Source organism: Ceratotherium simum, chromosome 22, assembly GCF_057802395.1.
Source record: "Ceratotherium simum simum isolate JZ-2026a chromosome 22, ASM5780239v1, whole genome shotgun sequence".
In the NCBI taxonomy this organism is placed as follows: Eukaryota; Metazoa; Chordata; class Mammalia; order Perissodactyla; family Rhinocerotidae; genus Ceratotherium; species Ceratotherium simum.
In genome coordinates this window covers 41,693,366-41,832,261 of record NC_141921.1, presented here as the reverse complement: position 1 = coordinate 41,832,261, position 138,896 = coordinate 41,693,366, and the positions used below count along the sequence as shown (strand labels likewise).

General features: G+C 52.0%; 4 protein-coding genes, 1 long non-coding RNA gene, 1 other non-coding gene and 1 pseudogene across 15 annotated transcripts; 6 read left to right on the top strand and 1 right to left on the bottom strand.

Moving 5' to 3' along the window:
- Positions 1-23,953: 23,953 nt before the first annotated feature.
- LOC147914148 (U5 spliceosomal RNA) lies at positions 23,954-24,070 on the top strand. Its single transcript, XR_015555895.1, has one exon. It is a non-coding gene; the product is annotated as a U5 spliceosomal RNA (small nuclear RNA).
- A 9,478-nt stretch (positions 24,071-33,548) lies between these two features.
- On the bottom strand, positions 33,549-39,752 carry KIAA2013 (KIAA2013 ortholog). The gene is made up of 3 exons (XM_004426090.3): positions 38,576-39,752; positions 35,677-36,530; positions 33,549-34,243 (listed from the first exon to the last, which is right to left on the bottom strand). The coding sequence occupies exons 1-3, from the start codon at positions 39,606-39,608 to the stop codon at positions 34,226-34,228; spliced, it is 1,905 nt and encodes a 634-aa protein (XP_004426147.2). The 5' UTR covers positions 39,609-39,752; the 3' UTR covers positions 33,549-34,225.
- Positions 39,753-44,296: 4,544 nt separating this feature from the next.
- Positions 44,297-70,384, top strand: PLOD1 (procollagen-lysine,2-oxoglutarate 5-dioxygenase 1). 2 transcript variants are annotated; one of them, XM_087446805.1, is made up of 20 exons: positions 44,297-44,528; positions 45,955-46,002; positions 51,477-51,568; positions 52,634-52,767; positions 53,294-53,457; positions 54,606-54,718; positions 56,311-56,374; positions 57,759-57,856; positions 58,713-58,814; positions 59,389-59,520; positions 61,052-61,173; positions 62,251-62,355; positions 62,777-62,902; positions 63,215-63,356; positions 63,950-64,063; positions 64,669-64,734; positions 65,365-65,469; positions 66,723-66,869; positions 67,929-68,054; positions 69,490-70,384. In XM_087446805.1, the coding sequence occupies exons 1-20, from the start codon at positions 44,453-44,455 to the stop codon at positions 69,643-69,645; spliced, it is 2,232 nt and encodes a 743-aa protein (XP_087302931.1). In that variant the 5' UTR covers positions 44,297-44,452; the 3' UTR covers positions 69,646-70,384. The 2 variants fall into 2 exon arrangements, with proteins under 2 accessions (XP_087302931.1, XP_004425654.2); XM_004425597.3 differs by lacking the exon at positions 45,955-46,002 and having other exon boundaries at positions 44,298-44,528.
- A 4,958-nt stretch (positions 70,385-75,342) lies between these two features.
- MFN2 (mitofusin 2) lies at positions 75,343-103,891 on the top strand. Of its 4 annotated transcripts, XM_087446802.1 has the most exons (19): positions 75,343-75,589; positions 76,776-76,913; positions 81,282-81,460; positions 85,920-86,055; positions 89,528-89,690; positions 90,384-90,508; positions 91,226-91,334; positions 91,420-91,527; positions 92,642-92,795; positions 93,031-93,098; positions 93,225-93,346; positions 95,243-95,369; positions 95,784-95,888; positions 96,161-96,263; positions 96,679-96,899; positions 97,517-97,672; positions 99,113-99,309; positions 100,154-100,288; positions 101,760-103,891. In XM_087446802.1, exons 3-19 carry the CDS (start codon positions 81,286-81,288, stop codon positions 101,827-101,829), a joined length of 2,274 nt encoding a protein of 757 aa, XP_087302928.1. In that variant the 5' UTR covers positions 75,343-75,589; positions 76,776-76,913; positions 81,282-81,285; the 3' UTR covers positions 101,830-103,891. The 4 variants fall into 4 exon arrangements, with proteins under 4 accessions (XP_087302928.1, XP_087302929.1, XP_087302927.1 ...); XM_087446803.1 differs by lacking the exon at positions 76,776-76,913; XM_087446801.1 differs by lacking the exons at positions 75,343-75,589; positions 76,776-76,913 and adding an exon at positions 77,214-77,389.
- Positions 103,892-114,441: 10,550 nt separating this feature from the next.
- MIIP (migration and invasion inhibitory protein) lies at positions 114,442-123,578 on the top strand. 6 transcript variants are annotated; one of them, XM_087446798.1, is made up of 11 exons: positions 114,521-114,808; positions 115,932-116,143; positions 116,394-116,496; positions 116,629-116,726; positions 117,164-117,248; positions 120,465-120,573; positions 120,654-120,706; positions 120,935-121,000; positions 121,424-121,553; positions 121,717-121,813; positions 122,827-123,578. In XM_087446798.1, the coding sequence occupies exons 2-11, from the start codon at positions 116,030-116,032 to the stop codon at positions 123,118-123,120; spliced, it is 1,149 nt and encodes a 382-aa protein (XP_087302924.1). In that variant the 5' UTR covers positions 114,521-114,808; positions 115,932-116,029; the 3' UTR covers positions 123,121-123,578. The 6 variants fall into 6 exon arrangements, with proteins under 6 accessions (XP_087302922.1, XP_087302924.1, XP_014639357.1 ...); XM_087446796.1 differs by lacking the exon at positions 114,521-114,808 and adding an exon at positions 114,442-114,513 and having other exon boundaries at positions 116,394-116,726; XM_014783871.2 differs by lacking the exon at positions 120,935-121,000 and having other exon boundaries at positions 116,394-116,726; positions 122,827-122,961; positions 123,242-123,578.
- Positions 123,579-123,702: 124 nt separating this feature from the next.
- LOC101396098 (small ribosomal subunit protein uS8 pseudogene) lies at positions 123,703-124,626 on the top strand (annotated as a pseudogene).
- Positions 124,627-125,144: 518 nt separating this feature from the next.
- LOC147914147 (uncharacterized) lies at positions 125,145-136,765 on the top strand. Its single transcript, XR_015555851.1, has 3 exons — positions 125,145-129,318; positions 134,988-135,218; positions 136,449-136,765. It is a non-coding gene; the product is annotated as an uncharacterized LOC147914147 (long non-coding RNA).
- The last annotated feature ends 2,131 nt before the right edge of the window (positions 136,766-138,896 follow it).

Here is a 138,896-nt window from a genome sequence, read left to right as displayed (position 1 = left end):
ACCAACATTTGTGGGAGTAAGTATTTTTAATTTTAGCTCTTCTAGAGAGTGTGAAATGGTAATTCCTTGTGGTTTTAGTTTCCACTTTTCTGATGAGAAATTATGTTGAGCACTTTCTATGTGCTTATTGGGCATTCATGTACCTTCTTTAGGGAAGTGTCCCTTTGAGTTTTTGCCCATTTTTTCTTGTGTTCTTTTTTCGTCAATGGATTTGTAGAATTTCCTTATATATTGTGCATACAAGTCCTTTGCCAGATGCATATTTTGTAAATATTATCTCCCAGTCTGTGGCTTGTTTTTTCATTTTCTTGCTTTCATTTTCATTGACTTCATGAGCAGATATTTTTACTGTTGGTGGAATGCAAAGTATAGATTTTCTATTATATGTAATGCTTTTTGCTGTTCTCTATAAGTAAATTTTGTCTCCCGCAAGGTCATGAAGATATTCTCCTACGTTTTCTTCCAGAAGCTTTATGATTATAGCTTTGATGTTTAGGTTTATAATCCATTTTAATCCCTACTTTGGAGTTAATTTGCTCTTCTTTTTCTAGCTTCTTAGGGTGGAAACTCAGAATATTTATTTTTAAATCTTTCATTTAAAGCTACAGACTTCCTTCTAAGGATTGCTTTAGCTGAATCTCACAATTTTTTTTTTTTTTGTGAGGAAGATCAGCCCTGAGCTAACATCTATTGCCAATCCTCCTCCTTTTCTTTGCCCCCAAAGCCCCAGTAGATAGTTGTATGTCATAGTTGCACATCCTTCTAGTTGCTGTATGTGGGACGCGGCCTCAACATGGCTGGACAAGCAGTGCGTCGGTGTGCGCCCGGGATCCGAACCCGGGCCACCAGTAGCGGAGCGTGCGCACTTAACCGCTAAGCCACAGGGCCAACCCTGAATCTCACAATTTTTGATGTGTTAGTTTTTATTATCATTGAGTTTAAAATAGCTCCTAATTTCCCTTTTGATTTCTTCTTTGGACCATGGATTATTTAGAAGGGTGTTGTTTAATTGTTAAGTATTTAGGGCTTTTCTAGATAACTCGTTTTTTATTTCCATTTCGATTCTCTTGTGGTCAGACAACATACTCTGTAAGATTTTTGTGTTCTCCCTTTAGTTCTGTCAGTTTTTGCTTCACTGCATGTTGAAACTCCATTATTACATGCGTAATCATGTAGGATTGTTACGTCTTCCCAATGAATTGACCCTTTTACCATTGTGAAATGTCCTTATTTATCTCTGGTGGTATTCCTTGTCTTCAAGTCTACGTGGTGTGATATTAGAATAACCACACAAGTTTTATAATGATTGCTAGTGCGTGGTATATAATTTTCTATTCTTTTAGTGTCAACCTATTTGTGACTTTATATTTAAAGTATATTGCTGGGCCGGCCCCGTGGCTTGGTGGTTAAGTGAGCGCGCTCCACTGCTGGCGACCCGGGTTCAGATCCCGGGCTCACACCGGCGCGCTGCTTCTCCGGCCATGCTGAGGCCGCGTCCCACATGCAGCAACTAGAGGGATGTGCAGCTATGACACACAACTATCTACTGGGGCTTTGCGGGGAAAAATAAATAAATAAATAAATAAATAAATAAATAAAAAAATAAAATAAAAAAATAAAATAAAGTATATTGCTTGTAGCAGCATATAGTTGAGTCTTATTGTTTTTATCCTATTGGATAACCTCTGCCCTTTAATTAGAAGATTTCATTCATTTACATGTAATGTAATTATTGATACGGTTGGGGGTAAGTCTATCATCTTGCTATTTGTTTTCTATTTATCCTGTTCTTCTCTATTACTCCTTTCCTGACTTCTTTTAGGCTAATTGAATAATTTTAAATTCCATTTTATTTCCTTTATCAGTTTTTTAACTATGCCTTTTTATATTGTTCTAAGGATTATAATAGACATTCTTAAGTTTCCCAGACCTTGAATTAATATTTTACCACTTCAGGTAAAAGGTAAATACTTTAAAACAGTATAATTCCATTTAACCTCCTTCTTGGTGCTATCAATGTTATATATTTCAATCTACCTAGGTTATAAACTCCCAAACACAAAATCATTAGTTTTGTTTTAAACAGCTGCCTGTTAAAGAAACTAAGAAAATAAAAGTTAGTTTTACCTTTAGCCACGCGTTTACCCTTTCTGGTGTTCTCCATTCTCCCATGAACATCGGTTTCCCCACTTGCATCATTTCCTTTCAACCTGAACTATTTCCTTAAGCATATCTTGTCATGCAGTTCTGCTGGAGACAGATTTTCTCAACTCTTTTTTTGTCTGAAATAGTGTTTATTTCACCCTCATATGTGAAGGCTATCTTAGCTGAATATAGAATTCTGTGTTAATAGGTTTTTTCCCCCAGCACTTTCATTCCATTGTCTTCTAGCCTCTGTTGTTTCTTCTAGTCATCAGTCTATATTCAAATTTCCCCAGTTGCCTCCAAAATGCTTTTCATCATTGGTTGGCTCAAATCAAAAGATCCAAAAAGGATCCTCATATTGCATTTGGTAATTATGTTTTTTTAGTCCCTTTTAATCTGAACAGCTCTTGTTTCCTGACACCTTGTGTGTGTGTGATTGATTTTTTTTTTAAGTAAAATTCTTTTTTTTTTCGTTTCAGGAAGATTGGCCCTGTGCTAATATCTGTTGCTACCAATCTTCCTCTTTTTCCTTTTTCTTCCCAAAGCCCCAGTACATAGTTGTATATCATAGTTGTAGAGTTGTAGCTCTTCTATGTGGGATGCCACCTCAGCATGGCTTGACAAGCAGTATGTAGGTCCGTGCCCAGGATCCAAACCGGCAAACCCCGGGCCGCTGAAGCGGAGCACATGAACTTAACCACTACGCCACGGGGCCAGCCCTTCATTGATTTTTGAAGGACTGGGTCAGTTGTCCTAAGGATTGTCCCTCATCCTAAATTTGTCTGATTTTTTTCCCCATGGTAGGTACTTCTTCCTCCAAATTTAATTTATTCCTATATCCTCTAAACCTCCTGTAAACTAGACATCATCAGATCTGCAAGCCTGATTAGATTCAGGTTTGTCATTTTTGTATTTTATATTGTCTGACATTAAATGTATTGAAGACAGCTCTTCACCTACCTCAGAGGGTTGTCAGGGGGATCAAAGGGTCGTAAAGCATTCCTCACCACCTGGCTTATGGCAAGTACACCTAAACCTAACTCGTGTCATTATCATCATTCAGTCAGTTTTGCCAGAGATGACAAATGCACAGCCAACTGGTTGAATCCAGACTACCAGTGTGTCTGGTCTTGTTTTTTAGTTCGGAATTAATTCTCAACACTTAAAAAGCTGGAAATCTTATATAAAATTCTAGATTTTTGGCTTCTCTGGTGGCACTGGGTCCCTCTTTCTGCATGGCCTCAATCAGCCAGACCTGAGCTGCAGATGCTTCTCTCAGAGGGGACCCACTCGCTCCAGTTCCGTCTTTGCCCCCTCAGGCCACGTGGGTTTGTAACTCCTGGTCCAGGCTCACCCGTGTCTTGTCTGAAGAGCAGGGACTATTTCTGGGGTCCTCTTCCTGTAGTTTCTGATCTTGGATCTTTAGAAAGGCTGTGCCTGCCACTGCTGAGAGGAGTCCATTTCAATTCAACCAATATTCACTGAGTCTTTACCCAATCAACTAAAACAACAAAGGCCATTCTCAGTAAGCATCCCGTCAATATCCCAGGGCTCTCCAAAGGGTTCCATGGTTACTATCAAGGGCCAGGTGAACCAACACTTGGGAAGGAATTTTGACCAAATCATTGAAGACTTTAGTCTCTGTGGTAATAAATGGACAAAGCTACCAGTTGGCCAGTGGTGGGAAATAGGAAAGACTCACTATGATTCACACAATTCATACTTGTATATAAAATAAGACCAAGATGTCTGTGTATCCTCATATCCCTACCAACACTGTTTCTCAAGAGGAAGGCTCACACATCAAAATTCAAACATTTTTGGATGAAAAACTCAATCCCCAGAGTAGGCAAGAGGTATCACTTGGGCAGTAACTCAAGCCTGATAATATTAATTAGTAATGAAGGAAAACCATATTGAAATGGTGTCAAGCTTAGCTGACTTGATCCAACAGGTCATGAGAGTTGAAAGAGAAGATGTTTTAAAATTTGAGGACATTATCTCTGCTTCTGAGAAAAGAAACCTACAACAGGCAGTAGATTCATGCACTGAAAAAATATTTTTTGAGCACTTATTGTGTGCTCAATTAGAACAGGCGCTGTTCGGGGCCCTTGAGGCATATCAGTGAACAAACTAGCCCCAAATCCCTGTCTTGGCACAGCTCATGTTCTAGGGAATAAAATCTGGGAGTTGCACCATTGCCGAAATTAACTCTGTGCAGAGGCTCAACACTGACTCTGATGTTATGAAAATACTGTATTGAAATTAACCATAAAAATCATATTAAATCCCATTATTTATAGAACTCCAGCTACAAGGCAGACACAGTAATGGACTCTGGTGACTGAGTGGGGCTCAGGACACACTGAGTCCCTTAGTCACACAGGGCAGACACATTACCTTAGGATAAATAGATGTGTGCCACAGAGACCGAGGGGGCTCCGGGAACTCGTAACAGGCAGACAGACCACATCTGATCCAGGAAGGAAGCGGGCATGCAAGTTAGAGATGCACTGGAATGGGATCATATGTGGGCTGTTTGTAAGGCTCACTTGGCACAAGGGGAGGAGACAGCGAACTCACATGAACACATCCGTGCCTGAGGTTGGGACTCTTGCAGGACATATATATAAAGTAATCACAGAATCGACCTAAAGTGGACAGGTACCTACAGACTTTCCATTTCTCACCAGTCATAGCCACCACATTTTCTTGCCTACTACCTATTTTGATAACTGCACTTCACTTTTCCTTCTGGGAAACCACTTCCCCCACAACCCCAGTTCCTGTCTCTATGGTTTGGGTGGTGCTAACCACTCCAACAGCTTCTTTCCAGGCCAGGTCACAGAGATGGAACTTTTGCTGCGACTCCTGGGGAAAAGGCACCGTCTCTCCACTGGGATGAAATGGGATCAAAGGCTCTCAGGGAGCCATTCTCCCTCACGGAGTAATCCACATGCACAGGAAGCCCTCACGATGGAAGCATATCCAGGAGACGGAGAGACACAGAATCCCAATGACAGCACTTGAGCCCCTGGATCCAGCCATGCCTGAACCTGCCTAACATGTCTCAGTAACATGAGCCAATAAATCTCCTTCTCTGCTTAAGCCAACTTGAACTGGGTTTCTGTTACTATTTGGTAGAACCACGGTACCTATAAATGGTGCCCACTCCCTCCTCTCCATGGCCCAGGGTTGGAGTATGTCTTATAGTGACATTGGCACCCTCTCCATTCTCATGTCAAAAGGAGCTTCCCCTCCTCCCCACTCTCCCCCTTTCTTGATGGCAGTTGCTTGCAGGCCCTCTTCCTCCTGAGCCAGCCCTGCCACCCCTCCTTACCTGCTGACTAGGGACTGGGTGCCCCTGAGGGGCTTCAATCTGGGCTTGGGCTGGCCTCCAGTGACACGAGGCTGTCATCCTGGACACTGTAGTGCTTGTTCCCAAGGAGCCAGTATGTTTTCATCTTCCCTCTGCCCAGAGAGAGGAAAGAAAGGCCACACTGACCAGCTCATTTACTGCCGGTTCCATCAGCTTCTGGGAGGAGAAGTACCCGACTGCTTCCGGAGGGCGAGACCACGTCTCCCCCTCCTGGGCTACATCAGGGATCAGAGCAGAGCAGACGCTTAGGAAACACTCATGGAACCAACGAATGACCCACAGCGGGCTCTCGGGGCTCCCCACCAAACACGAGACGGGATGGCATGGACGATCCAGGGTCACAGATGATCCAAGAGTCTTCTAGATTTGTCTGGGCAACCTGTTACTATGTGTGCAGCCAATTGTCCGTCCCCACTGTTCTTGTCCTGTGTTATTACCCCAACCTAGTTCTCTGGGACACCCTGGCTGGGATTGGTAGGGGCATACGCTGAGGCAACCAGGGTTGATTGCATGAAAAAGAATGGTGGCCGAGAAAGAGAAACGCAGCCCCTGACCTTCAGGAGCTAACCAGGCACTCGCAGTTGGGCCTTGGTGTCTCCAGTTGATCATAAACAATGTCACGGAACATCAACATCAGACAAGGTCCCTCTGGGACCACGTGGATCAATACCAAAAAAGATCCCCCCATAATCATGTCTGAACACAGACAAAACAGGAATATTGTCTAAGCCACAAATACAAACATCCCCCTCTCCTGACTAATGAGGAACTGCTATTTCTTCACCAATGACAGCTTTAGCCTGGCTTCAGTCTCCCTCCCTACAGATAAAATGTGTTGAGACATCAAATCATTGAATTGTCCCTGCTTTCTGATAGCACCCAAGCCAGAGCAAAGCTCCACCTCCTCGGACCCTCCCCGCAATCACCCAGCCAAAGCCCCAATTCTCCAAGTCTTCTCTACCACCATCCTCCTGAAACCCCCACGTCCCCATGGGGTGCTCTCCTGCTCCACAGCGAGTAGGAAACCCAGCTTGTTCAATCCCGGTCTGTCCCTGGTGGTTTCTGGCTGGAGGGCCTTAATAGAAATGGAGGTTCCACTGGGGTCCCACAATGTACTCCACAGGAAATTGTGGAACAGCAGAGCAAGTTGGACAGCTTGTGAACTCTCTTCTGAAAAAGAATTAGCTTCAACCCACTGGGGTAGGAAAACAAAGGAAGAAGTCAAAGTATGAGGGTGTACCCTTCAGATGTCCCCCAAAAGTTTCTAGAAAGTTCCAGCAGACTTCTCTATGGAAGATGAGGACCCCACAGTCAAAGCAGGTCTTCCTTTTTGCCTACAACAAACCCTCACCTTGACCTCGATTTCCCTTCAGAGCTCAATCTCATAGGCATCATCTTTCATGAGGGTGTGGTATACGGCTGAGCTGATGTGTGTCTTCTGAGCAGGAGGGGGTAGAAGCTATTAGGAGGCTAGGACTCATCAAGAGGGAAGGGGCCTGGGGCAGAGAGGTGGTGTGCCTAGGGTGGCCTTCCTGGGCAGACTTCCCTCTGAACCTGGGAGGCAGACAACAGAGGAAAGATGAGGCGGGATGCATCTGAGCTCACTGGGAAGGGGCAGCACCATGGACACCTGACGGCTGCCCCGTGAGCCCACACATTCCTCACCACAGCTCCAGCTGCCCAGGGGCACTAAGCTGGTTTGAGAGGGGAGTCTGGGGAGAACTCTATCGGCTCCTGACCCTGGATTCAAACTCCAGTCTCAGACCCCAGAAGATCTGCTGGGCCGTCCGAGTAGGAATCAAGTCAGGAAATCTTGCTCAGTTATCTAGATCCAGCCTGGAGGACTGGGGGAGCTTTCCGGATGTGGAGCCCCAGGGCCAGGCCCTGTCAGCGCCCAGCCAGGACCCAGGTAGCAGGCTGGGGGGCAAAGTTCACAGACTGGCCTCAACACTCATGCAGGCTGGCAGATTCCGCCCGTGTGGATGTGCTGACCGTGTGGCTGAAGAGGCAGTAACAGGCCTTTTGTAACAACCACACCAGCAACACAGGGTCCTGGAAGAAACAAGCGGGAAGAGGAACCAGAGGAGGAGGGTAGGAGCTCCCAGAGCTATCCCACAGGAGGCCACAAAAGAAGGGGTGGGGTTTGTGATAAGAGTGACCCAGAGGACATAAAGCTTGGACATCTACCAGGGCCCATCATCTCAGGGTGCAGAATGAGGTCTAGGGGAATGGGCTCTGACAGCAAGATGCCACCTGCAGCCACTACTCCTGAGTTCCCACTCTGTGGGGCATATTCTTAGTTCCCAGGGTGCAAGATGAAAATGACATGGCTTCTGTCTTCCTCTCTGGGGAGACAGAACACAGCAGGAAAATATCAGGAATGCCAGGAAGCAGATGCTCCATGCCAAACTCAGTTCATGAAAAAGGGCACCTCAGCTGAAGTGCCAAGGAAGGCTTCCTGGAGGAGGAGACATTGAGCTGGGCCTCAGGGGAAGGGTGGAATTTAAATAGGAGCGAGGCAAGGGAGGGGCATTATGGGAAGGGAGAGCCGAGGCGGCAGGCAGGACCTGGAGCAGGCTGGTTTGGGGAAGAGCGCACAGTGCCATACACTAGCAGTGAAGAGGAGAGGGGACAAGAAGGCTGGGGTCTGCCGGGTGTGCATGTGGGAGCCCCGAGGACAAAGTGGAGCTCAGGAGAGATTTTTCTGGCAGTAGTGGCAGCGCAGATCAGGATAGGCAGAGCAAGTGAGAAGGCCAGTGGAGACTGCCCGCTGCGGTTTAAGTTCTGTCTCCCCAGAAACGGAGCCATGCAGCTTAGGGAGGCACCGGTGAGAGCTTGAGGGCAAGTACCTGTGTGAGTGTGGGTGGGAATGGGAAGAACTGAGCAGAGGTTCCCCAGGGTGGAAGTGGGCAGGTCAAGTCAGAGGAAGCCCCCCAGGAACTGTGTTCACAACTGCCATTAATTGAGGGTCTACTGTATGTGAGATACTCTGCTGGGAGCTTTGGACGACTTTTCTCATTTAATCCCTGTATCAGACCTGTGAAACAGGCATTTTTATCCCAGATGAGGAGACTGAGGCTCAGAGAGGAGAAACAAGTTGTCCAAGGGTACACAGCACGTGACAAAGTGGTTATTCTGCTGAAGTCTAAGGACTGTGGCTAGCAGGCGGAGGCCGGGGAGGGGGGACGCGCCGCGGCGGCAGGAGAGGTGGGGAGCCCGCCTGACGGAGGCAGGGCTGCGCCACAGGAGCAGGGATGTGAGGAGGGCTGGCTGAGGTCCGAGCAAAAGGCCTCAGATCTCGGAGCACCTCGGGGAGTGTGGGTAAGATTGTCCCTTGCACTGTCAGGAAAGCCTCCTGCCCGGGTCCCCCACCTCGCCCCCCCTCCCCATGCCCTCGTGCTCCGCCCCACCTGTGTGGATGCCCCTCCTCAGCTCCAGCCTCTCGCATGGCCTGTGGGACACGGCGGCCACCAGATCCAGGACCGTCTTGGCGATCTCGTCAGCATGTCTCTCCCTGGTTCGCTCAGGCAGCCTGCTCACCATCACGTCCGCATAGCGGATGGTCTCCACCTGCGGCCGTGCAGGACAGGGCTCAGGAGGCCCTGCTGGGGCTTTGGTCCCCAGCACGCCCAGGCCCCTGTCCCCGCCTCAAGCCCCGCCTCCGGACCCAGCACCAGCCCCACCTAGTCCCCTAGCCCGGCCTCTGTCCCGCGCTCAGGCTCAGGCCCCGCCTTCAGGCCCAAGCCCCGCCCAGGTCCCTGGTCGCCTATGTAGGCTGGCCCCGATTCCGTCCCCAGGGTCCGCCCCAGGCGGGCTCCCTTCCCCGCCCCGCTCACCTTGTACAGGTCGTAGGACCCGATGCTCTAGTCAGAGCACACGTACCATGGAGCATCTCCACCAGCTGCAGCGATGTGCAGGCGGCCCACGATGTCAGAGAAGAAGATGGTCACTTGAGGAGGGACACGAGGCTGGACAGGACCTCACAGGCCCAACTCCTCTCAAAAATGGGGAGCCTGAGACCCAACGAGAAACAGGAACATTTGCCCTAGGCCCCCTGCAAATTATGGGCAGGCCTGGGACCAGAAACTGCGCGTCCAGACTCCCATTCCAGTGCTCGCTGGATTGGGCTCTAGCTGGAGAGCCCAAGAGGAGGGACTTTGTCCCTTGTGCCCCCCAGGGACTTAGGGGCTGAAGAAGCAGAAGTGAAACCTTTTAGATTATTGTTAAATGTTCAGTTTTATGTGAATGTGGAGGAGTTTTAGCTTTCATTCACCTGTGCCAATCTTTTTTGTGTGCGTGTGAGGAAGATCAGCCCTGAGCTAACATCTGCCAATCCTCCTCTTTTTTTTTTTTTTTTTTGCCTGAGAAAGACTGGCCCTGGGCTAACATCCATGCCGGTCTTCCTCTGTTTTATATGAGACGCCGCCACAGCATGGCTTGCCAAGTGGTGCGTCGGTGCGCGCCCGGGATCCGGGGGAGCGAATCCCAGGCCGCCCAAGTGGAGCGCGCGCACATAACCCCTTGCGCCACCGGGCCGGCCCCCTCGCCTGTGCCAATCTTTACAGCAAGGATTCATGGGAAAGTCAGGATGGTACGTGGGGGCCAGCCCCCTGCTGGCTGTCCAAGGTGGTTGCCCTGGCCAGGTTACATTTCCTCATCTACGAATCCCAAATGATAGCGTTTATCACATTGAGATGTGACAATTAAGGGAAAGGATCTGTGTAAAGGCCTTGGCCCATGGGAGGGGCTCCGCAAATGGGAATCTTTAGATTGTGAATGAGGCAGTGTAGTGTCATGGTTAGGGGCATGGACTCTGGAGAGAGACTCCTGGGTTCAAATTCAGGCTCTGCCACTTACTAGCTGTGGGCTTGCACTGCTCGGTGCCTCAGTTTCCTCATTTGTAAAGTGAGGATGGCAGTAATAGTGCCAAACTCCCAGGGTTTTTTAAAGGAGTTAACTAAAGATAGTTAACACTGATATGGTAATCCCAGTATTAGCTCTTATTCCCTCTTGATCTGAGAGTGATTACCAGCAGCCCCATCTCTTGAGGCATCTTCTGAGAAATGCAGAGGAATTCTCTTATCCGTTGCTAAACCAAATATAAATAGGAAAGTAAATCTACTGCAGTCACGTCATGCACTTTCAAGCGAAGGCAACATGATTTAAATTCCCAGAGGTTAATGTTTTGCCCACTCTGTCCACATGGATGATGGAGAGTTAACTGGGTTAGCAGGTGGGAGTTGGGGTGGAGGGCGGGGAATGGAATGCAGAGGAGGGGAAGGAAGACACCTTCTCCAGGATGCCCAGTCGTCTGAGCCCAACCAGGAGAAGTGTAGGAGGAATGCCCACAGGACAACCCGAAGGAGCCATAGAGCGAGGAAGGAGCCCACTCGCCAGCCCGCGGCGCCCACACCCAGCTGCGCAAGGTCCAGGCCAGAGATTTGAATTTCGCCTGCTATTTAGGGGCCGCCTGGGGCTGTGGCTGCATCTATTTATCTGTAGCTGGTCCATGGGAGGGCTGACTGGGGGAATCTGGGCTGTCCTGGTCCAGGTTCTGGCTCAGAGCGCTGTGGGGTGATGGAAACTGGGGAGAGCGTGGAAGCTGGTCGGGGCTGCGCTTGGGAAAGGGGACATCTCTGGAGAGGACTGTGCGTTTGGTGGCTCAAGGACTCTGTCCTCTCACCTGCTCTGGCCTCAGCTCGCCCTTAGGGTGTCCTTGCCGCCCTGCTGTCCCCTGGGCTCTTCCCTCCCCACCCTTCCCTGCGGGGAGTGGAGCCCCTCGCTTCTGTCTAGGCTTGGCCAAGCGTAGTGGGGAGACCAGGTCCATCCTTGCCCCGACACCGGATCGCAGACCCCTCTTGGCTGTTTGGCTGGCACGTGGAGAACAAGGACCTGCCTTGATCCGAGGGCGGCCCCTGTCCGCGGTGCTGGAACACAGCACCCGCAACAGGACAGGCCAAGGTCTCAGCTCTGGGCTCCCTGAGGCTCCCCATCTCCCCAGGAAGCCCCCATGTAGGATTTGTTTCAAGGGCTCAGACCCGCACGGAGCTCACAGCTCTTCTCTCAGCCTCTGTCCTTGGGTCATCAAACCTGCTTTCTGTTCCCTAAAATTGTCCCTGGTGCTTTCTGGGTTCCTTTCTGAGCAGACATCACAGGCTGCCCCACCGATGATCATTTGTACCCCTGTCTTATGCTCTACGAGGCCCCCCAGCTCTGCCCCTCGCTGTCTTTTTTGGGGGACACAAGTTTTTCAACCACAAGTGGGCTTTTTTTCTGATTATAAAAATAATTATTGTTTATCGCTGAGAATAAGTTGCTTATTATTGTTAATATTTTGATATTACTCTCAAGCGTTTTATACGCACATACTTTTTTTCTACCTAATTGGAATATCTTTATACTTTTTTATCTTTCTTTTTTACTTAATGAGTTGTAAACATATTCATATGTCATTATACATTCTTTGGAGAAAAACATTTTAATGGCTTCAAAATATTCCATTTCATTGAGCTACCACAATTTAGTTAATTGTCTATCGCTAGATGTTCATATAGTTTCCAATTTTTACTTTCATTATAAAAAGCACATTTTTTGCACACAAATATTTTTCTGCATTTCTATTTCCTTAGACTATATTCCCAAATGTGAAATTGTTGGAAGTATATGAACTTTTATTTTACTCTTTTTAAAGCTCTAGTCACTTGCAGATTGTACCAATTTTTATTTCTACCTGCAGTATCTGAGTTCGTATTTCACTGTACCACCCCCATCTCTGAGTATTATAATTTTTTAAGTATTCGTTAATTTAATAGATGAGATGTGGCATTTCAGAGTTGGCTTATATATGGATTTCTCTGATTACTAGTAAGGCAAAACATGTTTTCACCTGTTTGTTAAATAAGTGTATTTCTTATGGAAATCATTCCTCTCCATTATCAGTTATTTTCTATTGCAGTTTTAGGGCTTATCTTATTAATTTGTAAGTGCTTTTTATATAGTACAATATTAACCCCTTGCTATCTTTATTGCAAGTATTGTTCTGGTTTGATGTTCACATTTTTGCTTTATTATTTTTGACATATAGAATTTTAAAATGTCAAATATGTTTACATATCTTTTCAGCTTAGAATGCTCTCTCAAGATCAGACATTCATCTATATTTTCTTATATGTTTGTGTGCATTTACATAGGTGTGGACTTTATATATTTAACTCGAATCTTTTTGGAGTTTTGATTTTGTCTCTGGTTCAGGGAAAACTGAAACTTAATGTTTGTCAAACATTAAGCATCATTGTCAAACCCCATACCATTCACTGAACAAACCTTCCATTTCCCACAGACTTCTGGTGCCATGTTTATTTAAAAAATCAAACTCTTATATATACCATGGTCTGTTTTCTGTCTCTTTTTCTGAGGATTGTCATCTGTGAATTTTTGTGCCAGTACCTGTGCTTTATCAGTAGCCCGTTTTCTCTACCAGTTGTTGACTGTGTGGCCTTGAGTGAGCTACTTCATATCTCTGTTCAAATGCATTTTCTGCATCTCTTGATATGATGATGTGATTTTTCTTATTTTAGCTGCTGGTGTGATGATGTGTTGTTGATGTGACGGATTACGTTCATTGATTTTTGAATATTGAACCATCCTTGCATACCTGGGATAAATCCCACTGCACTGTGGTGTATAATTCTTTTTATATATTGTTGGATTCAATTTGCTAACATTTTTTTTGAGGATTTTTGCATCTATGTTCATAAGAGATATTTGTCTGTAGTTCTCTTTTCTTGTAATGTCTTTGTCTGGTTTTGATATTAGGGTAATGCTAACCTCATAGAATGAGTTAGGAAGAATTCTCTCTTCTTCTATCCTCTGAAAGAGATTGTAGAGAATTGGTATAATTTGTTTCTTAAACGTTTGGAAGAAGTCACCAGAGAACTCATCTGGGCCTTGTGCTTTCTGTTTTGGCAGGTTATTAGTTATTGATTCAATTTCTTTAATAGATATAGGCCTATTCACATTGTCTATTTCTTCTTGTGTGAGTTTGACAGATTATGTCTTTCAAGGAATAGGTCCATTTCATCTAGGTTATTAAATCTGTGAGCATAGAGTTATTCATAATATTCCTTTATTATCCTTTTAATGTTCATGGGAACTACAGTGATGTCAAAATCCAACACTCATTCATTATAAAAAACTCTCAGCAAACTCAGAATGGAAAGGAACTTCCTCAACTTGATAAAGAACATCTATTTAAAAACCCAACAGCTAACATCATACTTAATGGTAGGAAACTTGAAGCTTTCCCACTAAGATCAGGAACAAGGCAAGTATATCTCCTCTCACCACTGCTTTTTAGTATTGTACTGGGAGTCCTGGCTAGTGCAATAAGACAAGAAAAGGAAATAAAAGGTATACAAATTATGAAGGAAGAAATAAAACTGTCTTTGCTCACAGGTGACATGATTATCTACATAGAAAATCCAAAAGAATTGACCAAAAAAAGAAAGAAAAAAACCTCCTGGAACTGAAAAGGCATTATAACAAGGCTGCAGGATACAAGGTTAATATACAAAAGTTGATTGATTTCCTATATACCAGCAATGAAAAAAAAGTGGAATCTAAAATTAAAAACACATTACCATCAAGAGAATGAGGAGACAGGCCATAGACTGGGAGAAAAATATTTGCAAAAGTACACATCTGATAAAGGCCTTTGATAAAGTTATCAAAGAACTCTTAAAACACAACAATAAGAAAACAAACAACTCCACTGGCAACAAAAGCAAAAGTAGACAAGTGGAACTACATCAACCTAAAATGTTTCTGCACAGCACAGGAAACAATCAATGGTGAAAAGGCAACCCAAGAATTGGAGAAAATATTTGCAAACCATCTATCTGATAAGGGATTAATATCCAAAATGTATAAGGAACTCCTACAACTCAACAGAGAAAAGAAAAATTTTAAAAATGGGCAAAGGACTTGAATAGACATTTCTCCAAAGACATACCAGTGACCAAGAGGTACATAAAAGGTGCTCAACATCACTAATCATCAGGGAAATGCAAACGAAAACTACAATGAGATATCACCTCACACCTGCTAGGATGGCTACTATCAAAAAGACAAAAGATAATAAGTATTGGCAAGGAAAAATTGGAACCCTCATACACTGCTGATGGAAACGTAAAATGGCGCAGCCACTGTGGAAAAGAGGATGGAGCTTCCTCAAAAAACTAAAAAGCAGGGCCCAGTCTGGTGGCGCAAGCAGTTAAGTGCACACACTCCGCTGTGGCAGCCTGGGGTTTGCTGGTCGGATCCCAGGTGGACACTGACACACTGCTTGTCGAGCCATACTATGGCGGCGTCCCATGTAAAGTAGAGGAAGATGGGCACAGATGTTAGCTCAGGGCCAATCTTCCTCAGCAAAAAAAAAAAAAAAAAAGAGGAGGATTGGCATCAGATGTTAGCTTAGGGCTGATCTTCTTCACAAAAAAAAAAAACACACTAAAAAGCAGAACTCCCATAAGATCCAGCAATCCCATTTCCAGGTATTTAACCAAAAGAATAGAAATCAAATTATCAAAGAGATATGTGCAGTCCCATGTTTATTGTAGCATTATTCACAATAGCCAAGATGTGGAAACAATCGAAACGTCCATTGATGGATGAATAGATAAAGATAATGTGGTATATCCATGCAATGGAATATTATTCTGCCTTAAAAAAGAAGGAAATCCTGCCAAATGTGACAACACGGCTGAACCTTGAGGACATTATGCTAAGTGAAATGTCAGTCACAGAAGGACAAATATTGCATGATTCCTCTTACAAGAAGTATCTAATATAGTCAAATTCATTGAAACAGAGAGTAGAATGGTGGTTGCCAGGGGCTGGGGGGAGGAGGAAATAGGGAGTAGTTCAAGGGGTATAAAATTTCAATTATGCAAGATGAATAAGTTCTGGAGATCTGCTGGAGATCAGAGCATCGTGCCTATAGTTAACAATATTGTATTGTATACTTAAAAAAAAATTTTTTTTTTTGTGAGGAGATCAGGCCTGTGCTAACATGTGCCAATCCTCCTCTTTTTTGGCTTAGGAAGACTGGCCCTGGGCTAACACCCATGCCCATCTTCCTCCACTTTACATGGGACGCTCCTACAGTATGGCTTGACAAGTACTGCGTCAATGCGCACCGGGGATCGGAGCCAGCAAACCCTGGGCCGCCACAGCGGAGAACGCGCACTTAACCACTTGCGCCACCGGGCCTGCCCCTTAAAAATTTTTAAGAGGGTATATCTCATGTTAATTGTTCTTACTGTAATTAAAAAAAGAAAAAAGAAAACAAACAACCAGATTAAAAAATTGTCAAAAGACTTGAACAGACACTTCACCAAAGAAGATATACAGATGGCAAGTAAACATATGAAAAGATGTTCAACATCATATGTCGTTAAAGAGCTGCAAATTGGGCCGGCCCCGTGGCTCAGCGGTTAAGTGCGCGCGCTCCACTCCTGGCGGCCCAGGTTCGGATCCCGGGGGCGCACCGACGCACCACTTCTCTGGCCATGCTGAGGCCGCGTCCCACATACAGCAACTAGAAGGATGTGCAACTATGACATACAAGTATCTACCAGGGCTTTGGGGGAAAAATAAATAAATAAAAAATTAAAAAAAAAAAAAGAGCTGCAAATTGAAGCAATGAGATACCACTGCAACCTATTAAAATGGTCAAAATCTGGAGATGACAACACCAAATGATGGCGAGGATGTGGAGCCACAGGAACTCTCATTCATTGCTGGTGAGAATGCAAAATGGTACAGCCACTGTGGAAGGCAGTTTGCCAGTGTCTTACAAAACTAAATATGCTTTTGCCACATGATGCAACAATTGTGTTCCTTGGTTTACAACCAAAGGAGTTAAAAACTTATCTCCACACAAAAACCTGCACACAAATGTTTATAGCAGCTTTATTTATAATTGCCAAAATTTGGAAGTAACCGGATGACCTTCAGTAGATGAGCGTATAAATAAACGATGGTACATCCAGACAATAGAATATTATTTAGCACTAAGAAATGAAGTATCAAGCCATGAAAAGATATGGAAGAAACTTAAATGCATATTACCAAGGAAAGAAGCCAATCCAAAAAGGCTACAACATACTGTATGATTCCAACTATGTGATATTCTGGAAAAGGCAAAACTTGGAGATAGTAGAAAGATTAGTGACTGCCAGAAGTTGAGGGGGAAGGAGGGATGAAGAGGCAGAGCATAGAGGATTTTTAGGGCAGTGAAACTATTCTGTATGATACTACAATGGTGGATATATGTCATTATACATTTGTCAAAACCATAGAATGTACAACACTAAGAGTGAACCCTGATGTAAACTATGGATTTTGGGTGATTATGATGTGTCAATGTATGTTCATGGATTGTAACAAATGTACCACTCTGATAGGGGATGTTGATAGTGGGGGAGGCTGTGCATGTGTGGGGGCAGGGGGTTACGGGAAATCTCTGTGCTTTCTGCTCAATTTTGCTGTGAACCTAAAACTGCTCTAAAAAATAATTTATTAATGTGAAAAAACCTAAAGAACAATTTCATACCAATAAATACAGGAACATAGTCAAAATGGATACATTTCTAGAAAAATATAAAAATGTCAAAACTGGCATAAGAAAAATATACTTTAGTAGATCAATAGCCAATAAAAAAATTGATATGATAATCAAAAAATTTCCATCCTCAGGGGCTGGCCCAGTGGCATAGTGGTGAAGTGCATGCGCTCCACTGCAGAGGCCCCAGGATTCACAGGTTCAGATCCCGGGGCGCGCACTGACACATGGCTTGTCAAGCCATGCTGTGGCGGTGTCCCATATAAAGTAGAGGAAGATGGGCACGGATGTTAGCCCAGGGCCAGTCTTCCTCAGCAAAAAGAGGAGGATTGGCAACGGATGTTAGCTCAGGGCTGATCTTTCTCACAGGAAAAACAAGAAAAAAAATTTCCATCCTCAAAGCCTCAAGCCAAAATGGTTAACGATAAATTTCACCAAACTTACCAGGAATAATTATTCACCTGTCTTACACCAGCAATTCCAGCCATTTGGAAAAATATAAAATTAGATCCATAGCTGACATCATACACCAGAATAAACTTCAAACACACCAGAGATCTAAAGGTAAAAAAAAAAAAAAAAAAAATAAGTATTAAGGAAAATATGAGTGAATTCTTTTTACAATATGTGTGAGGAAACTCTTCCTAACTATGATTGAAAATCTAGAAAAAATAAGTGATTGATAATTTGACTCTTCAAAAAATGCTTCTGCTTTGCAAAAATGAAAAACAGGGAGAAAATATTAGTGACTTACTTTGCAGATAAAGGATTAACATCCTTAATATATAAAGAGCTCTTTAAAATTCCAGGGAAAACCTTTCCTTTTTGCAATGTGCATCTGCAAGATGGTAATGCAGATTTCCAAGAAAAGTTGAGGGGAAATAAAAAGATGAAAACTCAACAGAAAAATGGGCAAAAGACATGAACTGAAAATGCACACAGAAAGAGGTATACGAATGGACTGTAAATATACGAAAAGATGTTCAACTTTACTTATAAGAAAGGGAAATGGAAATTAAAACTACGCTGAGGTACCATTTCTCACCTTTCAGGTAGGCAGAACTCCAAAGACTTGAGAACCCCCTGTTGGCAGCTTCCAGTGGCCCCTTCCTCCATCCTCAAAGCTCATCACTGCCATCTCCGCTTCTGTGTTCTCATGTTCTGTGGTCAGATCTCGCCCTGATGCCCTCCTTATGAGGACCATCTCAAGATCCTTAATGTAATCACATCTGCAAAGTCTCTTCTGTCATATAAGGTACCGCTCACAGGCTCCGGAGGCTAGGACCCGGCCATCTTTGGGGGCTGTTATCAGCCTCCCACACCCACTACTATCCACGCTAGAACTGAAATCAGGGTCAGGGATCAGAATATGTCATAGAGACTGCTAATTCTCTACCTTGAGCTGTTTCCCCTGATTTTACCTGGGCACTGTGGTGTACTCAAAAAATGGGATGTTACACAGCAGATAAAATGCAGGAACTAGATCTACAAATATCAATACATATAAATCTTGAAAACATAATTTTGCATGAAAAAGGCAAGTTGCAGAAGGATGGATAAAATATGATATTATAAACATTAATTAATGGGCCGGCCCAGTGGCTTAGCGGTTAAGTGCACATGCTCTGCTACTGGCGGTCCGGGTTTGGATCCCGGGCACGCACTGCCTCACTGCTTCTCTGGCTATGCTGAGGCCGCGTCCCACATACAGCAACTAGAAGGATGTGCAACTATGACGTACAGCTATCTACTGGGGCTTGGGGGGAAAGAAAGGGAGGAGGATTGGCAATAGATGTTAGCTCAGAGCCAGTCTTCCTCAGCAAAAGGAGGAGGATTAGCATGGATGTTAGCTCAGGGCTGATCTGCCTCACAAAAATTAAATAAATAAATAAATAAACAAATAAATAAATAAATAAATAAACATTAATTAAAAAAACACAGTTGCCGGCCCAGCGGTGTAGTAGTTAAGTTCTGCCACTCTGCCTTGGCGGCCCAGGTTCACGGGTTCAGATCCCAGCCGTGGACCTACACATGGCTCATCAAGCCATGCTGTGGTGGTGTCCCACATACAAAATAGAGGGAGACTGGCACAGACATTAGCTCAGGGACAATCTTCCTCAAGCAAAAAGAGGAAAATTGGCAACAGACGTTAGCTCAGGGTGAATCTCCCTCACCAAAAAACAAAAACAAAAGACAAAAAAAACCCCACAAAATGAATGCCATTTGTGCATGACAGTAAATGAGATAGGGGAGGTGCAAATGCAGGCTTCAACTCTATGTATCAGATTTTATTTATTTTTAAAACAAACCTAAAGCACATCCGCAGAAATGTCAACATCTCTTAAATCTGGTTGTGGGGGGCAGGTTTGTTACACTTTTCTGTGGAATTAGAAATATCTCATGATGAATTTTTTAAATATTGACAGAAGTGAGAAAGTGGAGACAAAAAGAAAAATAAGAACCCTCTTTTACTATAGAGCTTTGTTTTATCTAATTAAAACTGCATATCGGGCCGGCCCCGTGGCTTAGTGGTTAAGTGCGTGCGCTCCGCTGCTGGCGGCCCGGGTTCGGATCCCGGGTGCGCACCGACACACCGCTTCTCCAGCCATGCTGGGGCCGCGTCCCACATGCAGCAACTGGAAGCATGTGCAGCTATGACATACAACTATCTACTGGGGCTTTGGGGGAAAAAAAACTGCATATTGAAGACTCTGGTGCTCGAATTAGCCTCAAGATTTGTTCAGTGTTGTTTAACTAAGTCATTTAGAAAAAGTCTTAGTGTGAGAATTAATTCAATATTGTACTAGTTGATGTAAATGTATTGACAGTAAAGGTTATTAAGCTTCTTTCTAAAGGGAAATCTCAGTGGAAAATAATCATTTAGAATGAATAGTTCCACTTGCTCTCTTGTGGCTTCAGGAAAGGTTTTTTTATTGTGGTAAAATATGTATAACAAAAATTTGCCATTTTAACCATTTTTTAGAATTATTTTATTGAGGTCACATTGGTTATAAAATTGTGTAAATTTCAGGGGTACATTATTATATTTCAGCTTCTGTACTGACTGCATCATGCTCACCACCAATAGTCTTGTTTTTATCCATCACCATATGTATATGCCCCTTTCATTTTAACCATTTTTAAGTGTACAATTCAATGGCATTAAATACATTGAAAACGTTTAACCATCATCACTATCTATTTCCAACATTGTCATCACCCCAAACAGAAACTCTGCACCCCTTACCCAATCACTCCTTATTCCAGCCCTTGGCAACCTCTAATCTACTTTCCACCTCTATGAATTGGCCTGTTCTGGATATTTCATATAAATGGAGTCATACAATATATGTCCTCTTGTGTCTGGCTTCTTTCACTGAGTATGATGTTTCCAAGGTTCATCCATGTTGTAGCATGTGTCAGAACCTCATTCCTTTTTCAGGCTGAATAATATTCCGTTATACGACTACACCACATGGTATTTATCCATTCACAGCTGATGGACACGGGTTGTTTCCACCTTTCGGCTCTTGTGAATAACGTCGCTGTGAACATTCGACTACAAGTATTTGTCGGAGTCCCTCTTTCCAAATCTTTTGGGCAGATACTTAGGAGAGCAGTTGCTGGGTCATAAGATAATTCTGCGTTTAATTTTTTGAGGAAGCGACAAATGGTTTTAGCAGCTGCACCATTTACATTCCCACCAACAGGGCACAACGTTCTGATTTCTCCACATCTTTGCCAATACTTGTCATTTTCCTTTTTATTTTTACTGTGATTATGATTATTATGGCCATCCTAGCAGGTGTGAAGTGGCATAAGTTTGTTTTTAATAAGGCGATCTCTGACAGACTTTTTTTTCTGAAACAGAAATACAAAGTAAAGTTTTTTTCCTTTGTTGTGTTGATCATTATACACCATAAGAGAAAAGGGTGACGGGGTCTGGGGGGTTTTTCCTACTTCCCTTTCCGTCTCCTCCCTCCTTCTCCTTGGGAGATAAGGAAGCCCACTTGTAAGTCCAGGGGGATGACCCAGCAGGGTGGGGAGAGAGATGGTGCTGCTGAGGGGTCCACGTGGAAGGGGCAGAGTCTTCGTGGGGGTGGGGCGCAAAGCCCAAGCGGAGGGTCAGCCTTCCACGGGAGGAGGGCATTAGAAGGGGCAGATACCGGCAGGCTGGTAGATTTCGGGGTGGGAAAAGAAGGGCTTCTGCTCTCTCAAAGAAATCCCTTGGGAGGACCCGGCCTGAGAGTGAGTCAGGGAGGGGAGCATAGAAGCGAGGGGAGAAAGTTTAAAAGGGGCGTCTTGGGGGTGGGAAATGGAGCCAGTCAGAGAAATGTGAACAAATGTCGAGGGCCTCCTCCGAGGTTTGCTCAGTCGTCTGATTTTTCCAGCAGTTCAGCGCACAGGGCAGAGGGGCGGGGTCTTGCCCGCTGCGGAAGATGAGCGAGCTGAGGAGGGAGAGGGAGAGCCAGGCGAGAGCCACAGAATGGGGGACGGCGCCCGACCCACCACCATCGTTGGGGTGGAGGACCACGTGCTCTCCCCCTTACCCTCCTCTCCAGCTTCCTCGGAGTTGGGGGTCCCTCCTCTAACCGGAAGTCAGCATGGCCCCTCCCCATTTCCCATCCTACCCCCACTATTGCTTATTTCCTGTCTCCTGCACCTTCATCCTCTCCCCTGCACTGCCTCCCCCATCAATGTTCACACCCCGTGGACACTCTCCTGATATCAAAGAAAGAAAAGCCCTCCTTGAGCCTCACGCCCCGTCCAGCTGGCCTGTCTTGAGCCTCCACTCTCCACCCCCACTCCGCACCCCCACTCCTTCCCTCCCTCATCAGCGCCCCGCAGTGGGGCTTCCACCACCCCCACTTCCAGGAAACTCCCCTGGCCGAGGTCAGCGACTTCCCTACCGGGACATCCACTGGCCTTTGCCGTCCCCACCGCACTTGACCTCTCGTGCACGGTTAAGACGGTTAACACGACTGACGGCTCCTCCTCCTGCCCTTGATTCCCGTGCAGCCGCCACTCCTGGTTTTCCTCCTGCCTCCCCGGCGTCTTCCTAGTCTCCTTCACGTGCTCCTCGGGCTGCACCGCCCGCCTTGATTTTGGATAACAATCCTTTATCAGACGTGTCTTTTGCAAATATTTGCTCCCAGTCTGTGGCTTGCCAACATTCCCTAGGTGAGGTGGGGCCACTGAGTCGCGAGTCGAAAAAGAATTTTCAGAGCCGCTCGTTCCTCCTTGCACCTTTATTTTGTGTTCAGCATGGGGACAGGACCCATGGGCAGTAAAGAGCTGCTTGGAAGTGTCTGTGTGGGGCCATTATATACGATTTTAGCTATTTTACTATTCTATAGAAGTGTCAAAGGAAAAAGTATTAGGTGGTCTGGTTAGTCTCAAAGATTAGGGCCTGGGGCAGATGAATGAGACGTGTCCTTGCATTCCAAGGTCCTGTATGCCTCAAGGCACACAGAGGCAGGAGATTAAAGTCATTGATCTCCTCCTGAGGTAAATTCCTTTGCTCCCAGCCAGAGGCGATTGAGTTAGTAGGGGCATGTGAGACTGAGTGGAGTTCTCATGGAAACTGTAAAACGAGTCATAAGCAAGGTTTCGTCCACCACATCATAAGGATCTACCTAGACTTTTTTCTCTTCTCACTTTCCACCCTGTCCCAGGCTTTGCGCCCCCGCTCCTCCAGGCCGCCGTGTATTTCTCTCTGGTTTAAACGCTCAGCTTCCTAATTCGCCTCCCCAAACCTTGTCTCCTACGATCCCCACGTTTTGAACCAGAATGGACGTCCAGCAGTGGTTCTCAGCCCAGCCTGCACCAGAATCACCTGGAGGACTTGTTAAAACCCAGCAGCTGGGCGCCCCCCGCCCCCCAGGGTTTCAGCTCCAGGAGACCCGAGAATCTGCATCCCTAACTGGTACTCAGGTGATGCTGATCTGCCGGCCCCGGGGCCATGCGCCAGAACCACTGTATTCAAACACTGATCTGATCACCTTATTCTCCTTCACAACTCTTCCAAGCCTCCACTGCCCTCAAGGGAAGTCCAAGCTCTTAGCTCGGCATTGAAAGCCATCTGGCCGCTTACCCCCTCAGCACTATGCCTTCTGCCTAGAATGCCTCTCATCCCACTACTGCGGGTCCTGTAACGCTCTGCCCAGATGTCACGACCGCTCTGTTATCAGTGCTCATCACACACTCCTGGCTCACCCACCGCATAGAGAGCGCCTTGAAGATGACATTTTAGGGATGTCTCTCTATCCCTGGAGCCCAGCACAGGGTTTAACACGGTGCTCATTAATTTTTGTTGAATGAATGAATGAAGATAATTATTTTCAAGCTTTGTTTTTATTTTATTTTACTTTTTATTTTATTTTATTTTATATTTTATTAAGTCCAAAAGAAATTTTTATTTGGAAGGCCAATTATAAAACAGTCAGACTTTCTGATTAGATCAGGCTCGGGTCTATAGTCTGTAAATCTGGCCTTCACTCTGCCCCCTGGTGGTAGTCCCAATCCCAGCAGGAAAACGAGGGGACTATTTAAGGTATTTCCGGGAACCGGAGAGTGACAACCGAGGTCTCATTTGCATACCCACAATGCATTGCACACAGGACAATGTCTGACTTAAATGGCTAGATTCTCATTTTTTTCCGAAGTATTTTTTCCCAAAAATAACACTGCTCTCACAGAATTGTCTGGGGAAAAGACAGAAGTCACTAGTTCTTTCGGGTAAATAGTCGCCATTATAGAGTTAGGGGTAACAGTTACCCGAGGAATGTGTGCGAGGACGATTGGTCATACTCTGGTTTCTCTTCAGATCGCATAAATCTTTCGCCTTTTACTAAAGATTTCCGTGGAGAGGAACAATTCTGAGTTTTTAACCAATTTTTTGAGGCCTTGCATCTCGCAAGGCTAATTATGGTGCTTAAAAATAGACCTGTTTTTCGGTGGTTTGGCCTTTTTATGGTTTGTGGTATTCGACGTTTTTTGTTTCTGCGATGTGACGGTGTTTTTCTTGTTGACGTGGGGCGTTTTTTTTTTTATCTGTGCTGGTGTGTTTTCTTCTTTTTTTCGCATGTTGTGTCTAAGGCTGACAGCTCGCTAGAGAAAAGACTCCATTTCTGGGAGTCGGTTTTTTCCTCAGATCCCCTTCCCACGGTTGTGTTACCTGCCTTCTATTGCTCTTGACGACAATATCAGGGTACTGCTTTCATCACCAGTCTGGCTTCTGGCGCCACTCTCTCTCCTGAGACAGAATAGGTTTGTCTGATGCAGGAGGGTAGGTTTACACGATGGAAAGAATCGTGGGCGATGCTCCACACTGCTTCCGGCCCCCGCCTGTCTGATATGGAAGCAGGCTGCCCACGGAGGGCGTCTCTGCCCAGCATTCCCACCTTCGGGGCGGTGTGGGGCGAGCACCTTGTCCTCCAACCCCGACGCAAAGCCGGGAAGGACGGGCCAGCTCGGAGGGGGCGCCCCTGCAGCCGCCGAGACGCCCTGTGGAAACCCAAGCCCTACTTGCTGAGCCACAACACAGTTATAGGAAACTAGAACTTCAACGGGAAGTCTCCGACTCTGTTGCTCCCAAAATGTTCGCAGCTGGGGACCACCTAGCCCCAAGCTGCGCTGCTCCCGGGCCTCGCGCGGGCCTGGCACAGATATTGCTAAATATACACCACCCGGTTACCCCGGGTTTGCTAGGCTTCAGATAAAACTTTTTTAAAGACTCTTGGGCAGATCTATTCACAAACACTTTTCAAGGCAGTCAGTGTCAGGCAAGTCCCAGCACCTTTCTGGCTCCGGCTCTAAGTGTTGCACTTACTGTAAGTTTTGACTGCTTTTTAAAATAACTTTAAAAAATTGATGTATAATTGGCTGCTTTTTATATATTTATAAATATTACTGTTTTTTCTGATGAGGTAATTTAGCTTTAAAACTAGAACTGGATCGTTTGTTAAAAAGAGGAAATTTGAGAAAGACATTGGACGATGGTTACAATGGATTTGATGCGACTCAAGAGGAAGTCAATTTTTTAGCCAATCCCATTGGGCAGAACTTAGCTGCGTGATGACGCGTAGCTGCAAGGTAGGCTGGGAAATGTAGTCTTTCCTCCAGGCAGCCGTGAGGACTGTTAACGGTGCGAGATCCAGGAGGGAGAGATTGCGTACCGGGGGAGAAGACTTGCAGTGTCCGTCCCAGTAAAGGAGGGAGGGAATCCATCCCGAGGTTCCCTCTGGGCTGCATTTCTCGGCCCCCCAGGATCCTCCCTGTGGCCAGCTGTCCCATCCCTGTGCAGGGCGCCTGGCCAAGGCTGGAACGGCAGCTGTGGGATAACCGCTTCCCAGGGCCTTTTGATGTTTTCCTGTGTAGATAACCATGACCCCAGGCTCAGGGAGCCTGAGGCCACCCCACGGTCCAGCCTGGCTCCATTGGTCCCGCACCCTGTGCAAGCCCTCGGAGGGTAATGTTCCTCTCCTTCCCCCAGGCAAGCTGCTCCTCGGTGACCAGCTCCGGTAGGTCAGAATTAAATGCTGGTGGCCGGTGCTTTCTCCCAGCTCTGAGGGCTGGGCGTGTATCTGAAGCAGAGGTTTTTAACTTGTTTATTCACCTTGGCAAACTGGTGACGCAAAAAAAAAACAACCCAGGGTAATGAGCATGCCAAGCCCCCAGAGTAGTCTCCAAATACCATTCCCGTTCAAGGGAAGCGGGCTCGGGGAGAAACGGCTGACTCCAGGCCACAGCTGGGGACTACACGGCCTTGAAGAGGCTCCCGAGAGCCAAAGGTGGTATCATTGGACCATCAAGAAGATTCATAAATTCAAAGGATCAAAACACATCAACTATGTTTAAATCTATGAGTTCATAAAAATACTAAAACTAAACTAAACTAACTGGTCAGTGTGATGGTTAATTTTTGTTTTTCATCTTGACTGGGCTAAGGGATGCCCGGATAGCTGGTCAAACATTATTTCTGGGTGTGTCTGTGAGGGTGTTTCTGAAAGCATTTGAATAGGTAGACTGAGTAAAGAAGACGGCCCTCACCGAAGTGGGTAGGCATCATCCGATCCGTTGAAGGCCTGAATAGAGCAAAAAGGTAGAGAAAGGGCAAATTTGCTCTTTTTTTGCTTGAGCTGGGACATCCATCTTCTCCTGCCCTCAGACATCAGCACCCCCCAGTTCTCAGCTCTTCCGGCTCGGGCTGAATTACACCACCGGCTTTCCTGGGTCTCCAGCCTGCAGATGGTAGATGGTGGGACTTCTCGGCCTCCATAATCTCATGAGCCAATTCCCATAATAAATCTCCTCTTATATATCTCTCTCTATATATATATCCTATTGATTCTGTTTCTTTGGAGAACTCTGCCTAATACAGTCACATTACAGGAGGCTAGAGACAAATTCATTATTTTGAAAACTGGTAAGTAAAGAAAAAGAATCAAGCATTTATCCTGCTTTTCTTATACAAACTGTACCACTTGGTGAGCAAATAATAGGTGAGAGGGAAGTTTCTCATTACAGAAGAATTCTAGCTAAAAAATGAAAAAGGAATGATAGAATTAAAATGTCACCATTTTGTTACCCCTAATGCACTAAGAGATCTAGACATGAGCTGCTAACATCACAGAAAGAGAGAGAACTAGATATTGTATGCCTCCAGATGAAAGAACACACTACTCCTGTGAAGTAGTCTTGCCAGGAAAAATCAAACTTGAATTTGATCAAGCCTCTAGGGCTGACTCCCAGTTTACAGACGTGCAGAGCACAGGGGCGCTTATCAGCCACACCAAGAGGATGGAGGCAGTCAGTGAAGTCCTGGCTTCGGGGAACACGTCATGACAAACCACTAGATTTCTTCAACAGATAAATTGCAAGAAAAAAAAGAGAGATAAAAAGGAAACCTATAGATTGAAAGAGACTTAAAAGACATATCAACCCACCTCACTGTGCAGAACTTATTGGGATCCTGGTTAAACAACTACTATTTTAAAAATTTATTACAGGGGGCCGGCCCTGTGGCTTAGCGGTTAAGTGCACGCGCTCCGCTACTGGCGGCCCGGGTTTGGATCCTGGGCGCGCACCCATGCACCGCTTCTCCAGCCATGCTGAGGCCGCGTCCCACATACAGCAACTAGAAGGATGTGCAACTATGACGTACAACTATCTACTGGGGCTTTGGGGAAAAAAAGGAGGAGGATTGGCAATAGATGTTAGCTCACAGCTAGTCTTCTTCCGCAAAAAGAGGAGGATTGGCATGGATGTTAGCTCAGGGCTGATCTTCCTCACACACACACAAAAATTTATTACATTTAAGAGACATCTTCATTTTTTAACCTGACTTGATATTTGATGATATTAAGGAAATATCGTTATTTTTTGATATCTATTATCATATTGTGGATATGTTTTTTTCTTACCTCCTTATATTTTGGAAGTACGTACAGAAATATCTACAGATGAAATGATATTATGTCTTGGATTTGCTTCAAAATAATGTGAGTGCAAAAAAAAAAAACCCTCCAAAAAAAAAACAAAAATAAAATTTTGTTCATGAAAAAAATAGTGTGAGTGGGAGAGAAGTGGTTGATGGTTGTTGGGACTCAGTGACGGGCACATGGAGTTTCATTACATTATTAGGTCTACTTTTGTGTCTATAAAACATGATCCATAATTTAAAAGTTTTAAATATATTTTAAAAACAAATTTGTGATTGGCAACATATGTGCTTCTTTATTAATGGATTAAATGTTGGGATCTAGTGGCAAGTCTAATGACCACCACATGGTCAAAGCCATGTTGAACATGAGCGGTGTATCAAGATCTCTACAACACTGTCACCTGCCGTGAACATCTGTGATTTCTACTTGTGACAATGACACAAATGCCAAAGTGAATCGTGGAAGGAAATGCTAAATTTCAGTTAGAGGTTAATGATAATAAAGATGTTTTTCAACCCAAGTTTGCAGATCCCCTGCATTCTGTCCGTGGGCCCTGGTTTAGAAGCCCTGATCTGCATTCCTTTGCCTCCAGGTGTACGATACAAAGGATTCCCCTTGTGTAGATAGAAGGTTTAAATTCATCAAAGCACATTCACACACAGTCATTTATTTCGTGGGACTCCTCACCACCTTGTGATGTTGGAAGGTGTTATTAGACCCATTTTACAGGTGGGAACCTTGAGTATTAATGCATCACTCACTAGTTTGAGGTTACACAATGATAACGACGGAGCTGGACGTGCTGCCCAGGTCCCCTGACTCCCAGCCCCGAGCTCACTCTTACATCCAGCTCCCTTCCCAGAAATGCTGCTTAGTTACGTTCCCCAAAGCTTTATTCTGAAAGAAGCCACAGCCTTTCTCATGAGCTCACCCGTCCTGTTTTGTCGTCTCTCAGGATGCCCGCTGAGGGGTCACGTTGACTCCTGCGGTGCTTACGGGCTTCCCGGAGCTATGATTTGTGCGGCTCTCCTTCACATATCAGCAGAGGTGAGAACTGACCTGCCACTGGGTGCCTGTCCTGCAAGGCCCTGAGTGAGCTCCCTGTGACCTTTGGCAGGTCACTCTCTTTCACTGGGTGTCAGTTTCTACTTTTGTAAAACGGTGATAAACTGTCCTCCCTTGGTTTTGGGGGAGGCTGTCAAGATTGGCTAAAATGATGACAGTGACCAGCAGGGAGGAAGAGATGTGTCTGTGGGAGGAATTATTACCTGTAATGCTATCATTGCCATGACTTAGGGCCAGGGCCCACCCACCCTCTGCCTTCAGAGGTCAATGATATGGATCCACAAACCCCAACCCTCTAACCTTGCCGCCCACTTCTTCCCTTCATGGATTCCACACTCCAGACAAACTGAAGTACTACCGCCCCCTTGCCCCCCTTAACTCTCCTACCTCTGTACGCTGGCTCACGCTCTGCCCACTGCCTTAGCCTGGCTGACACCCGTCACCCTTGAGGTTCCAGCTGGCAGGTTTCTGCTTCCTCCAGGAAGCCATACCTGGCCCTCCAGTGGAGGTTAGAGGTGCCAGCCCCATGCTCCCCCAGCCCCGATCGCTGTATAACTGTCCTATTTCTTATCCATCTGTCTCCCCTTTGGACTGTGCATTCCACGAGGTCAGGCACTGTGTCTGGGTTGTTCCCCCTTCCCAGTCAAAAAGATTACTAAAGGGGATTTGGTCAAATACAGGGGCTGAGAACCCACATCGGGTAAATGGGCTTGGAGGTAAGTACAGTCCACCATGTGTTCTGCCTGTCTCTTCAGAGGCTCCGCAAGCCTGCCCTGCCCAGAGAGACACCTGGATGAAAAAGCAACAACGTCTTCGCCCAGAAGAAATTGATACAGCTTCCAGGCAAATAGGCAAGTGGCTATTTCCAAAACGTGTCCACCATGACTTGGGCTAGGAGTAGGAGCATCTAGTTTTGAAGCTGGACCGACCTGGGAACATATCCCAGACTCCACAAATTGTGTGACTTGGGCCTAGTGCTCTATCGTCTCAGAGCCCCCACTTTCCTCATCTGTAAAATGGGAATGAAACTTACCTTGCAGGGTATACTGAAGACCTGCGATTTGCTGCCAAGCATCTATTCCTCCTCCCTCTTGATAAGAGCACCCCAAATTTCCTTTGGGGAACCACCTCCTCCTATTATTCTATGTTCAGTGGTTTGAGATTGGCCCCATGCCCAGCTCTGAGGAGGTGGCCTTGCTGGCCTAACCTAATTAACATATCCCTTGCACCCTGACCAGAGTGATTGGCTCAGGGATGGGCTGTCCAGTGGGAGGTGAACTTCAGCACTTTGGCTAGGAGCACTGGGAATCAGACCCCACTGGCCTTGTGAGGAGGGCATCAGGCTCGTGATAACTGTGGCCATTTTTTTACCACAAGGGTAGCCAATCTGAAGATGGAAGCCAGTCTACAGGAAGCAAAGCTAAGAGATGGATCCTACTGAAGTCACTTGAGTCCTAGATCAAGGCATTCCTGAAGCTTCTACTGGGCTATACGGTTAAACGAACCAGTACTTTTCCTTTTGTTTAAGCCACTTATAATGAAGTTTTCTGTCACTTGCAACCTCAAAAGTCTTCATTGAAACACAAGGATTAAATGACATAATGCATACAAATGCAATTCAATGAGCATTCTTTGAACATCTTACCCTGCGCCAAGCATTATGCTAGTTTCTGGTCATCCAGAGGTGAAAAGACAGATACAGCCACTGCCTCACGGAACTGAAGCTAGTGGGGAAGTGCCAAGCACAGAGCAGATGTTCATCAAATGTAACCTTTCCCCCTTTGTCACCCAAGGACCAGATGCATGGCGTGCTAGAAGATTCCCACTGAACATTTACCGAACCAAATGATTTATCCGAAGCTTCCATGGCCCGGAGTCTAGAACAGAGGCTCCCAGGAACCAGGAGTGTCACTGTAGGGAGCTTGCTCAGGGTGAGGCTGTTTGCTCGGCCAGCGCCCAGCAGCTGTAATGACCCAACCTCCCGGAACCTCCCTTCTGTAGGGAGGACAACCGCCCCACAGAGAGTGGGGTGACCGCCCAATCGCCAGACCCCTAACCAGACTCAGAAGCTCAGACCACTGCTGCTTCTTAGGGAGGGGTCCCTGAAAACAAGACCCCAAAGCGCAGGTTGTCTTGGTCTTAAGGTTTTTATAGTCAGGCATCCTTTCGAGGATCTGAGGAGAGCTACAGAACCTGTCCTCATGGGGAAAAAAACAAGTACATGCATTTTGCAATTCCAGTGGGTCACAGGTCCCTTGAAGCCAGATTACGAACACAAGCAAGAAAAGCTCTAGGGTTCCTTCTTCGTCTGAGACCCTGTGAATCTCTGTATTCGTGGTTTGTTATCACCCCTGAAAAGTTCCATGCCTCCCCTGGAAGAAGAGGCCTGTCAGTCTGTTTTGGCTCCTGTAAGACCATCATAGACTGGGGGGTTACAAACAACAGAAGTGTACTTCTCATAGCTCTGGGGGCTGGAAGTCCAAGATCAGGGTGCCAGCATGGTCAGGTTCCAGGGTGGGCCCTCCTTCAGGTTGCAGACCGCGGTCTTCTCGTGTCCTCACGCGGCAGAACAAGGGCAAGGGAGCTCTGGGGGTGTCTTTTGTGAGGGCACTGATCCTATTCAGGTGGCTCCACCCTCATGACCTAATCACCTCCCAAAGGCCCCACCTCCTAACACCATCACACTGGGGGTTAGGATTTCAACATATGAATTTGGGGGGACACAAACATTCAGTCCACAGTGCCCCAGGGAGAAGCCAACTTCCTCTTGGAAAAATCATCCAGAGGAGCCCCGGCCTGTGGTTGGTGTCTCGGTCTGAGGCAGGAGCTGGATGCAGGTGGTCTACCCGGGAAGAGACCCCAGGGACGGGAGTGGGAGACAGGGATGGTAAACCGGAGGACGGCCCACCACACCCAGGCTGCCTCATCTACCAAGGTCTTCCCCACTGTGGCGGCGCGGCCTGATCCCGCGGGGCCATCTGAGGAACTGCAGAGAATGGCTCTCAGAATCGTCCACCCAGGGCCAGGGGAGGGGAGCACTGCCCGCTGGCTCCGTCTCCCACAGCTGAGGGGCAGCGCCCAGCGGTTATCCTTTACCTGCTTCGAGGCTACACAGGCGCCGAGTGCCGAGCAGCTTCCTGAAGGTAGGAGAGAAGCCGAAGGAAGATGCTGTCGGGGACATCACCTGTGCAGAGCTGGTGGCTGCAGCCACGGCAGGGTAAACGTGGGCTGAGAGGAAGTAGACGGAGAACAAGGGGGATGCGGGGCAGGTAGGTGTTCAGGGAGTTAACGCACTTCCAAACCGACTTTCCAGCTGTTGGGAAGCGCAGGGTAGCATGTAATTAAATTTTCCATATCAGGTTTCCACCCCTGAAAAAGCAACTCGATAAAGCCTCTTTGTGCATCCAGCCCGAGAGGCTGAGAAAGCTCCTCCCAGTGCACTACTGGACTGCGCGAGGCCGACCCACTGGGTTAGTGCCCGGCTGCCCCCAGCCGACGCCCGCCAGCCTTTCCTCTCTGCGAGGGTGGCTGAACTGGAGGCCCTGCAGAGGTTCACAGCAGACACTGAGTCACCTTCAGAGTGGGCTGCTGATGCCATCCCTGTCTGAGGGGAGGGGAAAACGCTTGACCCCCATCCCATCTCTCTGAAGCCATCAGAGGAGCGGTGTGGGGAGAAATGAACCTTGTAGGGGCTCGGAGAGAGGCTGGGCCTACGCCAGTCCAAGCCGAGTTTGCATTCCAGCCCGGCACCCGATGGCTGCGTGGCCTTGGGCAGATTATTCAGTCAGACATCGAGGAGGTCAAGGAGGTCGTTTCCTCATTTGTCAAATTGGGATCTTAACACCCAGCAACCTCCTGCCCCAAGAGGCCACGTTCATGGAAGATACCTAACACATGTGCTCACTGAAATGCAAGCTGTAATTCACAAGTATTCGTTTATTGAAATTCCAGTCATTCAATGGGTGTTTCTCGGGCACCGGGTACTGGGTTCATTTTTACATTTATGAGCGCGGACAAGGTGCCTGGTTCCAAGTTAAACAGAGTGGGAACTATGAGGTGCGGCTCTTGTTGTCAAGCACCTTCCAGCTTAATGCAGTGACTGGAGAGCATGCACACTGCACCCCATGAGGTCCCTGCTCCCCAAAATGGACAGGCCAGCCAACGGCAGGAAGGGGAAGGCATTTCTGAGCCCTGCACCATCCAGAGCAGGAAAGGAAGGTGCGTGGGACTGAAGCGACTGGAAAACCAGGGCCACTCGCAGCACAGCCTATGACACTTGTTTACTTCCTCTCCTGGCCATCTGCTGTGGGCCACTCAGCAACTTGGCAAGCAAATCAGGCTTGGTGAGTCACGCTGCTTAAAATGCTCATCTGGGAAGCCAGGGGAAGCCCCAAAACACTCAGGACGGCAGCCTCCCCCATCGGACTGCTGCGCCCAGCACTGCCCCTTTCTAGTCCCGGGGCCAGCCCCGCTCTCCTCCCCACAAAGGCAGGGTCAGACCTTAGCTTCAGCGAACCACCAGCAGAAAGTCCCCCCAAGGTTTTTTCCTGCTGCCCCATCCTGTGGGCAGCAAAACCCATGGTGGGCAAATTGAGGCTATTCAGGGCAGGCAGGGGGAGAGGGCGCTGTAGCACGGAGGGGACCAGGGTGATGCTCCTCAACCAGCCCACTTGGCCAGGCTACCCAGCAAAACCCCCAGGTGAGCAGAAAGGTGGCCACCTCCACATCTTCCAAGTGGCTTCCTCTGAAGACAACATGTAGGAAAAGAATTAATTACTGTCATTACAGCAGGGCTCAGGGGTTCACCCTTCTTCAGACACTGCCCAAGAGTCTGGTGACGGAGGAAGATATGACGTCTCCAGAGGTTTCAACCACACACAAACTGGTCATGGAAGTTTGAAAGAGATTTATTTAAAAACAGAACAAAAAAAAGCTTTGGTATTTCAAAACCCAACAATCGTCAACCACTAGAAAGTTAAACACCTCCCCAAAGCCCAGAAGTACAAAACCCCAGTGTCCACAGGCTCAGGATAAGAAAGACAATGTGCAAACCCGAGGGCGGCCCAGACTTCGCCCTCCAAGCAGGCAGCGTGCGGGCCTCCAAATGCCACCGAGGCAGGGCAGAGCAGAAATCATCACCAAGACTCACTGTTTAAAGTGGATGCAAAAGCCATCCAGCAAAATCTCAACAAAAATAAATTAAAAATTCATTCAAGAAAGAATACATTAAATTAGGAAAAGAACACAATTTTTCCTAGATGAGTCTTTTCAAAAGAGGGTCTATTTCCTGGGACAGAAGAAAGGGGGAAAGTGGAAGGAGTGAGTTCAATTTCAAGTATTTTCCATATAGGTTCATTTTATTGAGTCGAAAGCTTACAAAAAGTCCACTGGCCCTCCCCTCCCGCTCCCCAATGCAAACTCCTGAACATCCACACGCACTTCTGCATCACTGGTGTCCCCAACAAGGCACAAAAGGGTGGCTGCTTTCAAAGGGCCCCTTGTTCGCAGCAGGACTCAGTGCTGGGTGTCTTGTGCAAATGGTGGCTGAAAGCAGGACTGTCGGTTCACTCAGACACTGGGATCTTCCTGTTCAATTAACAAAACAAGTCGTTATTGCTCACTGCCAACCCTGTGGACAGCTCCAGAAATATTAAGAGAAGCAGGTGATGGAGATCACCCTGGTGGCACCCCACCCAGCCTCAGATCCGGCCTGGCAGACAGCTCCTGGCCCAGGGATGGGCTAGAACTACCATAGATTTAGTGGCCTGGGAGCCTCCCCAGGCTAATGCGGGGTGTTCACTCGGCTCTGCTCTGGGCGGGGCAGAGCTCGAGCATGAGTAAACTGAGGGACATGGGGCAGTATGGGGTGGCAGTTTGGCTTGTCCCCCCCAACTGCCAAGGGTGGCTGGGTATATGCCAGATTAAGAGCAGAGAAGCCCACCAAACAGTAGGGAAAAGCAGCCCACCTGCTAACAGAGGCCGCAAACCCCATGCGTGTACACTGAGCATCTGTTCTAGCCCAGCTGGTCAAGAGATGGCTAACCCGGACAGCCGCCTGCACATTTCTTTTTCATCTGACTTTCCATTTGTTCTTCAGGCTTGAGGAGCTCAGACCTTCCTCCCGCCCTTCTCCCACTGCTTCAGGTCAGTGCTACTTCCTTCTCTAGTCCTGCCCTCCAGCCAGAAACTAGACACCAGAAGTCACAAAGCCCTCTGGGGAGGTAAAGAGGCATTTCTCCTGAGTGATCCCAGGCTCTTAACTTCTCAGGAGCACAGTCCTAGAGCTTAATATAGCTGTGTCCTCATGAAAGTGCGATGAGAGGAGAGGGAGACAAGCTCGGCTCCCTCTGCAGCCCTCTCCCCCGTGACTGCCCAGAATGGACTCTCGTCTGCTCTTTCTCCTGGAAGTCCTGGCAGTGAGGAAGCAGGAGCCTGGGCGGTAGGGCAGGGTAGCTGGCCTCTCCTGAGACACCAATCTTGACCCCCGAGATATAGACCAGACGGGAGTCCCACAGCGACCGTGGTCAAAATCACAGCTTCCTGGGGCACAGAAGTTTCCGGAAACAGGAGAGGAATAATCTTGCCCTGTGCTGACAAGATGACCGCCTTGGGCTGGCCAGCAAGGGACTGACCTCTGAACTGCAGTGCAGACCTCAGGGTGTGGGCAGGGGTCCCACCAGCCGTTTAGATAGAGGCTTTGGGTCAATCTAGGGGTTTGTCGCAGTTATTTTTAAACCCTGAGATTCATTTGAGGGGAGGGAGGGGACTGCCCATGGCCCTGGGAGGCCAGTGAACTCATCTACTCAGGCCTGGACTTCCAGAGCTGGCCCTCCCTACAGTCTCCTTTCGGAAGGCACTTTCTGATGTCCTCTCCACACACACCTGCTCCCCTCTCTGTGTTGAGGGCTGGGAGCACTGGCTTAGGAGGACACCCCATTACTGCCCGGGCTTCACCCCGTCCTGGACAGGACAGACCACAAGGCCGGGCCTGGGGCTCTGAAGACACAGGGGCCTTATACCTTGCTCCTGAAGAAGGGCTTGGCTCCGGGCCCACAGTACTCGTTGTAGATGAGCTTGAAGAGGAAGAGGTGGAAGAGGGTGATGAGGGAGGCCACGCTGAACCAGAAGAGGAAGGGCAGCCCGGGGTCCTGCTGGGCCATGTGCTCGTCGTGGGCCAAGATGGCCTTGAGGTGCAGCGTGTGCCGCAGGTCCTGCAGGTGCGTGAGGTCGGTGGAGATGTAGAGCAGCGGCGTGATGGGCTGCGTCACCATGACCGAGAAGGTGTGGCCCTGCGGCGCCGCGGTCAGCTCCATGGGCTCGTGCAGGCAGCCCGCTTCGCAGGCATAGATCTTGACGGGCTGGCCGCGGGACTCCACGGACACGTGCAGGTACGGCTTGCCCTCGGTGTCCGCGAGCACGGCCAGGTTGATGTGGTCGTTCTTGTAGCGGATGCCGTGCAAGGCGTAGCTGTTGTGCAGCACGTCGGGGTCGGCCTGGAACTGGAGGTGGTTCTCGGTGAACTGCAGCCCACCGAAGCTGAGCACCATGCCCTGCAGGATGCCTGGGGCGCCCACCTTCACCAGCCCCTTGCAGCCGCGCTTCTGCAGGGTCAGCTTCCACAGGTCAGAGAGCTGCAGGATCTGCTGGACGGAGGACAGCCGGCCCGGCCAGAGGTTCTCGGCGTGCATGGTGGCGTGCCCGCTGAAGCAGTGATCTTCGTAGTTGAGCGTCGACTCCATCTGGTCTCGCTCCCTGTGGCTCAGGTTGGGGCTGAGCAGCGGGGCTGGTGAGCAGGAGAGCATGTAGTACAGTGTCAAGTTCACAGTCAGGCCAGACGGGGTGTGGGTATCCGTGATCTTCTTCATTTCCACTCCTATAACACCACAAAGGTCGCATGTTAAGGAGGAATGGCGTGGCCAGGAGGCTGAGGTTACGAAACAGAGATCAAGAGCAGCAGAGACAAGAAGCTTTTGTCCCTTGAGATGAAAACGGCAGTTCCTGTCTCCCTGAGTAAGGGAGAAAGTCAACTTGCCTGGCTTCCTCACGTGACCAACCAGAGCCCTGTGGGCCTGAAACCTAAAATCCTGTTAATGGGCAGTGGGGTCTCCTGCCAGAGCCCAGAACACAGTCCTAGCCAGGACCTGGTGCAAGTGAAAAGTCCAGTGCCCCCACACCAGAACACTGTCACCAATGCCCTGGCCAGTCCTGGGCTGCTTCTCCTCTCTGTCATCTCTCTCTCCAGTCCTGTAGCTTTAAATAACATCTGAACACAGGATCTCCAAACCTGTATGAACTCCAGACGCCAACAGCTAACCACCCACCTGGTGTCTCCACCTGATGTCTGACAGGCGCTTTGAACCTGACGCGGTTTGAATTCTTCCAGCCCCAGACCAATCCCTCCTCAAATTATCTCCAGACACCTGCTCAAGCCCTCCCCCCAAATTCAGGAATCACCTCAAGTCCTCACTCCCCACAGCCAGTCCATGGAAAGTCCAGGTGGCTTCACTTCCACAAGTATCAGATGGCCACAACTCTGGTCCCGGCCACCCTCCTCTCTTACCTGGGCTCCTGCAAAAACTTCTCATCTGGTTTCCATGCTCCACTTTTGTCCTATAATCTATACTCTGCTAACAGCAGCCAGAGGGATCTTTAAAAACGTGTATCAGTTAGTGTCTCTGCCCTGCTTTCCATCCGCTTTAGAATAAAATTCACGGTCCTCAACAAGGTCTACAAGGCCCTTTAGGATCTGGCCTAGGATATGGCCATCGCCACCCTCCCCTGAGCTCGCCTCCCACCACCCTGCCCTTGCTCACTCACAGCCACCCTGGCCACTCAACCACACTTGCTCCTGCCTTGGGGCCTCTGCCCTCTGGCTCCCTCTAGGTCATCACATGGCTGGCTGCTTCCTGCTATTCAGGTCTCAGCTTAAGTGTTTCCTCCTCAGAGAGGCCTCCCTGACAACTGGAGCTAAATAGGGGCCCCACCCCCACACACTCTCACCCCCCACTCCAGTCACCCTCAATCACCTATTTTTAACTTTTCTCTTACAAAAGAAAACTTTAGAGTTCCTTAGTTCTTTAGTTCTAAAAAGCTATGTTGCTTTTTAGAATAAATATGTGTTCCTCCCACACAGAATTTAAGCACCATGAGAACAGGAACTTTGGTCTGTTCACTTGCATATCACTCATGCAGAACACTCCCCAGCAGAAGCATTCAGTAAATACTTGTTGAATGAATTAAAAACTCTGAACAACTAAACATGAGGATTCAGAAAACTAGAACCCTGGAAACCCAAATTTCTCTCTCATCTAGAATACGATTTTCTTTTCTGAACAGTCAACGGGGGAAAGTTTTCATGTGACAGGAGCATTCCACCTGCTGAAGAAGAGACTCCACTCCCTCCCAGTGAAAAAGCTGCAGCCACAACAGTCAGGGCACACCTCAGCCTAGTGGGAGTCACGTCTTGAAGCCCGTGCTTATCATCAGCCAGACTGTGGGGAACTGAGGAAAGAAGGGGGTGATTGGCCAGGCCTCTCTCTGCCTGCTGGTTTATCCTTTACAAATTGACCCTAAAAAGCACTCTGCTCAAACCAGGACTCACCTACAGGAACAAATAACAACAAGACCTGTGCTTCACGCTCATTCTTTGATTAGAATCTCATAAGAGCCCACTGTGGCAGGTGCTACTGTTGGCACTGAATACAACTCCAAGGAGGTTAGGCGACTGTCCAAGGTCACTCAGAAACTAAGCGGTGGAGTAGAGTCAGCCTCCAGTCAAATGCCAAGCCCGAGTTTCCACCACCCCACTTCTCCCCTTTGGTGTCACCTCTGCAGACTCTGGAGGGGCATCTCCAGGGTGGATCGTGTTCACCCTGGTGCCAAGTGTGGACTGTGGACCAAGCACCGGCCAGGCCTCACCTGGGCTGAAGAGCTGAGCCCAGAGGCGCTGGTGGTCCTGAAGCAGCTCGGCCGCCGGCATCTCCAAGAGCTCCAGCATGTCCTTCCGTGCCAAGTCCTGGAGCACCTTGAGCTCCTTGGTTGCTTTGCTTTTGAGCACCTGGGGGTTAACAGGGCCTGAGACATGCACCACCCACAGCACCGTCTCGTCCAGCTGCGTCTTGGGAGCCACTTGGAGCCGGTTCACTAGCTTCTTGGCAGCCACCACCACCAGGTGCACCTGCCCCGTGGCACCCGGCGGGGACCGGCCGGAGTAGAGGAGGAACTGATGGTCTCCGACCTTCTCCAGGGTACTGGTGAAGGCCCCGGGGGGCGGGCCGGCAGTGGGCCCCACAGTCTGCAGCGCGGCCACGCGCTCCGTGGGGTTGTTGAGCTGGATGCGCTGCAGGTAGACGTGGGGCCGGCCCCGGTGCGCCAGAAAGTCTTCTTGCAGCAGTACGCAATCGCGGCCGGATCCCGTGACAAGGCCGGAGGCTGAGGCGAGTCCGGCGACGGCGGCCGCAGGGCCGGGCCCCGGGGTCCCGAGCTGCAGGCAACGCACCCGGCGCAGCAGCCCCTCCCGCAGCAGCAGCACTGACTCTCCAGCTTCGGAAAGCGCGCTCAGCGGGCGCAGCTGCACGAAGGGCAAGAAGTCCGGCGCCACGGTGGGCTCCCGTTCCCCAGGGGTCACCCACAGCCGGTTGGCAGCCACGTCCAGGGCCAGGAAGCCGTTGGCCACCAGGGCCGGCACTCCAGGGCCCAGCGGTACAGCCTCGCCGCGCTCCCGCAAGCCGCGCCAGGCGCGGGTGGCCGCCTCCAGGCAGGCAGCGCGCTCGGCGGCGCCCGGCTCGCCGCGGGCCCAGGGCAGCAGGTGCAGGCCGCCCGCCGCCCGCCGCGCCCCGGAGCCCGCGAACCACAGCAGCAGCAGCAGGAGGCCGAGCAGGCAGAGTAGGCGGCGGGCCCAGCTGCTCGACAGCAGTCCCGGCAGCCCCTTCACCCGCTGCTGCAGCCACATCGGGCCGCCAGGCGCGGGCGCGGAGCGGGGGCGGCCGCCGGGCCCGCCGCCCAGCCCACCGGCCCGGCCGCCCGCGCCTCACTCCCCGGCCCGGACCGCGGCGCGCAGCCCGGCCTCCGCCGCAGCAGCCGCCACCGTCGCTTCCTCCTCCCTCTCGGTTGTCCCCGGCCGTCAAACGACGCCGGCCGTCAAGCGCTGCCCAGCCTTTTGCGACAGATGGAAAAGGAGAGGGCGGAGCGCGGAGAGGGGCGGGCCAGCGGGAAGGAGGCGGAGCCACAGCGAGGAAGGGACCGGAGCCGCCGGGGCCTGGATCGCCCGTTCCCGGGCCAACGTATTGAAGTCCAAGGGAGGCCAGGGGTATGGGGAGGACAGGAAGCATCCAACTCACTTGTTAAAAAAAAAAAAAAAAAAAAAAAAAACACACCTCGAGGGGCCGGCCTGGTGGCGCAAGCGGTTAACTGTGCGTCCTGTGCTGCGGCAGCCCGAGGTTGCCCGGTTCGGAACCCCGGGCCGCACCATCGCACTGCTTGTAGAGCCATGCTGTGGCGGCGTCCCATATAAAGTGGAGGAAGATGGGCATGGATGTTAGCTCAGGGCCAGTCTTCCTCGGAAAAATTAAAAAAAAAAAAAAAGAGGAGGATTGGCATCAGATCTTAGCTCAGGGCTGATCTTCCTCACACACAAAAAAACCTGGAGCATGCCAAACTGAACACGTGTTGGGCCCCTTTGCTACTGATGGATTCAACAGCCCTAAGATTAAAAAAACATAATAAACTTTTTTCTGTAAAAATGATCCTCACTGCAAAAAAACAGTACAGAAAAGTACACACACACAAAAAAACGAGAGAAAAAAGTAACCACTGTAAACCAGACGTCCTGGGATGTATTTTGTTGACAACTCTTCCAGACCTGTCTGGCTGCAGGTACAGTATACCAGACACAAAGCCTGGGACTGGCCAGTTCTCTACCACACCAAATTGTCTTTTGATGAGGACACTATAGTCTCACACTTTGAAAATGACTTTAAATTGTGAATCATCAATGCAAAAGAGAAATTGTGCTTTGTTTCTGGGGGAAAAATTCAGTATGAGCCTGGGGGTGGACAATGGGGCGATTGTTTCCACTTTGGTTTCAGGACATTCCAAAGCCAGACAGTGCTTCCCAGTTGTTGAAAATTAAACGGTCATTCAAGGTGGATTCTTGTGGGCTGAGAGCTGACACAGATGTGTTTGTTGAGTTCCAGGGCCAGCGCCCTGTGAAAAAGTGTCTGCCCAGCAGATCCTACAGTTTGCTTACCTTCTTTTTTTCAAGGTTATTATCAAAACATAAACACAAAATTCTGAATTCCCAGCAGGAATTCACAAACCCCACAAAATATGTTCATGGATGCTCAGGAATCCTTGACCGACAGAGAGAGACGATCCATCTGACCACCTCAGGGAGGCAGAAATACTTGGGAGGCACATTGAGGTGAGAACAAAGGACTGGACCAGGCTTGATCCCACCTGTGAAAGGAGGATGATCAGAGAACCTGCCTCGCGTGTTAATACAGGTAATGCAAGCAAAGTGCATGACACACAGTAAGTGCTCAGTAAATGTAAACCCACAGAATTATTTTTGGCCTTACAAACATCCAAGACATATATAATATATATAATAGACATATATCTTAGCCCACCTGTGTGAATGTTTCTGAGGGAGCAATTACCAGAAGCAGATTCCTAGGTCAAAGGGAAAGCTCATTATTCATGCTCTTAACTTCCTTGCCACTTTCAAATACCCCAGGGGGAGGGGACTCACAGCCAAAGGTCCCACATAGCCACAACAAAGCCAGGGGTCAAAATTAAGGACCGCCTGGGTTTTGAATCTTGGCCTTACCCCTTGGTAGAAGTCAACTAACTTCCCTGGGCCTCGGTTTCTCCATCCATAAAATGGGGATCATGAGACAGAGTAGGATTGCTCAAAGAAGCACGTGAAGCATTTTGCATCGTGCCTGGCTTAAAATAACCACTCATCATTTAATTGATTTTTACTAGGAAACAGGAAACACATGTACATGATACAAAATTTGAAATGTGCAAGAGTGAAGATGGACAATTAAGTCTTCCTCTCTCCTGGGCCCCAGCCAATCTGTTCCTCTCCCTGGATGCAACCACTGCTACCCATTCCTTGGATACTTTTCCAGATATTCTATTCGCCTACAGATGTATAGACATATATCTACATTTTTCCTTTCACAGAAACTGTAGCACATGATGGACACTTGCATCTTGCTTTTTTCACTTAAGGGAACAGCTTGGAAATTCTATTAGTAGCAGCAGCAGCAGCAGTAGTAGTAGTAGTAGTAGTGTTAGCATTAACGGGGCCAAGTGCCAGTGGGACTAGCTGATGGGTGTAAAGAGGGAGGGGCTGAGGGCCGCTGACAGCCCATCTGGCCACATAGTGTGGCTGTCCACCAAGGCCAGGGCCAAGGCCGTTGCTCTTCCTCGGGCCAAGAAAGGAAATGGGTAAAAGAAGAACATGCAAGTGAGAAAAGCCCCTTGTGGCACCGAATAACTGCCCTCCAGGCCAGCTGTCCTTTCTGCACCTTCCCAGGCAAGCAGAGTCCTGCGCCTTTAACTGTGCACAACACGTGCAGCACGTACCAGGAGTAACATCTGGGTGGCAGCCACCACCGGTTAAAGAGACAGGCCCTCCTTTTGGATGAAGTTTGGACTGGGTTCAAATTCTAGCAGTTTAATGAAGGGAGCAGGAAATAAATACCAAAGGCGTGGAGGGCAGGCTTCCCTAGGGTGAATCCTTTCTCCACGGGAGGCCGGCAGCCTACAAGAATGATTCCCCCTCCTGATTTGCAATGACTCTGGGGACTTGGGCCCCGGGAACCTCACTGCCCAAGGATTTTTTCTGTCCACAGTATATAACCATGGAGGTTCTCCTTGAGCCCTAGCAAACGGGGAGTTAGAACTGTGTTCCAAAGCTGCCTCCCCTACTGTGGTCCCACATCAGCTGTGTGACGTGCAGCAGCCTGCCTCACGCCTCTGAGCCCCAGCATCCTCCATCCTCATTTCGCAAATGGGAGCCATACTGCCTAACTAGAAGGGTTGTTTTGAACATGGAATGAGACAGAGCTTTGAAAATTGAGCCAGCCCACATATGCTCATTCTCCTCCCCTCTGCTCATCCCTCCATTTCCTCCTGGAAGGATCTGGAATTTCAGTCTGCATCCTCCTGAATTCAAAAACATCCGGTGGATTCTGGCACCAAGTCCTGCCCCAGCTGTAGCAACTCCCCGCCCCGGGTCCCAGTTGGGTGGCTGAGGCCCTGGATTGCACTCAGGCCTCTTCCCTGTACTTGCCTTGTGACCTCGGGCTTGCCGCTGGGTCCTTCTGGGCCTCGCTTCTACCATCTGTACAGTGAGTAAATCTCTGTACAATAAGACAGTCTCCCAGGTTCCCAGGGATTGTACCTGTCTTCTAAAAAATAACATGTGTTGATTTTGTTTGGTTTGTACAAATAGTATATATTCACTGTAAAAAAAATCCTAAAAGCACTGAAAAATATAAATAAGAAAAAAACTACCTGGCAATAATGTAGTATATAAAAATATAGATATAATAACATCATCCCACAACCTGGAAATAATGACTGTAAATATTTGGCTGTCATTTTCTTTTAGCATTGTGTCTGTGCACTGTATCTCTAAGAATATATTTTTACTGAATGGGGTCGTCCTGTATATACTGCTTTTTCGGCTTAACATCGTGTTGGTGGTGTATTTCCCCTGCCAAAGCAGTCTCAGAGGGCTGTTGGTTTCTCTTTTCCCAGCACCTCCGCATGGCCTGCTCTGGCTTCTTCACTGACATCATGATGTTCCTCCTCCCTCTGCCCTTTCCCTCTGTGGGGGGACCCCCGCCCACCCAGGGTGGTACCCACCACCCACTCCTCTGGAGCCTAATCTGCTGGAAAGAGGCTCTGTGATCTCTGTCTGAGGGTCTCTTCTAAGGAAGGGAAGGTTTTTTTTCCCATGGATGGATGCCGCTAGCTGACCTCTGCTCCGGGAGCCTGTTCTAGAGACCCTTGAGATGTTGGGCTTTGAGAAGACCCACGACTGTGAAGAGGCTCTTAACAATTTCTTTCATTCATTCATTTAACAATGCGACCTCTGGAGCAAGACCTTCCTTGGCTCAGAGGTTGGCCTCCCAGGGACATAGAGGCGGATTACGTGATGCACTGTCTGCATTTCCAGCAGCCAGGAGGGTCTGGGCAGGGGTGTGGATGCCTCCGAACACATGAACACATTCCTGCTCCCCCCCCCCCCCCCACTCCGGGCTCAGACCCTCCCGCCTATGGGTTTGGGGAAGGACTAATGAACTCCTGAGTGCTGTTCTAAGTGCACTACAGATAGCAAAGTCATTAACCCGGGCAAGACCCGATGACTAGGTGCTGTCATCATCCCCACGTTTCAGGCGAGGACACTGAGGCTCACGGTTATTGACACCCTCAGGCCTCGGCGCGGAATCTAGGTATAGACGTTGTTGCCTCGCCCCCTCTCCCCCGCCTTCCTGGTCGCGGTGAAGCACCCTCGAGGAGGGCGGAGGGCGGGCGGCGGAAGGACCCGGGAGCCGCGGGGACGGGCCGAGGGAGCTGCCCCGACTCGCAGACGCCCCGGTCCGGGCAAGTCTGCAGGAAAACCCTTCCCCCGGGAGCCGCCGGGAAGGACGAGAGGGGCGGCGCGACACCGCCCCCGGGGCGGGCCCAGTGCGTGGCAGCGGGACTGCCGGGCCCCTCGCGAAGTTTCCAGCCTGCGAGCGCCGCCGGGCCGGCCGGACGTCCCAGACCTCGGCCATGCGGCCTCTGCTGCTCCTGGCCCCGCTGGGCTGGCTGCTCCTGGCCCCAGCGAAGGGCGACGCCAAGCCGGAGGGTGAGGGCGTGCGGATCGGGGCGGGAGGGCTGGTCTGGGGGCTGCCTTTCTAAGGACCAATCTGTGTGGGAGGCCTGGGCTTCCGAGGAGGTCTGGGTTCCGCTGCCTGACACTGACTCGCTGGTGACTTGGACAAATCACTTCCTCTCTTGGGGCTGCGGTGCCCACATTCGCGCAGCTGGGAGGGGAGGGACAGCCCAAGTCCCATTTAGCACTGAGAGGGTCGAGTGATAATAGCACTCACAATAATAATGACAATGCCTACTATTTATGAAGCACTTATGATGGGCCAGGCGTCTGTTAAGCATGATGGCAACCCTCGGAAGAGCATTCTGTTAAACCCGTTTTTCCGCTGGGCGAGCTGATGCTCCAAGGTTGATTCACTTGCCCAAGACCCACCAGGACTGACACCAGGTGTGTCTGGTTCCTGAGCCCAGCTCGGAGCCACTAGGCCTCACAACCATGGGGGTGATCGGCTGCTGGGCCGGGTCGGGGGTGGAGGTGGAATGAGTGGCTCACATTGCAGAGCCCTCTGCACTTTCACCTGTGTCCTCTGTGGTCTGCTCTGCCCCTGCCAGGTGGGCCTTAATCACTCCAAGTTGCACATGAGGAAACTGAGGCCCAGACAGGTGCCGTGACTGCCTAGGGTTGTCTAGCCTTGGCGTGGTTGGTCTGAGGTCTGCTGGACTCCAGGTCTAGTGCTCCTTCTACATCCCCAAGGCAGACTGGATTTCAAAGTGGGCCCCACTATCCTGAGTGGGTGCTTCTCTCCTCCCCAGCCCTCCCTGGGCCGCCTCCAGGGCTGCCCGCTGAGCATCTGAGAGCCCCAAAGAGGGCATAGACTGTAGGCAATCCCAGCGAAGCAGAGCTGAACTGGCCACACCTCCCATGGAGCCCTGTTCCCTTGGCCCACCCTCCAGGAGAACCTGGGAGCCCGAGGGGGCAGAGTGGCGGTATAGCAGACCCTTGGGCTTGGGGCAGGGGTGGGAACCATTTTTGAGTACCTCCTTTGTGCCAGGTTGTGCCCAAGGCCACACATCTCGCAGTGGTAAAGCCGGTGGTGCTTAATCTTCGTGAGGCTTGGTATTCTAGTCTGCAAAATGGGGCACTATACCTCACCCCTACAGCTCTTACAAGGAGTCCATGGGATGAGGCCTGTTGGTGAGGCTTCAGCTCATTGCCTGGCTCATAAAGGCGTTTTCTGGGCCAGTGCTGCCAGCTTTTGGAGTATCCCAGCAGGGCAGTAAGACAGGTCAAAAATCCAGTGAGGGAGGTGCTGCGCTCAGGGCTGGGCTGGTGGTGTGTGCAAAGGGCCTGTGGCCTAGGTCCACTCACTGGCCAGGAGCCAGAAGTCCTGTTAATAGCCTGTTTTTTCCTGGGCCTCTCTTTCCCCTGCTTCTGCTGATGTGGGCTCCCTCCACCCCAGACCATCCCAGGAGAGAAACGCCAGCTGCCCATGACGAAGCCCAGAGAGGTGAGTCAGGGAGGGACCAAGTTGATGATAAGGCTGCAGGTGCCCTGACACCCAGCAGGTGATGGGAGGGGGCCGAGTAGACACAAGGCAGGCCCCATGGAGGGTGCAGGATTCAGATGTTGCTGAGATAATCCAGCTAACGCACCTCGTAGACATAAGTAGATCGTTGATTGGTGGACGAGAGACAGCGGGTCCCCAGGCATGGGGCTAATGTCAGGAAGCTCTCATGTTGAGGCCCTGTGCTTCTCTCGCTCCATTCAGACCTTTTGATAAGTAAGGAATCATTAGCTCCATTTTGCAGATGGGAAGACTGAGGCCCTGAAAGGTTAAACACCTGGTCTCAGGTTGCCACAGCGGGTTGGAGGTGGAGTCATAGCCTGGGACTCAGACCCACTGATCCTTCCTGCTGACCCCCACTTCTGGATGGGGGTGGCTGTTGCCTGAAGGCGCTACCTGGAGGAGCCTGCTCAACTCCCCCAGACTCAGCTGAGGAGGGACCCTCAGCCTGCTGGCTAGGAGGACAGAGTGGGATGGTAGTTTTTCCAGCAGGCCTTGCCCAAGCTGCCCACTGACTGGTGTCACCTCCCGCCAGCAGCCCCCAGAGAGCCCACCTCCCCTCCCTTCCCCTGCCGGACAGGACGCCCAGTCCAGCACCAGGTGGCTGGGCTGGGGCAGCTGCTGAGGAGCATTCCACTGGGGCAGGCGCGGGGACGGGGGCACGGCAAGGCCTTTGCTATGGGATTTGCTGTGGCGTCTTGGGGGGTGTGGTGGGTGGAGATGCTCGGCAGCTTGTCCCCCTCCGCACCTGAACACCTGTGGATTCGGCACATGGGGAGAAAGATGGAGTTTTCACTTTCAGGGGGTTCCCAATCTGAGGGGGGACACAGAGCTCCTCACCTCAGTGGACACCCAATCTGATGGGGGAGACACACCCTCTGCTCCCAGAGAGCCCTGTGCCTGAGGAGGGAGGCATTGCTCTGTCCTGGGGGAGCCCCCAGAGCAATGTGGGGGATGGAAAGGACCTTCAACAAAAAAGCATCCAAATAAGCAAATTTCCGTCAAGCTGAGGCGGTGGGAGAGTCCAGATGCCCCACGTCCTTTTTCCCTTCTGCAGAGGCTTCTGGCTGATCCCTGTTCTCTCTCTGGGCTCACACCTTTCCCTGCAGGCCATGGTTTGGCTGTGGAGAGGGAAGGACCAGCCGGAGCCTGACAGCTGCTGAGATCCGAGGCTCCAGGGATGTGAGCTGGGCTCGGGTGGGGGTTCCAGGTCGTGCTGTTCCACAGTAGGAGCTGGAAATGTCCCAGGAGTCAGGGAGGGCCCAGCTGGATGTGTGTGTGTCAGGAGGGGAGTCTGAGGAGACCGGAGGCGGCAGAATGAGTGGGAGGCCAGACCCAGGGGAGGCAGAGCTGGCTGCTGGGCACTGGGATCCACATCTGCCTTTCTGCCGGTCTCTGCTTCTGGCTTCTGTTCCAGCCCTGGGTGGGCTTGGAGGATGGGGGAGGAACTTCATTGATTCCCACCTCCCCAGAGAGCAGACCGGGTGTGTCATGACAATGCCTTGAGAGCCGAGGCCCCCACACTGACTGTCCACGCCCGTGCCTGGGCTGGCACTGCTTGGGATGGAGGGGACGTCAGCCAGAGCACAGCTGAACCAGGCCTGAATTCTGAGCCTTCTCTTCAGACCCCAGGGGGATGTCTGCACTCCCCACAAGCCCCCTAGCTCAGCCTCTCTGCATCATTATTGCTCAGGAAGGCGGCTCCTCTCCATCCCCGACCCCCAGGGGAGCACCTGCCTGCACAGCTCCCTCTCTTAGGGGAGGCTCCCTTTGACAAGAGCCCATGTGGCCGCCACGGCCAGGTACTGTGCTAAGCACTTGATGGACATTAGCTCATTTCATCCTCACGAGAGTCTCTGGAGGAAGGTACTATTATTGTTATTACTCCCATTTTACAGATGAGGAAACAGAGGCACAGAGAGGCTCAGATAGTGAGTGCCCAGCAATCTGTCTCTGCTATTCCCCTCTGCTGCCTTGTTTATCTCTGCTGACCCTGGGTCACGGGTCGTTGTCTGGGGAAACCACTGTTGGACTTGGGGTGGCAGGTCGGGAGGGCCGAGAGCGCTGCCCTCAGCCCGAGGCAGGCCGGCTGGACTGGACAAAGCAGGTGGGCAGGGCCCTGGTGCTCGGAAACCGAACCCTCCATGTTGTCACCCTGCTGTTGCCCAGAGCTCTGGCCCGGCCCGGCGGTGAGTCAGGGAAAGTCCTCACCCTGTGGTGGGAGCTGAGTGCCCACATTGGGAGGCTTGAGGAGGTGGCTGGAAATGCTGGACTGTCTGCATCCCGAGTCCCAGCATTCCAGGGTGGTGGACAGGGAAATGGGGAGGGTAGGAGCACGGGCATGTGGAATTCCAGCTCATTTCCTTCTCACTTCTAGGTTCCGTGACCTTAGGCAGGTTAGTTAGCCTCCCCGTGCCTCAGTTTCCTCACCTGTAGAAGGGGGGATGGAGGTATCACCTGCCACCTAGGGTGTTGGTAGTTAAATGCGATAAGGAATGTATCACACCTCCCACAGCCCGTGGCATCTAGTGAGGGCTCAGCGATGGCAGGGCTTCTAGAATCACCTTCCCACGGTGCTCCCAAAGGCCAGGCAGTGTGCACCAGGCCAGAGTCTCACTCAGTCCCAGCCATGGTGAGGGAGAGGGAGACCAAGGAAATACAGCTGGGGGCCTGGCCTGGCGAAGGGAGAGGAGTAGGTTTGTACTGGTATATCATCTTCTGGGCACACGGAGGCTGCACCAGCCGAGGACTGCCCAGATAAGAGATGAGATTAAGGAGGGCTTCCTGGAGGAGGTGGACTGGGGCCTCTCTAGGGGAAGGAGCAAGTTTTGCAGGCAGGACAAGGGAATGGGGTGCAGGCTGGGTTCACTGAGGCAGCTTTCGTGGGGGTGTTGAGAGGTGATGCCAAGGTCCCTTGGGGGTGGGGCCTGCCTTGAGTTCCCTTGCTGTGAACCATTCCCAGGCCCCTGCACTGTGGCCCAGAGTCAGGACCAGGTGATGAGGTGGATCAGAGGTTTCCAAATGCGGCTGACATCAGAAATCACCTGGGAAGTGAAGATTCGGACTCCTGGGCCCATCTCAGACCTCTGTGCCAGGGCCCGGAGTCTGGATTTCACAGCCTCCCTTGTGATGCTGAAGGCAGGTTTGGGATCCTGTGGACTGGGTGATCTCGTGGGGTCCTTGGCCAGGGAGCAGGCGCTGTGTGGACCAAGGAACCCAGGATTTGTTAAGGCCACAGTGGGGCACGTGGCAGCAGCCAGAACAACAGAGAAGAGACAGGCTGGGTGGGAAGAAGATGGGGTGTGGGGAGAGCCCTCCCCTCCACCTCAGCTAGACAGATGGAGAGACGGATGGCCTGGCCGCCGTCCCAGGCTGGGCAGTGCACGCAGAGGTTAAGAGAGGCGACTCTGAGTCCATGCATCTGTGTCCAGATCTTGGCACTGCCACTTCCCGGCTCCCTTGGGCAAGTTACTTACCACATCTGAGCCTTGGTTCCTAACTGTAAAGGGGTGGGCTAGTATGTGTCAAGTGCTGAGAACAGAATCCAGCATGCCGAAGGTGTTCAATAAAAGTGAGCCAGTTTAGTGTTATTCAGAAGCAGGAACTCGAGAAAGGGGCCTCGAGACACACCACCCCATTCCCCGCTCCCTCCCCGCTTCCTGACTTCAGGAGCCCTGCTCCAATCAAGAATCCAGAATCTTACACAGACACACGCTGGCCTTTTCCATCATGAAATGTGACACTCTTCCCGTCCCTGGCAGCCCCTGTCTGTGACAAGAGGGCCTCAGAGTGGGTGGCTCTGGCTCTCCTCACCTAAGGGGAGACTTAACCATCCTGGCAGGAGTTGGGGGGAGCCCTTCCCCAAGTGTGAGCAGCACCCCTCTTTCCTGCATCCTAGGGTTGGGTGGTGAGGCCTCCTCTCTCCACACCTGCCTTCTGCCCCTGGGCCCACCCCCAGTGGATTCCTGCCAATCTCTGCTGGGCCGCCTGGAGCCAGCCCCCCTGCTCTGGGGCCAGCAGCCTGGGCCTCTGCTCAGCCGGCTCTGCCAGGCTGGACCCCTTTGTTCTTTTAGCCCAGGCTCCTCCTGACGTCCTGGGTCGGGGTGTGGGAGGGCCTTACCTGCCTGTGCTGGCCTGGCCACTGGGTGGGTCTGTTCACCTGGAAAAGTGTTAAATCCTGGACCCCAGGGAAGTGAGGCTCGCCCCGTCAAACAGTGATGAGCGCTGCAAAGTGGGGTCCTGCCTCTGAGGGGAGGAGAGAGGTCGGGAGAAATCTGAGAATGCTTCAAAGAGGTGGTGCAGAGAAGGTGTCATCATCACTGGCCCTGGGACCTGGAGGGAGGTTAGAGAAAGGGCAGAGGGAGGGGTCCTGGCAGGAGGGAGGAGCCCAGCAAGGTGAGACTTCTGCCTAGAGTGGGGCCCACTCAGTGGAGGGAATGAGTGTGTCACCCGGCTGATGAGCGAGGGCCTTGAATGCCGGAGCAAGGCGTTTGCCTCTCACTAATCAGCACCAGTAATAGCTCTTAGCACGTGCCAGCGTCCCAACAAGGATCTCGTTTCATTAGTCCAGTAGCCTTGAGGAGCAGGTACTATTATTATTTCTGTTTTACTTTGGGAAACTGAAGCTCAGAAAGGTGACACAGCTGGTAAGGAGCAGAGCTAGGATTCTGACCAGGCAGGCCAGTTACAGAGCCTTCACTTCTGAGAAAACACAGCCTGAAAGTGTGGTCTAGGAGGGGCTTCCCCAGGGCTCCCAGAGATGCTGTCTGGGGAGTTGTCTCCAGCAGGTTCTATTGCAGAGGTGAAACCACACTACTGAGCCTGAGAGGTCCCTTGTTAAAAAGGTGGTACACCTGCTCTGGCCGAAGTCTGGAATTTCAAGTCGGTTTCCGCTCCAGGCTGACTCTCATTGGTTCTCACGGTGTTGGGAGAATCAAAGGCTGAGTGAGGCTCAGCAAGAAAGTCTGTTGGGATTGATTAGCAATGTCTGCCCTGAGTGCAGGCATGGAAAGTGGTGGTCATCTCTGGGCTAATGTCTGACGTTGGCCAGAGAGGTCCTCCTGGTGTTCAGCATTCAGAGCGAATCCATCCCTCTACCCCTGTGCGAGGCCAGAGCCCCCTAAATCCAGAGAGACCCAGTCCCACAATGCAAGGTGCAGACACCTCTGCTCTGGACGTTTCCTGTCATGTTGGTCAGTTGCCAGGTGGACGGAGCCCTGGAGGAGAATTGGGACACCTAGGTTGTGTCCCAGCTCTGTCATTAACCAGCTGAGTGATCTTAGGTGCATCCCTTCCTCCCTGGGCCCTTGTCTGTAATGGGTTGACACGAAGACACATCCTACGGGGATTTGACAGGTCACTGGGAACGGCTCTCCTCATCCTCCGTTCCCACTCATTGCACCCTTCTCTGTCCCCAGACAACCTTTTAGTCCTCACAGTGGCCACGAAGGAGTCCGAGGGGTTCCGACGCTTCAAGCGCTCAGCACAGTTCTTCAACTACAAGATCCAGGTGAGGGCCCCCTGGGCAGGGCAGAGACAGCCGAGATTTCAGGAGCTGGGTGTCCGCCCTTCCCAAACTGACTTGGGGCCAGAGGGAAAGCTTCTGGAGCCTGGAAGATGAAGAAGAGTTAGGAAAAGCATGAGGGGGCAGAACGTGGGCAAAGTCTAGGAGGTGCTGGAGATGGAGAGCATGTGGAGAGTGAGACTGGGGAGGGATGTGGTGGTGCTCACGTTAGTGTGTGAAACACTCACCTGGGGGGTGTGACTAGTGTAGAGGTCAGGGCCTGGGAATCTGCATTTCCACAAATCCCCCCAGGTGATTTTGGGTTGGAGATCTTGCCTGTATAAACACTGCTCTAAAGAAACACGGGCTAATGCCCAGTCCATCAGTGGCATGGGCTTGGTGTCCTCTGTGTGCAGTCCGTGGGGCTGAGCCCTGCAGGGAGACATTCCTCTATTCAGCTGAGTGTGCTGAGTGCCTCCTTGTGTCAGGCACAGTGGCAGGCACTGGGGATAGAATGATGGACAAGACAGACCATGGCACTGCCTACACAACTTGTAGTCTAGTGGCATTAAGCTAGAAAGAAAGTGTATCAGCTCACATGAATGAGGGTCAAAGCAGAGGGTGGCTTCAGGCACAGCTGGATCTAGAGGTTTGAGCAGCATGGTAAGGGCTTTGTCTTTCTATCTCTAGGCCCTGTTTTCATCTGCAGACATGCACTCTCTAAATGGTGGCAAGATGCCCACCAGCCACAGACTCACATGCCCTGGGTTCTTAACCTCAGCAGAACAAGACAGCCTTTCCTTAGTTTTAACAGAACAGTCCCAGGGAAGACTCTGATAGGCCGTGCTTGGGTCACGTGCTCAAACTTCTGGCTGCGGGAGGGATGGGACACTCTGATGGGCCAGGCGTGGTCACATGACCTCACCCATGTTGTAGGAGGTTTCCCCGCAAGAGAGGGAGGAGCTGCAGGACAGACAGAAGCAGAGATGATCACTGCTCAGGTGGGGGTAGGAATCTGCCTGGCCAGCTGGTTCTTTACCAGAAGCCCACGTTGAGGACCTTTCTCTGCAGGCGCTGGGCCTGGGGGAGGACTGGGATGGGGAGAAGGAAACGTCGGCAGGCGGAGGGCTGAAGGTTCGGCTGCTGAAGAAAGCTCTGGAGAAGCACGCAGACAAGGAGGACCTGGTCATTCTCTTCACAGACAGGTAGGTGGCTGGGAGCTTCCCTGGTGGGGCCCTCAGCAGAGAGATAGAAGACTGTTCTAGAATGAGGCCCTCCCAGGACATTGGGGATAAGGAGTGGGTCACTCTAGCTAAGGTTGCCTACAGTTTTAGGGGGTCTCTGGACCCCAAGAAAGACCCTGTGGTGTAGCCCATTCCCACTCTTGGTGAAAAGATGGGCAGGGGACCTGCCCAGGTGTGGTGAGCCATGTTTTGAGCCTGAGAAGGGCACGGGCTATGGGGACATCCCTGCCCAGGGTGGGATGGGAACAGGCGGGCAGGGCCAGAGACAACAGGGCAGATCCAGTCCCCAGATTGTGGGAGGAGGGGGATTCATGGGGAGCCTTGATCCAGGTCTCCTTCTGCCTGTGCCTCTGCTCACTTCTGCCCTTTCTTGTGTTCCCCCTGCTCCCCTCCGCCCTGCCCCGGGTTCCCCCTGCTCTCCTCTGCCCTGCCGCATCTTCCCCCTGCTCCCCCTCCGCCCTGCCCTGTCTTCTGGCTCTGGCCACAGCTATGACGTGGTGTTTGCCTCGGGGCCCCGAGAGCTCCTGAAGAAGTTCCGGCAGGCCAGGAGCCAGGTGGTCTTCTCGGCCGAGGAGCTCATCTACCCAGACCGCAGGCTGGAGGCCAAGTACCCGGTGGTGTCTGATGGCAAGAGGTTCCTGGGCTCTGGAGGTGAGGAGCCCGGGTGCGGAGTGTGTGGCGGGGCCGGGCGGGCTCCAGAGGGGTCCATCCGCTGCTGTTGTGCGGATCCCCCCTTGCTTCGCATCCACACAGACATCTCACAGGCCCCCAACACAAATGTCCTGAGTAGAACCCCGGATTTTTTAACCCTTAAACCTGCTCCCCTGCAGTCTTTCTCATCTCATGAACGGCCACCCATCTGCACAGGACAGGACCTGGAGTCACCCCTGATTCCTCCCTTGCCCTCCCCCACCTCAGTCTGTCGGCGAGTCACATCACTCCCGCCTGGAAAGATCTCTTGACTCTGCTCTCCAGTCCACACCCACTGCCACCGCCTCACCAGGCTCCTGGCCATCTGCCATAGACTGGGAACTGCTCTGCCGGCCTCCACGCTCACCCCCTTCCAGTCTGTTCTCTGCCAGCAGCCAGATGCAAATCCATACACATCCCTCAATGGCTTCCCATTGAGTAGAGAATAAAATCCGTATTTTATTCTGGATTAGTCTGTCCAGCCATGGAAGGGGGATCTGCTCCCGGCAGCCACTTTTCCCCATTGGCCACGAGAGTTAGCACATCCAGATGGCCTGGCCTGGCCTTGGCCCAGGGGTGGAGGTGGCCCCTGGGGTGGGTGGCAGTGGGCCCTTTCTGGCTGTCTTCGCTTTTCCTCTTACCAGTCTGCACTCCAGCCAGGGAGCTGTGTGGGCTGTTCCCTCTAAGCCCCTGTGCACTGTGTGACCTTGGCCCAGCCTCTGCCCTTCTCTGGGCCAAGTTTCCCAGATAACTGTAGAAAAGGGGCTCCAAGCCTGTGCCCTGCCAGCTCTGCTCTCTAGGGCCTCCTGGTCTAATCCATTCATTCACCACCTATGTGGTGCCTAGCACCCAAGCTGGTGCCGTTAGGTGGGCACCATTGTCTTCCTCTCTGGGCTCAGGGGGAACTCCTCACCAAGTGGCATTAACTGGCAGGCCATTTCCAGCCTATAGACATCACCTCCTCTCAATCCAGGAGGACTTCTGAGAGGAGGCAGGGCTTGTGGGTAAAGCAGTGGGAGGTAGATGAGAGGGGAGGCTGGGAAGAGACCCCTGGCTTAGAGGACAAAAGCTAAGTGTCTATCTCTGTTTGTCCCCCCACCGATCCCCAGGCTTCATCGGTTATGCCCCCAGCCTCAGCAAACTGGTGGCCGAGTGGGAGGGCCAGGACAGTGACAGTGACCAGCTCTTTTACACCAAGATCTTCTTGGACCCAGAGAAGAGGGTAAGAGGCAGCAGGCGGGGCTGGGAATCCTGGATCCCATGGGCCAGGCTGCACTGGAAGCAGCCCCCCGAGGCCTGAACCCCTGGGTTGGGCCTAACACCCCCATTTATCCATTCATCGATTCACTCATTAATTCAGCAGATATTTATTGAGAGCCGACTGTGTGGAAGACACTGTCAGGTGCAGGGCGGGGATATGGCAATGAACAAGACAGTCGAGGTCTCTGCCCTCATGGACCCTCGAGTCGGGGAGACAAGGAATTTACAACCGCGTGTCAGGTGGTGGTGATGAAAGGAACCGACAGGCTGAGCTGCCCCTCCCCCCTACCTGGGGAGGTTCCTGGGGGGCTGATGAGATCTTGACAGGCTTCTGAGCCTGTCTTGAAACAGGGATCATCGAGGGGAATGGAGGTGGCAGAACCAGGCCAGTGCAGCCCTAGACCCAGCCAGTGTCCCCTGGGCAGGCAGTAATCTTAGGGAGCCCTTGGAGGCCAGGATTCCTGGATTTTGCCCTGTTTACCTCCCCAACCCCCATCCATACTGTGCTGTGTGACCTAGGGTAAGTTACTTCCCCTCTCTGGGCCTCGGTTTCTATCATCCATGAAATGATGAAATGAAGTGGTTGGACTTATGCAATGGAAAACTATTAACTTGATCTTTCTGTTAACTCAGTCGTTCCTCCTTCCCCTTTGCCTCCAGTGACATTGCTTGCAGAAACACACGGTCTAAAACGTAAGAGTGGAGCTGCTCTCGATGGAATGAGGGCCAAGCCTAGAGTGCCACTTGCCCTTCCTCAGCCTGGACTAGGGTTCCATGAGACAGTCATATGTTTTTTTTTTTTTTAATTTTATTTATTTATTTATTTTTCCCCCAAAGCCCCAGTAGATAGCTGTGTGTCATAGCTGCACATCCTTCTAGTTGCTGTATGTGGGACGCGGCCTCAGCATGGCCGGAGAAGCGGCGCGTCGGTGCATGCCAGGGATCTGAACCCAGGCCGCCAGCAGCAGAGCACGTGCACTTAACCGCTAAGCCACGGGGCCGGCCCGAGACAGTCATATCTTGAAGAGACAGCATTGTGCCGTGTACGGGGACTTCAGGGCCAAGCTGTCTGGGTTCAAATGCTGGCTTGGCCAATTACTAGCTGTGTGACCTTGGGCAAGTTACCCAACCTCTCTGTGCCTTGTTTTTTAACCTATAAAAGGCAATAATGATGGTATTTTTTCATAGGGATGTTGTCCAGATTAATTTAATTTATATATATGTATATATAAAATACTTAGAATAGTGATTGGCACAGAAAGTGCTAAACAAGCGTTTGTTATTATTATGGTTGTTGTTATTGTTGTGGAACCAGCTGTTTCCTTAGATTCCTTCCAGTTCTGAGAGTCTCTAGGTCTCTGTGAATGGAGCCAGTAGATCAGTAGATCCCAGGGCTTGGCCACTGGCTGGCCTTCCCAGGGCTCCCAGCTGCCCTGATGTGACAGGGCAAAGCAGATGTGGGGAGAGGAAGTGGCAGAGGTGGGAGGGCAGGCTGCCCACACTGGGGGTGATGGAGCCTGTCCCTGCTGCAGCCTGGCACCCTCTTTCCTGTAGGAGCAGATCAATATCACCTTGGACCACCGCTGCCGTATCTTCCAGAACCTGGTTGGAGCCCTAGGTGAGCAGCCCCATGGGGAGGGGTGCTAAGAAGGAGGTGAGGATTCCAGGCAGGGCCTGAGCCCAAGGAGGAGAACTAGCTGGTTCCTCTCTGGCCATCGTGCTGGGAGGTCGCCCGCCCCATCCCCAGGTCCCCAGAGACCACCAGGACGTTCTGGGGCAGAGCTGTGTCTCTCTGGGGGTGGAGAAAGGAGGGCCACGAGGTCGGTCCACAGAGCCAGGGGCAGGGAGGCAACCACTCAGCCTGGGAGGAGCTGGGTGATCCACACAGCAGATGCCCGACCCCTGCCCTGCGTCCCTGGTCCCTGCTTCACCTCCTTCCCCTGCCTCCCACCTCCCGGGTGAAGGCTTCCTGGCCTGGGGGCGGACACGGAGCTGGCAGGGAGCTGATGGACCACTTGGGAAGCCAGAGGCTGCTTGGTTCTTGAAACCACAAATGCCGTTGGGCTGGCCCCAAGCCTGTGGCTGGTGGTGACATTGCTTTGCCACTCTCTTGCTGGGTCACCTCAGGCAAGTCACACACACACCCCTCAGGCCTCAGTTTTCCCATCTTTAGAAAAGAGAAGTTGGATCAGATCACTGCATGGTGATTTTATGGGGTAGATGAACCCCTTTGAGAATCTGCTAAAAGCTACGGCCCCTCTCCCAGGAAGGTGCAGAAACATTGCATCCTTTTGGCTGTGGTTTCTGTGAGTTCATGAGCATAGGTTAAGAAGCTGGGTCCAGATCACCTCCTGGGCAGGCCAGGAGCTTGCACAGAGGGGGTTCCCTCACAGGACCACCCACCACAAAGGCCTCCCTCCCCAGCATCTTCTCAGGCCTCTGAGAAGAAAAGGCCCCTCTGCATTTTGTAACTGTCGGACAAGGCAGCTTCCGCCCGTTGTCTTGAGTGCAACTAACAGGCTCAGAGCACGGGTAATAGGACCTGCCGCAGGGCTCTCTCCACCAGGACGGGATCTGTCCCCACCCTGCCCAGGCCTTCCGGTGTGGTCTGGGCTGCTTTGCACGCCTGTGAGAGCAGGCGCCTCCCAGGCCCTGCCCTTGGGGCTTCTCTGAGCTGTGTCTGGAGCTGGGATGGCTCAGGTCTTCACTTTCCCCCAGCTCCTGCTTCCGGCTCTAACAAGTCATCACAATAAATGATAGGGGTTGCTGTGGATTCCATGTTCACGATGGGCTAGGCGTGGGGCTAAGAGCTTGCTGGACACGGAATCCTCCCACTCTTACCCCCATTTTACAGACAAGGGACTGAGGCTCAGTGAGGTGAAGTGACTAGCCCAGGGCCACCCCCTGGTCACTGGGGGAGAGCTAGGATTCGAGCCCAGCCCACGAGCCCCGAGCTTGGCCTCTGGGCCTAATGCTGGACGGCTGTGCTTTCTAACCCCCAGATGAGGTCGTGCTCAAGTTTGAAATGGGCCATGTGAGAGCACGGAACCTGGCCTATGACACCCTCCCGGTCCTGATTCATGGCAACGGGCCCACCAAGGTAAGGAGGGGCCCTGGCCCCTGGGAGAGTGGGAGGGGGGCCGGAGCCCCGATTCTGCTCTCACTGTGACCTCACAGCTTCTGGGGTCAGGGCCACCCACCTGGGCCCCAGTGTGAGCTTGCCGCCTCTGACCTCACATCTGAGTTCAGTGTGGCGCCTTCCTTCCTTACTGTGGTGGTCGGTGATGCCCTGTCCATCCCTGCTGGACCACAGGACACATAGGAGGCCGCTGTCCCCATCCAGGCCTAGGCTGGGCTGCCCTGAGTCATCTGGACTTCATCACCCCAGGGCAGATTCATTTCTTCATTCAGCTAACATTTATTGAGTGTTTGCACAGGGCGTGAGGCATAGTCAGTCATGAACAGGACAGACTGGTCCCGGCACTCCTGGGGCTACAGAAGGGGCTGGGGTGCAGACCGGCCCATGGGGAACTGGCCTCCAGCTCACAGCACATTTCTCTGAGTGTGGTTCTCAACCACCCATGAATCATATGGACGGGAGAGGGAGGGGAGCGTGTTAAAAATGCAGATTTCCTGACCCCATCTAAGAGCTGCTTGGTTGGAATCTCTGAGGGGGTGGGGCCTAGGAATCTGCATTTTACAAGCTCCCAGGAGATGCAGAGATGAAGCACCAGAGCGTCGAGTCCTCCCTCTGCTCTCCCTCAGAGCAACTTTGGTGACCTCCGGGGGGACGAACATGCTCTCCAAGACCTGCCCGATAAAGTCACATTCCTGCCCCCTTAGGGGTGGTAGAGGGCTGGGGTGCGGGCCCACCAGGGGCCCAGGGAGATGTGACTCGGTGGTCCTGGGTGGGTGGGACTGGCCCGGCTTCTCTCAGACCTCTTGTCTTCCGGCAGCTGCAGCTGAACTACTTGGGCAACTATATCCCTCGCTTCTGGACCTTTGAGACGGGCTGCACTGTGTGTGACGAGGGCCTGCGCAGCCTCAAGGGCATCGGGGTAAGGCTGCCGGACACTGGGGGCTCCGTCCCCTGGGATGGGGGAGGACGGGTGATTCTAGAAGAGACTTGTCTTTGGTGGGAGGTAAAGGGGCCACCTCCCTGTTTGGGGTTGCTTCCTCCTCCTCACCCAGGCGCCTCCTCCTGGAAGCCTTCTCAGACTACACATGGCTCCAACTTCCCCCAGGTGCCTAAGTTCGGGTTTTTTCTGCCTGGTCCTTCAGGCTTTCCTGCAGCCCCCTCCCTCACCCCTCATTGTGAACCTTACCCCTCATTCATGGTCCACTCCAAACCCTGTGCCAGCCAGGCTCTCGCGACAGCGTGCCATCAGTCACTCCAAGTCCAGGCTCATGCTGCTCCCCGTCCCCAGCAGGGACATCCTCCTGCTGCTCCCCTGCAGTCCCTGCCTCTGTCCACCTGCACATCCTGCTTGGGGCCCCTGGGCCAGGCCCCTTTCCTGCTAGTCCACACACCTCTGCCTCTGGCTCTGGACCCCTCAGGCCACCCTTGGGGCTCAGCAGTGGCGGCGCAGTGGCCACCATCACTGGACTCTTGTGCCACCCCTCCCCATGCAGGACGAAGCTCTGCCCACAGTCCTGGTTGGCGTCTTCATCGAACAGCCCACGCCGTTCCTGTCCCTGTTCTTCCAGCGGCTCCTGCGCCTCCGCTACCCCCGGAAACAGATGCAGCTTTTTATTCACAACCACGTGAGGAGCAGGCCCTTGGCGGGGTCGCTGTGTGGCGTGGGTCAAGGGCCCAGCCTCACGAGGTGGCCTGAGATCCTGAGGAATTGACTGAACCAGGGTTATCTGGGCCAAATGGAAGTAGGCAGTGGGCTGTATCCCCCAATTCCTGAGTTGAATGGCCCGGTTTGAATTCCAGTGCCACTGCTTATATTGGCTGGGTGACCTTGGGCACGTTACTCAGCCTCTCTGTGCTTCAGTTTTCTCATTGATTAAATAGGGATATAACAGTGCTGACCACATAGAATTGCTGCGGGGGTTAGAAAAGTTGACATGTGAAGTGCATAGAGTGCCTGGCGCATAGGAGGCACATAGGAGGTGCTCTTAGCTGTTGTCATTGTTCTCCTCCCCGCCCCATCAGTCCTTCCTACTTTGATCTGGTGATAGTCAGATTGGTTTCGTTCCTTGAGGACCTTCTCGGGATTCGGGGAAGGCCCTGAGGGCTGCTGTTCTGTGGGGAGCAGACCTGGAATCAGCATTCCTAGCTCCCTCCCTGTCCTGCCTCTCCTTCCTAGCCCCCCAAAGGCCCGCCTTTCAGCTTTTGCTTCTCCCGGTTTCCCTAACTGGGATGCCAGATATACTCTCCAAATCCTACCTGTTCTCAAAGCTCTGGGTCTTCCTTAAAGTCTTCTCAGCTGCCCCATCTGGGGTCGTCCCTTTCTGAGACCTCTCAGCCCTGCAGTCTGCACCCCACCCCCCGGGACCCAGGGCCCACACTCGACTCAGCTCTCTGCCTGTGTCACAGACATTCACTCGACTGTGCAGCGTGCCACATGGAAACGGGAAAGATATAGGCCCTGCCCTCGGGAGGCCCCCAGATTCCCTGGAGACATCAAACAGCATGCTTGTGAATTATGACTTTGTGTAGAAAGAGAAGTGTCACAGGCCGTGTTGGAGGACCTACTGTGTGCTCCGTCTGACTTGTCGACTTCTTACGGGGACCCTGTGTGGGAGGCATGATCGCCCTCCCATTTTACGAGGGAGGAAACGGAAGCTGAGACAGATGAAGAGACTTGTCCAAGGTCACACAGCCAATCACAGCAGAGCCGGGCTTCGCTCTAAATCCTGGGTTTTGTTCTAAAGACTCTGCTCTTTCCGCTTCCCCGTGCAGGCGGCCCTGGGTAGGGACTGTAGTTTTTCAAAGCGCAGTCCAAGGATCACCTGGAACGTTTTGTGCAAAGCGGGTGCCTGGGCCACACCTCAGACCAGGAGAATTCAGCGATTCTGGATGTGGGACCTGCAGGGCAGGGGATGTTGTCCTGGTGACAGAGGCTCTTAAGAGGCCTGTGGGCCTGGTCTGGTCAGGGGAGGATGGTCAAAGGATGGTCAGGGAAGGGCACCCCAGGCAGATGGTCTGGCATGGGCAAAGGTCTGGAGGTAGAAAAGCAGAACCCAGCGATGTGCCGGGATGCGGGAGAGCAGCCTGCAGTGCCAGAAGTGCTGTGGTCTCTGATCTTCTGTCCTCATCCTCATCCTCCGTCCCCTCACCCCTCAGGAGCAACACCACAAGGTTCAAGTGGGGCAGTTCCTGGCAGAGCACGGCGGCGAGTACAAGTCTGTGAAACTGGTGGGCCCCGAGGTGCGGGTGGCAAACGCTGACGCCAGGAGCATGGGCGCGTGAGTTGGGGGCCAGGGCGCTGTCGTTATGTCTGCTGATGGTGGTGGGCGGAGGGGCACCAGGCCAGGAGACAGGCGTGCAGAAGGCTGTGTCGTCTCCAGCAAGTTCCTGCCCCTTTCTGGGCCTCAGTGTTCCCATCTGTCAAAAGGGGAAATAGTCTCTGTCTGGCCAACCTAGGGGCTCCTGGGCTGGGCTGAGCAGCATCATTTGGGTTCAGGAAGCAAATCAGAGAAAGAGGAAGGACTGGAGAGCCAGAAGTAGATAACTGCTGACAATTCCAGAAACAACCTCTGATTTTTTTCCTTTATTAAAACAAACAAGTAGTTTTTGTTGACTGTAGACGCATTAGACAGTCCAGATCTGAGGTTGACAAACTTCCTATAAGGGCCCAGATAGTAAATCTATGTAAATCGGCTTTGTGGGCTCTGCTGCGGCCGCTCGACTCTGCTGTTGCAGCATGAGTGAGCGTGGCTGGGCTCCAAAACGTTTTGTTTATGGACACTGAAATGTGAATTTCTTATGATTTTCACGTGACTTCTCTTGACTTTTTTCCCCAACCGTTTAAAAATGTAAAACCATTCTTAGCTCAAGAGCTGTATGAAACGAGGCAGTGGGCCGGATTTGGACCATGGGCTGTAGTTTGGTGAGCCCTGGGCCAGATAAACAAAAAGAACATACATTTTTAAGGCTTTTAGTACAAGTTACCCAACTGCCTTCCGGAAAGGCAGAACCAGTTTACCACCCCCCCCCCCAGGTGTTGTAGGGACCTGTGTGTGGGTCATGCTCCCCAGGACCATGGGTTTCAGGGCACTTGACACTGATTGCCAAGGTCTGGGCTTTCATCTTGAGAGCTTAGTGGCCCAGGATTTGGGTCTGAGAGTCGGGTGGGACCTTCCAGGCTGCTGGTCCCAACCTGCACTGGGCTGACCGTCTCTCTAAAGACCCTCTGCTGGTACCTGGTGATCATCGATATGGGCAAGGGAGGAGAGTGCACCCACAGGGTGGCTCTGGGATCCTGGCAGGGAGGCTGGCACCAGAGCCCCAGCCCCGCTGACCCTGCATCCCCCTCCCTGCAGGGACTTATGCCGGCAGGACCGTGGCTGCACCTACTACTTCAGCGTGGATGCCGACGTGGCCCTGACCGAGCCCAAGACCCTGCGGCTGCTGATCGAGCAGAACAAGTGAGGCTGGGGGTGGGCTGCCGCAGGCTGGTGGGAAGGCCCTCAGAGCCAGGGCTCCCAGCCCAGCCCTGCTTACCATGGGCCTGGGCCCTAGGTGGGAGACCCTCTCCTGCCTCCTCCTCCTCCTCCTCGGCCTCACCTGTTACCCTGGGCCTGCCTCTGCCTGGCACCCTTGCCGTGGTCTGGGGTGTTCCCCACCTCCCTGCTACAAGCCCCAAGCTGCCCCTACTCCCACCCTCTGTTCCTGGCTGCCCTGTGGGAAGGAGCATGTACCAGATGGGCCAGACCCCACTCCAGGCTCTGCCCTAGGGAGGTGCCTGTAGGTTGAAAGGCCCTCGCCCTCCTCTTCCCCATTCCTGGTTAGATCTGCCCCACACTCCCAGGGGGCAGAGGGACTCCCACTGAGGGCTCCCTTCCTCAGGAACGTCATCGCCCCGTTGATGACCCGCCACGGGAGACTGTGGTCGAACTTCTGGGGGGCACTGAGTGCAGATGGCTACTACGCCCGCTCCGAGGACTACGTGGACATCGTGCAGCGACGCCGTGTGTAAGTACCTGCAGCATGGGGGGTACCCTCATCTCTCTTCCCCCTGGCCTTTCAGCACCGCCCTCCCCAGTATCCCTACCCTTATTGCCCTCAAATTCCTGCTGAACCCGAAGCGAGGAAGACTGCAGTCAGACACACAGAAGGACTTCCTGACAATTATCCTGGGCCCACGTGCCCAGAGTAGGGGAATCAGATCAGCACTCTCGGGCTCTCCCAGCCTCTGACTTTCCTCTCCCCCTGGCCCTTGACCCCCAGCCTGTGACCCGTCACCACTGGCCTGCGGCCCCCTCCATCTTCTTCTCTCTCCTTTAGTGGCGTCTGGAATGTGCCCTACATCTCGAACGTTTACCTGATCAAGGGCAGTGCCCTGCGGGCTGAGCTGCAGCAGACAGATCTGTTCCACCACAGCAAGCTGGACCCCGACATGGCCTTCTGTGCCAATATCCGGCAGCAGGTCAGCCTGGGCTGGGCAGTCAGAAGAGGCCCTGTTGACAGGGAGCCATAGGCCCTGGAGCTTCTGAGGTTCCCGCAGGGCTGCTCATAGGCTGCCAGGGCCCGGTGGGGGCACTTGGGGCACCGGGCATGAGTGCTGGTCCCCAGGGTCTGCAGGGATCATTGTAGTGGACCCAGTTTTTACACCATCTATTTTATTTACATTTTTGACAGAGCCTAAAGAAAACTAAACTTTCCACCTAAACATACTCCAAGTAATGTGCCCTTACCCTCTCCCAACGCCCCACCCAATATTTTTTTGTGGCTATTTTTTAAATGTGACAGCAGGGTGATGTTTCCCCCCGTGCCCAAAACTTGAAGATTAGAACACCATCCTTTTCTTTTACACTTTCGTTCTTTCATTCCCGTTCAGTCCTCCAGGAAGCCTTCCCTTCCCTGTCAGGCCTGGGCTGGGCACTGGGGAGATGGGGTGACCTGCACTCTGTTCCCTGATCTTGTGAACTGGAACCTGGTGGGCAGAGGAGGCTGCAGTCCTGCCCTTCTGGGGCATGCAGGGTGGGGGAGGGTCTCGTACATCCTGTCCGCTCTCCGCAGGACGTGTTCCTGTTCCTGACCAACCGGCACGCCTTCGGCCACCTGCTCTCCCTGGACAGCTACCAGACCACCCACCTCCACAACGACCTCTGGGAGGTGTTTAGCAACCCGGAGGTGAGGCCCTGGGGGGTGGGCAGGGACCCCAGTGATCCTGTGGTCTGAGGTGCCTCCTTCTCAGAGCCTGACAATGGCTGGGACCCTGTGGGCCATCTGCCTACCTCTGCGCCCCGGGGCTTGAGGGGCAGGATTTGGGTCGTGAGAGGAGGGCGACTTGAGAGGCAGCGCCATCTAGTGGAGGAGGGACCGGGAGTCAGATCCTAGGTTTGTGGCCCATCGGCTGTGACTTCATTGAACCTCTCGACCTTTGGGGCCTCAGTTATCTTAGCTCTACAATGGGTATACTGTCCTAGCCTGACTCATCACTGAGGGTGCTATGATGATCAGAGGAGGAGAAAGTTGTGAAGTGTTCCTAGATGTTGCGAGCTTGTGGCTGACCTGCACACAGACCTGTACACACATGCACACATGTGTACTGACACATGCAAACACCAGCTCCTGTGGGCACACTTGTGCACCCAGGCGGGCACACATTCACTCACATTGCACGGGGTCTAGGGGGAGGAACCTCTCTTGGAGCATCCATGGAGTTGAGCCAGGGGTGAGCCCCACCTGGCCTAGGCCAGGCCCGAGGACCCTAGCCCACTTCCCCTTCCCCACAGGACTGGAAGGAGAAGTACATCCACGAGAACTACACGAAGGCCCTGGCGGGGAAGCTGGTGGAGATGGTAAGGGCTGCGTGCCCTCTGGGAACGAAGCTGCTAGATTTCCACCCTGCACCTGCTCCAGGGATGGAGGGCGGAGGAACGAAACCAGCTGACCTGGGGGAGGAGGGGAGGCGCTTTTCTCTGCTCTGGCAGGGCTATGGGCAAGAGAATGGGCAGCAGGATGGCCCCTTCTGTTGGCACTTTCCAGCTGGAGTCTGCAGGGGCCTGAGGCTTCTTCCCTGGCCCAGGCAGGAAAGAAGAAAACATCCTCAAATGTGGTCTCAGCTGCGGACCATGGGCCAGGAGTGAGAAGCAGGTGCTTCTCTGCTTCCCCCGGAGGGTGGGGCCTCTGCTCCCTCAATATGCACATCCCTGCCCCCCTCCCACCACTGGCGCTGGGAGCTCTGTGACCTCGGCTGAGAAGGGCAGCTCTGAGCTCTGCTTCCCTCTCCCTTAGCAGCTCGCTGAGCCCCTGCTCCATGGGGACACTCATGGGGACACTTGGAGGACTCATAGACCGGGGTGTAGGGCAGGGCATGGACCACATGAGGGGTCTTGCCTGCGGCGGGTTGCACAGAGGGCCGTGGGGGCAGAGGGAGGAGGCGGTGGTGGCACTGTGGACCCCCATGACTGAGTCCCCACCTTCCCCAGCCTTGCCCGGACGTCTACTGGTTCCCCATCTTCACGGAGACGGCCTGTGACGAGCTGGTGGAGGAGATGGAGCACTACGGCCAGTGGTCTCTGGGAGATAACAAGGTGGGGCCCCAGACGCCTAGGCTGGGGCTGCGGGAGGCTGCCCCTCCACTTGTGCCCACCCTCTGGGCTCTGTTCCTGGCCAGCTAGCCAACCTCTCTGGGACTCTTTAGATGGGAGTGCTGGCAGGGCTGGCACTTAGGGGTAGAGGGATTGAGAAACGGGGTGGAGTGTTGGTCCCCAAACTGCCATTGCCGCTGGGTGACTTTGAGCTGCCTTAATCTTAAATTGCGAGGTTTCCAGTTCCTGGTTTGTTATTAGAATGATTTAGCTTCCTTCCCCAGATGGGCTTTGGGTGGGGGGATTGAGCAAGTGTGGGATGAGGAGGAATTAGGAAGTGATGTCAGTGCCCAGTTCACCAGACAGCAGAAGCAAGTGGCGTGGCAGACGTGAGAGGCTGTGTGTTCCCTGAAGGAGGAAACCCATATCTGCACTCATCTGGGAAAGTTCAGGAACCATTTTTAAAGGCACATGAGCCTCTGGGCCTGTGTGCCTCAGAGATAGGCTAACCTTTGACCTAGCAGCTGGACTAACCTGTGGTTTTGATTACCTGCTAATCCACATGCTTTGGTGGCTGAGCTAATCTCCAGAACCCAGTAGCTGGCCTAGCCCATGCGTTCTGAGGTCTGGCTAAGCCTTGTGCTCCAGCTGTCAGGCCAGCCCTGGGACTCCAATGCCTGAGCTAACCTGTGGCCCTCCGCATTGGTTTTTCTATGCTGTGTAACAAATTACCACAAAGCTTAACAGCTTAAAACAACACCCATTTATTATCTCTGGGTTTCCGTGTGTCGGGAATCTGGGTGTGGTTTATCCAGGTCCTCTGCTCAGCGTCTCACAAGGCTGCAATCGAGATGTCAGCTAGGGGGTTAGGGTCTCATCTGAGGTGTCATGTGGGGTTAGGGTTTCATCTGAGGCTCAGGGTTCTATTCTAAGCTCTTGTGGCAGAATTCATTTCCCCACAGCTGGAGACCTCATGGTGACTTGCTTCTTCTGGGCCAGCAGGAGACAGAGTCTCTCTCTTTAAGATTCTCATTTAAAGGCCCACCCAGGATAATCTCCCTTTTGAATAACCCAAAGTCAACTGACTAGTTATCTTCATTATATCTGCAAAACCCTTCACCTTTGCCCTATAACCTAACCTTATCCCTTGTATCCACAGGTCAGGGGGAGGGGATTAGACAGTGTACACCAGGCAGTGGGCACCTGGGGGCCCATCTCAGAATTCTGCTTACCACACTCTCCTTGGTCCCTTCCAGGACAACCGCATCCAGGGTGGCTACGAAAACGTGCCAACCATCGACATCCACATGAACCAGATCAGCTTCGAGCGGGAGTGGCACAAGTTCCTGGTGGAGTACATCGCCCCCATGACGGAGAAGCTCTACCCCGGCTACTACACCAGGGTGGGCACGCCTGGGGGGCAGCCAGGACGAGGGCCAGGGGGGAGTGACTAGGGAGAGGAGAGGGGCAAAGGGGAGAGAAGCATTCCCAGCTTGGGGGAGAGGCCTAAATATTTGGTCTCCAGGCAGGAGTGAAGTCTCCCATCAGGAAGCGGGGCCTCTGGTGGCAAGAGTCTGGGGTAGGGGGAGGCTACTCAGCCTGGAACCTCTGACACCACCCCTTTGAATCTTTCCTCCAAGTCCTCAGTGACTTGTGTGCCAGCTCACCAAACAAGCCCCCAGCTAGCTGGCCGGCATGCGCGTTCCTTCCCTCAGTTTCTCGGTAGCGCCGTCACCCGTGTCTGTTGACTGCCTGTTGTCTTTCACACTCCTTCCCTCACTCGGTCACTTCCTCGTTCACAAGGGTTTTCCTCAAACACCTGCTTCGAGTATGCCTGGGCCCTGCCTCAAGGAATCACCAGCCTAGATGGTTGCCAGAAAGGGCTTTGAGGGTTAGATTCATTCCTTCCGCCCTTCCTTCCCTTCCCTCTCTCCCTCTCTCCTTTCTCTCTTCTCCTCCTTTCCTCCACTTCCTCCCCTTCTTTCCCTTTCCTTCTCTTCCTTCCCTCCCCTCTGTCCTTCCCTCCCTCCCCACATTTTTTTTTTTTTGTGAGGAAGATCAGCCCTGAGCTAACATCCATGCCAATCCTCCTCTTTTTGCTGAGGAAGACTGGCCCTGGGCTAACATCTGTGCCCATCTTCCTCCTTTATATGGGACGCCGCCACAGCATGGCCTGACAAGCGGTGCATGGGTGCGCGCCCAGGATCCGAACCCGGGCCGCCAGCAGCGGAGCGCGCGCACTTAACTGCTACGCCACCAGGCTGGCCCCGCCCACATTTTTATTGGGAACCTTTCCTGTGCCAGGCGCTGTTCCAGGCACTGGAAACACAGCGTAAACAAGCCTGCCCTCGGGGAGCCGACACTCCAGCAGACTGGATGAGGGGCCCTTCTGTCCACCCCGCCCGTCCCAGCCGTGGGTGGCCTCTCCTGATGCCGGTTCCCTGTCCCCCTCCTTGCCGCAGGCGCAGTTCGACCTGGCCTTCGTCGTCCGCTACAAGCCTGACGAGCAGCCCTCGCTGATGCCGCACCACGACGCCTCCACCTTCACCATCAACATCGCTCTGAACCGGGTCGGGGTGGATTACGAGGTGAGCAGGGGCCGCCTCAGCCCAGGGGGCAGGCAGGAGGGCGGGCTGGCTGGTGAGCAGCTTACAGGTTGGTCGAGGCCGAGGGGCCCAGCGGACATCAGGGCCAGAGAACCAGAGAGAAAGGGTTCCAGGCCGTGGGGAAGGCTGCCTGTAAGGGGTGGATTCAGAGCACAATTTGGTGGGAGGGAGGGGGCTTTAGGCGCAATAGAGTACGGGCCCAGGAGGTCTGAGGCCAGACTGCCAGACCTGGGTCCTGCCTCCGCCCTTACCAGCTCGGTGGCTTCAGGATGTTTCTTAGCCTCTCAGTTTCCTCGTATGTTAGATGGGAAAACTTAGAGCGCCCTCCATAGACTCGTGAGAATTAAATGAGCTCCTCCAGGTAGTGGCTTACCTGGACCCACAGTAAGGACTCAGGGACTGATGGCTAGTAGTAATCAGGAGTTGAGGGTTTTCATCCTCGGAAGTCAGGGGGCTGCTTTGGGAATGGTGGGATGGACAGGGTGAGTCCGGGTGTGGAGGGGAAAGCTGGGGAAACCAGGGAGACATGAGGGTGGGGAGGGAGCAGGTCTGGGGGCCTCAGGGCCCCAACGGAGGCCTCTAGGTGTGATCACGTAGGGAGCCAGCCATTCGTTCACTCATTCACTTCTTAGGCTACTATTTTCTAAGAGGTTTTAGGGACCCAGTCCTGGGGCTGGGCACTGTGAAGGACAGCCATAAAAACACCTGTCATTTTTTTGAGAGTTTACAGTGTACCAGGAGTTCTCATAGGGAACGATTTTGCCCCCCCAGGGGACATTGGCAAGATCTGAAGGTGTTTTCAGTTGTCACAACTATGGGGGTGACACTGACATCTAGTGAGTAGAGGCCAGGCCTGCTCAGGACAGCCCCCAGAAAAAAGAATTATCTGGCCCATGGTGGTGATGGCTGTACAACAGTATGAATGTACTTATACCAATGAACTGTACGCTTAAAAATGGTTATGATGGTAGAGTTTATGTTGTGTGTATTTTACCACAATTTAAAAAAAAAAGAATTGTCTGGCCCATAATATCCACGGTGCTAAGGTTGCGAGGCTCTAAGTTCTTATTTGTATCATTTCATTTAATTTTCACAATCCTGTGCAGTTTAATGCCCATTTTCCAGAAAGGGAAACTGAGGCTCAGGTTGGTCACAAAGTTAGTTGAAGGGGGTAGCCGACATTTGCCCAGGGCTGCCTGACTCCAAGGCCAGTGCTCTTGATCCCTGGGTCTTTGCTGAGTGTCTTCCTTAGGCAGCTTATGGCTGTCACTCCACAGGCCTCCCAGGCAGGCTGTGCTGAGGGCTGCTTGGCTGTGGTGGCTCCGATGGGAGAAGAGGGGGCAGTAGGGGAAGGGCCCAGCTTCCATTTGGGAAACTGACGCTTCCTGTTGGAAAATTGACACTTCTTGTCTCCCAGGGTGGGGGCTGTCGGTTCCTGCGCTACAACTGCTCCATCCGAGCCCCCCGGAAGGGCTGGACCCTCATGCACCCCGGACGACTCACGCATTACCACGAGGGACTCCCCACCACCAAGGGCACCCGCTACATCGCCGTCTCCTTCGTCGATCCCTAACTGGCCTGGCCTGGCCACCTCGGACCTTTTCTTCTTTGCCAACAACCACTGCCCAGCAGCCTCTGGGGCCTCGGGGTCCCAGGGAACCCGGTCCAGCCTCCAGGCTCTTGACCTCCCATTGCTCTTGGAGCCGCCATCGGAGAGATTGGGCCACAGGCCAGAGGCAGAGCACACCTCCTTGGCCGGGGCTTTCCTGGTGCTCTGGACCCAGCCCTGGGAGATGCTCTTCACTTTGGCTGCATTGTAACAACTCATCCTCTCCCACCCATCTTCCTGAAAAACTCAGTCCCCCTTCCTCTGCCTCATCCACGAGGCGAGACCTGTGCAGAAGCGGGGCTCACCCAGCTGCCCAGAGAGACTCTAGGGGTGAGAAGCCATGCCCCAGAGCTTCTCCCAGGCAGAGCTGCCGCCCCAGGGACTTCTGCTTCAAGCTTCAGGGTGGACACAGAGACCTGGATCAGACTCCTGTCCCCGCCTGGCCCCTGGGAATGCTGAAGCCCCTTCTTCCATGGCTCCTGTCATGAGAACAAAGCGTTGTCCCCTGGAGACGGTGACTGAGAAAACCTCCTGGGAGACAGGAAAAGCATTGATGCCACAGCTGCGTCCTCTACTTGACCTTTGCTGGGGGTGGGGGTTGATATGTCCACACACTGCACTGCGTCACCCTGTCCCGGATGCCTCCGGAGAGAGGGCAGACAGTCAGAAACAGGGGAGTTTCTATTAAAGGTCATCCAAACCACTGAGTGGGAGATGCTTGGGTGGCAAGTGTGCATGTGTCGGGCAGTGTCCACAGGGAGAGGCTGTAAGAGCCCATGGTTGGCGAGAAAGGCTATGTCAGCAGACTCGGTGACTTGTGTCACACATGATCTCCATGTCATCTGTATATTCCGTAAATCCTTACTGTGACCCAGGCTCTGGTTGCCTGGGGCACACTTCCTATCTCTCAAGATCTGCATCAGGTGTCACCTCCTCTCTGAAGCCTTTGCTGACCACCCTCCCTATGAACATGAACATCAGAGAACAGACAACCTCTGGTGGCCCCCGCCATACCCTGGACAGATTCTTCTTGTAGCACTGATAACACATCAGGGCATTTATTAATAATAAGAGCTCACATCCCTCCATCCATTGCTGCGGGCTGGGCATTGTGCATGCCAGGCACTCAGCACACAGCCCTCTAGGGTAGGGACTATTATTTCCTTTTTATAGATGAGGAAGCAGGCTCAGAGAGGCCGAGTAATTGGCCTAAGGTCATGCAACATGTAAGTGATAGGGTCAGGGATTTGAGTATGATATTAGCAGGAAGCTGGTCCCTGACCCTGAGGCACCCTCGAGTCCAGTAAAGAACCCAGTGCAGTTCACTGTGGCCCAGTGTGATAAAGGCACAATGGCTGTAAGAACTGCTGTGGGCAGCGGGAGGGACCAGCCGGCTTGTGTAACACAGTGCTTCTCAATTGAGGATGACTTTGCTCCCCAGAGGACATTTGGCAATGTCTGAAGGCATTTGTCACAACCCGGGAGGGGGAAGTGGAATACTATTAGTACTACTGAGTAGAGACCAGGGATGCTCGTAAACATCCTACAGTGCACAGCACCCCTACCCTCCCACCCCTCCCCAGCCCCCGGCAACAGAGAATTACCCAGCCCCAAATATCAGTAGTGCTGAGACTGAGAAACCTGATAGCAGATGCTGTTTAAGGTGGGCCTTGGAGGGGGAGTTGGTTTCCAGTAGGCAGAGAGACTCTCCAGGTCAGATGGCTGGAGCCAGCAAGGCACAGACAGGTGGGATCAGAGAAAGCAGGTCGGCTGGGGTGGGTGCGGTGGAGGGGGTCAGATTGTAAAAGCTCATTTTCCCAGGCTGAGGAGAGTGGGATTTTATCTAGGAGGAGTTGGGCTTTATTTAATAGGAGTCATTTGGGGGTTTTGCAGATGCATTCTAAAGATAATTTTAAGTTTTTGTTTTTTAAATTGGCCCACAGTATTCAGATAGCACAGATCTTAATCCCTTTCTCATCTCTCACCCCCGGCAGCCCAGTTCTCCCCAGAAGCGACCATACCTCATCTGTGTCCTGGCGTCCTGGGTGTCCTTTCTGAGCTGATCTGTGCACATACAAGCGTGTGTACATGTGTCTTAGGGTTGTTTTTAACTGTTACTTTTTTCTGATTACAAATGCAATTCCTGTCCACCGTGAAAAAACCCATCAAAACAGAAATAGCTAATGTAGAAAAAAAAAGATGTCCTGCAATGTCACACCAACCCTGCTCTGCACCCCTCCCCGATGACGCTGTCAGCTGAACTGGAGGAGTCTTGTCATCAAGGGCTTGAAGTTGTATTTCAGAGAGAAGCCCCAGTGCTGGGTGGAGGGCCACACCAGAAGGCTGGGAATGGAGGCCCAGGCTCCTGCAGCAGGCCAGGCAAGTGGCCAGGGCCTAGGCCAGAACTTGCAGGAGGGAATGGACAGGACAGATGTTTACGAAGGAGAACTTCCAGGCTTCCACCTGACTTGGGCAAGATTCTGCCAAAGAAGGGAAAGGAAATGGAACTCACTTCCTGCCCTTGGAGAACTGACAGTCCCCTTAGGGAGGCTAGGGAGCTTTGAGGAGGCAGTGAGTAACAGGACCCTGTGTGTGCTGTCCCAGAGGCCTGGCCATACCCCGAGGCAGCTGGGTGCGGTCTACAGTCCAGAGTCTGACTCGCAGGACACGAGGCTGCTCGTCCACTCAGGGCAGCACAGACAGGTCTGCTCCCTCTGACCAACCGCGCTGGGAACTGATATGCTGGCCAGTCCCTGGGTACCGATGTGCCTCTTGAGGTATCCTTGGCAAGATTCTATCACGGTTATAGAGCAATGCTGTCCAGCAGAAATATAATGTGATTACAGAGAAAAACTCTATTGTTTTCCTTTACACTCCACACAATACTCCACTTCTGGTCACCAAATGTGTGTGGGGGTTTTCCACACCAAGCAATTCAATTCTCAGCAGACACTGAAAGGGTGGTCTACAAATTTAACTCAATTCTGACACAATCTACTTGGAGATAGCGTCAGATCCCAAAGGTTAAGGACTCAGTCTTACAAGACTACCACCCCACCCCCACATTAAACACCATTGCCAGTCCACGTTGTCACCTATGCCTCTGACCGACCAGTTATAAATTGGAGATTCCCCTCCTTCCTCTGGTTCCATTGATTTACTAGAGTGGCTCACAGAATTCAGGAAAACAGTTTACTTACTAGATTACCAGTTTATTTATTTATTTTTGGTGAGGAAGTTTGGCCCTGAGCTAACATTTTTTTTTTTTTAAAGATTTTATTTATTTATTTTTTTCCCTCCAAAGCCCCAGTAGATAGTTGTATGTCATAGCTGCACATCCTTCCAGTTGCTGTATGTGGGATGCGGCCTCAGCATGGCCGGAGAAGCGGTGCGTCGGTGCGTGCCCAGGATCCGAACCCGGGCCACCAGCAGCGGAGCGCACGCACTTAACCGCTAAGCCACGGGGCCGGCCCACCTGAGCTAACATTTGTTGCCAATCTTCCTCTTTTTGCTTGAGGAAGATTATCTCTGAATTAACATCTGTGCCAATCTCCCTCTATTTTGTATGTGGGACGCCACCATAGCATGGCTTGATGAGCAGCGTGTAGGTCTGCACCCAGGATCGGAACCCAGGAACCCCGGGCCACTGAAGTGTAGCGTGCGAACTTAACCACTACACCACCAGGCCAGCCCCACCAGATTATTATAAAAGGATACAATTTAGGAACAGCTAGATAGAAGAGATGTATAGGGCAAGGTGTGTGGGAAGGGGTGAGGGGCTTCCACGCTTTCTCTGGGCCTGCCACGTTTCCTGAATTTCTACATGTTGACCAGCCCAGAAGCTCTTTGAACCCTGTAGTTTAGAGATTTTTATGGAGGCTTCATTATGTAGGCATGATTGATTAACTCATTGGCCATTGTGATCAAGTCAATCTCCAGTCCCTCTCCCCTCCCAGGAGGTTGAGGAGGTGGTGAGGGTGAAATTTCCAACCCTCCAATCACACTGTTGGTTCTCCTGGAAACCAGCCCCCATCCTTAGGGGCTTTCCAAAAGTTACCTCATTAACGTAAACTCAGGTGTGGTTGACAGGGGCTTGTTACGAATAACAAAAGACATTCATTTTGTTATCAAGCAAGGGCTCACTGCCCGATGCTCACAGAAGCCAATACTATGGCACCAGCTTTTAAGAAAAGCAAGAGCTTTATTTCGAGGTTGACCGGCAAGTCAACAAGGAGACAGAAGGCAAAGCTCTCAAATCTGTCTCCCGGATCCAAGGTTCAGGGAGAAATTTAAGGAGTTTGGGGCTACTAAGCTGCAGCTGGGCCCATGTAAGGTGACTGGCTAGTCTTGAATCAGTAATCAAGCTACTTGGGCTACTGGAAGCCAGATTTTTACTATGTGTGTGTGTGTGTGTGTGAGGAAGATTAGCCCTGAGCTAACATCTGATGCCAACCCTCCTCTTTTTTTCTGAGGCAGATTGGCCTTGGGCTAACATCCATGCCCATCTTCGTCTACTTTATATGGGACGCCACCACAGTATGGCTTGACAAGCAGTGCATCAGTGCACGCCCCGAATCTGAACCTTCAAACCCCAGGCCACCAAAGTGGAGCATGATCACTTAACCGCTATACCACCAGGCCAGCCCCTAGATTTTTCCTTATTGAAGGACTTCTTGCTTCTGGTGGCAACATTTCTGAAGATTCTTGGATCCAGGGGTCATCCTGAGGCTATGGGTTCCCACCTGGCACATATGCGTGCTGTCTCTGTTATTGAGCAAGGTTTGGTTAATCAAAAAATTTGTTTTAAGGATGCAAAACTAGTTTAAGCTGGTCAATGTTTTATGTGCTGTTCAATTTCACAGGAACAGTGAATGAAGACCAAAGATATATTTATTACAACCCACAATATCTTAGCTAGCCACTTATGTAATTTTAGATTTTTTAGTAGCCATATTTTAAACAGCAAAATGAAACAGGTGAACTTAATTTTAGTAATATATTTTAACTCAATTTATCCAAAATATTATCACTTTAACACATAATCAATATAAAAATATTAACGAGATCGTTTGCATTCTTTTCTCATACTAAGTCTTACAGCGCATCTCAGTGTGCACTAGCCACGTTTCAGGGGCTCCCTAGCCACACGGGGCTGGGGGCTCCCTACTGGAGAGTGCAGGCTTGGAGCCTCCCCTGCTGTGGCTGACCATCAGGAGACCTGTTTACTGCTGTATCCTAGTGCCTGGCACGTAATGAGGCCTAGCAATCTGCCATATGTGAGCTGGGGTAGTCTCCCCTCCGAGCCTCCTGGGACTGTTGTGAAGGTTAAATAAAACGATGTATGTTAGGTATCCTGCTCAGTGACCTTTGTTGCTGTTCTTACCTCCTCAAAGTCAGTTGAAGGGCAGCAGGCCCAAGTTTGCTTCCTGTCTTCCTCTTGAAAGCTATCTTCTAAAATTACAAAACGCAAGCTTAGATACCAGAGGGGCCTTGGGATCTGGCTCTGGGGCAACAAACCAAAGAGCGGAAACCCCTAATCCACGCCCTTATTTTTTTGCCCCTTGACAGCTCGAGGCCCCGCCCAGCCCTGACGGGCGCCCGGCGGAACTACAGCTCCCATGATGCCTCGGGAGTCCCGAGGCTTACGCCATCGGCTTGGGTCGCCACCGCGGTGAGCGAGAGCGCTGAGACGCCCTCTGGGCGCTGAGCCGGCAGACCCCTGACCCATAAGTAGTGGTAGGGTCGTACCAGCTGAGCTCCGAGTCCACCGACTCGCCGGGGCCAGAGCGGCAGACCTGCGGCGGCTGGTGACGCGCGCGTCCTCCTTCCTCCTCTCGCCTCTCCCCAGGGTGGCGCTCGCTGGTGACGTCGGGGGTGTGATGGCCGCCGCAAGGCCGGGAAGGTGAAGGTGAGAGGGCGAGCGCGCCGGGGTGGTGGGGACAGGCCCGACCCAGCCCCGCGAGTCCTGAGCAGCCCGGCGTGTGCTGGTGGGACGCTGGGGCCCCGGGGGTTCGGGGTCCAGGCAGGCTGGCGGCCCCACGCTCCGGCCTCTCCGCCGGGCCCTCCGCGGCCCTGAGTGGAGGGGGCGGGACACGGTAGTCGGGACTGGGGGGTGGGGTCCCCTCCGGCTCCTCGTCGCCCCCGCCTTCCCAGCCGCATCCCACCACTGCTCTTTCCCGTTCTCATCCGGTCCTGTATTTGCCGGCGTTCAGTCAGCACATGACAGGTGCTCACGTTCGCCACCATCGCGCTGTGCTCTGACCTCCCTTTGGGCCCTTACTGCTCTGGTACAGGCGTCTGTTTACTTGTTTGACTTCTCACCGGTCGGTGAGCCCCTTGAGGGCAGGGACTGTTTTTGTCCATCCCTAACTCAAGCGCCTAGCACACACACAGACAAACAGAAGATACTGAATAATTAGCTGTTTGGATGCATGAAGCCAGAACTGCCTATCCCCCTCTGTTGTAATCCTTCACTGTCCTATTTCTTTAATTTCTCTATGTTCGCATTTTCCCTCCTCCCAGAAAGGGCTCTGATATCGCTCCTTCCCACCCCCACTGGTGGAGTAAGGCAACTTCACCTAATTGAAAACAAATGAGATTTGCAGTCAGCGGGAGGTGGTATCTCAGTTCCCAGCTTGGTCACTTAACTAGCAGTGTGTAAGTCTTTTAAGTATTCCAAGCCTCTGTTTGCACCATAGAATTGAGAATTAAGTAAGATACCATAGAGCATCTGGCACACGTAGGCTTTCAATAATTTCCATTTCTCTTCCTCACCCCCACCTGTCCTTGGTTCCACACTCCTCGAACCCAGTCCTTGTCCTGCTCCTTCCTGTCACTCCTCTGGATGTGCCTTTACCAGGGCCCCTGCCACTCACCAGCACGTGGCTGAACATGTGTTTGTGCACACCCAGGGTTGGCCCCACACCTGTGTGTTGTGTTTCTCCCCAGGGCACTTCCTCACATACCACCCCAGTAACTCACTGAGTCAGCTTCCCTCAGGGATGAGTTTGTTTGCCTTTTAAACCTGCTTAGACATGTTTGGCACACCAGTTTTTTTGCTGCCTGTTGACATGTCTCTTTTTTTTTTCCCTCAGTAAGTCAGAATTGGAGTCAACACAATTAGTAACCAACTTCAACCTATATTGAAGAGGAGAACTCAAATTCTTTACGTCTTTTTGACTCCAGCCATGTCCATGATGCCCACCCTGTGAAGGTCTCTCACCATCCAAAAAGTAAGTGGTGGGTGTGACATGTGGCACCTTGGATCTGGGTTGAGTGAAAAGGTGTGTGCTCCTCTGGCTGTCCAGTGGCAGGTCTCTTGGATGGGGTCATCTTTGCACAGAGTCCGAGTTTTCCAGCCTGTGTTGAAAAAACTGTGTCTCCTTTCTGCTTCCATGGAGGATTTCACTGGTTGCTGAGAGAGCCTGTTTAAAGGTTGATAGTTCAGAAAGTGGTGGGATCTCTGGGCTCCCTGAAGAATGTCTCTACCTCCCTTGTTTGTTCTCTGCTGTGCTGGCTCCTCCCTTCCCCTCTCTGCCTGGCAGAGGTTGGCTCCTTACCACAGCTCTTCCAAGTCTGCTCTGCCCCCTTTATCCTGTATACTCTTTTGTTTCAATCTCTCAGCTTCTCCTCTGTTCCAGTTGTGCCAGCAGACGATCCGTGGATCCATTTTATTTTCCCTGCTAGGAGTTGCTGTGCATAAAACTGGGTAAGGAGGTGGTGTGGATTCAGGGACTGTGCTTGGGATCCAAACACACCTTGCAGTGAACTTTGCTATTGCTATCCCTACTCCCAAGACACCTAATCCTCCTCAACTAATAGCCTAGGTTGAGGTAAAGCTGTTGATTACTTTGGAGTGCTAATAGCAGTTTCAGTTTAGAATTGGGTTTGATTCTGGTCTTAGGTTAATATCTGTTAATACTGTGCCCCCAGCACTTTTTTGGGGTGGGAGTGGGAGACTACCGGGATGAATGAGGCTTTTCCCAAAGTATGACCTTCAGGATTTTAAAAACTGTTACACAGAAGAAGAGTTTTTTCAGGTAAATTTGCCAAGTGGTACATTAAATACAGTTAAACTAATGTCTTTACAACAGGCCTTCCTTCCCAAAGTCTTTACTGTGCTCATGTGCTCCAGTGGAGGGGGACCATAGCATATAGTGTTTTAAAAATTGATTCTACAGTGGAACCCTTTTTACATGGAACATTGGGTGCACTAGAGTCCTGGTGACCACACTTTGGCAACTGCTGCCATAAACTATCTGAAACCGTAACTTCAAGAGCACTTTCTGGCAGTTACAACAGCTCGAAGCATGCTGCTTAGTGTATGACTGATACTAGAGCTGGACTCTGGCCCAGCTATGCCTGGAGGAGCGGCCCCGCATGCCTGTGGTGAGGCCTGCAGAGAAGTAAGGACTATCAGAGCTTTCCAGAGGAGGAACAGGAACCCAGCTGCTCTACCACTCTGTAGAGTAGGAAGCCAGCAGGCGAAGCCTCAAGATAGTGGGGGCCCTGTCTTGGCTTGTGTGCGTGTATTTTGCAACTTTGGTCTGTTTGCGCATGTATGTATGTCCAGCTTACTCTTGAGAAGGATTAAATTCTGGAATCTGAAGAGTTTATTCAACTCTCTTGACTCACTGAGCTCCAAATACTAAGAAACAGATGCTTAGCCAAAAGTTGCTTTTTAAGAAAAAACTAGATTTGTGTATTCCAGGACTGGAAGTGTAAGAAGGTCGTCTCCTTAAGGGGCATTCACTGATTCAAACCATGTCTCAGTTGTGGAGGAGGAAAGTAGAAATGGAAATAGGTAGTGACCAGAGACTGGCTTTCCAGAAGCTCATAGACTAGATGAGGAGACAGAGTGTGGTAAAAATGCTTGCGTGTCCTCCATGGAGACGTGAGGGAGGGCTGACGTTAGTGTTGGGTCTAGAAGGACAGTAGGAGTATGCCAAATGGGTGAAAAAGGAAAGAAGATTCCAGGCTGAGAGCAGCACGTGCAACACAAACACAGACTCTCAGCTAGGGAATGGACAGAGCCAGAGAAATCAGCCAGAGCTTAGAGGGGTTGGCGGTAGGTTCCACGCGAGAGGTTTGGGGCACGCAGCTGCCGGGCGGGGAATGGTGAGAGCAGGTCAGCTCCTGGACCCGCTGACCTCCGAGCAGACCTTGTAACCTTGACCCACTAAGTTTTTACTAGTGTGCATGCCTTTGAGTCTTGCACTTACTGAACACTAATGCTTTTGGTTTCATACCTTTGGGCCTGCAAACAATGACCAGAACTTGAAAGCACTTGCTTCTAAAAGCTCAGCTGATCTCAGGGAACTTGCTGCCTGCAAGCCAGTCCCTTCTGGGGCCAGGCAGCGCTGCTCCTCACCCCTGAGCGGATCCACACGGCAGGGCTGGAAGAGCTGTGGCTGTGTTGTGGAGTTGCCTCTGCCCTTCCCTGAAGCCTGGGTGTTCGTGGGGAGAGTCTTGATCTTGCTGGTTTATTACTGTTGTTGCTTCATAACAGGTGAAGCTACCTTTGAGCTTGTACTATGTCTTCTTAGTCTCTGTGGTATCATGCTTGTTGTACACATGAAGAATCCAAGGCTCTGAGATTAAATAACTTGCTCAAGTTTATACAGCCCAGAAATAGTACAAGGACGATTTGAACCCAGCTCCGTCTGATTCCAGAATCTACCATCTGCATCACTATTTCACACCTCATCCCAGACTCCTTTTCTTCTCCTTCCGATGGCTTTCCTCTTCTGCTTGTGTGCGTTCCCTATCTCTAAGGATCTTACTTGCTGGGCCACAGTAAGCCTGATTTCAGTGCACTCTCCTTTTCTGCTTTGGAGGAGCCGGTGGTATTTTCTTCCCAGTGCCCCTTCTCAGAGCTCAACTGTCTTTCTTATTTAGGCCCTTAACCTGTGGCCTCCATGCTAAGGAAATCTCGCTCACAGTTGTGGCGTTTTACTGAGGAGGAAGGTAGAAATGGATGTACAGTCACTTCTCTCTCCCATCTCTCTAGAAATCATTAACATCGCAAAATAATATGTAGGTTTAGGCAGAACATGTGGGTTCCCATTTCCCTGTGGGTCTGTCTATCTTTCTGCCCACTCTTTGGGATGGTTAGTTCCCAGGAGCCACTTTTCAGTTATGATGCACTTTTTCTAGATGTTCTTTCTGCTTCTCAGGAACTTGCTCAACACCCCTTGGCACCCTTTGCAAGTTTCTCCTGTATTTTGCTCATGAGCAGTGCCTTCTCAGTTCTCAGATAGAGCAGGTGCTGGGTCGGGTGGAGAGCTGTGATTAGGGTGTTGGGGAGGGAGTGGCTGACAAGAATTTGCTGGGTGTGGGAGAGGGTAGAACCAGGCACACACAGCTGTGCACACTATCCATCCTCCTTGGAGGGGCCTTTTTTTTAATTGATGTCATAATAGTTTATAGCATTGTGAACTTTTACATTATTGTTTGTCAGTCACCATATAAATGCGTGCCTTCACCCCTGGTGCCCACCCCCTAACCCCCTTCCCCCTGGGAACCACCAAACTGTTCTGTCTGTCCATGTGTTAGTTTTCGGAGAGGCCTTTTTTTTTTTGACTTCCCAGGATCTGAGGGCTCTGCTGGTAAGGTAGTTCTGTGCATGGTGGGAACTCTGAGGAGCATTCACTCTTGGGACCAGAGATTCCTAGCCACCTCTGGGCACCACGTTCTCTGGTCTCTCAGCCTCTTTTGACTTTGACCAAAGATCTCTAGGACTTGGGAGTTAAGCCTCATGGCTCCTAACATGCTATTGCTATGTGAAAAAAATAGGCTACAAAGATGTGTGTGATTGAGAGCAAGAGAGCTGCCCACACAGAGACAGACTGGGATGATAAGCAGATGTAACAGTGCTTACCGCAGAATGGTGGGGCTATGGAGTTTTTTTTCTTTTAGTTTCCACATTTTTTACAGTGCACACATTTATAGTGAAAGAGATCAATAAATGTTTTTAAGTAAATTGTAGAAGTAGACTTCTCTCATTTGAGGATCACCCTTCCTTGTCCACCCCCCAGCCGAAAATAAAAACACAAAAAAACACACAGATCTGTTAGGGCCATCGGGACCCGAGCAACAGAGTGGCCAGGGGCAGGTGGCAGAGTCACTGACCCTGAGCGTCACCCTGCTTTCAACACTCAGTGCTTCTCCTTAGGTGTGTTACGTATAGGAGATACGTGAGGTTTCTGTTGCGCTTTTCTGCCTGAGGCTCAGAGGAGGGCTTCTCCGGGTGTCACCTCGTGATTCCTGCCCATCTCTTTCCGAACGGACAAGGCAGGGCCTGTCACTGCTCAATAGGCAAGGGATGGCCAGTGTGGGGCCTGAACTCAGGGCCCTGGCTCCCGGCGTCTGAGCGCCCACACTGTGTGTCAGGGAGACTGGCCTGAGTGTCCTGAGAGGTTGCTTCCTACTCTTGAGCTGCTGTTCTTATCTCACCATCCCTGACCTAGTCCTGGAGGGCCCCGGGTTCTTGATGGACCCCAGAGCTGGTCCCAGGTCCCCGTGCCGCACCCTGCCATACCCCTAGCAGAGCCTCCCGAGCTGGGTGTCCCTGGATTCACTCACGTTGTCTTCTCTTGCAGCGCAATGTCCCTGCTCTTCTCTCGATGCAACTCCATCGTCACAGTTAAGAAGGATAAGAGACACATGGCTGAGGTGAATGCTTCCCCACTCAAGCACTTTGTCACTGCCAAGAAGAAGATCAATGGCATTTTTGAGCAGCTGGGAGCCTACATCCAGGAGAGCGCCACCTTCCTCGAAGGTAAGACAGGCAACCTGCTCAGCCAGGCCCACTCCTACCAGTTTCGATATTGAGGTGGTGGGACTTGGGGTGAGGAGGTATGGCCCTGCCTTTGGGCTGTCAGATGGGTTGTCACCTTCAGCAGTGCTCTGCTCTCAGAATCATGTGGAACTGGGCTCCAGGGAGATTAGGCCAGGAAAACAAGGGACCTGTCATTTAAGAATTTTATGTATTCTATTTCATTTAATTACAAGGGGTAGGTGAATCTTATCCCCGTCCAGAAGACAAGCAGATTGAGGTTTTGAGATTTGTTTGATACCTTGTAAGTGACATGGCGGGCCTTTACCCAGGTGTCTCTGACTCCAAAGCCCAGGTGTTTTCCTTGGCCAGGTTCTGGCCACCTTAGTACCAGGCGCTGTCTGGCTGTTGATTGTCCCTGACTGGGGTGTTCTTTCTCTCGGATATTTTTAGATGACAGGACTATGGATAGGAAACTTGCGTCACTGACACCTTTTCCACTAGTTACTAATTTGAGCCCAACCTCTAGTTCCTGCTCTATCAGCAGAGAAGGTCTGGTTCCTGGGGCCCTACTCAGTCTGAGCACCAACTCCAGCCACTAGCTTTCTCAGGCTGCAGCTCACCTTTGCTCCAGGTCCTGGGATTGTCAGTGAAGACCCAGTATCTGAGTCTTATTTGCCCCTGGTTTTGTCATTTGTGAAAGAGTGGCTTAGGTGAGACCAGGGTTTTTCAAATTCTAGTCTGTGTAACCCTAGAAGTTCAGTGGAAGTGCCCCAGGGACGCACTTCTCTCCACTCTCTGCTTTCCACTAGAGTGGCTTGCCTTCTGGTTGGTTTACATGTCAGGCTGCTACTTAAGGCGCCTTTTTAAGAAAGGGAGTATGTCCAGTACTATGGGCTGAATGTTTGTGTCCCCTTAGTCACATGTGGGAATCCTAAGGCCTGACGTGATGGTATTAGGAGGTGGGGGCCTTTGGGAGGTGATTAGGTCATAAGGGTGGAGCCCTCATGAATGAGATTAGTGCTCTTAGAAAAGAGACCCCACAAAGCTCCCTGGCTTCATTCTGCCATGTGAGGATACAATGAGAAGTCTGCAGCCTGGAAGAGGTCCCTCACCCAACCAGGCTGGCACCCTGATCTGAGACTTCCAGCCGCCAGAACTATGAGCAATATACTTCTGTTGTGTATAAGTCACCCAGTCTATAGTATTTTCTTATAGCAGCCCGAACAGACTAAGACTAAGAATGGACTGTTTATGCCCTGCCCTTAGCATGGTGCTTGATGCAAAAGAAGTTGTTCCCTAAATGTTTGTTAAATTTAAAAATCTGAATGTTGTAAGATTGGTGGTTGACATTATTCTAGTTCATTACCCGTTTATTTAGCAGTAGTTGTGGTGTGCCTGGTTCTGTGCATGCAGAGATGGGGCAGAGCAGGCCACTGTCCTCCCAGAGCCCAGACTAACCCTCCGTGGTGCTCTGAGTCACTTACTCACGTGGTGCTGTGGACGAACACGTGCTTTTTTTTTTTTTTTTTAAAGATTTTATTTATTTTTTCCCCCCAAAGCCCCAGTAGATAGTTGTATGTCATAGCTGCACATCCTTCCAGTTGCTGTATGTGGGACGCGGCCCCAGCATGGCCGGAGAAGCGGTGTGCGCCCGGGATCCGAACCCGGGCTGCCAGCAGCGGAGCGCGTGCACTTAACTGCCAAGCCACGGGGCCGGCCCAACGAACACGTGCTTAATGAAGGCGTTTATGTGGTGGCATCAGGAATGGGTGTTTTGATTTCTCTTTTTATGAAAATATGAAGTGTTCCTGTTGGTGGACGGGAAGGGAAAGAACTAGAGTGATCCTGAGATGTGTTTGGGATTGCCCTGGCTAGGGGAGGGGATGGTTACTGCCTTGGGACTGTTCTCTTAAGAGCAGGTAGAGAGCTTGTCGGTCTACTGGCTGTTTCTTTCATTCATTCACTCATTCATTTATTTATTTATTTATGAACAGCATAGGATTATTAAGAATCTTTTCTTAAATGCAATCTTTATCACTCACAGTCTCTGAAAAATCATGGCTAGGAGATGTTTTCCTTCTGGGGTGCCCACTGATAAACTCTGCAGTATCCCCTGCTGCTCCCTGAACACATGCTTGGCTTGTCCTCGTCCGTGTGCTCTGCTTACTGGACTCTTTCTAGTGAACTGGGTATAACTTTTGCATTGGAAGAACCTGGAAGAGTCCACCTCTATGTTACTTCTCCTCTGCTACACCTCTTTGTTGTTGTTGTTTTTGGTTTTTCATCCAAGCTCACTATCTGATATCTAGTCCAAATGCCTCCTAGAAGCACTTTGAATAATTCTTATTGAGGCCAGGTCACAGTGCATTCTGAAAATAGGAAGGGCTTCTCAATGCAGAGATAGGGACTGTTGTATTATATAGAAAGATGCTCATGAGTAAACTTCTGAGGGGAACAAGCACACTTATTTATTTATTTTTTTTTAATTTTTATTTATTTTTACCCCCAAAGCCCCAGTAGATAGTTGTATGTCATAGCTGCACTTCCTTCTAGTTGCTGTATGTGGGATGCGGCCCCAGCATGGCTGGAGAAGCGGTGCGTCGGTGCGCGCCCGGGACCCGAACCGGGGCCGCCAGCAGCAAGCGTGCGCACTTAACCGCTAAGCCACGGGGTCGCCCATGTTTCTTTTAAATTTAGCGAAACATTCCCAACTTCCTCCGAGGTGCATTCCAACGGCCACGCCCACATATGCCCAAATAAGGGAGGAATGTTGATGGGTGGGGGTGTGTGTGACCAGTGGACATGGGGAGGCCTTGTTGGTTTGGTCACTTCTTTTCATGGCACCAGCTGCAGGGGAGCCTCACTGGGCAGTCACTGGAATGCCACTTATGCTCCGATGCTGTGGGAGTGTTCTCAGTGCTGGGGTCTGTCAGCCCAGTGGTTCACAAGTGTCTTAGTCTGTTTGGGCTGCTATAACAGAAATACCGTAGACTGGGTAGCTTAGAAACAACAGAAATGTATTTCTCACAGTTCTGGATGCTGGAAAGTCCAACGAAAAGGCACCAGCAGATTTGGTGTTTGGTGAGGGCTGGCTCCCTAGGTTGATGTCTTTTCTCTGTAACATCACATGTAACCGCATGGCAGAAGGGGCTAGATGGCTCTCTGGGGTCTCTTTTTTAAGAGCACTAATCCCAGTCATGAGGGCTCCACTGTCATGACCTAAGCACCTCCCAAAGGCCCCGCCTCCATATACCATCATACCCTATACCATCGCATGGGGAGACATACACATAACTAGATGAGATGGGGGCAGGATCTTGCTCAGTTATCCCCTTCTGTCATAATTTGTTTTCCATCTGCCTGTCAAGGGCACTGGGAAAAAGCCGTGCAGCGATCCCAGTGTCCGTTCGCTTAGCAGACATTGTGCACCTGCTGAGCATTGGGTGCTGGCAGCAGACAGTTTGGCCCTCACACGGTACATGACGCAGTCAGGTGAGCTAGGCAGTTACACTATGGTGAGGGCAGTTACACTATGGTGAGGTCAGTGCTAAGATGAGAGAAGTACAGGGTGCTGTGGGAGCACAAACAAGGGGACCTGACTGAGGTTGGGGGGGTCGGGGAAGGCTTCCTGGGGGCCGTGCAGTCCAAGCTAGACCTGAGGCTGAGTGGAAGGGGCCAGAGCACCTGAAGGCAGTGCAGTTCTTCAGAGTGGGGGCAGGGGCTTCGGGGCAGCATCGAGCAAAGCCCAGGGTAATGGTGAGGCAGCATGGCGGTGTGGGGATATGGCGAGGTGATGTGGGAGGCAGGGGAGTGGCAAGAGACCCGGCGGGAGCAGCAGACAGGGCCAGATCAGGAAGGGCCTCGGGAAGGTGCACAGGGTGCTTAAGAGCCCGGACTCTGGAGCCAGGCTGCCTGCTCCCTATCCTGGCTCTGCCGTTTGCTAACTCTGTGACTGGTAAATGACGAGGAGTAAGTGAGACTGTGTTTGAAAAGTGATCAGAACAGTGCCTGGCATGTAGTGAGAACTTTGTCAGTATTTGTTAAGTAAAAAGCATGTTAGTAAATGATGGCAGTTAACATTCGAGAATTCGTCGTGTCCCAGCCACCATTCTTAGCACTGTTTGTGTTTTAATTCATTTAATCCTTGTAGCCATCACATGAGGTGCATACTGTTGTTATCTCCATTTTAAGGGTGAGGAAACTAAGACCCAGAAAAGTTCGTTTGCCTGGGGTCACAAAGCTGGGAAGAGGTAGGAACCAGCACTTTCTTGTCCTGGAACCCAGGCAGCCTTGCTCCCAAGCCCTGCTCCTAAGTGCCACACTCCGGCCGCAGTAGGGAATCGGAACCTTCAGCCCGGCGATAGCAGGGAGCCGTGGTGGTGGACTCTGGCCCTCTCAGACTTGTGACTGTGGAACTCCTTTGACCATTTGGTGCCCCTTTTTCCATCTCCACCGCCAGACACCTACAGGAATGCGGAATTGGACCCTGTCACGACAGAAGAACAGGTTCTGGATGTCAAAGGTTACCTGTCCAAAGTGAGGGGCATCAGCGAGGTGCTGGCCCGGCGGCACATGAAAGTGGCTTTTTTTGGCCGGTGAGTCCTTGGAGCCCTCACGCCTTCTTTCTTCCCAGCTGGGAGGGGTGGAGGGAGGGAGCACCTTGTGCAGGATCACAGTCTGAGCCCCAAGGCAGGGAGCAGCTGGCGTGCCTCAGAGTTCATCGCTCTCCTTTGTTTTTTTAATTTTTAAATGTGGTAAAATACCCATAACAGACAATTTACCATCATCACCATTCTTTTTTTGTGTGTGTGTGAGGAAGGTCAGCCCTGAGCTAACATCCATGCTAATCCTCCTCTTTTTGCTGGGGAAGACCGGCTCTGAGCTAACATCTAATGCCAATCCGCCTCCTTTTTTTTTTTTTTACCCCCAAAGCCCCAGTAGATAGTTGTATGTCATAGCTGCACATCTATTCTAGTTGCTGCATGTGGGACGCAGCCTCAGCATGGCTGGAGAAGTGGTGCGTCGGTGCGCGCCCGGGATCGAACCCAGGTCGCCAGTAGCGGAGCGCACGCCCTTAACCGCTAAGCCATGGGGCCGGCCCCCATCATCACCATTCTTAAGTGTACAGTTCAGTAGTGTTACATACATTCACATTGTTGTGCAGCCATCACCACCATCCATCTCTAGAACTTCTTTATCTTGCAAAACTGAAACTCTGTCCGTTAAATGACAACTCTCGTTCCCTTCTCCCAGCCCCTGGCAACCACCATTCTGTGTCTATGAATTTGACTACTCTAGGGGCCTCATATAAGTGGAATCATACAGTATTTTGTCCTTTTGTGACTGGCGTATTTCACTTAGCATAATATCCTCAAGGTTCATCCAACTTGTAGCATTTGTCAGAATCCCCTTCCTTTTTAAGGCTGAATAATATTCCTTTATGTATAGATACCATATCTTGTTTATCCATGCATCCATGATGGACACTTGGGTTGCTTCCACTTTTTGGCTATTGTGGATAATGCTGCTGTGAACATAGGTATACAAATATCTGTTCAAAACCCTACTTTCAATCCTTTTGGATATATATTCAGAAGTGGAATTGCTGGATCATATGGTAATTTTATTTTTAATTTTTTGAGGAACCATATTGTTTTCCATAGCTACTGTACCATTTTATATTCCCACCAGCAGTGTACAGGGTTCCAGTTTCTTCACACCCTCCCAACACTTGTTTTCTGTTTCTTTGATAGTAGCCATGCTCATACGTGTGAAGTGGTATCTCATTGTAGTTTTGATTTGCATTTCCCTAATGAATAGTGATGTTGAACATCTTCTCATGTGCTTGTTGACCATTCTTATACCTTTGGAGAAATGTCTATTCAAGTCCTTTGCTCATTTTTAAATTAGGTTGTTTTTGTTGTTGTTGACTTGTGGGAATTCTTTATGTATTCTGAATATTAATCCCTTATCAGATGTATGATTTGTAAATATTTTCTCTCATTCTGTGAGTTGCCTTTTCACTCTGTTGACTATGTCCTTTGCACAGAAGTTTTTTATTTTGATATAGTCCATTTTATCTGTTTATACTTTTGTTTCCTATACTTTTGGTGTCACATCCAAGAAGTTGCTGAATCCAATGTCGTTAGGCTTTTCCCCTATGTTTTCTTCTAAGTTTTATAGTTTTAGCCATCAGATCTCCTTCTTATTCCCCTTTGAGGTCTAGTAGGCACCTCTGAAATGTTTTCCACACCACTAGCAATTGTCCAGTTGTCAGTGGACACTGACTGGGTGTCCTACAAATTGAACTCACTTCTGCACTATCTGTCTGGAAGTAGTGTCAGCTCCTGCAGGTTAAGGGCTCAGTCCCACAAGACTGCCCTCACTTCAGATGCCATTTGGAAACCTGAGCTTCTGACCGACTGACCATAAATCGGAGGTTCCCACGACCTCCCCCTCGAGTTTGATTAATTTGCTGGAGTGGCTAACAAAGCTCAGGGAAACATTTACTGACGTTTACCAGTGTACTATAAAGGATGTGATAAAGGATACAGATGAACAGCCAGATGAAGAGGTACACAGGGTGAGGTCCAGGAGGGTCCCGGGTGCAGGAGCATCTGTCCTCATGGACCTCAGTTGCAGCACCCTCCAGGCATGTGGATGCGTCATCTACCCTGAAGCTCATCACATCTCATTGTTCAGGAGTTCTTAGGGAGCTTACTCCACAGCCCCACTTCTTCTTTTCCCCCGAGGTTGGGGGTGGGGCTCAAAGTTCCAGCCCTCTGATCACCTGGTCTTTCTGGTGACTGGCCCATCCTGAGGCGATCTAGGGGCCTCACCCTGAGTCACCTCAGCAGCATAAACAAGTGTGCTCAAGAGGGGCTCCTTATAAATGACAACAGACACTCCCATCACTCAGAAAATTCCAAGGGTTGTAGGAGCTCTGTGCCAAGAACTAGGGACAAAGACCAAATATGTTTCTTCTTATACCATAGCACCTTTAAAAAAAATTAAAATCCAGTACAGGAAAAAAGGCATGGGGGCAGGTCGGATGCTCTGTACTCTGTGGGACCCTGAGGGGTAGGCGGTGTGCCTTGAGTCCTGCCCCTAGTGACCTGTGACCTCAGGTGTGGCCTCTGGGCTGTCCTTTCTTCATCCTCGTCTCAGAGGTGTGGCCCTCACTTTGCTGAGTCTGCTGAGTAGAGCTGTTTTCAAGAACTGGGATACAGAAAGGGGCCAGAGGGGCTGGCCCCATGGCGTAGCGGTTAAATGCTCACGCTCCACTGCTGGCGGCCTGGGTTCGGATCCCGGGCGTGCATCGACACACCGCTTGTCAAGCCATGCTGTGGCAGCGTCCCATATAAAGTGGAGGAAGATCAGCACGGATGTTAGCCCAGGGCCAGTCTTCCCTCAGCAAAAAGAGGAGGATTGGCATGGATGTTAGCTCAGGGCTGATCTTCCTCATGCGCGCGCGCGCGCACCCCCCCCCCCACACACAATAAATAAATAAATAAATAAATATTTAAAAAAAAAGGGGGGGGGCCCGGAAGGCAACAGTAATCTCCCCGGTAGCCGGCAGTTACCAGCTGGTTCTGCTGGGGTGAGAAGGAGCATGATGGGAGAAGAGCAGCAAAACAGGCTTTGTGTGCAAAACCAAGGACATTGGGGTCATCCAGCTGTGGTCGCACCCTGGGGGTGAGTCAGTGGTTTCAAGTAGAAGAGGAGTGGGTTATCCTTCAGAGACAGACAGGTGGTCTCCATAGTGATGCTGAGAGGTTTGCGGTCGGGGGCGGGCCTACTTGAGGACAGGTTAAGTGTCTGCGTGCTGGCACAGCGCTGTGTGAGCCCCTTACAAGTTCGTTTGCAGTGATGAACCAGGAGCACATGACAGGCATGGGCCAGTGGCGTTTGTCCATCCATTTTCATAAACAGAGTGTCCACTCTGCCTGTCTGGGCACTGGTGTCACTGCAGAGAACAAGACTCTGGACTTCCAGCCGGTTACCTCGTCAGGAAAACCCGGAATGCGGGTGTGGGTAGCCTCACTGACAGCCAGTATCTGCTCATAGGACAAGCAATGGGAAGAGCACCGTGATCAACGCCATGCTCTGGGACAAAGTTCTGCCCTCTGGGATCGGCCACACCACCAATTGCTTCCTGCGGGTAGAGGGCACGGATGGCCACGAGGCCTTCCTCCTCACAGAGGGTTCCGAGGAGAAGAGGAGCGTCAAGGTGAGGTGCCGTGGCGGGAGCGTGGTGGGACGGTGCCCGTGTTGCATGCTGGCCTGACCTTCAGCCCTTCCGGGTTGGGTCCGGGCTTAGACCAGCCAGCGTGTCTGTTGTGACAGGACCGGCAGGAGAGGGCAGTGCCCCTGCAGTGGATACAGGAAGCCGTGTTCTAGCCTAGCTGTTGAGGAGAGGCGAGTTCCAGGGAGGGTCTGAAACCCAGAGCGTCAGCAGTCAGGAGTCTTGAGCTCTGTGTGTTGTAAAGCAGGCTGCCTAACTTCTCTTGGCAATGAAGGGAGTATGTGCCTCGTTCTTTTCTGGGATGTTGCCAGAGAGCGATTCCTGCATTTGCTCTGTGAGTCTGACATGTCAGCTAGGGGCTGGTACATTTTTATTTTACTGAGAGCCAGTTGCATTCTTGTTTGGGGCCAGATGCTCATTTTGGTCATAAAGAATTAATGCAGAACACCCTCAGCTTTAGGATGACATCCAAGAAAGACACTTAAAGGAGGAGTGAAGAATAGTTGGTTCTTATTGACAACTCCCAGTTCTTGACTTTTTATGTGTGAAATGAAAGAAAAAGGGGTAGCAGATTGGGCAGCACTCTTGGGCCACTGTGCCGCAGCCAGGCAGCACGGGCAATCTCCTGGCTGGTGGCTCTTCCTCAGCCCTGATCTATCTTTCCCTCCTCCCCATCAGACTGTGAACCAGCTGGCGCATGCCCTCCACCAGGACGAGCAGCTGCATGCTGGCAGCCTGGTGAGTGTGATGTGGCCCAACTCCAAGTGCCCACTGCTGAAGGATGACCTCGTGCTGATGGACAGGTGAGAGGGAAAGTGCCTCCCTAGGAGGTCCAAACTGGGAGGGCACCAGGTTTCCATTTCTGGATCATCCAGGCCAGGGTCCCCCAGGCCCTGTCGCTGCTCTGCTTAAGTATTACTGCCTTTCAGTCTGGCTCAACCAAACCCTCCTGCCTCTTGGGTTTCCTCTAGGGTCCGTACTGTACCCATTGGCATCAGTGCCCTGAAAATGTCCCAGTGATGGTCTCTAGAGGGGTAGGAGGGACACTCAGAAGTTGGGAAGGTTCTCAGCCTCAGCCCACTGTTAGTATGTGTGTTGGCGGTGGGAGCTTATGGTGGTGGGGTCCGTGGGGTACATGTTGGGTTTTATTTCTCTTGAAGGAGCACTTTGCCCCTGCTTTGTGGACAAGTTATAACTATACTAAGAAATACAGTACTGTCATGCTTACTGGGCTCACATAAATACAAATGTGATATCCCCTTAATCGTGTATCCCCAAAGTAAAATGACAGATCATTATGTTTTTATAAAAGTGATAGATGCATGTGGCAAAAAACACATTTTCAGACAATCTGGAAGGTTATGAAATAAAAAGTAAAAATTCCTCTGATAAGGACCAGGCCCAATTTCTGTCTCCTCTCTGGCTTTCTCCTCCTTTGCCTGGCTGCATCAGGTCTGTCAGAGCAAGAAAGGTAGGGCCCGTGCTCTGTGTGCCTGATGATGGTTTACCCTGTCCCCTAGCCCTGGTATCGATGTCACCACAGAGCTAGACAGCTGGATTGACAAGTTTTGCCTGGACGCTGATGTGTTTGTGCTGGTGGCCAACTCGGAGTCCACCCTGATGCAGACGGTAACCCCTCCTCCGCCTTTCCTCACACTCCTGGGGCCTCGGCTGGCACTGCGCCTCCTCCACTGAGGTCTTTCCCCTTGTCCAGGAAAAGCAGTTCTTCCACAAGGTGAGCGAGCGCCTGTCCCGCCCCAACATCTTCATCCTGAACAACCGCTGGGACGCATCCGCCTCGGAGCCCGAGTACATGGAGGAGGTTGGTGCCTCTCTTTTCAGGGCTTTGGGGATGTCGCCCCCTGTGAGCACCGTCTACCCAGGGCCACTTCATCTACTCCCAGGCCACACGAGGTCTGTGACTCCCTGAAGGAATTTCATCGCCAGAGGTTTCCCAAGTGTTCCCTGGGGTCACTGTGGTTCTTCTGGTGGCTTTACAAACACTCTCTTCACTTCTCCCATTCATTTTGCCGGACGCCTCTGCTCTTTGAGAGGCTTTCATCTGGGTCTGAAAAGCATCCCCACCACGTTAGCTTCACCTTTGTTTGGGGCCAGTGCTCGCTTTGGTTCATAAAGAACTAGTCATTAAGGAATAGGCTCGGCTTTAGGAAGCCATCCAAGAAAGATGCTTAAAAGAGGAGCAGAGAGTAATTCGTTCTTACTGACAACTCACAATTCTTAATGTTTTATGTGTGAAATGAAAGAAAAAGGAATAACAGATTGGTAGTATTGGATGCTAAAGTCTGCAGTCAGCAGGCTGACGCTGGGCATTGTGACTTTGGTAGATTCTTAACCTTTCTGGAAATTCGGTTTCTTCACCTGTGAGATGGATGTAATAAGTAGAGTTGCTGAGAGGGTGAAATCTGTTAACATGGAGAAAAGCGCCTGGCACACGGTGGGTGTCCACAGCAGGCTGTTACCATTTGTAAGTTCTAACGGTAGAACCCTAGGGCTTCAGAGCTAAAGGATTGTCTGGTGGCCCCCACTCATTTTATAAACGAGGCCCTGGGAGGACTCGACTTGTCAGTATAGAGCCCAGGTTTAGGTTTCTTTCTTTCTGGGGCACCAAAATGAGACACTCTATAGGCTCTAACAAGAGGCAATTTGGGGCATGTTTAAGCATTTTTGCTTGTATATGCATGAAATATCTTTGGCAGGCTGTAACCCAGAAAACCCCAGATATTGATTCTAGGGAGCTTCGTGGCTAGAGAACAGAGATGGTGGAGATGGTTTGTGTGTTTGTACCTTGTGAATACTGAACAATGTGAATATATCACCTTATTTTAGAAAAGAGGCAGTTGGGGGCTGTGGGCTCCATCAGGAGGGGCCCACCCACATGCCACCTGGTCACATGCACCTGTCTGCTTGGGCTCCAGGTGCGGCGGCAGCACATGGAGCGTTGTACCAGCTTCCTGGTGGATGAGTTGGGCGTGGTGGATCGAGGCCAGGCTGGAGACCGCATCTTCTTTGTGTCTGCCAAGGAGGTGCTCAACGCCAGGATCCAGAAGGCCCAGGGCATGCCCGAAGGAGGTGACGATGGAACAAACTTCTCTTTTCCCTGATGTTTGAGACGTTTGGTCTAATGCTAAGTCAGCTGGTAGAAAATCGTTCTGAGATTGAGATGATGAGAAGGGCCTTGAGTGAGCAGCTCTTTGCTTCCTAGCCAGTGTTTAGCCAGGTGCCCAGTAGTCTTGGCTTTGGGGATTTTCACCATTTTCCTTCACTGCCAAGTTATTTCCAGACTAATGCGGTGCAATTCTCCTAGGGGGCGCTCTTGCAGAAGGCTTTCAAGTGAGGATGTTTGAGTTTCAGAATTTTGAGAGGAGGTTTGAGGTGAGTCCTTTGATTCTGGTATCTGGCGATTCTGTGCCTCCCCAGCTCTCACTGGCCATGAGCCTGGCCCTTTGCTGGGGACCTCTGGTGGCCTCGGCCTCCCTCAGCGCCTCTTGTCTGTTCCAGGAGTGCATCTCCCAGTCTGCAGTGAAGACCAAATTTGAGCAGCACACGGTCCGGGCCAAGCAGATTGCGGAGGCAGTTCGCCTCATCATGGACTCTCTGCACATTGCGGCCCAGGAGCAGCGGTAAGGACCCGAGACCACGGACAGGCGGAGGGGAGTGCTGAGAAGTGCTGGCCGCATACCTACCGGGGCTGTGCCCAGGTCAGAGCCCTGCCTGCTGAGCTGGGTTTCTGGGTTCCCACCAGGCCGCGTTAGGTCCACATGGAGCAGCCTATTGATCAGGGCCGTTGGGTGCCTGTCCATCTCACCTGGCCTGTGCAGTGTGCTTCAAAAATGCCACCCCCACAAGCCCGCGTCGGAGGCCTCAGTCCAGCACCACATGGCAGCCCTTCTCAGAGCCTAAAGCAAAACACGTTTTTTTAAAAATAACTTTTTTTTGGAGAAATTAAAATAGAGGAAAGTACAAAGAATAATATAAAAATGCTTTGCTTCCACCACACGGAATTGATGTCAGTGTTTGCTCTACATTAAAGTTAAAATAGGGGCCGGCCTGGTGGCGCAGTGGTTAAATGCACATGCTCCGCTTTGGCGGCCCATGGTTCGCAGGTTCGGATCCTGGGCGCACACCAACGCACCGCTTGTCAAGCCGTGCTGTGGCGGTGTCCCATATAAAAAAAATGTAGAGGAAGATGGGCAGAGATGTTAGCCTAGGGCCAATCTTCCTCGGCAAAAAGAGGAGGATTGGCATTGGATGTTAGCTCAGGGCTGATGTTCCTCACACACACAAAAAATAAAGTTAAAATAAAACACAAGTGTTAAATACCCTTTGATTCTTCAGCGTCTGTCCCAGTGTCACTCTGCCCCCTCCTCAGAGGCAACTATGATCATGAATTTGGCATGTAGTCTTTTTTTTATTGATTTTTTTTTTTTTTGAGGAAGATTGGCCCTGTGCAAACATCTGTTTCCCATCTTCCTCTTTTTTCTTTTTTCTCCCCAAAGCCCCGGTACGTAGTTGTGTGTCATAGTTGTAGAGTTGTAGCTTTTCTATGTGGGACGCCGCCTCAGTACGGCTTGATGAGCAGTGAGGAGGTCTGCGCCCAGGATCTGAACTAGCCAACCCCAGGCTGCCGAAGTGGAATGCTCGAACTTAACCATGACGCCACTGGGCCGGCCCCTGGTGTGTAGTCCTATCATCCCTTTTAAAAAGGACTTTTTATGTAAATCCTGAAGATTACATAATGTTGCTCTGTACGTGCTTTAAATGTACAGGTGGAGCATCATGCTGTACGTGCTTCTGCGCCTGGCTTTCCAGTCGGGGTCGTTTTTGCCCTTTATCCTTGCTGATACGTGTAGTTGGAGTTTATGGCTATTAACCACTATAGAGTATTCCACTGTAAATATTTCTCATTTTCCCATTGATGGATTTTTAGATTTCATTTTTTTTGCTATTGCAAACCCTGCTGTAGGGGACAGCAGTTTACGTGTCCCCTTGTGCACATTTGTGAGAGTCTCTAGGATTAATTCCTGGAGGTGGAACTGTTTCGTCTCAGAGGATATGTGTTTTCAGTTTTACCCACTTTGCTTTGTTGCTTTCTGAAACATCTGAACCCATTCCTAGTCCCACCAGCCGTGGGAATATAGCTGGAGCTCCCTTTCCCCAGCCCTCACTGCTACTTCAGACTCAGTGAGGTTTGCCAGGCGTCTGGGCAGGGAAGTACCTCTTTTCAATTTCATTTTCCTGATTGCTGGTGAGGCTGAGCTTTTTTCCCTATGTTAATTGGCAGAACTTGTTCTAAACCCCCTGAAAGCACCCTCCACCTCTGTCACCACCACATCTTCCAAAAGGAAGACCTAAGGGTGAGTGGTTGGCGCCACCTCTCCCTCCTGCCTGGGACGGGGAAGAGCACGCCGAGCTGCCAGGCCCCCCTGGGCTCGCCATGGCCAGGATCACAGCAGGGGCCCACGAGGGCTTTCTGGTGTCCCCTCTAGCTCCTCTGTAAGCAGCGCCCTTCCTCTCAGGGTTTACTGCCTGGAAACGCGAGAAGAGCGGCAAGAGCGGCTGAGGTTTATTGACAAACAGCTGGAGCTCTTGGCGCAGGACTACAGACTGCGGATTAAACAGATCACGGAGGAAGTCGAAAGGCAGGTGAGAAGTGGGAAGGAAGCACTTTGGGGAGATTTGGACTCAGGGTAGAGTCCAGGGTGCTGGGAAAGTGAAAAGCAGACATCCCCATCTTAGGGGGCTTCTCAGCCTTCCGGAAGGAAGTTGGGGCCCTGATTGAAGAATGTAGAGCCTGCTCTGGGTTCCTTGTTCCGTTGTGTGACCCTGGGCAAGTCCCCGCTCTGGACCTCCTCCTCCATATCATAGATGAGTGTTGGGCCAGCCAGTCTGATGTCCCTTCTGCCTCAAAAGGTTTAATTCCACAGCTGAGCTGAGGAAACTGCTGGTTTGAGAGGAAGGATATACCATCTGTTAGAATCTATGAGACATTCTCCAGGTGCTGCAGAACTGAACCACATTCTTCCTTGATATTTAACAGCCTGCTTGCTTCTGCTATAGGTGTCCACTGCGATGGCTGAGGAGATCAGGCGCCTCTCTGTGCTGGTGGACGAGTACCAGATGGATTTCCACCCTTCTCCAGTAGTCCTCAAGGTTTATAAGAACGTGAGTCATTAAGCAGCAGGTGCTCTGGGCAGGGGCCCCTCTTAATTCCTTTTGGCTACTGAATGGAATCACTGAGCAGACAGCGATTAGCCCTTGCTGGTCCGTGTCAGGGTCCCTCACCGAGGGAGACGAGACCCAGACCTCATGCAGCCTTCTGCGGTCACCTGGTGGGCATGGGCTGCCCAGCTTCAGATTTCCTTGTCCGTTGGCTTCCCAGAAGGAACTCCTGATGGGGGATGCTGCTTTTCTTAACCTCTCTCTTCTGGTTGCAGGAACTACACCGCCATATAGAGGAAGGACTGGGCCGAAATATGTCCGACCGCTGCTCCACGGCCATCACCAGCTCCCTGCAAACCATGCAGCAGGAGATGATAGGTCAGTGGCGCAGGGGGACTCAGAACCTGGGGCTCTGGGCTGGCCAAATGGTGAGTCAACTCGATACCTTTGGGTTCTGGGTGTATGTTGTGAGTTCATCCCATATGTAGACTCCAGGAGCCGTGGGGCTATCATAGGCTGAGAGTTTGGCCTGGTCCTTAAATCTACACGAGGCTTAAATGTTAGCAGGTGTGGCGCCTCTGTCTGCATACCCCTGGGGAGAGCTGGGCAAGGCTGTTCTTGGGGCCCAGGAACCTATTCACTAGTGTGGTCTGAGCGAGGCACTCCCAGCCCCACAGGCCCTCTCATCCAGGCCTGGTTGGGCAGAACCACAGCGTCCTTGGCGCTAGCTGGCTTGGCGCTGGTGTGACACAGGGCTGAGCTGATGAGCATTCTCTGTTTTTGTTCCTGACAGATGGTCTGAAACCCCTCCTTCCTGTGTCTGTGCGGAGTCAGATAGACATGCTGGTCCCTCGGCAGTGCTTCTCCCTCAGCTACGACCTGAACTGTGACAAGCTGTGTGCTGACTTTCAGGAGGACATCGAGTTCCATTTTTCTCTCGGGTGGACCATGCTGGTGAATAGGTTCCTGGGCCCCAAGAACAGTCGCCGGGCCCTGATGGGCTACAACGACCAGGCAAGCAGAGTCCCTCCCCGTGGGCATTGTGGGAGGTCAGTCTGCTCTCTGCCTCCAGACACATAGCCATTCTCGAGGTCAATAGCCGTGGCATGTGTGCCACCACGTAGACACCACATTCAAGGTTTTTTGCCACAAATCAACCTAGCCTTATCCTAAGAGCTAATATTTGTGAAATTACAAATGCTAGCTGTGTTTTTTCCTAATATATGTTAAAATATGTAACTGTTAAATATAGATGACTTACATCTATCCATATAGCACTGTTTTAAAATGTAGATTTTAAAACTCCCATCTCTATGCCTCTTGAATTATCACATGTACTGCTCTTGGCACACGTCCCACACTTTGGGGAACTGTGCTGAAGCGTTCCAGGATGGCCGCTGCTCGTATTTTGTGGTATCCCACAATGCTCACCATTCAGCTGGCAGGTCTGTTCGGAAGCTTAAATCCTTCTTTGCTTCGTGTGAAACTCATTTTCCCTCTTTTTGCCTTTTGGAAATTGAAAAGCCGTTCTCTGTGTCCCTGTTCTAGGACTCCCAGCCTTGAGGGTTACTGAGGGTCGAAGGAGAGACCTGCCACATTCTTCTTACCCCTCCCCTCGTTTCTTTCTTCAGGTGCAGCGTCCCGTCCCTCTGACGCCAGCCAACCCCAGCATGCCCCCACTGCCGCAGGGCTCCCTCACCCAAGAGGAGCTCATGGTTTCCATGGTCACTGGCCTGGCCTCCCTGACGTCCAGGACCTCCATGGGCATTCTCGTAGTTGGAGGAGTGGTCAGTGATAAGCCCTGCTCGGGAAGGGGGCGGTGGGGTGGAGGACAGGCGAGTGGGGCCTGAAGGGCACAGTTCTGCATTGGCCCAGCGCTTCATAGTGGACATGACCTTTCCATGGCCATCAGTGACTTTTCTCTTCACTGTGATCTCGTGGGGAGCTGTGCCACCTCAGCCCTTTAACATGTATTTATTGACTTAAGTCCCACTCAACTAACATGATGTTTAAATAGCACTATTCCCATTTTACAGATGAGGAACATCTGGGGATGGTTTGCCAAAGACACACAGCTAGGATTTGAACTCTGGCCCCGTCTGACTCTAAGGCTGTGTTCTTTCCTCTGTAGGGTCTGCACTACACGATGGGTAGGGAAGTGACCTGAGAAATTGATAAACCTGGGTTCTAGAGAGGCAGGCATGCCCAGGAGTTTCCTATTTGTAGGTGAGGAAACTGAGAGCAAAACTTACAAGGGTTTAAGACAAAGGAGGCCAGGCCAGGCCTTGAACCCTCATCTCTCCATCTCCTGGTTTTGTGGCCCTTTCGTTTCCACCCCAAGGCCTGAGGTCGCAGGCTGCCTTGATAACTGGGGTACTCCCCTCGTCCTGCCTCAAGACACACTGCAGCCAGTGTCATTTATACCTCGAATTTTCTCGAGGATGTGGCCAAGTTCTCTCTATCATGGACGTTTGAGTTGTGGAGTGGTGGCAGAAAGTAACTGTAACAGAGGCGAGGAACTGCATTCCCAGCTGTGACTAGGGTGGTGCAGAGCCAAGCCCCTCTGCCTCCCGGTCTGCAGGTAGAACGTGCTCTGGTTCTTTCTTCGTAGACAGTGACCTGGTGGAGGGTGATTAGCTGAGACGCTGACGCTTGGTGGTTGTGTAGCCCTTGCACAATATCTCGTTTTACCCAGACAACCCTGTGAATTGGGTGGAGACCGTTATGCCCATTTTGTGAGGAAACAGGTGTATAGAAACTCGCCCAAGGTCACACAGCCTGGATGGCAAGCAGCACCAGAGCCTCGATTTCCAGCTCTGAGTCCAGTGCTCTTTGACTATGACCACACTGCCTCGAACCAAAGTATCCAACCCAGACCAAAAGAAGCCGTCTGCTGAGGAGTGCTGTGTGGAATTCTGCTTGTTGTCAGTGTCATCAGAATGGGGTGTTGCTTTAAGAATTCTGTGTGCCTGGATCTGTGCTTCTGGTCCCAACCCCCATGCTTTGCACAAGTCCCGTCATGGAGCCAACGCTAAGTTTTCCTCATTTTCAAACTAGCGACAGTTCCTGCCCTTCTGGCCTCAGTGGGATCAAAGGTGTTCTGAGTAGAAACATAAGGGCTCCTAGACTGGGGGTCTTGGGAAAGTCCTGGCAGCGACAGGCCGAGGGGCTGGGCACTGGGATGGATGGCAGAGAGGCGGTGCCGGGTGACCGCTGTGCCTCTGCAGGTGTGGAAGGCGGTGGGCTGGCGGCTCATCGCCCTCTCCTTTGGGCTTTATGGCCTCCTCTACGTCTACGAGCGTCTGACCTGGACCACGAAGGCCAAGGAGAGGGCCTTCAAGCGCCAGTTTGTGGAGTATGCCAGCGAGAAGCTGCAGCTTGTCATCAGCTACACCGGCTCCAACTGCAGCCACCAAGTCCAGCAGTGAGTGGCCCCATTAGCCCGAGGGGCCAGCACCGGCTCCCAGGGTTCAGGGCTTCCCTCTAGGTTCCCTTCTTACCTGGCCTGGAAACCACTGGGTCCTGAGTATCGTTTGACCATGGCCTTCAGGCTGCAGTGCCAACTTGAGGCTAGGGATGGGGCGGGGCATCTTTCCAGAGACACCTACGTCCTGGGCTGGGACCAGGTAGGCCTCTGGTCCCTGAATGAAAGAAGACATGGGAAGACAAGGGACATTCCTGGTAGGAGTTTTTAAAGCTTGCCTTGCAGGGCCCGGGTAGTGGATGTAGCTTTGAAATTCTAAGCCACAGCCCGTTCCTCATGGCACAGCTTAGGTCCAGTGGGAATGGATCCTGTGATCTGGGTGGTGGGGCACGAATGCTAGCTGCCTGCCTTCTGTTGCCATGTGGCAGGCCCTTTGCTAGGCATTTTGCACCGAATTTTTCATTTTCTTTTCCAACCCTTTGAGGTGAACATTGTTTTTATTGGCATCTCCTTTTTCAAAATGAGGACATTGAGACTTGAAGACTAGTCCTTGTCCCCTGCCACTCGGCTGATTAGCAGCAGAGCCAGGATCTGAGTCTTGGTCTCTTGTGCCCAAGCCAGGGCACACTGTTCTGTGCTCCTGGTTCTCACACTATAGTGATGCTGAGTGTGTGGGGTGGTTGTAATGTCCATGGTCTCAGCAAGGGTAGGGAAGATTGTGCCAAACCAGGACTGGCACAGGGCTGAGCCACCAGCAGGGGACAGATGGGCCGGCGGCTGCCCTGCTGGTAGGGCAGATTTAGCTACCGACCACCATGGTTGGTCCCGACTCTCTCCCCCGCAGGGAACTGTCTGGGACCTTTGCTCATCTGTGCCAGCAAGTTGATGTCACCCGGGAGAACCTGGAGCAGGAAATTGCCGCCATGAACAAGAAAATTGAGGTTCTTGATTCACTTCAGAGCAAAGCAAAGCTGCTCAGGTGAGGTTGGCCTGGGCGGCAGGAGGCGGTGGGCTCTGGTGTGCGGCCCAGGCGCATGGGGAGCTCAGCCGCTTGTCTGCGTCTTGGGCGTGGACACCAATATCTCTGGGGGCGGATTTAGCTCACTCGTGTGTTGGACGTTTGCCAAGCACCTACTGGATGCCAGATGTGGTGCCAAGTGCTGGAGGTTCAACAGCACAGAGTCACTGCCCTCAAGGTGCTTGCAGTCAGGGGTGTGGTGGCAGCAGAGGAACCAGGCGGTGCGGTACTGGGAGGTTACAGCTCGCAGGCACCTTCTGCTTAACTGCAGTGTCTCAGGCACTTGACACGAGCTGTCCCACTCAACCTTCACCCTCCCTTCAGAGTTGTCTCATCATCTCCACTTTATAAAAAGGAAAATTGGGGCCTGCAGAGGTTAAGTAACTTGTCTGGAATCCTGCAGTAAATGTTCAAGCCAGGAGCAGAAGAATCCAGGTGTGCTTGGCCGCAGCGCCCTCTGACACTGCTGATTGTCCCTTCTTGTCTTCTGTGTGCCGGGGACCCTGGTTAGACCCACCATACACATCTTACTCCATTTCTCTTTGAGCTCAGAGGAGGAGGCATACCAGCATTTTTACCCACAGGGAAGCTGGTTAGGCAGCAGGTAACTGGCAGAGCCCACGTTAGAAGGCAGATCTGTGTGGGTCTCTGTTGAAACTCCGAGTTTGCGGGAGAGACTGTCCATCTCGGGAGTCAGGAGTCCTGGCTGCTGGTCCAGGCACTCGTGTTCGGTAAATTGCTGAGCTTTCCTGTGTCTCCTTGTTTTCCTCTGTGAAATGGAGTAAGATTTCATGACGCAGCCGCAGAGCTGAGTGTAGAAGTCCTCGGCCTGCTCAGCCGAGATAACGCCAGTACACGGGGACCCTGCGCTTCCTGCCCCTGCCCCTGACGTGAGCACCAAAGAGGAGCTGCATCCGAGGGCAGCGGCCCCTCAGCTGCTGAGTGGACTTTCCCTTCCCCTCCCAGGCTGCAGATCTGCCCTCCCCGCCCACCTCCCTGGGACAGCCATTTTCTGGGGCCACACACACTGCTCGTCCTCTGGGAAGTCTCGAGCTGTGGGGGGTGTCTGTGCTGCTCGTCAGCCACGGGGACAGAGTGAACCTGAAAAGGGCCAAGTGTCAGCAGCCCAACCCCTTTCTTGACAGGCAGGAAAACTGGGTTCCTGACAGTTCAGGGGCTTGTCCGTGGTCCTGGGGTAAAGCCGAGACGGAGCTTGAGGGTCAGAAAAGCCTGCCTTTCGGCTCCACCGCTGATTAATCGTGTGACTGTAGGAAGTTATTTACCCACTCAGGGCCTCATTTTCCTCCTCTGTAAGATGGGGTTATCGGGGGAGTAAATGAGCTACACATCAAGTGTTCTAGCACAGCCCTTGGCATATAATGCAGATGTTACCTATTATCAGTTATTACCATCATGAACCATTTCTTTGCAGGAATAAAGCGGGTTGGTTGGACAGCGAACTCAACATGTTCACGCACCAGTACCTGCAGCCCAGCAGATAGTGGGCGGCCCGCAGCCCGAGCGAGCCTGCATGGAGAAGGGGCGGCACGGCCAGCTGCGGGGGGGGCCTCCCACCAGGGCCCCGCGTAGCGCCTGTCTGTTGCTGCTGCTGTGAGAGTTGAAAGCACCCACTGTCTCGTACTGTTTTGAGCCCTTAAATGCTAGTTATTTTTCCCCGTCCTTTCCCTGCTGTTGCAGGAAGATCCTCAGCTCATAACCCTAAAGGAGACTTTTTTTAAACGATGACTATGGACAGCGTGGTACTAAGGAGTTCAGTCGCATCTTTTCTCTGCTGTTTCAGGTTCACTTGATTGATGAGGTGGTGGGACCTGCCAGCATTGCAGAATGCCTGGTGGGAGCCTTTAAGGGTATCGGGCAGACACCTCCTCCTCTGGCCAACACTAACACCGATCCGTGCACACCTGCCCTCCTTGCACCCCAGCACACCCTCCAGAAAGGCCGCCTTAGGGGATGCTTGGATTTTCTTCCCAGATTGCATCAGAAATAGTCCCAGGAAGGCCGAGTCCGTCTCAGAAGGACTTGTGGCTTGTGTGGCAGTTTGATCCTTCAGCTTTCCTGCTTCACCCCTTTTGCAGAGCCTTCCCGACACGTCTTTGTGGCGGGGCTCAGCATGCCTGGGGTTTTCTGCTAAGGCAGGTGTTGTGCCACGAGGGCTAGGAGAGATGCTGCAGAGGCAACTGGAGTAGTGAGAACAGCTTAAGGGGGACGGTTGTGGAGGGGTGCGTCCTGACGTCCTGCTGTCAGGGCCGGTGGCCCGTACTGTGATGAGGAGGGACTTGTCTCCCTTCTCGTCATTGTGTCGCTTGTTCTAGTTTTGGTCCTGGGCCTCTGTAGTCTGTTGTTGTTATTGGTGAAAGATGGTTTGGTCCAGATGGATAAAGGACGTGGTAGAAGGAAAGGTGGTGGCAGGCTGAGCGGAGGGGGCCAAGATGGCTGGAGAATGTGGAGTCGACACAGAACAGGGTCCTCCATTTGACCTTGCTCTGTGAGGGGCTCGTGGGGTCCGAGAACTCCCGTCCCACTAGCTGGACTGCATCCCTGTTATGGGAACAGACATGTTCCCACCCTTCACCCCCACGGTGGCCCAAGCTGCCATCGGCCACCCGTCCTCTGGACTGTCTCCTGGCCAGTGACGCTGCAGTTGGCTAGGAGACAGTGTGGGCACCCCAGCCCCCGTCCTCTCACCCTTCCCAATCCCCAGAGCCTCCAGCTGACACTCATTTGGCCTGATGTTGACTTTGAGAAATGTTTCCTGTTGTTGAGTTTGGGGATTGTTACTGGTTGAAGTGGGGGCAGGTTTCTGTCTCCAAGGTGTTAAGTCTGGGGCAAGCAGCATTTGGGTAACAGTTTTTGCAGTGCAGGTCAGAGAACTTCCTAGAAACAAGCAGCACCTCTCTCCCAGAAAGAGGTGGGGCTCAGACCGAGAGGTGGGGCTTGTCCTACTCTTGAATCTACCCCCTTCGGCTTCGGGGAAGTGAGTTGGTGGCCTCCGCTCACTGGTGGGTGGCCGCGCAGGTGGCATCCTCTCCAGGCACCCGCTGTCCTTCACGCCCTGTCTACCCTGTTGTGTGGAACACAGTGACGGGCTTTGCCGAGGTCGGGTGTGGTAGGAGGATGCTCTGAGCATTTTGCCAGGCCTGGATGGCAGTCCCCACACACAGCGTGTCAGGAGAAATCAGCGTCACACAATTCCAATGAATTTTGTGCTTTTTGGGGGAAAAAATTACTTAGAATAACTAAACATATGAATTTTTTGAATGTAGCCCCTGGGCAATGAATGGAATTTTGAGCTTCTTATACAATAAGTAAAATTAAATTTATACCACCGAGGGAGAGACTCTGAAAGAAGTGTGGCAAAAAGCACTTTAATTTAGTGCTGCTAACTTTGTTCTCTGTTTTTATGTTCATTTGCTGGAGTGCAAGACATGCTTGACACAGTGAGTTTTTTCTCCGATGTATTTAAGGTGATATATTTGCCTGAATTACTCCTGTATCATTGCTGATAATATTGGGATCTAAAATAAAACCTCATTGGAAACCCTTTGTAGGAGCTCCTCAGTTTACTGTTCTTGTGCAGACTCTCTTTGACAAAAGCAAGCCTGCAGGCTATAGTTCGCAATGACCTTAACTTTGTTTAGGGGAAGTTTCCGCTGTAATCTGCCTGTGGGTTCTTCCTGTGGGTTCCTCTTACTCTTGGAAGGAATCTGATACTCTTAGAAGAACAAAAGGCGCAACTGATCTTTAAGGACCAGGAAACCTAGAGTGATTTCTTTACAGATTTCACTATAACTCTAAACCATTCATTTTTCACTTAAAAAGTAATGACTCAGACTAGTCCACCCTAGTTTGCCTTCTGAGAACTTGGTTGTAACCTTTTCTTTCTTTCTCTTTTTTTTTTCAAGGGCCCTGGCTGCAGGCGGGACTAGTCAGTTTCCCTGGCCAGGGCTCTGATGCCCCCGGCGCCTGCACTGTTCATCCATTTCAGAGGCCTCCGCTTCTCGGTGGATGGCAATTGCATCCTTCCTGATTCCCAGGCCACAAACTTGGGGCATCATCTTGGACTCCACTGTTACATGCTGCATCTAACTTGTCAGTTTCTGTCTTCAAAAGATATCTAGGGGCCGGCCCAGTGGCGTGGCGTTTAGGTGCGCGCGCTCCGCTGCGGCGGCCCGGGGTTCGGATCCCGGGCGCGCACCAACGCACCGCTTGTCAGGCCATGCTGTGGTGGCGTCCCATATGAAGTGGAGGAAGGTGGGCACGATGTTAGCCCAGGGCCAGTCTTCCTCAGCAAAAAGAGGAGGATTGGCAGATGTTAGCTCAGGGCTGATCTTCCTCAAAAGAAAAAATATATACCTAGACCCTGACCGCTTTCCCCTCCATCACAACCTCAGCTCCGACCCAGGTTACTGCCCCGACTCAGCCCCTTCTCCCAGCCTTGCCCTCTTGTGCTTGTTTCAAGGCAGCAGCCAGAGTGACCTTGACATAGCTTTGAAAAAGAACTCAGCTTATGTACTTCTTCACTCAAAACACTGCTCTGAGTCCCACCTCAACTCACCCACTGAGTCGAGAACCCAGTCCTGGCAGTGGCCTTTGGGGTCTGTACTGCCCCTGACTGCCCCTCGCTTCCTGGCTCCCTCGGCTTTGGGCACACGGGTTCCTTGCTGTTTCTTGAGATGGCTAAGCACACACCTCCTTAAGTCTTTGCCCTGCTGACCCTCTGCCGGTTCCTCAGATGTCACCACGGCTAACTAACTCCTTAACCTTCAAGTCTGCTAAGTGTCATCTCATTGTCGGGGTCTGCCCAGACCACCCTACTTAAACCCCTCTCTGCTTCCCTGCTCCCTGGGGCTTCTGAGTACCCTAACCCTGCAACGTACGTAACAGATGTGATTTCCTAACAGTCATCCTGTAACACATGATGTTTGTTTTGGGTCTCCACCTGCTGGACCATGAGCTCTGAAAGGCCTGGAGTTTTTGTTCTGTTTGTAGACCAGTACCAGGTGCAGAATCAGAACCCAGTAAATACTTGCTGAATTAACGAATCCTGTCATGATAACAGTCCACACATTCATCAGCTCTCTAGCGTTGGAGAAGAGAACTTACAGATGCTACTAGAAACTTCCTATGGGCAGGCATGGCACTAGGACCCTTCAAATGCTCAAATCCAGCAGCTGGAGGGGTGATGGAGCCTGGCTTGGAGCCTAAGCCCTAATTTCCTAAAGCCCAGTGGCTTTCAAACTTATTCATTTAACCCTGACCTACAATTGGAAACATATCATGATCCAGTACACACACGTATGTGTAAGTGAAACCAAAAATTTTAAATCAGCTATTACCGTTTTTCTGCATACACCGGCATTTTCTCGTGAAGAAGCTATTTGCAACCCACTAAGTTGTTCACCAGCTTGTCTGGGGTGGTGACTTGTAGTTTGAAGAAGGCTGTTCTACCCCCTGTTGCCTCGCTCAGCACCACCCAGTGCTTTGTTCCCAGTCAAGGCCAGACTCATTCCTGTGGTTTCTCGACCTGCCTCATCCACCCACTGAGGCTGGGATTTCTGGCCTCCAGTGACAGAGTCCCCATTTAATCACCAAGAGTGTGTAGCCACGAACGTACCTCTCTGTTCCCAGCGCTGAGCACTCCAGGATGTCAGCTAAGTTCACTGTGTTGTCCAGGACAGGGTTGTTTGTCTCTGAGTGAGACTCAGGCTTGAGATTAGAACAGCCAGCTTTTGAGAGCTTAGCATGTGCCAGACATTTCTATGCATGAACCCAAGTCCCCTCAAAAACTCAGTGATCTCTTTTCCTCTTTGTACAAATGAGGAAGTTCATTAATTCCACAAAATATTTGAGGGCCTACTATGTGCTATTAAGCGTGGTTCTAAGCATTGGAGGTACAGCAGTGAATACGGTGGATAAAAGTCCCTGCCTTTGTGGAGCTTGTATGCTTGTCAGGGAGGATGGACAACAGGCAAAACCAATTGAGTAAAAGACAGTGTGTCAGCAGGTAAGGCCTATGGAGAGAATGGTAGGGGAGAAGAGGGGGGGAGGCCTCACTGAAAGGATAACATTTCAATGAAGCCCTGTGGGTATCTGGGCCCGGCATTCCAGGCAGAGGGAACAGCATGTGCAAAGCCCCTGAGGTGGGAGCATGCCCAATATCTTCAGGGAACAAAATGAGACTAGTGTGGCTGGAGCAGAGGGAGGGAGATGGAGAGTAGTAGGAGGTTAGGTGTGAAAAGGAACTGGGGGCAGACTGGGATCTTGCAGGCCACTATGAGGACTGGCTTTACTGTGAGTGAGGTAGATGTCATTGGAGAGCTTTGAGCAGAGGAGTCACAAGAGCTGACTTATAGCTTTCTTTTTTTTCTTTTTTTTGGTGAGGATGATTCACCCTGAACTTAACATCCATACCAATGTTCCTCTATTTTTTTTTTTTGGTATGTGGGCTGCCAGCACAGCATGGCTGCTAACACAGCAGTGTAGGCCTGTACCTGGGAACAAAACCTGGGCCGCCAAAGTGGAACGTGCTGAACCTAACCACTAGGCCACGGGGGCTGCCCCTGACGTACATCTTAATGGGGTCCTAGGCTGCTGTGTGGAGAGTAGACAGCAGAGAATAAGGATGGAAGCAGGGAGACAGGCAGGAGGCGACTACAGTGTTCTAGGGAGGAGGGGATGGTGCCTTGGACCTGGGGGTTCTGATGGAGGTGGTGAAGAGTGGTCAGGTTCTGGAGACCTTTGGAAGGTAGATGCCGGGTGCCGACAGACTGGCTGAGTCGTGGGTGGCTGAGGTTTTGTCCTGGGCACTTGGTGCGAGGAGGGAAGCTGTGGAAGAGCTGGTTTGGGGGATCAGGAGTTCCACGTTGGACATGTTAACTTCAAGGTCCCTCTTGTGTAGTTGGATATGCGAACTTGGGGCTCAAGGGAAGTCTGGCCAGGAGATACACACTTGGGAGTCAGCACGTGGATGGTGCCTTGGCTGGGGCTCCCCAGAAAGCAGCCTAAAGCAGAGGCTCATGCGCCCTCGTTTTATTCTGCAGAACAGCCCCAGAGAGGACCGGTGGGGGGAGGAGCGAGAAGTGGGAAGGAGGGAGAGCCAGCAGCAGGATGCGTTGTGGAGTTGGCCACCTCTAAATGTGACTGTGGAATCAACAGACTGTGGCCCTGAGAAGCCACGTAAAGGAGTCTCGGCGCCATTTCTTGGTGGGGAGAGGGGGAGGAATTTATCCTGTTTTCCTCTTCCCACTGGTTGAAGATTTGCCCCGGGGGGCATTGACTCTGCATTTCTGGGTTGCACACATAAACGCCTGGGCGCCAAGTTGGGGCCCATGGTGGACGGTGGAGGTGATGGGGAGGGTGCAGGGGCAGGGGCGTGGTGCGGGCAGGCTGTGCTTGCATCAGATCCCTCGGCCCAGGCAGAACTGGAAGAAAAGGCGAGTAAGGCCGAGAGGGTCTGAAGGGGAGCAGAAGGCTTGCGTGAAATAATCCACCCCTCCAACCGCACAGAGCTGCTCTTGCCCTTCTCTCTCTTCCCCGAGAGGGGAGGACGAAGTCCAGTGGAGCAGAGTCCTCTTCAGGGTGGTAGCCAGCACGATCTCAGCCTCAGAGGACTCGTGGCCCAGGCTGCAGGCCGTGCTGCTGCAGCCAGTCCCTCATCCACCCCTATTCTAGATTTCCCTTATCCCGGTCTGATGCCGCAGCTGCTCTGGTTGTTTCCTGGTGGGGTGAGCCAGACCTTCATCCCCCCGTCCGAGCCCTTGGTTGTCTTGCCCTGGTTGGGCTGTGATTGCCACAGTTGCCATTTACTGCTATCAGTGGGTGTGGAGACACCAAGAGACGCCCAAGGGGGTTCTCAGCAAGGCCCCGCCCCATTGCAGAGCAGCAGCCCTGACTCCTCAAGGGGATCGGAATCTATTCCCCCGGCAGTAAGGCAACTCTCTGCCTGCTGGTCCACCAACAGGAGGGGCCCAAAGACCAGGTGGTGGTGACACCTTCAAGTTTGCTGGGACCCTGGGACCCTATTGTGTCCCCTGGCAGAAGCTTCCTGCCCCCAGGCACTGGAACCTCCAACCTGGCAGAGAGACAGGAAACACACATTCCACAAGTGGGTCACTAGGAGTAATGGGGAGAGGGGCCTCTACTTCCACCCTCTGCCTCCTGTACCCACGCATTCTAGCCATAGGGGACACTGCAGCAGAGGGTAGGTTTCCCGGAGAACAGAGCTGCGGGGTATGGCCTCTGAGCTCCGCCTTTGGCAGGCCATGCCACTTGGGTGCTGGGGTCCCTGGTAAGATCAGTGGATCTTCTACTCAGACGCCCATTGTCCCACCTGTTTTGCCAAAAACTGGGTCCTTGGTGTGACGCCGTGTGGTGTGGCATACCATGTTGCTACCTCAGGCGACCTAAAGCCCTCAGATGGTGGTGCGGGTGAAGGCCCTGCCGGCGGGTCAGGCGAGCCCATATCTGGAGGAGTGTCAGTGTCACTAAGTACAAATCGCTCCTCTCCAGGCTGGAAGAGGGTCTGATGCAATCGACCTGCCACCAGTAGCTGGCCGGTCTCATGGAGATGGCACGTTGAGGGCTCAGCTTTGGTCCTGCTGTTGGCAGACCAGACGTTCAGCAGCAGCAGGCCCTCCCTGAGTCTTCAGGAGAGGAGCCCAGGCCACTTCACCCCCGTCATCGAGGCTGCTCTGTCCTTGGGCCCATTGCACCCACGCTAGGCTGGGGAGGAGAGAGTCAGGCTGACATCTACCAGCTGTGTCATCCGTTCCAGCTGGCTGTTGACTGTCTCCCCAGCAGCGGGCATTCTCTGATGGACTTGAAACATGAGACACAAGGATTTAATCCCTTGTGCCCCCTTCCGTTGTTTATCTTTGGTTCATCTTCCTGCCTTTTCCCCGGTTCCCCTTGGCCCCAGTCTTCCAAACTTTTTCTCCTAGGCTCCTGACCGCCAGCCAGCTCATTTGCCAACGCCCAAGAGATTGTGTGTATCTGTTCCTCAGAGCGTTCTTCCCTCCTTATGGCTGGATGACTGAGTGCACAACTCACAGCTCTGTCCACTGGGACGATCAGCCTTCGTCCTTGTTCTTCAGGGCCGCCCCTGAGAGGGTGTCATGACACAGGGTGACAGCAGTCCATTTCCAGCTAGGCAAACGTACTGCACCCAACTAGGCCAGGTTCTTGTTTGTTTGTTTACTTGCTTCACACACTTCATTGAGATATAATTTATACACAATAAACTGCACATGTTTGAAGTGTACAATTTGATAAGTTTGGATGTATGTATGCACCTGTGAAACCATCACCAGAATCAAGACGGTGAGCATATCCATCAGCCCCCAAAGTTTCCTCAGGCCCCTTCGTCATCCCTCCCTCCCACCTCACCTCCAAGCAATCACTGAACTTTCCATCACTATGGATTACAGTCATGTGCTGCATAACAACGTTTCAGTCAAGGACAGACCACATACGTGACGGTAGTCCCAGAGCCTCGGTGTGTAGTAGGCTACACCATCTAGGTTTGTGTAAGTACCACGGGGAGGAAGAAATTTTCCTCCACTCTTCTAGGTTCTTCCAGCTGGTCTAAGAATTAAATTGACATGAGACAGATTAACAGGAGAAAAACAAACAAAAGTTTAATAACATGTAAACATGGGAGAAATCCAAGAAAACCGAGTAGCTTGCCCAAATCCCCAAAGTCCTCACCTTAAATACCATCCTCAACTAAAGACAAAAGATGATGTTGGGAGTGGGGAGAGTCAGGGACTTCGAAAGGAAGAAAGGCAATTCACAGGTAGGTGAAAAGGAGCAAATGTTTGGAAAACAAGTGTCTGGCCACACAGAAACAGAAGAACACAGAGGGGAGCCAACAAACGGGCTTTTCTAGGTTCCTCTCTGTCCACCACCCAGTTCATGTGATGCTAAGGTGATAGCTCACTTCCTGAGACAGGTTTTTTTACCTGAATTCTTTTAGGCAGTTAAGAGGGGGGTAACAAGAAAAACTTTCTAAGTCTTTTGTTTCTTCTAAATAATCAGCCTAAAATAATCCTCATGTTAAAGAGACAAATTTTGGGGTGGCAAATTTGTTCCGCTTCAGTTCTCTGATGTTCCCACAATGACAAAATTGACTAATGACACATTTCTCAGAACATATCCCTGTCATTAAAAGATGCAAGACTGCAGTTTGCATCTTCTAGGGTTTTACGGAGATGGAAGCATACAGTATGTACTCTTCTTTTCCACTTGGCATAATTATTTTGAGATGCATCTGTATTGTGTGTATCAATAGTTCATCCATTTTTATTGCTGAGTAGTATCCATTGTATGGATATACCACAATTTGTTTATCCATTCACCTCTTGATGGGACATTTAGATTTACAATATGGCTGCTATGAACATTCATATACAAGTCTTTGGACAATTTTTCTCCCCTTGGATAAACGTCTAGGAGTAGAATGACTAGATCGTATAGTGGGTGTATGTTTAACTTTTTAAAAAAACAGCTTTAGTGAGGTGTAATTTCCAAACCATAAAATTCACTTGTTTTAAGTGTACAATTCAATCATTTTAGCAAATTTACAAAGCTGTGCAGTCATCACCACAATCCAATTTTAGGACATTTCCATCACCTCAAAATGATCTCTAGTGCCCATTTGTAGTAACTCCCTGTTCCCCACTCCAGACCCACGGAACCACTAACCTATTTTCTGTCTCTCTAGATTTGCCTTTTCCGGGCATTTCATGTAATTGGAATCATACAATATGGTCTATGTCTGGCTTCTTTCACTTAGCATCATGTTTATGAGACTCCTCTGTGTTGTGGCATGTATCAGTACTTCATTCCTTTTTACTGCCAAATAGTTTCCACTGTATAGATACCACATTTAGTTTATCCATTTGTAAGTTGATGGACGTTTGGATTGTTTCCATTTTTTTGTGGCTATTATGAGTAATGTTATCAGGAACATTGTTGTATAAGTCCTTGTGTGGACATATGTCTTCATTTCTCTTGGGTAGACTGGAGTTGCTAGATCTTATGGTAAATTTATATTTAAGTTTTTTTATTGAGGTCACATTGCTTTATAACATTATGTAAATTTCAGGTGTACATCATTATATTTCAGCTTCTGAATAGACCGCATTGTGTTCACCACCAAAAATCTAGTTTCCATATGTATGTGCCCCTTTACCCCTTTTGCCCTCCCCTCACCCCACCCCTTTTATATTTAACTTTTTAAGATACTGCCAAACTGTTTTCCGAAGAGGTTGTACCATTTTACATTCCCACCAGCAGTGCATGTGGGTTCCAGTTTTTCCTCATCCTCGCCAACACTTGGTGTAATGAGTCTTTAATTTTCCATACCATCATTTGAGACATATAGATAATTATGTAGTGGCATCTGATCCTAGTTTTACTTTCCATTTGCCTGGTGAATGGAGCTGGGAGCAAGAGGGTACTCTGTGGAAAGCCAGACTGGGATGGAAGCTGGTGCTAGAGGTTCATGATGGATAAGGATGCTGTGTGGAGTCTCTGACAAGCCTCAATAGGAAAGTTTTATAATGTTGAGCATCTTTTCATGTGTGATTTGCCATCTGTGTCTCTTCTTCAGTGAAAAGCCCATTCAATTCTTTTACTCATTTTTAAAATTGAGTTGTTTGTTTTGAGAGTTCTTTATACAATATGGATACAAATTCTTTATTAGGTATGTGACCTGCAAATATTTTCTCAATCTTGTGGCTTGTTCTTCCATTAACAATGTCTTTCAAAGAGCATAAGTTATTACTTTTCATAAAGTCCAATATATCAATTTTTTCTTTTATAGATCATGTTTTTGGTGTCATATCTAAGAAATTTCTGCTTGATCCAAAGTCATAAAGATTTTCTCCTTGGTTTTCTTCTAGAAGTTTTATAGTTTTAGGTTTTACAATTAGGTCTCTGATCCATTTTGAATTAATTTTTACATATAGTACAAACATATAGAGAGAGGGTTTTTAAAAATTTGTTTTGTTTTGTGCTGTGTGCGTTTTTGGCTTATGGATATCTAATTGTTCCCGCACCATTTGCTGAAAAGACTATCCTTTCTCCACTGAATTGCTTTTGCATCTTTGTCAAAAATTAATTGGTCATATGTACATGAGACTATTTCTGGACTTTATATTCTGTTCCATTGATCTATTTGACTACCTTGATGTCAATACTACACTCTCTTGATTATTGTAGCTTTATAATAAGTCCTGAAGCAGGTAGTGTAGGTCGTCTGATTTTGTTCTTTGTTTTCAAAATAGTTTTGGCTACCGAGGTCCTTTGCATTTCCATATGAATTTTAGAAATTGTCAGTTTCTACAAAGAAACTTACTGGAATTTTTATTGGGATTGCATTGAGTCTACAGATCATTCTAGGGGAGAATCGATATCTTAAATATTTTGAGTCTTTCAATTTATGAACACAGTGTATCTCTCCAATTATTTAGTCTTTAATTTCTCTCAACAACATTTTATAATTTTTAATGTGCAGGTCTTGTACATTTTTTGTCAGATTTGCCCCTAAGTATTTCATTTTCATATTTCTTGATGCTGTTTTAAATGGCATTTTTTATTTTATTTTTATTTATTTATTTATTTATTTTTATTTTTTTCCCCCAAAGCCCCAGTAGATAGTTGTATGTCATAGCTGCACATCCTTCTAGTTGCTGTATGTGGGACGTGGCCTCAGCATGGCCAGACAAGTGGTGCGTCAGTGCGCGCCCGGGATCCGAACCTGGCTCACCAGCAGCAGAGCGCACGCACTTAACCGCTAAGCCACAGGGCTGGCCCTAAATGGCATTTTTTTAAAAGTTCAATTTCTGATGGCTTATTGCTAATATATAGAAATACAGATGATTTGTATATTGATCTTGTATCCTGCAACTTTGCAAAATTCGTTAACAATTCTAGTAGATTTTTGTAGATTCCATGAAATTTTCTATTATCATGCTGTCTGTTAATAAAGACAGTTTTACTTCTTTTCCAGTCTAGATGCCTGTATTTTTCTTTCCTTACTGCACTGGCTAGAACTCTAGTATAATGTTGAAGTGCTGGGAGCAGACATCCTTACCTTTTCCCGATCTTACGGGGAAAGCATTGTTTTTTGTCATGAAATATGCTGTTAACTGTAGGTGTAGCCTTTTATTCAGGATGAGGAAGTTCCCTTCCAGTCCTAGTTTGCTGAAAGATTTTTAAAAGTCAGAAAGGAACATTGGAATTTGTCAAATGCTGGAACATCTAAGGTAAAAGACAGATTGTGGGACTTCCACTTCCAACCACTAAGAAAAAGGGACAATGCTTGATGGATTTTTCTGCATCTATTGAGATAGCTTTTCTTTCTTTCTTTTTATCTGTTAATTTGGGAATTACATTGATTTTAAAATGTTCTGGGCAAGTCGCTTCACCTCTGATGGCCTCGTTTTTTGTTTGGCCTGTAAAATGGGACAATAATACTCATCTTAAAGCACATTTACGAGGCTGGCATGCACTGGCATACGGAAAATACCTGGCGCATAGAAGGCACTCCTTATAAACTGCTCATATTTTACAGACTGGATTAAAGGCATCCGTGTTCCTATCTTCCCCACTGCCTCCTCTCCCGCTCCTCCGGGCAGGGACCCCCCTTAATTCTTTCCTGCCTCCCAGTGCCTAGTACAGTGCCTCTTGACACAAAGTAGGCACAATAACTACTTGAAAGAAAGTATGAAAGAATGGGTCCTACCCGCCTCCGACTCGGGTCCCCACGCATCACACAGCTGCGTCCCACTGCTTGGAAGCAGCCTCAGACGCAGACTCTGAAACTGCCGCCGCCGAAAGCGGCGTAGCCCGTGGACCCGTCCTGACCAATCGGAACCTGCCCTCCAGGGGCCCGCCCCATTCCGGAAATCGACCTTCCGCACGGCCTCCGGAGTTGACCAATCAGCTGTTGAGCCCCGCTGTTAGGCCCGCCCCAATGTTGAAACTGCCGCTTCTGAATGCGGAGTAACGCCCGCAAGAGCGTCCCGGTCCCGCCCCGCACCTGACCAATCAGGACGGCCGGATCGGGCCCCGCCCCCGGCCGGCGACGCGCGGGCTGGCCCGGGCGGAACTCCGGGCAGCGAGGGCGGTGACGGGCTGCGCGGTTCGGGGGCTTCCGGGCGGTGAGTGCGGCAGCGGCGGGGCCGGGGATGGCAGGAAGGGCTCGGCGGGAGGCCCCGCGTGCACCCCCGCGGAGGGTTCGGGGCCCGCGGTGGGAAAGGAGGAGGAGGCCGAGTCTCCCCTTCCCGGGGTCCGGCCCTGCGTCCTCCGGCGCTGCCTCTGTGCTCTTGCTGCCCCCTCTTTTGAACGTCGCCTGCCCGTTGCATTTGCGCAGCTTTTAGCTTTCTAAGCGGGAGCTGGAGGAGGGAGTGCAGGCTGTTCTCTTTAACCCCGTCCGAAAACGGAGACCCTCGGACTGTACGTAGGGCCGAGTCGCTGGATCAGATAAGGGCGGAGGCCGGGTCTCCCGGGTCTGCAGATCAGGCTGTTTGCCCCCCTTGTGTGCACCCCCACGGAGTCGTCTGTACTCGCGTCTTCACTGTCCGCCTTCCCTGAGGGGCGTACGTGAGGGGGTCCGGTGTAGTCTGACTTCTCTGTTTTAGCCCCTGCAGCCGGGCTCTAAGGCGGGGCCCCCGGTGTGGGCGGTCCACAGGTGGGGAGTATGGGTGGCAGGGCTGGGGGCAGGGCAGGGCTGGGTTTCTGAGAGTAGGTTGTCTGATTGGACCAGGTGTTAAAAAGGGGTAGTGTGTGTCCAGGGAGACTGCGTTTCTGGTTGGAGGAGTCTAGGCCTGGGGCTCTGAGGGAGGTGGGAAGCCCCTTCCCCTAGCCTGCAGAAATCCCTGCCAGGGGCATCTGTGTGTGCTGAGCCTGGATCCCTGGGTGGCCGAAGGCTAAGAAAAGGAGGAGGCAGCTTCCCAGGACCCTCTCCACGCTGCTGGGGAAGGGCTGGTGGGACCTTGGCCCCTGGAGCCAGATTCTGATTCAGATCCTGGCTTTGCCACTTACTAGCTGTGTGGCTTGGAGCAAGTTGCTTAACTTCTCTGAACTTTGGTTTCTTCATTTGTAAAAAAAAAAAAAAGGGAAGAAGAAGGGAGGACAGGAGAGAGGGAAGAGTCCCTTCAGAAGCCTGGTTTGTGTTGGATTCACAAGTTGTAATGCTTTACATTTGTAGACTTGCCCTAATTGTTTTCTACAAATTAAATTAGTCTAATTCCATTGTTAAGGTTGTCAAAGGGAGAGTGCTCTCTTTTGGCACGTTAGGAAACACACCCTGGGCCAGTTGAATAATAGACATTTATTGAATGCTTACTGTGTGCCAGCCACTGTACTCAGATTTAACCTGCATTACCTTGTTTAATTCTTACAACAACCTTATGAGGTAGATACTGTTATCATCTCCGACAGATGAGGAAACTGAGGCACAGAGATGTTAAATAACTTGCTGAAGGCTGCACACTTAGGGAGTATCAGAATGGGGATTTGAACCCAGGCCTCTGGCTCCACAGGGCAGCCTCCTCAGCCTGATGTCACACTGTCTCAGTTTCAGTTAGCAGAGCTGGGCCTGGAACCACCCCAGAGGGCGCTCTGCGGCCCAGGAGTCAGCAACACCACGGTGGGAAGCCAGAGGCTACGCCCAGGATGGTGGAGACCAGGGACCTGGTGCAGCTGCGTCAGCTCAGCCTGGAGCTCCTGGGGCAGCTGTGGGCTGGGCAGGAGGCCGTGCGGCGGTCAGTGGCCAAGGCGGCCTCAGCGGTGAGCGCCCACCTTGGGAACTCCAGCAGGGGGAGGAAGGGGCCGCCTGTCCCTCAGGCCAGAATCCAGGCCTCCAGCGTCATCTCGTGCAGCGTGCCCATTTTACTGATGATGAGAAGACCGAGGCCCAGCGAGGGAAGGTCCAGCAGAGGCTGGAGCAGGGATGAGGAACCAGGCCTTCATGCCTCGTGCAGGCCAGCTGGGTGGGTGGCTGGGCTGCTCCCTGGGTGACCTGGCCTCTCTGTTCCAGTCAAACCTGGACTCCAGCAGCAGCTATGACTCAGAGACGCCATCGTCCCAAGAGATGTCCTCAGCGGCCCCGAGAACCTCCTGTCCAGAGGATGCCCACCAAGGTGACCCCTGTGATAGATCCGGGCCTGGAGGGGCCAGCTCTGGGGTGATCTCTCTCCCACCTGCCAAGTGCCACCACCAGGAGGCCCTGGGCCCACTGAGGCCCCACTCGGCGCCCTTGCTGTCTACTTCAGACTCAAATGACCCGGAGCTTTCAGCAGAGCTGGACGGTCTGCCTCAGGAGGTGCAGGCCCTGAGGTCCGTCCCGGATCAACAAAGCAAGCTGCCCAAGGTAACATGGGAGAGTAAGGCATCCGTTCTTGGGAGTTTCCTTGAGCCTCAGTTTCCCTATCTGACAAATGTACTCATGGGCAGCCTCCCTTGCAGGGTGAGAGGCTTCCAGGAGGTACCCTGAGTCATGTCCCGCTCAGCCTGAGTGCCTGATGAGTGGTGGCCATTAGTTTCTCAAACAGTACTTTGGGAAGAAGGTGATGAGCCCCATTACACAGATGGGAAGACCGAGGCTCAGAGGCCAGACTTGTTCAAAGTCATACATAGAGGGGACAGGGGCCAAACTCTTGTGTTCCAGCTCCTATGCCCTCGGCTGAGCCCTGGGGCCCATGTCAGGGTGTAAGTTAAGACATAGCCCCCTTCTTTCCCCCAAGGTGGGGCCTCCTTTGGGCTGGGCCTGCTGGCCTAGCCCTTACTCCTCTTTACCTCCCTCCTCAGCCGAGAGTGACCTTCAAGAAGGAGTCTCCAGTGCCTGAGGGGGTCTGGCGCTTCCGACCGTACCTGGGCTACGACTGGATTGCAGGTGTGGCCCGCCCCCTGCACGCGCCTTGCCTGGGAGTGGGGGGTGGGGGCCCCAGCTTGCTTATGCACCTGCCGGCGCCCCCACTGGGTGCTCTCTGTTTCTCTGACTATTCCACTTCCTCTGTTGGCCCCTGGCACAGTGACAGGCACAGAGATGGTGCTTGCTGAGCATTTGGGGTTTTTTTTGTTTTTTTCCCCCCAAAGCCCCAGTAGATAGTTGTATGTCATAGCTGCACATCCTTCTAGTTGCTGTATGTGGGACACAGCCTCAGCATGGCCGGAGAAGCGGTGCGTCGGTGTGCGCGCGGGATCCCAACCCGGGCCGCCAGCAGCGGAACACACGCACTTAACCGCCAAGCCACAGGGCCGGCCTGAGCATTTGTTGAATGAATGAGAGAACTGTCATATTGTGAGCATTTATCGTACGCCAGGTTCCTGCAGAGCTCTGTATGGGTATCATCTCTTTACATTTTACTGCCCATACCTGCCTCCCCTCAGCAACCTCAGTGGCCTCCTGGCTGGTCTCCCTCTGGCCTCTTTTGCCTCAATTACTGTCTATTTTTGACGTAGCAATCAGGATGAGTTTTAAACATGAGAGTAGATCGTGTCACTCAGAGTGCTTAGCACTTAGAGTCAAATCCAAAATCCTCATCCAGACTTCTGAGGTGTGACCTGGCCTCTGCTGGCCCCGTGACATGACCTCTGACAGCCTCCCCCCGGCTCTTGGCTCCAATCTGCTGGCCTCTTGCTGGTCCTGGAAGCTCCCATGCTCATGGCCACCTCAGGCCCTTTGCACTTGTTCTTCCCTCTGCTTGGAAGGCATTTCCCCAGTTCACACCTGCTGGTTCTTTTTCATCATCGAGGACTCAGCTGGACTGACAGGCCTTCCGTGAGCATAATGTCCTGGGGCCACACCCCCTGATCATTGCCTACGGCATCAGCCATTGGACTGTTCTTCGTGTCATTTATTCTCAGCAATCGTCTTCTCTGCTTGTTTCCTGTCTGGCTCCTCCGGTAGAACATAAGCTCCCTAGCCCGGGGCCTAGCTGTCTTTTCGCGCTGTGTTCCCTGAGCCTGAGCCTGGCACGGTTCCTCCCATAGTGGGCCCCCAGCCGACACTTGTCGAATGAAGGAGTGAGCGGTCCTGAGAGGTCGGTGCTGCTCGGATCCTCACGTCACAGAGGAGGAAACTGAGGCACAGGGAGGTTGAGTTACTGCCCAAAGGCAGGTGCTCCATGGGGTCGGTGGGACCAGTCGGGGGGGACAGGCCCGTCCGAGGACTTCCCAGACTACCTGCTCACTCTTTCTGGGAGAATGGAGGCTCCTGCCTCCTGTCCGCTCCCTCCTTTCCCAGGTGGACGTCTGCGCGCCCCGCCCGCCCGCCCGGCTCCCGAGGGTTTCTCTCCTTCCTCCGTCGTACTCCTGCGCCGTCAGCACGTGAGCGCCCTGCGGTGGTGACAACCGACTTGACTGAGTGCTGTTGTGTGCCGGGCGCTGTGCCGGGCGCTTCCCTCCCGTAGCTCCTCTACTCTTCCAGTCATCGTGTTAGGCAGCTGCCGTCATTGTCCTGTCGACCAGTCATCGTGTTAGGCAGCTGCCGACATTGTCCCGTCGACAGATGAGAAGGCTGAGGCGCAAGGGACGGAGCAGCGGCCCAGCCTCGCGTGCGGTCCGCGGTGACGCCGCCGTCTGTTCTTCCCTTCCCGAGGAAGCGTTCTCCCTTCATCCCACGTTTGCTTCTCGTTACTGGTTACTGCCCATTTTCCCCGCTTTCCCGTATAGCAAAGCTCCTCAAAAGGGTTGTCTCGACTCGCCCTCTCCAGTTTCTCTCCCCCGCTTTTTCTAGATCGGGCTTCAGCCCCGACACCGTCTTCACCGGGTGCTCGGTGGCGGCCGCGTTGCCAGCTCCGGGCTCAGTTCTCAGTCGGCGAGGGCACGGCCGCCCTCCCTGCTCCCGCAGCTCTGCCTTCCGTGACTGGCAGGGCCGGCAGGCCCCCCTCCCCATCTGCCGGCCGCTCCTTCCCGTCTCCTCTGCGGGGGCCGCTTCCTTGTTCCGACCTCCAGACACCAGACGCCCCCGGCTCGGTCTCCCGGTTCTTCTCCGTCTGCCCTCTCGCTCTGACCCCCCAGGGCAGAGGCTGTCAATGCTCTCTCTACCCCTGTTTTTATCTCTGGCCCCTGCCATGCCTCCAAATTCCAGATTTGTTTATCCGGCCGTCTTCTCTACATCGCTCACTAGGTGTCTTGGGTTAAACTCAACGTCCAGAATCAAGGTCCTGATTTCTACCCCACCTGCTCCTCCCGGGTCTTTCTGGTCTCTGTAAATGGCAGCTCCGTTAAGGAGTTAATGGTCATGACCTTGGGATCAACCTTGAGATTCCTTCTCTTCTTTTTGCGTCTTCCTCTTTCAGTCCATTAGCACACCCTGTTAGCCCTGCCTTTAAGGTATTTCTAGAATCTGACTACTTCTCTCCACCAGGATGCCTGCAGTAGCCTCCTAACTGGTACCTCTGCTTCCCTCATCTTGCAGTAGCCAGAGGGGGAATCCTGTAAAAATACATGGCCGATCTGACTGCATCACTGCTTGTCCCCAACCCTCCACCAGCTTCCTAGCTTCATCTCCTCCACTCTAGTTCCTCACTCCCCTCTAGCCACTTTCACCTCCTGGCTGTTCCTCAGACACACTGAGTGCACACCTGCCCCAGGGCCTTTGCGCTTACTCTTCCACCTGCCTGGGATGTCCACGTGGCTCCCTCCCTCTCTTCATCAGGTCTCTGCTCAGGTGTCACCTCCTCAGAGAGTTCTCCCCAGCACTCTTGCCCTATCAAGCTCAGTTCCCTGCCTCTGCTCTCTTTTACTTCCCAGCAGGTGTTACCAGTCCCCGTTGTGTCACAGGTGTCTCTGGTGACTAGTTTGTCTGTGACCACACATTAGAATGTAAGCCTCTCAAGGGCAGGGGCCTTGGCTAGGTCACTGCTCTCTTCCCAGCACACTGAATAGTGTCTGGCCCGTAGCAGGGGCTCTAAATATATTTGCATGGACAGTTGGATATGCGTCAGAGTAGACAGACACCGAGACACAACCAGCAGGGAGTGGAGGCCCTCCAGTCTGGGAGGCACGGTGAGGGCAGAGCGGGTGGACTGGGGCTGGCACCGAGCATCCCCTCAGCCTTGGCCAGTGGCCGCACAGCAGCTCCCCTGGGCTTTGCTCACTCCAGGGTCTCTGGACAGCAGCTCTCCCGTCACCAGCAAGCCCGAGGCCTTCTTCTCGAAGCTGCAGAAGTTCCGGGAAGCCAACAAGGAGGAGTGTATTTGCAGTGAGCCCGAGTGAGCAGGGTGGGCGAGAGCTGGGCAGGGCGGCTCAAGACCCCGTCGCCCTGGCCTGCTCACCCCTCTCGCCCTCACAGCCCCCAGGTCCTGAGCCTGCATGAGAACGGTGGTGTCGAGGGAGACCACGAATGTGAGTGTGAACCCTCGCAGGCCGCGCCCCACAGCCCAGCTGAGGGCCTGGGGGCCTGGGGAGGCAGCTGGGGTGTTGGGGACTCAGGGAGGGAGGCCTGGGGTCTGGACAAGGTAGGGGGAGCCTTGGGTGGGGGGTAGGGTGCACTGAGGCCTGGCCTCCTGGGGATTAGGGCCAGCCCTGTGTCACGGCCTCACCCCTCCCCAGCAGCCTTCATTTTCTTCCCAGCTGCCTCATTTTCCCACGTGGCCCCCCCACTCCCACCCCCTCCTCTGCACGTGTCGTCTCAGTCACGTGAGCACCTGAGTCTGCTGTGGGTTTGCATGTGCAGCACGCTGTGTGTCCATATGTGTACATGCATGTGGCCGTGTGAGGGTATTTGTGTGACGTACGTGTGTGTGCACCCTGTGTGTGATTACAGATACAGGCATGTGCATGTGTGTCCACGAATGTGACTGTGTAAAGCTGTGCTTTGTGTTTGCACACATGACATTTGCACGTGTGAAGATGCCAGTATGTGTCTGCACACACGTGCTTGTGTAGAAGCGTGTGCTCAGTGTTGTAGGTGAGCGCGTGTACGTGTGTGTACACGCGTGCGTGCCTGTGAGCGTGCCCATTGGGGGTGTGGGGGTTGGCGGCCTGTCCGGTGGGGGCGGGGGTCCCCGGGCTCTAGGTGCGCGGCTGAGGGGGAACAGTGACTGCTCCTGGGTCTTGCAGGCGTCTACTGTTACCGTGTCAGCCGGCGCCTGTTCCTGGTGCCTTCGGATCCCGGCAGCCCCTGCCGCCTGTGCAGGGTGCCCCGGGGCCAGCGGGGCCCTGAGACCCTGGCAGAGCCAGCGCAGGTCAGGTGAGTGGCCGGAGCGGACAGGACACCCGGGGCGGGGGTGGTCGTGGGGGCGGCTGCAGAGGCTGGGGCCTGCCAGTTCTGAGGGCGGGAAAGCTGCGCCTGGGGCTGGGTCCACAGCAGCGGGAAGCGCCAGCAGCAGTGTCCCCACTGTCACCCCCACCAGGGTGAGCGTCCCACTGTCCATCCTGGACCCCCCACACCAGTACCGCATCCACCGGCGGAAGAGCTTCGACGCCTCCGACACGCTGGCCCTGCCCCGGGTGAGCAGCCACGTGGGGCCAGGCTGGGGACGGGCACGGGGCTGCCCCCAGCTGGCCCAGGTCTGCAGATGGATCCTGGGGCCCAGAGAGGGTCAGGGACGGTCCCAGGGCCACACAGTGGGGCTGTGCTCAAGGAGGGCGAGTCTGGAGTTCAGGCTGGGCCCCTTCTGTCACCTGTGCTCTGCTTGCTCCCCGAGGGAGGTGGGGCACCCCACCCACCCCAGGCTTCTGGGATAAGTGTTGCCTGCATGTTGGCGTAACACGAATGGCCCTGGTTATTGAGGTCGTGTGTGCCTCGTGTGCAGTCCTTGGGAGGATTATCTCACGGAGCCCCCCAGCAACCAAAGGCACAGGTGCTGCTGCTGTCCCATTTTACAGATGCAGAGACTGAGGCGGAGGGGAGGTGACTTGTCCAGGGTCAGCCAGCTGGAGGAGCTGGGATATGAACCCACGCCCTTATGCTTCTGTGGTGCCTCCCACAGAGACAGCCTTGTGTCTCCTGGGGAGGACGGGGCTCGCTGGGGACCCCACTCACTCCCACTTGTGGCTGGGGTTGTTGGGGCTGGGGAGAGGAGAAGGGATGCAGAGGAAAGTTGGTTTGCTCGTCTATAAAATGGGTACAACATACCTTCCTCAGGCTTGTGGGGCAGTTCAGTGAATCAATACCTGTCGGGCGTGGGGCAGAGCCCGGCATGCAGGAAGTGCTCTGTTAGTGTCCACGGCCTTCCCTCTGCCCGTCTCAGGTCAGGCCCCGGGGCCTGGGTCAGCAGGGTTAGGAAAGGGAGGCCCAGGGGTGACCCTATGCGTGGACACAAGGCTCCTGCCCTGGGGGAGCCTCAGTTTGAGGGGGATACTGTGACTGTTTGGGGGGGCCCTGCCACTCTCGTGGGGGACACAGCCCCGTCTTAGCAGATGCTGCCAGTCCACGAGGAGAGGCACAGCCCCTGCCTGGGTGTGCCCAGTGCAGAGAGGCCTGCCCCAGGCCAGGCGCCTGAACCCCTTGTTCTCCACAGCACTGCCTGCTGGGCTGGGACATTCTCCCGCCGAAGGCTGAGAAAAGCTCAGCCCCTGAGAGCCTGGGTCTCTGGTCCTGTGTCTCCTCCAAGGCCCAGCACCGGAAGCTGTCAGCTGCCAGCCCTTCCTGCCTGGTGTGGTCCAGGCTGCCCCGGAGCAGGCCTGGGGACTGCAGAGTCCCCGGGAGCGGGATGGGGGTGGGGAGTGCAGGGCCTCAAAGCATCTCTTCACAGGGGCCCGTCCCCCCAGCCCTGACCCAAGGCACTCTTCCAGGGTCCACCACTCCCTGCTAGCTACCCCACCCCACCCAGGAGGGTGACCGTAACTCTAAGGTCCAGAAGGGGATGAGGCTGGAACTGGGGGCGACATGCTCCCAAAGTGGTCCCCTCTGACACCTCCTCATTCACCATCCAGGCCCTGCCAACACGAGTCCCGCCCCCCACCCCGATCTGGTCAGAATCCCAGGTCCCCCGGCCCTGCACCCCCGAGCTGAAGCCCTGAGGACTGGCCACCTGGAGGAGGACAGTGCCTCTGCCATCGTCTCTAGCCTCTCCCCTCTGGCAGGGGCACCCACGAGAGGGGATCCCAGCCCTGCCTCAGCTGGAGGTGAACTCAGGCCTCCCTTCCTAGGTTGGGCAGGTGGGTGAGCCCAGGCTTGTCTCCTTGCTGGGGACGGTGGGGGGACTCTGGCCTGAGGAGATTCTGTGACATGTTTGTAAATAAAGCTCGGCGCGCTCTGCAGCTCCAGGTTCCCACGTGTCCTGGGTCTGTCCTGTGGATGCCCTCAGTGCTGAGGAGATGCCCCGGCTCAGCCTGCCCTCCCCTCACCTGGGGAAAGACACTCTGACAACCTGCCCTGGGCGGGGTGGATCCAACGGCCTGAGTGTGGCTCTTTGCACAGCTGCCAGCTCTGGGTAGGTGGCCTCCCGGGGCGGGGCTGAGCGTCCTGAGACAGGCGGAGGCCAAGGCCAGTGTTAAAAAGCGTTTCAGCGAGGGGCTCGGGCTCAGGCTGTCCGCCGTGGGTGAGGGCAAAGCTGTGACAGCAGGGAGTGAGTGAGCTTCCCCTTCCTCTGGTCCCTGAAACCAGGGTCCATTGATAGAGGGGCTCTCTTGAAGTCCCTGGGCCAGGGGCTCCTCTACGCCCCTCTCCAGCCCAGCCCTAGAAGCCACGGTGATCCTGAGCTTCAGTGGGGACCGATGGGGAAATTGAGGACCAGGCTGTGAGTCGGAGGCAGGGTTGGCAGAGAGCCCAGATCTCCCCTCCTGGATTAATAAGCAGTACCTGTCCTTTCCTCCATGGGTTAAACAGTATGAAATTCCTGTTTCTGTAGTAGAAAAATGGACTAGATTTTTCTGTGCTGCCACAATGGTGTGCATGAATGTCCTGGCTGTTGCTCTCAAGAGCATCCACAGTGCAGAAGAGAGAGAGGCAAACGCCAGGTTCTCACTAGGCCGTGCTCCAGAGTCATCATCTGGTTTCTAACTGTGATGGTGAAGTGTGGTTACTTTGGCGAATTTGAAATCATTGATGACCACAGAGCTGGGGCGGTTGTCGTGACCCTCAGCAGCAGATTAAGCAAGTGTGGAGTGATCAGCCCCAGATCTGATGTGCAGCTGAAAGATCTAGAAAAATGCAGAATAACTTGCTCCCGTCCCGTCAGTTTGGTTTCACTGCACTGACAATCTCAGCTGGCATCTTGGACCCTGAAGACGCAAGACAAAAATGCGCAGGAGGGAAAATCCTGGGATTCTTTTTCTAGGGATGTAATGCATATGTGCAAATAAAATGTCTCAATGGACGATGGTGCTTCAAAAAAAAGAATAGAGGCGGAACCAAAGCCCAGAGAAGGCGCCTGCCTTTTCTGAAGTTTCTCAGCTTAGAGGGGAGAACTAGGGCTGTGGTCTCCTGTGGCTCCCACCTAGAGCTCGTGAAGCCAGGAACATCTTTCTCTTCCCGTTGTTCACAGCATGTGTATTAGTCAGGATAAGCGAGGTTATGCTGCAGTAACAAATTAACCCCCAAATCTCAGTGGTTTGACATAAAGACTTGTTTCTTGCTGACTTGCTCATGTTATCCATCATGGGTCACGTGGAGCCTCTGCTTATGACATCATCTCTCGGGGGCCCAGGCCAACAGAGGCTCCACCATGGGGGACGTCACTAGTTGCTTCAGCCCAGAATTGACACACAGGTCACTCTGCTCATGATTCATTGGCTAGAACTAGTCACATGAGTATCCTGCCTGACAGCAGGGGGTCGGGGTGTGGAGGGGGCTCATGGGGTATTTGGTGAGCATTGCAGTCCTCCATGTCCTGTTACCTTTCTTCCCCAGCTGTGTGCATGCAGGGCAGGCCCGCAGAGCTCCCGGGCCCTGGGCCGCAGAGGCCGTTAGCGAAATAACAGGCACTACGAATTCTTGCCTAAAGTCTTCCCTCACTTTACCTGGGATTCCACCCTCAAATGCCTTCAGTGGCCAGGCAGCTAAGGTGACCGGGAGAGGTGGGGCTCAGAGCCGCCTGGCGAGCACACGGCGCCTCCAAAGGCTTTCAAGTTCAAAGGCCTCTGATTCAAACTACCATGTCTGTGGGCAGATTCCGCAGCAGGTTGTGCTTTGCCACTTGATTCCAGGACCCGGAGAAACCAAGTCCCTTCCGCATGTAATTTTTTTTGATTAATTTTTTAAAATTTATTTTAATTGTGTAAATTATACGTGACAAAGTTTACCCTTTTACCGTTTTTAAGTGTACAGTTCAGTGGCATTAAGTACATTCCCCCTGTTGTGTGACCGTCACCACCATCAATCCTAGAATTTTTTTCAGCTTGCAAAACTGGAACTCCATACCAGTTAACAACTCCCCTTCCGCTCCTCAGAGCCCCTGGCAACCACAGTTCTTTCTGTCTCTGAATTTGACTGCTCTTGGTGCCTTATATGAGTGGAATCATACAGTGTGTGTCTCTTTTATAACTGGCTTATTTCATTTAGCATAATGTCCTCAAGGTTCATTTATGTTCTAACGTGTCAGAAGTTTCTTCCTTTTTAAGGCTGGATGTGTATACCCTCCTTTTCACTGTGTGTGTACACCACATCTTGTTTATCCATTCATTGTCGATGGACACTTCGGTTGCATCCACCTTTTGGTTGTTGTGCATAATGCTGCTGTGAACATGGGTGTACAAATATCTGAGTCCCTGCTTTTAATTCTTTTGAGACTGTACCTACAAGTGGAATGGCTGGATCAGATGGCAATTGTATGTCTAATTTTTTGAGGAACCACCATACTGTATTCCATAGGAGCTGCACCATTTTCCATTCCCACCAGCAATGTAAAAGAGTTCCAGTTTCTCCACATCCTCACCAACACTTATTTTCTGCTTTTTTGATAATAGCCATCCTAATAGGTGTGAAGTGGTATCTTATAGGTTTTTTTTGTGTGTGTGTGTGAGGAAGGTCAGCCCTGAGCTAACATCCATGCCAATCCTCCTCTTTTTGCTGAGGAAGACCGGCCCTGAGCTAACATCTATTGCCAGTCCTCCTCCTTTTTCTCCCCAAAGCCCCAGTAGATAGTTGTATGTCATAGTTGCACATCCTTCTAGTTCCTGTATGTGGGACGCCGCCTCAGTGTGGCCCCACAAGCGGTGCGTCGGTGTGCGCCCGGGATCCGAACCCAGGCCGCCAGTAGCGGAGGCTGCACTTAACCTCTACGCCATGGGGCCAGACCCCCTTCTTATAGGGGTTTTGATCTGCTTTTCCCTAATGATTAGTGATGTTGAGCATCTTTTCATGTGCTTATATGCCATTCCTATATCTTCTTTGGAGAAATGTGTGTTCAAGTCTTTTGCCCATTTTTGAACTGGGTTTTTTTGTTTCACACATAATCTTAAGTCAAAGAGCCTGTAAGAGTCAGTGGTTTTGTTAGAAATTCTTTGGCCAGAGGGAGAAGAGAATCAGGAAGCCATCTGTCAAACAAAGTTACAAAATTTACAGCTGAGATCAGCTTATAAATTCAGCTGACACAGAATAGCAACAGTTGGAACAAGAACAGTTGTGACCAATGTTTCTTTTCCATAAAAGTCCAGGCTGCAGTCCTGGGTCCATTAAATCGTCAAAGCAAGTGGTTTCCCTGGAAAGACAGTTGCTGTTGAAAATTTAGAAGGTTTCCGGCCTGTTTGCTTCCAGCTTCCAATTAGTTCCATGTGCAAGAAACCACACCCCAAGGTCTCCCAACACTGTTTCATCAAACCTGTGACACCCTGATCAAAAGACTCACCCTAACTTTGTACCACCAGGAAAAATGGTCCTTAACTCTGACACACACTGGCTATGAGATGGTGCTAATTTCAGAGATGTTAAAATGTGAGAGAATTTGCATCTTAGATTAATGAGATAAAAGAAGTCGTAAGCCTAAGAACTCTGGTCTTTTCTATATACTGACTTCTGGGCTCTGCACCCCCCGGCTAGCTCAACTGTGGTCTCCTTGGGGCCATCTGGACCAATCGGCTGGGGTGGGAAGACAGCAGCCTTGTCCTGATCTCTGCTGCTGGTCTGCCTGTGAACACTGCTAGGAGGTGCTTGAGAAAGACTGGGGCCATGGGCTTCTGTCTTGCCCAGCCGCCTCTCCAGAGCCAGTCTGTATGACTGCTTTGGTTTGGGGAATAGGCTTCCTCAAACCTAAGGGGCCCAAGAATGATGGTCACAGGCAGAGAGGCCCCTGAACAGAGCTTCATGTCTCCCAACCCTGCCTCACTCAACTCACGCCCCCCACTGTCATGAATGTCACCGCTGCCCTCCCAGGCAGCTGCAAGCCCTTCCTCATTCTTCAGGGTCCTTCCCACCCTGTCACTCAGGATTGCCCACATCTCGTCTTGTACCCCACCTTCCTGCCTTCCAGCTCCAGCGTGCCTTCCACATCCCAGCTGGAGTGTCTCTTCTTTCAAGAGGCTTCCCTGCACCCCTGGACCCCTCAGATGAGCCCACCCCATCACACAGTTACCTCCCTGCCCTTCTCCATCGCAGCCCTTAAAAAGTATTATTAAGTTACTAATAGGCCATTGCTTACCATCTCTCTCCGCCGCTAGAATTTAAGCTCCATGAGAGCAGAGATGCTATTTTTGTTTTAGTTGGAATTTTTTTTTCTGTTTTCTCAAAAGTAGTGGCTAAATTGTATTTCTGGATTTGGCTTTTTCCCCTAGCCTGGTTTCCCACCTGTGTCATGAAGGTGGTGGGAAGGATGCTCTAATTTCTCTGAACCAAAGGGGCCTTGTGGTTGGGCACACACCCTAATACGCCTTGCATGCTTCTTCCCCTCCCTCAAATTAATAGTGCTCTTTTTTTTGGTCCCCTCCAAGTATGTAGCTTCAATCCCAAGGGAAGAAAGCAAGATCACCTACTTCTTCCGAAATTGATGTCTTGTGTTAGTCATTTAGAAATAACAACAGAGGGTCTGACTCCCGGTCGCCTGTATCACAGCATAGACACATGGACCTGCGCAGGTCATTCATTCATTCATTTATTCACCACATGTACATGGGGCTCCTACAGTGTGCCAGGCACTGTTCTGGGCTCTGCAGACGCAGTGGTGAACCAGACAACAGTGACAATGGGGCCTCTCCCCCCAGAAGCCCCATGCCAGTGCTGGGGGGAGATCTGAAAGAAGCCAGCACGGCAAGTGTGTCAGGTGGTGGTAAGAGTTGGGCAGAAAGCCAGAGCAGGGCCTGCCCACCGCCTCCCTTTCCTGCATGCGTCTCTCACCTCCTCGCCCCTCACAGGCGAGGCTCCAGCCCTGCTGAAGCTTTTTCCTGGTTCTTAAACCTGCTGGCTCCCCCAGGCCTCCGGGTCTTCGTCCACGCTGTTCCCTCTGCCTAGAGCTCTCTTCCTCCTACCAAAGTCCTACTCAGGCCTCAGCTTCCCTATCCACTCCTCAGAGGCCGTCCTTGATCCCACAGAACTCGCTGAGGCCCCCTAAGTCCGAGGCCCCACCTCTGCTTACCCATCACATCCTCCGTTACACTCCACTGTAAGATCCTTGAGGGCAGGCGCCGAGCCTGTCTTGTCCTCAGCTCTGTCCTATTACAGCACATGGCATATGATCTGTGTTCCAGAAATAGATGTTGGAGGCATGATTGAGTGAAGGAGCCCCAGGTCTTGGGAAGATAGAGGCCACACAGCCCTGGGAGCTGAAGTGAGTGTGTCCCAGGAATTTGGCCCCAGCGGTGAACACAGCTGCTGTAGCTGCTGTTGGTTTTCAGCACATCACGTTGTCCCACGTCTCAGGCAGATCACGAGGGTCTGGCCTTCTGGGACGGGAGGAGAGGAGTGACGGGACAGCTGTGACATCTCCGTCTTGGAAACTTCCTACACCAGCAGCTGTGGGTCCCAGTCCCTTGGCGTGCCACGGAGAGTGTGTGGAGACAGACGAACACTAGCTGGTCCCCCAAGGGACCCTTCCAACCTCCCTAAGAACAGAAGTGTCTCCTGATGGCCATCTTGGAGGGTGAGTCTCCCTGGAGGGGGTGAGTGGCCACTCATCTCCTACTTCTCTGTCCTCATTGAGGTGAGCCATGCATGGCCCAGAAGACACAAAACACTGGGTCTTCCAGAATTGTTTCCCCATGTGCCTTTTGAATGTAGTGTTCTGATGTTCTGAGAGTTTACAACATTTTGGTGCAATGAGAGTTCCCACTCAGCACCAGCCTTGGTGTTAGGCTCACCCCAAGCTTCCTGGCCCAAATGGGGAGCTGCCACGGAAGCCTGATCTGGGTGATGGGCACAGAGCGTGGCTTCAAAGAGACCTGGGTTCAGACCCCCTCCTTCACCGATTGGCTGCTTCCTGACTGTGTGACTTGGGCACGTCATCTGACCTCTCTGTTTCATCGTCTGTAAAGGGTGATATGCCAGCAAGAGGTAAGCAAGATCAGGCAGGCAGAGGCCTGCACGTGGGCTGACCCAAGAGGAGAGCGTTAAGTGATAAGACATCAAGATTGTCGTCAGCTGTCCCTGTCCAGCCCACCCCCCACCCTGGCATAAGATCAACATCGCCTGGGTGTGCAGTGGCCTGCCCTCTCTGAATTCAGTCTTCCTCGCGTCTTCCCTGGAAATAGAATAAGAAGTAAATGGATTGAAGACTTGCTCTCCCAGCCCCTTCGGGCAGGGGCTCTTGCTATGAGCACGTGCAGGGAGCCAGAGCAGCCTTCTTACCAGGTTTATTGCTGGGAGGCTCTGCCCACAGGGCGGAGGAGGGGTCACATCAGCAGGCAGGGCTGTGGGTGACCAGGGCCCTCCCCGTGGCCAGCACCTTGGGGGTGTGAGGGTGGATGGGTGGGGCTGTGCAGGAAATTGTGAGGGGGTGCCTGGGCCCCACGGGATCGTGCTGTGGCCAGTGGGGGTGGCATGAGGTTGAGCCTCAGTGGCTGGGCGCCTGATGGTGGTGTGTGTGGCCTTTGGGGAGATCCCCCTGTCGTGGCACCAAGCTGAGCCCTGACCACAGGGTCGTCTCTCTCAGGCTCTCTTTGTCTGTGGCTAGAGGCCACAGGCCTTCTCTCTCCATCCCCAGAAGCCCCCAGTAGCCTCTGAAATTCAACCAAAAGCCCTCTGCCTTCTTCAGAAGGCAGGGCTTTTACGGGCTGCTTTTATGGCAGGGCACCAGAGGGACCCAGGCATTCTGGGCCCCAGCTCCTGAGGCGAAGAGACCATTCTTAGCCAGCCAGGGCTGGGGACACATGGAGTCTCAGCCCGGAGATAAGGGGGGGAGGGGCTTTGAGAATTTTCCAGGTCTCAGATCTGGTGCAGGGGATCCTTCTTGCCCCCAGGGCTGGGGGATCAGAAAACCCCACCCCAGAGGGAGACCCAGCTGTCCCTCCTTCCCACTCCCCACAAATTCTGGCAAACTTCCCCTGGCTCCTCTTGCCAAGTCTGCTGGGTGAGGGAGAAGCAGCACGAAGGAACACCCTCCTGGATCTGTGTGGGGTCAATGCCAGCTGGGTGGGCCGAGCACTGGACCTAGAGCTGCGGGCCTGGGGTTCAGGGCAAGTCAGTGGGCCTCTCTGAACCTCGGTTTCCTCATCTGTAAAATGGAGATTATAATGCTACCTACCTTATAGTGGTGTTTTGAGGATTAAATGAGATGATCAGGTAATGAAATTCTTACTGTAGTAACTGGCGCTTAGTAAGTGCTTAATAAATATGCGATATTATTATTTGAAAACAAGGGCCCATGTGCGTGTTGAGAGATGGGGGTCCTGTCTTTGGGGAGGTCTACACACCTGTCCTGAAACACCGTAAGAAATGAAAGAGGGTGAAAGGGAAAGTTCTAGGTGATTTCTGCAGTAAATGATTGATGAAGGACTCTGTTCCCATGTCCCTGCTGGAATGGGCCTGCATGTCTGGGACAGTGGGGTAGGTGGGTGAGAACAATTCCTGCTGGGCTGGGATGGGCGGGTGCGAGGCCTGGAAACCACTCTGGCCCTTCCAGGAATCCTTGGGTTCCAACTCTGGGGGCGGGGACAGCACGTGACACAGCATGGGAGAACAGCAGGCTGTGGGCGTGGGGCTTACACAAGCCTCCATCTGTCCGCCTCCTCTTTCAGGGACTGTTCAAACCTTCCCTTGGTCCCGCTGCCTGGCCATGTGCACTCCCCCCATCACTTCTGGACGCCGTCCCCTACTGGGCCACGGTGTCGGCCTGCATCTTCCTGTGTCTCTTAAGCAGCCGGGTGGGCCCATTAGATCCTCTCGCCTTGCTGGGCTGGGGGCCTTCTGAAGGGCAGGGGTGCCCCAGGGACTGCTCGGTCCTGCAGGCCCCAGCTTGTCGGTGCTCTCAGAGGACTCCATGTCCACCAGCTTCGGGGAGAGCCAGCATCGCCTCTGGGTTCAAGAAGTGAGTTCAATGGTGGCCCCCACATATGTTTACCCAGAACCTCAGAATGTGACCTTATTTGGAATAAGGGTCTTTGCAGATGTAATTGAGGTAAAGATCTCGAGAGGAGATCATCCCGGATGAGGGAAGGCCTTAACTCCAGTAATGGTGTCCTTATAAGAACAGAAAAGGAGAGGCACACAGACGCACAGAGGAGGGGCTGTGACGGTGGAGGCAGAGCCTGGAGTGATGCATCTACAAGCCAAGGAGCAGGAAGGACTGCTCAGGCTGCCGGAAGCCAGGAGGGAGGCTCAGAGCAGACTCCCCTCAGAGCCTTCAGAGGAACAAACCCTGCCGACACCTGGACTTCGGACTTCCAGCTTCCAGAACTGGGAGAGAGTCCATTTCAGTGGCTTTCAGCTCCCAGTTTGTGCTAATCGTATGGCAGCTGTAGGAAACTAACACAGGTCATGGGGCGCTCGCTGACGGTGAGCACAGCCCTGTGCTGGGGCGGCCTGGGCTGTGACGGCTTCAATCCTGCCCAAGTCCCCAGTTTGGATCTTAGCTTCAGGAATTTGTTTTTGTGGGAAAGCAAAAACCTCAGTGTTCTGGGCTGAGTGTGCCCCCAAAATCCGTATGTTGAACAGTAACGCAAGTACCTCAGATCGTAACGGTATTAGGGGATAAGGCCTTTAAAGAGGCCGTTAAGTTAAAATGAGGTCTTTATAATCCAGTATGACTGATGTCCTTATAAAAAGGGAGGAAATTTGGACACAGGTACGCACATGTACAGAGGAAAGGGCAGCGAGTGAGGAGGTCCATCTGAAAGCCCCTCACCCTGCCCACGCCTTGATCTCGGACTTCCAGCCTCCAGGACTGTGTGACAGTAAATTTCTGTTGTTTAGTCTGCTCAGTTTGTAGCACGTTGTTATGGCAGCCTGAGCAGATGAATACACTCTTCATGCCAGAAAGTTCCTCATGGGGCTTGAGGAGGTGGAAGGGAGCTGGGGGTAGAGAACCTGTACAGGCCCCCTACCCGTGAACCCTGAACCCCAAAGCTGCCCTGGTCTGGACCTCGTTTTTTCTGCCTGTAAATTCGGGTTGTCTTCCCAGCCAAACCTGCCTCTCACAGACGACGCGGGGAGGAGACGGGGCCCCGGGCAGATGGGCGGGGGTGGGCAGCAGACTGGCCTGGGGGTAGGGCCCCCACCCACACCTGCCTCTGCCCCCAGTCACCACCAAGCTGGGACTCAGCCTAGCCGCTCCTGGTGCTGGTCATTCCAGCATCTGGTGCATCTTGGGATTTTATAATCCTGGGGATTCACCTGTCCCGGAGTCTATCCCATCCAGGAGCTCATTGCTCACCAACATCACTCATCGTGATCATGACAAGGATGACTTATGTCACGCTTATTATGTGCCAGGTGCTGTTCTAAGAGCTTTGGAGCTCTGAACTCTCTAGTCCTCAAAACCACCTGTGAGGTAAGGCTATTGTCCCCATTTTACAGGTGGAGAAGTTGAGGCACAGAGAGGTTAAGTGACTTCCCTAAGGCCACACAGCTAGCACATGACCAAACAGGGATTTGAACTCAGACCACATGAACTCCAGAGTCCATGTGTCTAACCCCTACCATGCACCCTCAGAGACAACCATCCTGGTATTTCTTCCTCCTGAGGCCAGCTTCAGGTTGGACTCCTGTTTCCCTTGGGAGGCAGCTCAGCGGGGAGCAGGGGCACAGCCTGGGCCCTGTCTGTGGTCCCCACACCAGGTCCACTGGCAGGTCACCCCCTGGCCTGAGCTGTTCTTTCCTCCCCTGGCAATGGGGGCATTTCTGCCCAGGCCGCTGTGAAGCTAGGGAGGGTCCTTACTGCTCTGCTGACCACACACACGTGCACACCTACACACCTTTACACACACACAGCCTCAAGCACACACCCCCTCACACCCGCACACATCCACCCTCACATACTTGCACGCACACCATCTCTCACATACACCCTTATGTACACACACCCTTGTATACCCATGTGCACACACACAATCGTGAGGGCACACCCCTCTCACATGCGCACACACACCCCCTCACACACTTGTGGGCACACAGCCTCGTGCTCACCCTTCTTCACTTGGGTGCACACACGCGTGCTGCCGGCGGGCCTGTCACTGCCACCGCGGCCCCAGCACTGAGTCATCTAACAACCCCGGGGCTGCGCGTCTTTCATGGAAGGTGGCGCCTGGCGTTTCTTTCACCGAGATCTTCTCACTCCATTTCTCTGTCTCACTTCTCACTCTGACTGGGGAGGACTTTTTTCGCGCTCTCTCTCTCGTGGTTTTCACAGCGCCGGCAGCTGTAGCTCAAAGCCCTCGCCTCCCGAGTCACTCCTGCCTCTGCGAGGTGTCCATTCTGGGGGGACAGGCCCAGGACGGCCCTGCTTGTCTGCTTGTCAGCCCTGCCACCGTCCAGCCGTTTGCGAGACGGGGCGGGGGGGGGGTAGAGAGGAAGGATGTGAGGACGAGGAGTGACGTCACCGTGGGGGCTGGGGTTGTGCACAGACCCCAGGAGTACAGCTGGGAGTTTCTGTGAGCCATCCGAGAGGCGCTTGGGCAAAGAGAACTCTGACGTCACAGCTAGGGCCCCGTCAGGGGACTGGGGGTCACCAGCTGATCACAGAGCTTCCCCGGGGGTGCTGACATCTGCCTGCCCCAGATGTGCTGCCCTCTCCCAGCTGTCACACTTGGGGGCTCCAACCTGGCATTCCACCCCCTTCCCTCAGACTCTGCTCGAGTCTAGCTTTGCCATCACTAGTGGAGTAACCCTGGCCGAGGCGCTCCATGCCCTCATGGACTCAGAGTTGTTACGTATGGAAAGTCTAGAACAGTCCCTGGGAGAAAGCAGCCTCTTCCCGCTTCGAGACTTTTCAGACCCCAAATCCCATGACTCCCCTCTTCCTTTCCAATTTATTTTGGAGTTGGGGAACGGGGCACCAAGAAATGCGTTATTCACTGGAGTAGATGGACGTTGTGCTTTTTTTCTTTTTTCTGACGTGATGTTGGACAATTCACCTCCCAACTCAATTTTGTGTCTATAAATTAGCTATTATAATGCCTACCTGGGTGCGGGGGAGAATGGATGAGCTCAGGCAGATGAGGGCTGTTATAGACTGAGCCGTGTTCTCCCCAAATCTGTATGTTGAAGTCCTAACCCCTAATGCAGCTGTATTTGGGGACAGGCTATAGGGTCACACTTGCCCGGCACTGGCCTACGTGCCCTGTCTTAACCATGTGTCCTCTGTCCCCTTCTGTCCAGGATGCCAACCATCCGGTATTGTAGCTGTTTTTATCAAGGAACATCACATTCTGAGGGAACACAGAGCCCTTCCACGTGAGCTGCTGATCCTTGGGACGCTGGCTGTACAAGGACGTCGTCTTGGCCAGCACATAGCCTTTGTTCTCCTGCCTATATGAGCAACCCCTCCCTGTTCACGGCAGCGGTGCAGGTGCGCAACTCCATCCAGCCAGCCGCTCCTGGACACTCCCCGTAAGTAAGACCCAATAGATCTCTATGTCTCGTACGCCGTCTCTGGGTGTTTTCTTCAGTCTCTCTGTAACCTATCCTGAACGGCTCGCCCAACTGGGTGTGGGGCCTTTGAAGTGTAATAAGGTTAAATGAGGTCATGAGAGTGGGCCCTAATCCACTAGCACTGGTGTCCTTAAAAGAAGAGGAAAGGACCCCAGGGGTGCGTGCACCCAGAGAAGAGGCCCTGTGACGACACAGCGCCCAGGGGGTCGTCTACAAGCCAAGGGAGAAGACGCTAAGCCTCAGGAGACGCTTAACCTGCTGGCACGTTGACCTTGGACTTCCAGTCTGCGGCATTTTGTTACAGCGGCAGCAGCAAACGAGTGCAAGGGCTCTGACTGCAATCGCTGGCGTGCACACAGTCACTGCTCAATAGAGGGGAGTCGATACTAGTGTGGAGAGATCATTCTCCCTGGTGTTTCTACGTGTCTATGTCTGCTTGCGTCCTGGACAATCTTTTCAAGGATGTTTGCACAGGAAACAGCCTGGGGAGCTAGAGACACCGTCTCCCTGTGGGTCAGAGCACAGGTTTACTTACCGTCCAGCACGGCGGGGTCTCCCCCCGCCCCCACAGAGATGTGCTTCCATTCCAGGGTAATAAAGATAATGTCTTCTCAGGGCATATGTTGAGCAGGCGTGCCTTAGGAGGTTGGGGGTCTCCTAAAGTGTGACCCAGACAACTGTATGCTCAGCACTCACCAAGGCCCCAGCCACGTCACCCTAGGGGCCTTGAGGGCAAGGGCCCCCTGCCTGCTGCGCCTGCAGCAGGAAACCATTGAAATCCTCCTGGGCTCCTCGTCTCCTTAGCAACTGAACCTATGGAACTGTGGCACCAAACTATGTGCTTGACGATGATTAATATTATTAACTCAGGAAGGCTCTATTCATTAATTCAACACAGATTAATTGTGTCAAGCCCTGGGGAATGAGGCACTGAAGACATTAGACAGAATTGCCTGCCCTCAGGGACCTTGCCTTCCAGCAGGGGCTCCTGAGACTCCAGGGGCAAGCGGGACCTGGGGGCCTGCAGGGAGAACGGTAGCCTCCTCTGTCGTGTGGCTGGGCCCTGTCTGGGGGCCGCATGTTTAGAATAGACCCCTGTCTTTGTAGTAGTGGGCAGTGAGTGTGTGAGAGCTTCCTGTGCACCCAGCACTGTGCTAAGATTTATCATCTCCTTTCATCTTCGCACAGCCCTCTGAAGTGGGTGAAACAGATGCCTGGGAGGTTAACCAGCTTGCTCCAAGTTGCTCAGTTTCGGCAGTGACAGAGGTGGGATTTGAACTTGGCTTCTGACTTTTCCAAATACTTTCTCTTTTTTAACAACACCTGGATACCTCCATTTACATTATATGAGTGCAAGGCTTTTTCTTTTTTTTAAAACGGAAGCACGTGGAAAAGGGTTTCTATGTGCTCTTTATTTTCATCTGAGGCCTGGGGAGTGATGAGGACCAGTTGCTGCAAGATAAAGCTGCCTCGCCACCTGGGGTTTTGCAGGGGTGAGCTCCTGGCACGGGGGCCCCGGGGGCTGAGCTCTGCCTGACCTGGTCATTCTGAAATCAGGGCCCCTCTGGGGAAGGATGCAGGCCGGGGAGAGCTGCGGGGCAGGCTCAGAATTGGCGCTTGAGATGACTCATCTGTGGCTATTTATTACCCGTCTCCATTTCTCGGTCTGATTGGGCTGCTCAAGGGCCAGGCCTCCTTCCTCCTGGGTGCTGAGTAAGCAGCCTGGACCAGCTCTGCCCATCTAGTGGCCTTGTCTGGAGCTCTCCTCGCCCTCAGCAACACTCGGGCCCCTTGGGGCTGCTGGAACTTCCCCCTAGCTGCCCTCATCAAGGCTTCCCAGCAGCTGGTTCTCATCCTTTTTCCCCAGTCTGCTCTTCCTCTGGGTCTCAGCTTAAATGTCACCTCCTCAGGGAAGCCCTCTCTGACCACCGTGCCCATGCTGTCGCAATCTGGTTAGGTGGCCCTTGCCATGTGCTTCTGCAGCACCCACCCCCACCAACAGTCAACAGTAGGTAATTAATTAATCACCCCATCCTCCCATCCCAGCTGAAGGCAACCCCATCCTTCCAGTTTCCCAGGCTGAACCCCTTGAGTTATCCTTGACTCCTCTGTCAGCAAATCCTGTTGGTTCCACCTTCAACGTTCACCCAGAATCCGGCCCCTTCACATCTCCCCTACTGCTCCCTCCTGGTCCGAGCCACCATCACCTCTCCCCTGAATGCTGCATCAGCCTCCTACCTGGTCCTCCTGCTTCCATCTCTCCCCCCTCCCCAGGCCTTCTATTTTCAATGAAGCAGCCAGAGTGATCTCGGAAAAACCTAAGTCAGGTCATGCTTCTCCTCTGCTCAAAGCTCCTGAGCAGCCCCATCTCCTTCAGGGTAAAAGCCAAAGTCCTTACAGTGACCACAGGCCCTGCACAACCCTCCATCTTCCTCTGACCTCACTCCGGCCAGCTGCCAGGGCTGGCTCACCTCAGGGTCTTTGCACTGGCTGTTCTGTGCTCCCGTCTCTGTCTCCCCGGCTCACTCCCTCCCTCTCTTTCTTCATGTCTTTGCTCAAGAGTCACTTTCTCTGTGAGGCCTTTCCTGACCATTTTATTTAAATTTGTACCCCTCCACCCAGCACACCCCACCTCCCTTCTCTTCCCCTATTTTACTCTACAGCATCTCTCCCATTCTAATACACCTTGTACTTTACTCATTTATTTTATTTGTTGTCTGCCTTCCCTTCACTAGAATAGAAACTCTTCAAAGGCAAGGAGTTTTGACTCTTGGGTTCACTGATCCCCAGCACCTAGCCTGAGGCCTGGTACCCACACACCCGTAATAAGGGTTTGTCGAATGAATGAATGAATAACAATTCCCGCCACTCACCGCTCAAACAGGTGGCTATGTGTTTTTTATCCAAACGTTCTTGTTCCTGCAGGCACCTTAGGTGCTGCAGCATGGGTAGGGCCCATGGGAAGCAGGCCTGGCAGAGTTTCGGGTCTTGGTGGGCACCCAGCACTCCTTGGCATGGCATGCAGGCCTGGATGGCCAAGCTCTGGCCCGTGGAGCACAGCAAGGAAGGGGCCTCAGGGGCTGGGAACATGGTGGCGGCCAATGGTTCCTATAGGTGTTAACAGTTTCTATACTTGGCTCAGTTCAGTGGCTCCTACAGAGCTGGAAGGCGGTGGCTCAGAAAGGCCCCTGGTCCCTTGTGCAGGGTCCCTCCAAGCCTGTGCTACTCTGGCTGCTACCAAGCACCAGCGTGGGATGCTGGCAAGTGACCGGACTTCAGGCCTCAAGGAAATACAAGGACGGGCTTCTGCTTTTGGGACACTGCAGCCAACCCGTGGGCATTTGAAATGCAAGTATCAGCCCACAACACCCAGACTCCCAGGAGGATGGTGCAGGGCAGATAACACCCCCATTTCTTATCCTCGCCAAGGCGTTTATCTCCCCAGTATCTCTTTGGCCAGATAACAGGACCGTTTCCAGACAGTGGGTGGCTAAGCTGTCCCGGGTGTTTGGGATGGCAGGCGCCTGGCTGGGGGGTGCAAGTGTGCTGGCATAGATGTGTGCGCGTGCATTCGTGCATGCAGCATTTAAACCAGCCGACTGCTCCCCGACCCCTGACATTCCATCAGTCTCTGCA

What these genes read in the sequence shown, in the direction of transcription:
- KIAA2013 (XM_004426090.3), bottom strand. Translation starts at nt 39,608, where the DNA reads ATGTGGCTGCAGCAGCGGGTGAAGGGGCTGCCGGGACTGCTGTCGAGC. An exon ending in GGCTCAGCTCTTCAGCCCAG is followed by an intron (nt 36,531 to 38,575) that starts GTGAGGCCTGGC and finishes GTGGTGTTATAG; the next exon opens with GAGTGGAAATGAAGAAGATC.
- PLOD1 (XM_087446805.1), top strand. Translation starts at nt 44,453, where the DNA reads ATGCGGCCTCTGCTGCTCCTGGCCCCGCTGGGCTGGCTGCTCCTGGCC. An exon ending in TCTTGGACCCAGAGAAGAGG is followed by an intron (nt 54,719 to 56,310) that starts GTAAGAGGCAGC and finishes TCTTTCCTGTAG; the next exon opens with GAGCAGATCAATATCACCTT. An exon ending in ATCGTGCAGCGACGCCGTGT is followed by an intron (nt 62,903 to 63,214) that starts GTAAGTACCTGC and finishes TCTCTCCTTTAG; the next exon opens with TGGCGTCTGGAATGTGCCCT.
- MFN2 (XM_087446803.1), top strand. Translation starts at nt 81,286, where the DNA reads ATGTCCCTGCTCTTCTCTCGATGCAACTCCATCGTCACAGTTAAGAAG. An exon ending in CCAGGGCATGCCCGAAGGAG is followed by an intron (nt 92,796 to 93,030) that starts GTGACGATGGAA and finishes CAATTCTCCTAG; the next exon opens with GGGGCGCTCTTGCAGAAGGC. An exon ending in CGGAGGAAGTCGAAAGGCAG is followed by an intron (nt 95,370 to 95,783) that starts GTGAGAAGTGGG and finishes CTTCTGCTATAG; the next exon opens with GTGTCCACTGCGATGGCTGA.
- MIIP (XM_087446796.1), top strand. Translation starts at nt 116,030, where the DNA reads ATGGTGGAGACCAGGGACCTGGTGCAGCTGCGTCAGCTCAGCCTGGAG. An exon ending in AACAAAGCAAGCTGCCCAAG is followed by an intron (nt 116,727 to 117,163) that starts GTAACATGGGAG and finishes CTCCCTCCTCAG; the next exon opens with CCGAGAGTGACCTTCAAGAA. An exon ending in GCACGTGTCGTCTCAGTCAC is followed by an intron (nt 121,001 to 121,423) that starts GTGAGCACCTGA and finishes TGGGTCTTGCAG; the next exon opens with GCGTCTACTGTTACCGTGTC.